Source organism: Heterocephalus glaber, unplaced genomic scaffold (assembly GCF_053883595.1).
Source record: "Heterocephalus glaber isolate CG9 unplaced genomic scaffold, H.glaber_assembly_v1.0 deba00001457, whole genome shotgun sequence".
In the NCBI taxonomy this organism is placed as follows: domain Eukaryota; kingdom Metazoa; phylum Chordata; class Mammalia; order Rodentia; family Bathyergidae; genus Heterocephalus; species Heterocephalus glaber.
Genome location: NW_028258305.1, coordinates 36,570,520 through 36,714,698, shown reverse-complemented (window position 1 = coordinate 36,714,698; position 144,179 = coordinate 36,570,520). Strand labels below are relative to the sequence as shown.

The window sequence follows — 144,179 nt, the reverse complement described above, 5'->3', positions numbered from 1 at the left end:
ACAAGCCCTAACACACTGCAAGAGTAGAATAATTGAATTTGCAACTTAGGAGTTGGAGCAATGACAAGCGGTTGCCTTATAATAGAGTTCTTAGTTTTTAACTCATAAATCATTATATACATAAAACTTAAGGGTAAAGTTCAATGATTTTTGACAAATGTTCACATACATTTTTACCCCTACCATTTCTATCATTCTCGAAAATTCTTTCATACCCCTTTTCAATAGTCCTCACTCTCTACTCCCAATAGTAGCAACCACTGTTTTGAATTTTATCACTATAGATTACAATGCTTCTGTCTGTCTCATATTTTATGTAAATGGAATCATACTATGCATTCTTTTGTATCTGTTTTCTTTCCCTCGGAATAATAATTTTTAGATTCATGCCTTTGTGTGCTTTATAACTCACTTTTTATTGTTAAATGATATTACATTTTAAGAATATGCCACAATTTATTTGTCCTTCCTTCTATTATGATGGGTAATAGAATTGATGTATGATTAACTTCAAAAGAAAATTTTAGTTTGTTCCTCAAGGGAGGTATAACATTTTATAATCCAACTAGCAATATATAAGAGTTTTAGATACTCTACATCCAGCCCAATATTTAATACTGTCAACCTTTCATTTTAACCATCTGGACTCCCAAAGTTCTGTCCTCTGCTTTTACGTTTCTATTTCCCTGGGCCGGGGATTTACCTCAGTGGTTCCACCGCCTGCCTCGAAAGTGCAAGGTACCGAGTTCGATCCCTGGTACCAAAAAAAGAAAAAAACCCAATACATTTCTACTTCCCTGATGACTAATAATTCTAAATATCACTTCATGTTCATTTGACCATTTATACATCTTGTTTTGTGTAATGTCTGTTTTAAATTGAAGTTTTTGTCTTTGTATTATGAAGTTGTAGAGATGCTGTATATATTCTGAATTCAGCACCTACTTGAGGTATACATAAATCTCAAGCATCTGTTCCCACTCTGGCTTGTTTATTCATTTCCTTAATAGTGTCTCTTGATGAGAAGTTTAAATTTTGCTTATAATTTATCAATTATTTTATGGTCAGTGAATTTTGTTCTGTTTAATGAATTCTTGTGTATTCCAAGATAACAAAAATATACTGGGTTTTCTTATAGAAGCTTTAGAGTTTTATTTTGGTATATGATCTATATCAAATTATTTGTATGGTGTGGGATAGGATTGGGGTTCATGTCTTACCAATCATTGATCTAGTCATTTCAATATCATTTGTTAAAATAACTTTCATAACTTTGTATACCACTGAATTCCTTAGGAACTGAACCATTTAAAAATCAATTGACTTTACATGTGTGGCTCTATTTCTGGACTCTTTTCTTTTTTTTTTTTTGTATATCCTTTTATTGGTACATTTTAGGTGTACGATATAATGACATTCATCATTGGAGATATGCACCTTTACATAATCTCTCTTGGTTCTTATTCTTTCCCCCTTCCCCTGCCCTCCCTTCAACCCCTCCATCCCTCCCTGGGCTCTCTTTTCTATTCCATTTTTCTGTCATTCTTTTGCACACATGAGCTGATGTTAATTACTTTTGCCTTAAAAGACCTGAAGTTAGTAACCAAAAATCCTCTAATTTCATTTTTCCAAGATCACTTTGGCTATTCTAGGTCTTTTATAATTGTTTTGTGTGAGTTTTCAAATCAGCTGATAAATTTGAATAAAAAAGTCTATTTGAATTTTGTTTGACATTATATTTCTGTAAAACAATTAGGGAAGAACTAACATTTAAGTATTTTATATTTTGATGTCACTTAAATTTTTCAATGCTTCATTGCTAAAAGAAATAATAGTTACTTGTGTAGTGATAGAATTAATTTTTGTATTGTGATCTAATTAATTTTGACCTTGAACTTTGTAACATTGGTAAATTCACTTGTTCTAGTATTTTTGGCCTGAGAATAAAAAGTTTTAATTATTCATCTCCAATATTTACCCTTTTATTTCTCTTTGTAATTTTCCCCATATATGGGTTAGAATCCAGAACAATGTGGAACAGATGCCTTTGCCTTGTTCTTGCTTGAGGAGAAAATAGAATGATTTTTTATATCTGTTTTATTTGCCTACCTATATAGTAAAATCCTTCAGAGTGGGAATCAAAATCTATTCATGGTTGTATTCACCACTATTCCTGATGTAGAAAAGAGTCTGACATTTCTAAAGCATTTAGTAAACTTGTGCTGATAAATGAAGTGAATTACAGATGGCAGAAATGCCTTGGGGCCTCTGAGTTGATTCCTGAACATGTCTGATACTGATCTGTTAAAATGAAGTGGGAGTTTGTAAACAGGCAGCTGCAAATTAAAGAAAATTTCTAGCCAGGCATGGTGCACACCTGTAATCCCAGCAATTGGGAGGCTGAGGCAGGAGGAGGATTGCCATAAATTCAAGGCCAGCCTAGACTACATAGTGAGTTCAAGGCCAGCGTGAACTACATAGCAACACCCTGTATCAAAAATCGAAAAAAAAAGAAAAAACTTAATAAAAAAAAATTATTACTTTCAGATTCTGAGCTTTATGCACATACCATGTTATGTCAACACATAGCCAGAGAATGGTGACCATTTTGACCAAGATGTGAAATAAGACACAATGCATTATTCTAATTCTAAAATTCTGAGCACACAAAGAATTGTTAAAAGGACACACCGAATCAGACCGCTGCAGACAGGCAGGTCTGCCCACGCCCTACCGAGGTCCCCAGTCACGCGCAATACGCCAAATCAGCCCGCTGCACACAGGAAGGTCTGTGCACACCCTACCGAGGTCCTGAGTCACGCGGAAGACACGGTATCACCCCGCTAAAGACAGGCAGCCACCTGGTTCCACATTACAAAGACGCAGAGGACACCAGACCACCAGACCAAGGTACTTAGTCCCACTGTTCCCGGCCCAGAGGTAGGGGCTTCTGAGCCGTCGTCCCACTGCTCCTGGTCCAGAGGAAGGGGCTTCCCAGTCACGATCCCTCCCACTGCTCCCAGCCCAGAGGAAAGGGCTTTTGGGCCACCTTCTGTCCCACTGCTCCTGGCCCAGAGGAAGGGGCTTCCCAGCCACCATCCCTCCCGCTCCTCCCAGCCCACAGGAAAGGGCTTTTGGGTCACCATCCCTACTGCTGCTCCAGGCCCCTGTCCCACCTCACCCAGCTCAGAGGAGGTAATCCATGCAGGTGCTAACAGCCCACCACCCCAGTGGAAATGAGAAAACACGTAAATAAGTCTCAAAACCAGACTTCCAGATCACCTACAGCAACCACAAAAGGAAATGAGATGGAACACTCTGATACTCAATCACCTGGACCCACTGAACTGGCAACAGAAGGGGATCTGGAAAAAATCAAATCAGAAATAATTTCTCAGATAACAGGAGAAATTGTGCCCCTAGTGCAAGACACGATTAACAAATCTAGAGAGGAGCTCAGGAACATGATGGAATTCCAACATAAGAAACAAATGGAATCCATAAAACAGATGCAAATAGATTTCCAGGACATAAAAAACTCCATTGAAAGTCTACACAGCAGAATGAGCCAATGTGAGGACAGAATTTCAAATATAGAAGATAAGATTGCAATTAGTGACCAGGAAAAGAAAAATTGCTTCAAAATTATAAGGGAACATGAGAAATCAATCCAGCAGCTGCTAGATGATGCAAAGAAGAATAACATAAGACTGATTGGACTCAATGAAGAAACAGGAGAGAGTGCAGATGACATAAAAAAATCTCTTCATGGAAATAATGGCAGAAAATTCCCAAGCAGGGGAAAAGAGCTTGACATACAGATAAGTGAGGCATATAGGACTCCAAATAGCCTTGATCAAAACAAATCTACACATAGGCATACAACTGTTAAGATTCCAGAAACACAACAGAAGAACAAAGTTCTACAAGCAGCCAGAGAAAAGAAACAAATCACATACAAAGGAAAGTCCATCAGAATCACAGCAGGCTTCTCAACACAAACCATCAAGGCAAGAAGAGCTTGGAGTGACATATTTCAAGCCCTAAAGGAAAACAGCCTCCAACCCAGATTGATGTACCCTGCAAAACTATCTTTCAAAATGGACAGAGAAATCAGATACTTTCATGTCAAAGAGCACCTTAGGAACTTCGTGAATACCAAACCAGCACTCCAAAGAATTTTACACAATATCCTAGGAACAGACAATGAGGATCACAACCCCAGGAAGCAAAGCAGAATGAACCCATCTGGCATGACAAGAAATTAAATGTAAAGGGAGAGAAGCCAACAAAAAGAAAAAGTCATGGCAATGACAAGTCAATATGTTTCAGTTATAACCATCAATGTTAATGGTCTCAATTCACCAATCAAAAGAAATAGACTGGCAGAATGGGTCAAGAAGCAAAATCCAACAATATGCTGCATACAAGAAACACACTTCATTCAAAAGGAAACTCATAGACTGAAAGCTAAAGGGTGGAAAACAATACTCCATGGGACAGGAACCCGAAAAAAACCAAGATCCTCTTGGCAGATCAAGTAGATTTCAAACCAACACTGATTAAGAGAGACGAAGAAGGACACTACATCCTTGTAAAGGGAAGAATCCAAGAGGAAGAGATGACAATCATAAATATCTATGCACCAAACGCTAGTGCACCCAACTATATAAAACAAATACTAACGAACATGAAAAGTCATATATGCACTAATACAATTGTAGTGGGGAAACTCAACACCCCACTGTCACAGATAGATAGATCAACTAGACTGAAAACAAGTAATGAAATACTAGAACTCAATCGAACTCTTGAACAAATGAACTTAACAGATGTTTACAAAGTCTTCCACCCCACAAAATCAGAATACACATTCTTCTCAGCTGCACATGGATCATTATCAAAAATAGACCACATACTCACAAATAGAACATGTTTAAGTAAGTACAAAGGAATTGAAGTTATCCCCTGTATATTAGCAGACCATAGTGCGATGAAATTGGAGATCCATAGCAAAAGAAACTCAACAAATGTCATAAACACATGGAAATTGAACAACACACTTCTGAATAAGCAATGGGTCACAGAGGAAATTAAAGAAGAAATCAGACAGTTCCTTCAATTAAATGACAATGACAATACAACATATCAGAATCTATGGGACACAATGAAAGCAGTCTTACAAGGGCAATTCATAGCAGTGAATACTCATATTAGGAAAACAGAAGGAGCCCAATTAAACAACCTGATGTTGAACCTCAAGCTTCTAGAAAAAGAAGACCAGGACAACCCCAAAACTCATATAAGGGAGGAAATTATAAAGATCAGAGGAGAAATCACTGCAAGGGAGACTAAGAGAACGATACAAAAAATCAATGAAGCCAAGGGTTGGTTCTTTGAAAGAATCAACAAAATTGACAAACCCTTAGCCAACCTTGTCAGAAAAAGGAAAGAAAAGCCCCAAACCCATGCAATTAGGAATGAAAAGGGTGAAATGACAACAAGACCCAGCAGATATCCAGAGGATCATCAATGCCTACTTCCAGAACCTATACGCCAATAAGATGGACAACACAGAAGAAATGGGCAGATTCCTAGATACATATGAATTACCAAAGTTGAATGAAGAACACCTAAAAATTCTGAACAACCCAATATCAACCAATGAAAATGAAAATGTAATGAAAAACTTATCAACTAAGAAAAGCCCAGGCCCTGATGGCTTCACTGCTGAATTCTACAAGACACTTAGAGAGGAACTGCTGCCACTGCTGTTTAAACTCTTCAGTGAAATTGAAAGGGAAGCAATACTCCCAAATTCATTCCTGGAAGCAAGCATCACCTTGATCCCCAAAGCAGAGAAAGACCCAACTGAAAAAGAGAACTATAGGTCAATATCACTAATGAACATAGATGTAAAAATCCTTAAGATATTGGCAAACAGAATGCAGAAGATCATGAAGAAGATCATACACCCTGATCAAGTGGGATTCATCCCAGAGATGCAGGGATGATTCAATATATGAAAATCAATCAATGTAATACACTATATCAATAAAGCCAAGGAAAAAAACCATATGATTATCTCCATAGACTCAGAAAAAGCATTTGACAAAATCCAACATGGATTTATGATAAAAATCCTACAAAAAATTGGAATAGATGGTCTCTACCTCAAACTGATAGAAGCCATCTATGAAAAACCAACTGCCAATATCCTACTACATGGTCAAAAACTGAAATCCTTCACACTAAAATCAGGAACAAGACAAGGATGTCCACTATCACCACTCTTGTTCAATATAGTTCTGGAAACATTAGCCACAGCAATTAGACAAGAGAAAGAAATAAAAGGAATAAAGATAGGAAATGAAGAAGTCACATTGTCATTATTTGCAGATGACATGATACTCTATATAGAAGACCCCAAGAACTCCACCAAAAGTCTTCTAGACTTAATAACCAAATTCAGTCAAGTAGCTGGTTACAAGGTCAACACAGAAAAATCAATAGCTTTCCTGTACACCAATGACAGACTCACTGAGAGAGAAATAGGGCAAATAATTCCTTTAACAATAGCATCCAAAAAACTGAAATACCTAGGAATCATCTTAATGAAAGAAATCAAAGACCTCTTCTCTGAAAACTATGGCACTCTGAAAAGAGAGATTGAAGATGATATCAGAAAATGGACAGACATCCCCTGCTCCTGGGTAGGAAGGATTAATATAATAAAAATGGCCATACTTCCAAAACTGCTATATAGATTTAATGCAATTCCAATTGAGATCCCAGCAGCATACTTCATAGACCTTGAGAAAACAATGCAAAAATTCATTTGGAACAAGAGGAGACCCAGAATAGCAAAAACAATTCTAGGTAACAGAGACATGGCAGGGGGTATCACAATCCCCAACCTGCAACTATACTACAAAGCTACTGTGACAAAAACAGCATGGTACTGGCAAAGAAACAGACCTGAGGACCAGTGGAACAGATTAGAAGATGCAGAAACAACGCCAGACACACTCAGCCATCTCATCTTCGACAAAGGAGCCAAACACCCTCCCTGGAGGAAAGATAGCCTCTTTAATAAATGGTGCTGGAAAAATTGGGCTTCAACTTGCCAAAGATTAAAACTAGACCTATATCTCTTACCATGCACTAAACTAAAATCAAAATGGATTAAAGATGTAAATATTAAAATAGAAACGCTGAACCAGTTGGAACAAAGGTTAGGTAGAACCCTTGAAGACACTGGTGTAGGAAAATATTTTTATGAACAAAACCTCAGTTGCACATGAACTAGCACAAACAATCAACAAGTGGGATCTCTTCTTATTAAAAGGCGTCTGCACAGCAAGAGAAACCACCAGCAGTGTGAAGAGACAACTCACAATGTGGGAAAAAATCTTCACCTGCTCTTCCTCAGACAAAGGTCTACTATCTCGAATCTATAAAGAACTTAAAAAGATCAGACCTCCCAAATTTAAAGACCCAATCCAAAACTGGGCATCTGAAATGAACAGACATTTCTCACACAAAGAAGTAGAAATAGCAAATAAATACATGAAAAAATGTTCAACGTCACTGGTCATTCAAGAGATGCAAATGAAAACAACACTGAGATTCCACTTCACTCCAGAAAGAATGGCTGCTATCCTGAAATCGACCAATAACAAATGCTGGTGGGGCTGTGGGGAAAGAGGAACCCTGCTCCACTGCTGGTGGGAGTGTAGACTGGTGCAAGCACTGTGGAAATCAGTATGGAGATGCCTCAAAGAACTAGGACTGGAAGTCCCATTTGACCCTGCTATTCCCCTGCTGGGGATCTTCCCCAAAGAATTAAAAGAATCATACCACAGTGATATATGTGCACCCATGTTCATAGCAGCACACTTTGTAATAGCTAAAACTTGGAAACAGCCCAAATGTCCATCAACTGGAGACTGGATAAAGAAAATGTGGTTTTTTAATAAAATGGGGTACTACTCAGCCATAAAAAATGAAAAATTAGAGACATTTATAGCTAAGTGGATGCACATTGAGGTAATACTCTTAAGTGAAATAAATAGGACACACATGTGTAAATACCGAATGGTTTCTCTGGTGTGAGAAACTCAAAGTGTAAATAAGGACTAAATGTATAATAGGTCATGTGAAATAGGAAGAAAAGGGGCAAAGGGGAAGGAAGTGGGAGGGCTAGGGGAAAGGATAGAAGGGAATGGGATTAATATGAGAAAATGGAAAAATAGGAACAAAATCTTTGTAAATAGGGAGGACTGGAGGGGTTGAAGGGAGGGCTGGGCAAGGGTGAAAAATAAGAACCAAGAGAGACTATGTAAAGGTGCAAATTTCCAATGATGAATGTCATTATATTGTATACCTAAAATGTACCAATGATTAGAATGAATAATCGATAATGCAAAATAGGAAGAAAAGCTCCAAAGGGATAGGGGTAGTGGGAGGGGCAGGGGAAAGGAAAGAAAAGAAAGGAAAAATGATGAGAAATGGAAAAATGGAAATAAAGTCTTTGTAAATAGGGAAGGGTGGAGGGCGTGAAGGGAGGGCTAGGAATGGGGAAAAAATAAGAACCAAGATGCATTATGTAAAGGTACAATTCCCAGTGCGAAATGTAATTGTGTTGTATACCTACAATGTACCAATAAAAGAATTTAATACAAAAAAAAAAGAATCATACCACAGTGATATATGTGCACCTATGTTTATAGCGGCACAGTTTGTAATAGCTAAAGCTTGGAAACAGCCCAAGTGCCCATTGACTGGAAACTGGATAAAGAAGATGTGATTTTTTTATAAAATGGAGTACTACTCAGCCATAAAGGATGAGAAACTAGAGACATTTATAGCTAAATGGATGCATATTGAGGCCATACTCTTAAGTGAAATAAATAGCACACACGTGTGTAAATACTGAATAGTTTCTCTCATGTGAGAAATTGAAAGTGTAAATAAGGTTGAAAATGATTAAAATGAATAATTGATATTTTGAAATAGGAAAAGGTCCAAGGGTTTGGGGATGGGGAGAAGGGAAGGGGAAAGGGAAAAATTATGAGAAAGAAAAAAAAGAATGGAATCAAAGTCTGTGTAAATAGGGAAGGGTGGAGGGGGTGAAGGGTGCACAGGTAATGGGGGAAAAAATAAGAACAAAGATACATCATGTTCTGGTACAAACACCCAATGATAAATGTAAATGTATTTTATACCTAAAATGTACCAATAAATATATATATAAATATATAAATAAATAAATAAAAGAATTGTTAATAGTGATAGCACTCAAGTTCAACAACTCTGAGTCCCAAGTTTGCAAAACTAGTTGATTAAAAGGAAGAAACTAAAAAACTAGGATTTGTGGAAAAAACAATTCATCTAACTGATCCTCACCCACAAAGTACCATACTAATCAGGGTGTTATTAAAGCTTTATTATGAACTTCAGCAACAACTTGATTCAAAGCTTTTTGCAACATACCAAGTAAGAAGTGCGACCAATTACTGAAAATTTATGCCAAACATTGAGCTAAGAACTTCAAATATTTGTCGTAATATCTACCAACAATTGGACATAGTCATTGTATCCTACTTCAGAGACGAATAGGTTGAGATGAAATTACTGTTCCAAGGCAGACAATTTCTCAGTGCTAGAGACAAAACCAAAAATAAAAATAAAAATAAAAACCTATGTCCAAACTATGCAAACTTAACAACTAACCCGTACCTTCAAATTCTACCCTACAGTGAGGTGGTATCCTGGTCCTCCTCTCTGAGTTGCCCCGGGTCTTCGATTGCCTGACCCATGAAACCAGGGGCTGTATCTTTGTCACCACTAAAGTCTAGAAGAGTGGCTAGCACTAAATAGGCACACGACCAAATTTAAACATCAAATGGTGCACATTATCAGTTAATCCTAACCACAACCTTAGTTTTTACCTGTTTCACCTCTCAATAAATGAAACATGTTTTCTCAAAAACTACTCTGATGCTTGATTTGTCCATTTCTCCTGGTAGTTCTGGATACCTTTTCAATCTTTATGGTTTTAGAACTATGTTGAGGCATCTCCCTAGTGATTCAGCTTTTCAAATGTTATATAGAGACTTCTTCTCTCCTAAACATATTTTTTTTTGTTTTAAAGTGTGTTTTATCTGAAATTAATACCTTGTCAGCTTCAACTTGGGTTTGTGTTTTATCTTTTTCTGTCTTTTTATTGTAATTTAACCTTCTTGATCTTTAAGTTTTAGATGTGTCTTCTGAGGCAGAATTTTGTTACCATTTTCAAGTCGATGCTCAGTCTATTTTAATAAGCATATTTAACTCATGTACATTTATTCTTAAAATATTTGGGCCTGTTCCTACCATTTTAATGTGTGCTTTCCTTTATATGATTCTTTCCCCCTCCTTTCTTATTTCTAATATTCAATTTCTGCCATGTTTATATTCTAATTGTATTTCTTTTTCTTTTCTAGCCTGGAAGTTTTGTGCTCAATTTCAACTCTTTTAATGGTGTCCTTGAATGCTACCATTTGCAGGTGTTTTGAAACTTTGTTTCATTTTTTAAAAATTCTGTTCTCTTCTGAAAGAGATGAAGTCTGAAAACTGCCACCTTTTCTAAGAACAATCTGTCAAAAACTTGACAATAAAAGAACAAGGTAAAAGAACAAGGAAACTGTTAAGAAAATGTTTTGTTGCTATGAAACATGAATCATATGCAAATTGCAAATACATGAAACAGAAAATACACAACTTCAAAGTCTTCGTGGGGTAAACACAGGAAAGTTGACTTGCCAAGAAAAAGGAAAATTAACTCTTTTACCTATAAGTGATTTTTTTAGGCTGGTAAGTACTTTTGTAATCTAATCACAGTTCTTCGTTTCCAGAAAGTAAAAATAATTTGCCCAAAATGTTGATTTGTGGGCATGAGGTCTACCATGACAGAGTATTTTTTTCTATGACTATTCACGGACAGAGGTGCAGAGAAAAATCCAAGCATAAAATAACAACTGTAAGAGCAATACTGCTTCTGACATAAGCCTCTCCATCAGAGCAGAACCACTAGACCCCTCACATCAGGTAAGGAAAGCCAGTTGTTGGAGATTGGCTGTCATTAATTGACTTTTATTTGCAAGTCACATGCCTACAATCCAAGCACCTGCTCTCAGAGTGACAGTTGTGACCAGTAAATTAACAACTAGTTTTCAAGTAGGCAAGTCAACCTACTGAATTTTAAGCTTATGGTCTCTTTATTGAAATTACAAAGCACAACAAAGTGACCTCTCATGGCTAATCACAAAGTTCACTTAGTAAATGTATAAGGAATTGAGGCTCCAAAGTCTATAAGGAGGACCATCCATTATTTTCTAGTTACTTGGAGGGTCATATATAATAGCGTTTCCAAATAGATATTGTGCAGAAAACCAGTTCTAACAGGTTTTTAAGGGATCTTGTGGGGGGGGGGATCCAAAGGTTAAATACACATATAAAATGCTAGGTTAAGTGGTTACAAAACTTCCAGTTCAGGTCTTCTTAGAGACTTTTCTATAGTTAAGGTGCTTCCTGAAGAGGAACTGTTAAGGCTTATATCTAGATGTCCCCCCTAAAACCTTATGCACTCACAGGTGGAGCTTTAGGGAGTGACTGGATCATGGATGTGTGATACTAATTCATGGGTGTATGATACTGGATTAGTCTACTGATTGGCTTAGCACAGTTCTGGGTGTGGATGGTGGATTTACTGAAGAGGGAATACCCACCTTAGGTGTAGGTGGCACTGAGCAATAGGCTTGTAGCCTGAATGGAATAAAAACAGAAAGCAAAAGGAAGGCTACTGGTTCCTGCCTTCCATGCCATGGACTTTTTCTCCTTTGCAATGCCCCTCTGCCATGCTTCCCTGCCTTGGAGCCAGCTGACTATGGAAAGAAATCGCTACAAACTGTGAGCTAAAATAAACCTTTAATTTGTGGTTGCCAGATATTTTGTCCCAGTGAGATACTAACTAAGACACTAGCTGATCCAAACAACAGAATCTTTTTCTCACGAGTACTTTCATTGAACATAAGTTGAAAAACACAATTTAAAGAAAAGCAAACTTTTACAATTAACACAGCATTTTTCTCACTAAGCTGGTGCGTGTGTGTGTTAAAATATACATAGTATGAAATTTATCATTTTAACCATTTGTAAATGTACTAATCCATGGCATTGAGCACATTCCCTTTGTTGTGAAACCATCATCATCATCCATCTAGAATTTTTTTCCTCTTGCAAAACTGAAGCATCATACCTATTAGAATCATAACAACCCATTCTTCTCCTGCCTCTGGAATTACTGTACTTTCTGACTTTATGAATTTGCCTACTTTACATACCTCACCTAAGTGGCACCATACAGTATTTGTTTTTCTGTGACTGGATGGTTTCACTTAGCATAATGTCCTCAAGATTCATCCATGTTGTAGCATATGTCAGAATATCTTCCTAAGTCAAATACTGTTTCACTATAGACACCACATTTTGTTCATCCATCCATTTGTTACCCTATGTAATGGACATTGGGTTCCTTCCAACTTTTGCTATTGAGAATTATGCTGCTATGATTCACTAAGCTTTATTTAAAATTAATTCCATTCTGGTTTTATTCATGAAGTAGAAAACATTTAGGTCAAAATTATCTTTTCTCCCACAAAGTCCTTTCTGATGAATAAAACTTTCTGGCTGTGACTAAAAGCTTCCAACATGCTGGTGTCACAATTTCTCACAGACCCCCCTTCAAGGAAAACATCTGGCAGCTACATAGAACCTTCCAGAGAGCACACACCCCTTGCTATCCCTATTTCCCTGCTTAACTTGTCCTCTTTTATAACAAGAAATTGTTTATATCACAGCACTTCAAACCCATTGAAGCTCTTATCACCAGGCAGGAAGCACTGTGACTAGATCTGGCTTTTTTCTAATTGGAAGAAAATATTCTCCTTTCATGGGGGAGAGCCTTTCATCAAATGTTTAATAACCAGCAATCACCATCTTTACTGGGATTTTATTGCTCTGCATCAAATTCCTTTAAGACTTAAGAATAAAGAAGAAGTATCCTGTTTTCTTTTAAAACAAGAGAAGCGTGAATTAGCATGACCTCATGCTATGGACAGTGAGAAGAGCGCAGGGTTGTTGTTAGGAATTAGAAGGAAACCGTGTTGACCAGACAAATCACGTGGTATGGGAGGAAGAGACTAAGGAACAGCAGAGGAAAAGTTTGTGTCTTTGCTTCTGGAAAGCTAAGATAGTAATACCTTCCCAGAGGACAAAAGAATATCAAGAAGTCGAACTATATATTGCTCCATGTGCAGGACATAAAGCTCTACATTGTGTTCTCTTGAACTTGACATCTTGCATATCCTTAAAGCCAAACTTTACAGCTCCTGATTACATGAATCCTGGCTGCCCCAGTCTGTCCATCCCACTGACTGTCCTGACCTATCAGATTGAAATAAAAGCAGATCAAGCTAGATTCTGCATAGGACAAGTAATCAGTACCCTCTCTTCCTCCATTCTAATTGTTGGAAAATTTTAGAGGCATATTTCTCCTGGTAACTGCTTGATCCAACTTTCTCCTTTCACAAAATTCTTGTAATCTGCTACATCCCCCCTTCGCCACTGTGCATAAATCCATAACTGGAGCTCAGTCCTTTGTCCTTTTATTTCCCAATGCAACATTCACACAGACAGGTATGAAGAGTGGGTTTAATGGAGGCTTATGGAATACTAGCAAAGGGGCCACTGTCCTGACAACTCCCCAGGACTGGATATAAAGCCTCTCACCTGCTTTCTCTTCTCTGTTCCAAGAACCTTGCTAAGTTCTCTCCACAGCATACCCTCTCCCCAAGATCAATCCTGCAGCTTTGGTAAGGAAAAGAGGACAGAGGGGATGAAGGGGCTATCCTCAACTTGTTCCTCTTAAGTTGCCCTTGGACCTTCAAAATTTTGCTTTCATTATTTGTGCAGAATTGTTATCTTTGACTAATATTAACCAATCCAGAACAGCCCCCAAGGCTATTCTTTAATATTTCAAAATATAGCATATTTTGAGATGTTATAGCAAATACATTCCTTCTCTAAGGTGCAGAGTTCAGACTTCATTATCAATGTTAAGCCTATGCTTCTTGACCAGAGCTGATCTTTGCTCAGGTGTTGCATACTTTATTAAAGACAAGAAGACAGAAATTAGCACAAAGTCCTGTTCAGGGATTAACTCTCCAGTGTCACTCTGACTGGAAGATTGCCTAGAGAGCCAACGATCTATGTTCACGCTGCAGTTTCCTCCTTGGCCTGCCTGAAATTTCATGTTTAGGGTAGAAGGGAAGTTGGTCTCCATAGAATCCCAGAAAACAGGAACACAGAGACACCATTTTGGAAAATTCATTCAAGCACTGTCCAGGGAAGAGCATGTCCAGGATCCTGGTTAGTTTGATCTGGAACAAGTTCATCCCTGTTGTGACGCTTTCTGTGCCCACTCACTGCATAGACTTTGAAAACTGGAGTTCCCATGTAGATGGACCACAATCAAGAAAAGTGCTGACAGGCTAATACTTGCATTTGGTCTTCTTGGCAGTGCATTCTTCACTGTAAATTATGAAATCATCAGTCTGGTTTCATAAATCTTCTTTTTGAGAGCTCTGTTAGCATAAGTCAGCATTCTAGTACCGTAAACTCTAGAAGATCTCGTCCTAAGATGAGGAGCCAAGGGCCTAACCTAGGCGTGAGTGCATTCACCAAAGGAAATCCCAGATGACAATGTCACATTTCTTCACTACAAGTTAATTGGCCTTTCCCAGGCAACTCCCCTCCTGCCTTTCTATGGGGCCTCTTCTTCAGTGGAGGAAATAGAAATTAATTTCATAATTTCAAGCAGGAAGGGATTTAATCCAGAGAGTGAAATCTATTGAAATTTATTAAAAGGCTATAAGGAACCAGTCAAGTTCCAGACCAGGCCTCCTGGATGATCTCCAGAGACAGAAAACTGATTCATCATGGGAGCTACTCCTGAGAGACTGTCACTGTAGCTGTAAAAGCATAGAGCCACTCCCCGTCAGCTTCTTCTTATGCTCAGGAAGTTGGAGTGTGGGTGCCTCAAACTGTAATTAAAATTAGAAGTCAGATCAAAATGCTATGGACAAGAATGGCTGCTATCAAGATATCAACCAATAACAAATGCTGGCGGGGCTGTGGGGAAAGAGGAACCCTGCTCCACTGCTGGTGGGAGTGTAGACTGGTGCAACCACTGTGGAAATCAGTATGGAGATACCTCAAAGAACTTGGACTGGAAGTCCCATTTGACCCAGCTATTCCCCTGCTGGGTATCTTCCCCAAAGAATTGAAAGAATCATACCACAGCGATATATGTGTATCTATGTTTATAGCAGCACCGTTTGTAATAGCCAAAACATGGAAACAGCCCAATTGTCCATCAACTGGAGACTGGATAAAGAATATGTGGGTTTTTTTTATAAAATGGAGTACTACTCAACCATAAAGAATGAGAAACATTTATAGCTAAATGGATGCACATTGAGGGCATACTCTTAAGTGAAATAAATAGGACACCCATGTGTAAATACCAAATAGTTTTTCTGCTGTGAGAAACTGAAAGAGTAAACAAGGATCAAAATGTATAATAGATAATGTGAAACAGAAAGAAAAGGTCCAAGAGGGAAGGGGAAGTAGGAGGGGTAGGGGAAAGGAAAAAAGGGAATAGAATTAATATGAGAAAAGGAAAAAATCAGAAACAAAGTCTTTGTAAATAGAGAGGGGTGGAGGGGTTGAAGGGAGGGCAGGGGAATGGGGAAAAAATAAGAACCAAGATATATCATGTCTTTACCTTTGTACAAATTCCCAGTGATGAACATCATCATATTGTATACCTAAAATGTACCAACAAAATTAATGAATAAAAAAATATAAAAATGTTTTTAATTGTTTAAAAAAGAAAAAAAAAGCTATGTACAATACCACTCCCTCTCTGCCCCCAGGGCGATGAGCCCTGGAACCACCAACAGACATGCTGTATGTCTCTACAACTTTCTTTGCAGGAAAACAACCTCCATTTCACCCCTAACTTTTAAAAACTTTTTAAAAGTGCCAAACTCTATGACTGGTAAAAACCAAATTCACTTCCTGAAGCCTGGATACGGCAAAGTCTAAGGAACGTAGTTCTTAGTCCTCTAGCCCCTCCAGTAAGAAGAATGCTGACATAGGGGCCGGGGATTTAGCTCAGTGGTTCCAGCACCTACCTCAAAATCGCAAGGTCCCGAGTTCAATCCCAGATATCCAAAAAAAAGAAGAATGCTGACATGGAGGCTGAGTAGCCCGATCCAGGGCATCCAGAGAGGACACTTCACTCTTTACACATGTGATCTCTCCAGGAGTTAGTGGAAGATACAGAATTTGAAAACAGTATCTAATTCATATTCTTCTTATTCTACTACCTGATGTGCACATATTTGGACAGTTTATTGTTGTAAAGGGCCTTATTCTGTGGACCCAAGGTAACTACTGAAGTTCAGCTACAGCACTCTGTGGAACTGTTTCTCCTTACACCACTACACATATGTGAGATCTAGGAATATAGAGGAGGAATGAAGGATTGATACACTGATATCAGTAGCTCTAACTGTGTCAAGTCTTTTCCATGGATTCACCCATCTATGCTTAACCCCATAAGCATCTCCCTCTGATGAGAAACAAACGACTCCAGAAGATGGAGAGATCAAGTCCTACCCTACACATGCTATATTTATGATGCCTATTCAAGATTCAGGTTGACTTACTGAGTAGACAAATTTATAAGTTGGAAACAAAGGTAGATGTCAAAACTTGAGGTGTAAATTTAGGCGTTACTAACAAAAAACAACATTTTAAATCATGCCATATTTTTGAGATCACCTGGGAAGTGAGAAGTCTTGAGAATCAGTCCTGGGAAACTCCAGGACTTAGAGTTTCAGACAGGCAGAAACCAGAAAGGAGAGAAAACAGAGTGCAAGATCCAAAAAGAAAAGTGAAGATGTGCCTTTGAGAAGAAGGTATTGTTGAGGGTTGAATCAGACCAGAAAAGAGAACTGACTGTTGACAGTAACAAGATGAAAGTCTTTTTGGCCTCCCGAAGGTGGTTTCAGAGGAGAAGTAGATTGGAGGTAGATAAGAAGATAATGGAAAGTGAGGGTATAGGAAAATAAAGCATAAATTAGCCTTACAATGAGTGTTACTGGTGAGGAGCAGGGACAGGGGGCCATAATTAGGGTTGGCATGGGGGTCAGGAAGGGGTTCTGAAAGCAGGAAGCCTGACATAGAAGCAGAGGCTGTTCACACCCCATGGCAGGAGGGAGGATATTGGGTGAGTTGGTGGATTTGGTGGTAGGAAGGTGAGGAAGTTTTCAAATACGAATTGATGCCCTTGATGGAGAGTGAGCAGGCCACTGAAGGTTAAATGAATGTGGAGGGAAACAAATGTGGACAAAGTGACTCAGAATAGGAGGACAATTGAGGAGGAAAACCCAGGAGGATGACTGAAAGCCATTTGAAATGTGTGGACATCCATTTAGAATAAGACCATTGGAGGGGGGTGTGGACACAGAGAAGGCCAGGAATAAATTTGTTCATGGCTGATTTGTTCATGTCTGGTTTATCAGATGTGTAATGGGATGATGATGGGGAAGCGTAGCAAGAAAATTACTAGTGTGAACAAAGACCTAATTATAGTGTCAGTGACGGTCCACGAAACCAAGTGGGATAAGAAGAAAAGTAGGTCCCAGTGGGGAGTGAGGGAAATGAGATGGTGGTGGGATCAGGGGACCTCAATACGGTTAGAGATCTGTTCTAGAGCAATTCATGAGATAAGGGAAATTGGAGGGAAATTGGAGGGAAATTTTGAAGCGGATTAATTTTTGTGACAACAGAATTTATCTTATTTAGGACATTAGGATGAGCGTCTGCAAGCCAAATCTTGCCCTTTACCTGTTTTTGTAAATAAAGTTTTTTTGGAACATAGAGTCATCTTCATTCATTTATGTTTTTTCTACGGATGTTTTAGTTCTAGTGACAGAGTTGAGTATTTGCAACAGAGATCTTATAGGCAGCAAAATTTAAAATATTAACTATCTGGCCCTTTACAAAAAATGTTTGCTGACCTCAGTGACCTTTCAAATTTATGCCCCAGTGAGTGGAATTACCCCTGAGACTTGCACATTACCCCAGCACATGAAGGGGGCCAAGCAGACATGAGCCAGTGATAGCTGCACGAGTGACTTCCTGGGGCTTGGATATTTCAGGACTCAGAAGGGACTGGTGAAGATTCAGATTTGATAACTTCTTTGAGGCAGTGTGGCATATTTTAGGGTAAAGGTGTGCGTGTGCATGCCTGTGTGCGTGCGCACACACGTGCTTGCATGTGTGTGTGTGTGTGTGTGTGTGTGTGTGTGTGTGTGTGTAAGGGTTAAAAGAAAAGGACACCAGGAATGAGGAGAGGAAAGTTAAGAACTCCACTCACATGGAACTTCACCAACCACCCCTTCACAATGCCTGGTCAAGGAACTTCACCTCTTGCTCAGGATCAAACAGCAAAGCTGTGAGAGGCCTGGCTGCCTGCCACGGCCCAGGAACTCCACCCTGTAAAAGTTTACAGTAGAGGCCAAAGATTTCCTATACAGATCTGGATACAGCTGTATCAGAAGCCACTGCAAAAAGACCTGTGAGAAACAGTGAGATAAATCTCCAATGCTGTCTGATCTTGCAAGGCTTAAGAAGGTTCATTCTGTGTCAGAAAAATAAGTCAGCTTACCCCAAGGGCTCCTCTGTAGTTACTTAGTTGTCTCTCTTCCCTTGTAGACTTTAGCTCCAGGAGAATAGAACTGCACCAGATTTGCTTATCACTCACTGGTAAATATATTGTGAAAAGTAGTTAAAAGGGTTTAATTAACCATGTGGGACAGATAGTAATCATAAAAAACAAATGCTTTTACATATATGACTCAGTCTTAATGGCTAGCTTCAATATGAAACTGGTAATCTTTCACCCCTATTTTGGCTCAATTCAGGTGCATAGAGGTAACATAATAGATTAATCACCTTCATGTCACTATAACGAAATATCTGGTGCAGGCTACTTATGAACAAAAAAGGGTTTATTGAGCTCACAATTTTGAAGGTTCAAAGCCTAAGATTGGGCAGCTCCATTGTTCTGGGCTCTGGTGAAGTGAATGGATGGCAGCACATTGTGGCAGGAGCAGATGTAGGAGCAAGTGGTCACCTCTCAAACAGGAAGCAGGGAGGGACTAGAACCCCACAATCCCTTGAAGGGCATGCCCTAACTGACCTAAGGACCTCTGATCTCATCTCTTAAAGCTCCACACCACAACACTTCCCAGTACCACCATCCTGGAGACAAAGGCTCCAACCACAATAAATCATTAGGAGACACTCAAATCACACCCAAACTTGCCCACCATCCCAGAACCAGTAAGTAAAGGAGACCAGATTCCAATCTAGGCAATCTGGCTCGGGTTCACCTCTTAACCTGCACCCCAGATGGCATTGCCATAACATGCCAATCACTTTATTTACAAGGTATATTCATGCGTTTATTAAGTACTCAATGGTCCCTAAGCTGAGAAATACTGAGCTGGACTCTCTACCCCTCCTGTTCATCATCCAACAGGGAGACACTGACCTGAGTTCTCAATACACACAAAAACATTCTTAAAAGGAGTTGATCCAGGTACTGGCCAATCCCCTCGGTTTTTCTAGGAACAACAGTGATCATGCATTTTGGATGCGGAGAGGAGCAGGTACAGTAACTGAGTGATCAGTCCCTGGAGAGAGGAGGAAGAGGGCAGGGCCTGGAGAAGTCTATAGAAGAATCGTGGTTGGCCTGAATCTGGAAATGTGAGTATTGAAGGTGGGCGTGAGGGGAAAGGCTGCTGTGCTCAAACACCAGGGGCCCAGACACAGGTGGCACAGCTCCCAGTGCTGGCAGAGCCTTGCTGAGTGGCTGACATGACTCATGTGTTCCTGATAGGTCTACCTGTCCAGCTAGTGCATTTGGCCTCAAAGTGGGCCCTCGAGGTGAGGCCATTCTTTTACCCCTGTTCATGGGTCCAGTGGGACTGCAGTGGGAACAGAACCCAGGTCCCGGGCTCCTGTTCAATGCCGGTGTCAAGAGACTTCTCAGACCTTCTAACACATTGGAGAAGGCCGAGCTGAGCCATCAGTGTCCTTGTGCAGCCAAGAGAAGAAAGCCAAATAATAGAAATGGCCACTGCACCGTCAGAGTTGTCAGATGACCAAGAACCCCACTAATTTCACAGCCATCAATGGAATGCTCTTGTTCTTCAAGGTACTATGCTTGGTGCTGAGCTACCAAGATTCAAAACCATTCCCTTCATTCTTCCAGCAATTTTTTATTTAGTATTTCCCAAATACGGTATACTGTGATATAACAATGTAACGAAGAAAGACATAGTACTGGCTCTCTCAGAATCACTAGTCTAGTATAAAAGACATCCATAAATAATTGATCTCACAAATAAACACTTAAATTACAATAGTGAAAGGCACCACAAGAGAAGAAGCTAGCTTAGTTGCATCCCAGCCAGTATAAATGACACATAAGCTGAGAGTTGAGATATGAGGATTTGCCCAGGCAAAGAGGAAAAGGAAGAGCATTCTAGAGAAAGGAACACCATGTGTAAAGACTCAGAGAAGGAAGGAAACTGCACAGAAGAAGATCAACATGGTGAGAGAGGCAGTGCATAGGGAAATAAGCTCCAGAGAGGAGTATGGGCTCTTTAACTTAGAGCAGCATTCGATTGACTATTAAAATGATTGCTCTGCTCACTGGGCAGAGAATGCTTTCAACAGTACCAAGATGGAATCCATTCTTTCCTCCAGGAGCACGGCACCTCACAAAGAAGACAGATCTGTCCACAGCTCACCTCAGTACTGATCTGACCACCTTCTTAGCACTCCTCACAGAGGTAGAGCCATAACATATCTGGGTCCCAGAGGAAGTGGTCAAAGCCAGCTTAACCCCAGGAGATGAGGCGAAGGAGGCCATGTCCCGCCATTCAGATAGGACTGCCTTCCCCACCGTGACAGGCACTGAGGGTTGGGACCACCTCGGGAATATTTCACAGCTTCCCCATCTAACTCAGCTCTTTCTGTCCCTGGCAAGTCCGTGCCCATACCCACCAGGCATCTGTTAAGATTTCTGCACAGCTGCTCTTAGCAAGGGCTTCACTTCCTTCCAAAGCAGAGTGAATCCCAGTACTGCACATTCTCACCTAAATCACAACTTTGCTCTTGGTAAACAAGAGGATTTTAAGTGGTCAGAAGAGATAGTAGGCGTTTGTGGGAGGAAACAAGGAAGGGGTTACTACAGAGGCATTTACGTGGCTAAAGCCTGATCATTGCCCTGTTTACAGTAGTGGACTCAGGAGACATCAATATTTGGTAGACATTTTCCCAATAATTGGTGATGCCCTATCGGAGAATGTGATTATAGTTTATCACCAGAAATAAAATATTAATTGAGCTAAACATATGCCCCAAGTTACATTGGGTCCATACCCAGCCTCCTTCTCTCATTTCATTTAATCTTTACTTCACTGGCCTTCATTTCTACATCCTTTATTCTGTCTTTGAGGAAAATGGCAATCAAATAGGTCCACTGTGTGAGCTCAACAAAAATGTCAATGAGTTGGATCCTTAAATTTAATTCTTTAGCCCAGACTTTCTATGCCCTAGGCTTACAAAAGCCTCTGATGATAATGGCAGGTAGAGATTGTTATAGAAATATAGAACCACAGACTTGGAATTTAAGCATATGACTCTTCTTTGCAGAAACTGCTTTTAAGGAATTTTTTTAGGAAGGAAGAGGGGTGTGTATCAGCTTTGGGTGTTGATTACCACACCCTTAATACATCAGCATTTCTTGCCTGTACAAACCTAAGCCAAAAATCCCCTCAAATTCCCTTAAACTCATGGGAGGCCCAAGTCTCTGAACAGGAAACAAGATCTCAGCAGAAGGGCAGGATTAGACTCTGCTACCATAGATGCAATACTTTCCAAATGGGCTATGAAATGAGCACTCAAAAGAGAACACATATCTGCCCGGTAAATATTAAAGATCTATAAAAATTCACAGTATTTGGCCAAGCTCTATAATAGGGCCCTAGTCCCACCCCACCCCCGCCCCAGTAGAGCTAAGCGATGAAAATCTATGTAAGAGTGAAGTGTCTGTCCAGGGGAATAAAACACCAAGGAGCTCTTTGTTGGTTGAAATTTTATCTTTTAGAATAAGCTAGGACTAGCCTGGGCAAATCAGGATGTCAGATCATGTTACAATATACCACATTTAAATGTGTCATTCTGACTCATTGACTGAGAAACCTAGAGGCATGCTAGATATAAATTAGGCTGAAAGCAAAGAAGACTCTGCAATTAGTCCAATTAGTGATAACTGCTCAGCCACTTGGGCCTTATAATTCAAAAGATCCAGTCATGCTCACAGTGTCTACGGCAGATAAGGATGCTGATGAGCTCCCTGACAAACAGTAGTGACACAGCTGCCCCTAGATCAAAGCCAAAGTATTCTCCTTTGGGAACCAGCTCCTGGCTTACTGAAGGCCCCTCCTTGAGGCTTAATGCCTGACCATGCAACCCAAAATACCATTTAATCACAGCCATTCTTTTGAGCTAGGTATTACCTGAGACTCAGTTTACAGCAGTGGGCATGCATAGTAACATGCCATAATTAAGTAGAAATGGTCCTAAAACATACGTCAGTTAGACGAACAGTTGGCTCCAGTCTCCTATGACCTCTGTTCTCTCTATATCAGAGCTAAACTGGAATCACACCTGACTAGGTTTTCAAAAATGCAGTCAGTCTGCAAGACACAGCTGCCTTCTGGCCAGGCTGACAGGCAAGGTAAGGGAGATATTCCAGGATCACCATCCTTTCCTCTTTTAAGCCTTTGATGGTGGCACCAACTTATGTAGTTCATCCAGGTGTATAACATTGACTTCAGCTTGTTGTTGGTAGGAGAGGAAGCTCCAAGCACTTCTGCTCTGCTCTTCCTTCTAGCTACCAATAGAGCTATTCCAAGCATGCATTCAGCAATAAGATTTAGACCAAAACTTCATTTATCCTCAACTTCCATGAGCCCTCAAATCTGGTGGATCATGGATACATTTCAGGTACCCTGGGATTAACATGAATTCAAATTTTTCTGTCTATGACTCCTGAAGATGTTGTATTTCTCCTTCTTTAACTCGCAGTGATGCTGATGTGGGGATGCAGTTCTCTTGAGGAAATGTTGGCAGGGTATTTACTGTCAAACTGTGGTAGTGTCACAAGCACCTTCCTCAAGGAAACTCAATCTATTCTCCACTCAAAAGCCTTCACATATCTGATCTGGCTTGTGGCAGGAGTGAAAGGACCCAACTCTATATCGTGATAACAAGTTGCCCATACTCATGCCTGTAATCCAGATCTCAACTCTTTGTGATTATATTTCCCCGTTTACTTGGCTGCCCACCTCTCAGCCCTAAGGACACTACTGGTCCGCCACATGAGGCACAGCTGTGTAATTCCTGCTGCTCTCTGGCTACCATTCCAGTAACTGGCCAACACTGTTCTAGCAATTTAAGTGCTGCTACGTGGCCTCAGCCACTCCGGGAGAATGTTGTAATGGTAGTGTCTAGCACTTTCACCTGCTGCTGCGATCCTTTAGGTCTTCCTGGGGACACAGTGGAGAGTCACATCTGAAGACTTTATTCCCATCTTCCTCTCTCTAAGCCTTTGGATTCCCTCTTTCCACTATACCAGAGAAGCACCTTGAGTGATTTAGGCTACTGTCAAGTCCAGTTCTCAGTTGATTAAACAAACAAATTGATAGTATGCATGTCAGATGCTCACGATAATACATCAGTTTCAAAATCTATGGCACCCCATAATGGTTGGGATCATGAATGTCCTCCAAAGGCCATGTGCTAAAGGCATGGTCCACAGCTCATAGAACTATTTTGGAAGCAGCAGAAACTTCAGAAGGTGGGGCCTACAGGAAGTAAGTAGGGATCATGTCCTTAAAAGGTATATTGAGACCCCAGTCTCTCTCTCTCTCTCTCTCTCTCTCTGTCTCTCTCTCTCTCTCTCTCTCTCTCTCTCTCTCCCTCTCTTACCTGGCTACCATGAGGGGAGCAGCTGTTCTCTGCCAAGCCTTTTACCACAGGCCCAGAAACAACAGAGCCAAGTAACTGTGGACTAAAACCTCTGAAAGTATGAACCCAAATAAGTCTGTCTTCCTTTAAGTTGGTTATCTCAGGTATTCTGTCATAACAAAAAAAAGCTAAGATATGCCTGTGTCAGTAATTACAGTTAGGTCTATTATTATCCTTGGTAGCACATACTGTATCAGTCAGGGCTGAGTCAGAGAAAGGAAAACATCTTAGGTATCTCAAGCACAAAGGAACTTAATACAATAGGAATGCCGATGATGGGACTGGTGGGGAGTTATGTTACAAGAGACCAGGTACTGGGAGAAGCCACCTTTAGGGTTAGGGCTGCCATAACAAAGCACCACAGATTGGGTGGTTTAAACAACAGAAATTTATTTTCTCACAGCCCTTCATGCTGGAAGTCTGATGTCAAAGTGTCAGCAGGATTGACTCCTCCTGAGGCCTCTCTCCTTGACTTGCAAGTGACCATTGTATTAGTCTGGTTCTCAAGAAAACAAAACAAAACAAAACAAAACCAGAACCAATAGAACGGATGGACTTCAGATAGATAAAGAGACATAGTTACAGTCCCAGTCCAAAACTCTGAGGACCAGGGGGCTGACGGTGTGAGTTCTGAGTCTGTGTCCAAAGGCAGAAGAGATGCCCCAGCTCAAAGTCAGGCAGGGAGAGAATGAATTCTCCCTCACCCCGTGTTTTGTTCTATGTAGGCCTTGATCAGATTAAAGGAGGCCCACTCACACTGAAGACAGCAATCTGCTTCCATGGGTTTTCTGACTCAAATGCTGATTTCATCCAGAAGCACACTCACACCTGAATAATCTGCCTGCCAGCCATCTGGGCACCACATGACCCAGTGTTTCCACATAGTCTTCCATCTGTATATATTCTTATTTGCATCCAAATTTCCTCTTCTCCTTTTTTTTTTTTTTTTTTTTTTGGCAGTGTTGGGGATTAAACTCAGAGCCTTGCATATGCTAGGCAAGTGCTTTACCACTGAGCTACATCCCCAGCCCCATTTCCTCCTTTTAAAGACCCACTCTAATGGCCTCATTTTAACACAATTACCTCTTTTAAAAGTCAGTCTTCAAATCCAGTCACCTTCTGGGGTACCAAGGGTTAAGACTTCAACATATAAATTTTGGAAGAACACAATTTACCCCATAATCCCTGAAGAAGCCCACACTGGCCCACTGCCCCCCACTTCAACGGGAGCCTCTGGAGGTCTGTGTGCCAACTCCACGGAATCCTCCACTGCCACTCAAAGACTCCTGGGATCCGCATTCACCTGAGTCCTTGTTCCTCTATCCCCATGTTACTGTGCCTTTGCTAAGGGAGTCTATAACTTCTGTCACAGCCACCAAAGTACTCAGGAGCCAGTAGCCTCTGCTTATCACCAATGGCTCTACTTTAAACTACAATCTAACTCCAACCACTTATCCCTCTCCACCATACCACCCTGGCTCTCACCACCATTTTACTTCACCTAGATCGCAGTCCTAGTTCTCTAGTTCCCTTGGTTTGCATCTCCATTGTCTAGCTCTACCCAGCAAGGACAGCCATTCTCTTAACATATTAGTCAGATCATGCCTGAGATCTTCCCATTCCTCCTCTTTCCTGGGAAGAGCACAATGCCTTCTCTCTCACTCACCATTCATATCAGGACTGGCACCAGGGAAGAATTCTATTGTTATTCTTCAAAGGGGAAAATTAGGTCATGTTGCTAATTTGAGAGGGAAAAGCCAATAGAGAACAAGCGTTTGAAGATAAAAATCACGTAGGGATACTGATGTATCAAGGTCCTTGAGGAGCCAAAGAAAAGCTTATTATATATAGGCACCAACTCCTTACAATGAATGTAATTATTATATACTGCAAAAATGTACTAATTTTAAAAACTTTTTAAAAAGCCAGACACATCCATCAAAACATAAGCATAGGCCTTTGTGGGGGATGTCAGAGCTCTTTGTGTCTTGTATTTGATTTTCAGGCTTTTAAACATATACTTTGTAGCCTGTATTCCTCACCTTATCTCCCTGAACCCCACAGATCCCTGAAGCAAATGAGTCATAGTCCCTCAAACTGATTTCTTCTCACTGTCTCATATTTTCGAGGCAACATGGGACAAGATAAAGAATATGGGTTTGGGAGTTGGGGTCGAATCCTAGCAAGTCATTGAGTCTTAAAGCTTTCATCAATAATATGGGCACAAAACTGGCTTATCAAGGTTTCATGACATCAAATATGATAAAATACACAAAATACTTAGTTATGCTCAGTTTTCAATAAATGTTTGTTTTCTTTCCTACTCCCTCTCCCCAGTATTACTTCTTTTTCCTTTCTTCTCCCCATACTCTTTCTTCATGGACCAAGTCAACTTTGTGCATACTCAGACAAAGGAGAGCCTGGAAAAATAAAGCGGAAAGTGAAGTAGGAGGCCCAGTCATTGAGACTCTCACTGTCAAACTCTACTTTTAACAACGTGATCCAAAACCCTCTGGTTAAAACAGCAACTTGTGCCATTTGAGGCTTACTTGATTCTCTGGGTTCGCTCAAGCCCTGGTTTTAATCCCTTACCTGTCCAGCCTGAGTGAATGTCGGAGTGACCGATTTCTTCTATTGCCCAAAGTAATAAGATCTCTGAAAATTGTGGCTCAGAGAGGGGAATTTAGTTGGAGCTGGTTTCATTTGATAGGATACTTAAATCTCAGTGTCTGAAGAGAAATTATTTTGTCAAAATAGGAGTGTATTTGGATCCTGCTCTTTTTATTTATGTGTCATAGTTTATGATAGTGGGGAAAAGGCGCTGTACGCAGCCCTAAAAGAAACCCACTCTTTAACTGCGCTCCCCACCCCACCCCTATTCTACGAGAGGAAACAGTAGGTCAGTTTTTGGAAGAGAATGAAGAGCCCTGACAAAAGAGATTCCTGGAGATTTTTATATGTGGAAAAATATGATGACAAATACAACCAACAAATTGCAGGCACGCAAGTTTGCTGGTGTGATGGCAGCCTAGTTTTTATCAGAAGAGGGCCAGGATTGCACCTGCAGAATATTATCAAGGAAATAAAACAGATTAAACAAATCATCTACTACTATTTAATACTTCTCTTCTTTTATATTTTTTCTACATGTGATTTAACAATATAATACTTTTTTGTGTTCAAGGTTTTCAAAAACATGGTTTGGTTTGGTTTATAAAGAAGCAGCTACTGAGGTTCAGTTTGTGTGATTATTGTTCTATGGGGTTGGGGCTAAACAACAATAAAACACTTTTTCCAAAGCCTGATATTACCTCTTACCTGTGGGCACAGCTCAGGAAGGATATGAACCTCCAGGAAAGGTGCAGGACAGCTGCTCAGGTTTCTGAAGGGTGGACTGCACTTCCGTCGGGAGTAGAAGGGTGACTCAGTAACTGAGTTTGGGTAGGGGCTTTCTCTGGTCTCAAGGCAAATATGTTTCAAGTTTTCTTTCTAATTGCTCTACAAGGACAAACTAATCAGACAAATTATTTTCTATGTTGCTATTAACAGCAGCAGAGGACAGACAGCTGCTGCCATTCCTGCTAATAGGCACCAATTTTCACTTAAAGGGAACTTGACTTCCTTTTCCTTTATTTAGAGGTTGGTCTGAACAATGCAGAGTCTACATTTCCTGCACTATTGCAATATGTATCTGTATTTTTTGCACAAGCAATGAGTAATTGTTCAACATTAAGAAAAAAAGCTATCATTGTATTTCCAGATGATGCCAAGACATATTTTACTACATACAGAGCAGATACAAAAAAAGCAAAACAGGGCCGGGGATTTAGTCCAGTGGTTCTGCCGCCTGCCTCGCAAGCGGAAGGACCCGAGTTCGATCCCCGGTACCAAAAAAAAAAAAAAAAACTGAAAAAAGCAAAAGCATACCAGGTATTTTGATAGCAAACTATACAGCACACTGTATGCCACATCTTCAGAATAAACAGGGTAGCTGTTACTCAGCTCACAATTATTGTTGCCATACAAAACTTCAGGTTTCAAGAAAAAAAAATTCAGCTTTCAAGAAGAGATGAGTCTAGACTTTTGCTATTTTTTTCAGATTTTATAAATACTATATAGTTTTAAAAAATAAAACATGCCTGAGGCTCCATAACTTGCAGCCTCTTATTCAGCCAATCATTCTGGCATTTCTGAGACCATTGAAGTTGAGGAGCAGTTATTCCCCCAGAGCCATCACTGATGTTGAAACAGAAGATGAAATATGAAAATATGACATCTGTTAGATGTCTGATATGCTGAGTTCATGTCCTCTAAAATCGAAGAATAGATTCTAGGAACAACAGAGGTTAAGAATAGGAAAATATTTATTGAGAGGATAGATCCTGGGATGCAGGAGGGGTCCCAATTGAGTGGCCAAGAACCCCGCTTTTCAGGGAAGTTTTATAGAGCAAAACTCACATGGGTACAATGTGGGTTAAAGCTATGAACAACCAATAAGGTTACAAGTATAGTCAGTCACTTAGGTAATGGTGATCCAATGGGGAAACAAGTCACTTAACAAGTTTGCATGGAGAGAACAAAGAAAAGACTTTGTCTTTGTCACCAGGGTGACTGGTGTCTATCTAGACTTTATTAGGCCAGGTGTTATCACTTATCTTGTCCTTTGGGGAAGTATGCAGGCCTCGTCATTTCTGGCCTGGTCTCCAATGGATGCTTCTCTGGCCACAATGGTAATGTGTTTTACCTTTGTCCTGACTCTCTCGAGGGCCTAGCCCTATCTGACTAGAATATTTCTACCTAACTTAGCCGTCTATAGTAATGTGGCCAACACAGAAGGACAAGATAGGAGAGGGGTTTTATTAGTCCACCTTGGGGCCACAAACTTTGGAAGAGAAAATCAGGGTCAAAAGGATATTCTCCTAGGGAACACACCAATTTGTAGGAAGCAAATAAGGAAGAGGGGTGGAGAGTGAGGAATAACAGCCTAAGATGTAGGAGGCAAAGAGAGAAGAAAATCACAGACCTCAGGAGAGAAGGGCTGCAAGGGAGTGGTAAGGTGAGGGAATGGGCAGGTGGTGCCTAAGGTCCATTGGAGCCTCCAGATGACTATAACTCCCACTGGCAGCTTTACTGCAAGCACAGAACTCTGAGGCAGAACCACCCAGCTGAATCTCAGCTCCCAAATTCCTCATCCTCAGAAAGATGTGAAATAGCAAATGTTTGTTGTTGCAAACTGCTAAGTATTTGAGGAGCAATAGGTAACCAAGAGAGTGAGAGCCATTTCACAGAACAATGAGATAGTGCCCAGGAGATACATTGGACTCAATGGTGATTTAGACAAAAGGAAATAGGATAAGGAAATGCAAAAGAACTTCTTCTTGAAAGTTGACTGTGAGTAATTGACAAATGACTGGCAAAAATAGCAAGGATTTGGCACCAGGGAAGAATCTGTTGTTCTTCTTCAAACATGTAGACTATGTTTTTATTTCGAGAGGGAAACATCAATAGAGAACAAGCATTTGAGGATAAAGGTCAGGTGGGGATGCTGATGCATCAAAGTCCTTGAGGAGGCAAAGGAAAGAGGGACACATTTTCAGTGGGAATCCCAAAGGCTGGTGGCTCCAGCTTGTATGACTCTATCTCCTGCTGGCTCTGGGCCATTGCTGTAAGCCTGCCATCTCTAAGTTGCCTAGGCTTTTCAAGATCCCAAAACGTTTAAGTCTTCCCAACGCTCCCCCAGGAAAAAACTCAGAGACCCTGAATATCAAAGTGTAAGATAGGAGCAAATTCACAATAGGGACAATTTTAGATAAGTTCCAAGCATAGAATTTCATATGATCAGTTCTTGATATGTCTGAGTGTAGAAGCCGGGCTGTTGTAGGTTGGTTGCATACAGAAGGTAAAAGTTATCTTGTGAGCATTATAATTATGTCCCTCAGTAAAAGTCATGGGTTCAGGTTTCAACTCCACTAATTCAGATTTTATGATAATTTTATCCCGGTCTGAATTGTCTCTTTCATGCTTTTGATTCATGTTTCCCCCCACTTAATATGCTCTTCATCCCATCCTTTGCCAGGCTATGCATGATTAAGTCATAACCAAACCCACTTCATTCTGCTTTCTAACACCACCCCTTAACTCCTGTAGCTTTTCCTGGTGCTTCTTTAGTTGTTTATATTCTTAGAATATTGCCCAGTGATTCTATCAACACCTCTGACTCAGAGGCTATGTCTCATTCACCTCAATATTCTTAGTACTCAGTGTAACACCTAGCAGATAAGAGTGTGGTCACATGAGACTGTATGTAAAATGCATTTAACAAACTATGGATACATGGTAGGTTCTCCTTTATAATGTCTTCCCTTTTGACTGGTTGGAAGGATGAATGTAAATAGACAGATGTGTGGACTCACAAAGGAAGCAAGACAGATAATTTTACCTGTTTCTGAAGCACCCAAGTGAGCACAACGCTGTGTACCTTAGGAATGCGTTACTTCATTTTTGCGTATCAGTGGGGAGCACTTGAGACAACTGCACTGAAGATCATTGTCAATTCTGACAACTTGCGGTCATTGGTCAGGAACTGGTTGAAGGGTATTGTGATAATAATGAGCATCCAATATCTTTGCAGTGCCAGTCTTGGTTTCTGACACCCCTGTGGTTGAGACTTTTGCACTCCAACCTGCCAAAATGAAGAAAATTCCCAGCAATCAATGTTGCCTGCGAAGCAAGACTTAGCATCAGGAGACACTTTCATACTTATCACAGCATTAGTATTCATAGCCACGATGTGAGATCAGCCAGGCAGGTGTTCATTACACAATACAACTTTGGTTAAATTTCATTCTGCCAAAGTGACGTTAAAGCCCACTCACTTGTCCTAGGGAAAAGCCAAGTACGTTTCTAGTTTTACTCATTTGGGCAGATCGTCCCTTGACTTTGAAGGAGGGGTGGAAAAGCAAGGGCTGTATGACAGATCCAAGGTATAAAGGAAAGGAAGGAAAACCCGTGCTAACGACAGAAGCCTACAGTTTATGGAATGCCAACTGCACCAGACAACTGACAGGCACAATGACACTTTGACCTTCACAACACTCTAAGGAAAATATTGTGATCTTTATTTCACAAATGTGAAAAAACATCAAGTTAAGGTTTAAATATAAAATGTGTCTCAAAGACTCATGTCTTGAGGGCTTGATCTCCAGTGCAGCAATGTTGAGATGAGGGTGAGAGAGGGAATTAGATGGTGAAGGCGCTGACCTCATCAATAGATTAGTCCATTAGTGAGTGCTTAACTGAATGAGCTCATTAGGAAATGGGCCCAGTGGCGTAGGCCTCGGGCATGGACCCAGAGGAAATAGGTCATCGGAGGCGGGCCTTTGAAGGCATATCCTGTCCCCCGCCCCATCCTCTCTCAATCTGTCGCTGGCACTTCCTGTTCACGCTGCTTCCTGGCTGCCATGTTGAGCAGCTGTCCTCCTCCATTCCCTTTCTCCATGATGTTTCTATGTCTGAGCTTGCCAGCCATGGCCTGATACCTCTGAAACCATGCGGCAAAATAAACCTTTTATCCTTTAAATTATATATGTCAGGTATTTTGTCCTAGCAAAGAAAAGCTGACTAATACACATAATGAGTTACTTGCTCAAATTGACACAGCTGAAAGCAGCCCAGTTAGGATTTGAAGTTGCCTTACTCCAAAAGTTTAATATTTGCCACATCAGTGCTGTGGTTTGAATGCACCTCCCAAGTTTCACGGGCTGGAAATGTAATCCTTAAAATCACACGTTAATAGCATTTGAAAGGTGAGATCTCTGGGAGGTGACTGAGTCATGAGGACTCTGCCCCCTTGAATAGATAGGTCCGTTCCTGGAATACTAGGTCAATGGGTTATCAAAGGTGAATTTGTCATGAGGACAAGCTCTCTGGCCAGCTGGCCCTGGCCCATCGAGAGATGCCGTGCATACCTTGAGACTGCAGAGGAGCCCTGCCAGCAAGGAGGCTCTCTCCAGATGCAGCCCCATGGCCCTGGACTTCCAGATTAATAGGCTAAATAAAGCTCTTCTCTTTATAAATTCCCTAGTCTGTGGTATTCAATTACAGTAACAGAAAAATGAACTAAAATACTCAGGCTGTATTTCCAACACAAGGGTGTGAGCAAAGACCCCTTCCCTGTGCTTTTATTATACTATAATATCTTTATCAATTGCTTCCAATCTGTCTTTTTTTAAAAACAATCTTGCAGGATGTAGTTTCTCATTTTGTTTTTATGATGAATTTCTTTAACTTGGAGAAAATAATACGTATAATATAAACTGGATCTCTGTACACCCTACACCTTCAACAAATTCTGACAATTTGCCATTTTTCTTAATCATTTTTAAAAGATAAAATTTTTTGATTCAGTTTTTTGGTACATTGTAGGTATACAGTACAGTTACATTCATCATTGGGATCTTGTACCTTTATATGATGCATCTTGGTTCTTATTTTTTCCCCGTTCTCCTGCCCTGCCTTCACCCCCTCTACCCTTCCCTATTTACAAAGAGTATTTCCATTTTTCCTTTTCTCATGTTTCTTTCCTAAAAGATAAAATATTAATAATACAATTGAAACTTTTAATGTACCTCTTCCTCACCTCATTTTCTTCCATCTACTTCTGGAGGCAATCATTATTCTGAAATTGATTTGTATCACCCCTGTGTTTTTATATACGTACTGTACATGTATGTGCATAAACTGCATTTGTTATTTTTCTGTGGAGAACTTAAACTTTAAATAAATATGGACATACGCAATCACACACATACACATCATTATCATCATCATCATCACCCTCATGATGGTGAATCTGTTGTTTTAGAGTCTGTAAATGTAGACTCATGCCAGAAGTGTAATTGTTTCTCTTCTGGTCCATAGCATGCTTAATATGTATATATTCAAAGTGTTTTATTTCTGCTTAAGAAAGGATTTGAAACTTGTTCTTATTGGCTTTTTAACTCTGTTTTGTTTCATATGAATTGTATAATCATTATGTGAAGTCCTAGAAAACATTCCATTGGGACTGGGATCTAAAATGCACCAAATGGATCTAAATTTGTGAAGTGGGACATGGGAACTTGACTCAGTTGTACTGTTGAGACTTTTCATGTAGAAGCAGAGTACACCACTTCATTTATTCAGGGATATGTTCCTTTAAGTTCTCTATGAAGCATTCCTCTTTAGTGAAATTTTTTCATAAACACCTTTTGGGTGTTAGTGCTACTATGAATGACATATTTATTCTTTATTGGTTATTCTAATGTAAGGAAAGCTGTAGGTTTTTGTATGTAAATCTTAACCAACCAACTTGTTGAATTATTTTAGTTCTATTCATTTGCCTTTAAACCCTTTTGAGTTTTCTGTATAAGCAATAATACATCTGTAGATAATGATGGTTTTGTACTTTTCATTTCAAATCCTATATCTTATATTCATATGTCTTATTTTATTGACTATGACTATTACAACCTTGGATTATAAATGTAAGCACACTTTTCTTATTCGTGAGTTTTACTTGTTAATTATGATGTATGCTGTACTATTTGAGAGACATCATTTGTCAAGTTAAGGGAGTTCTTTTTATTCTTAAGAGTTTATTTTCTCCTGATCATGAATACACATTGAAATTTCTTGCTGTGTGTGGTGACACATGCTTGTAATTGCAGTACCCAGGAGGCTGGGGCAGGAGGACCAAGGCCAGCCTGACTGGGCAACATGGTGGGTTCCAGGCCAACCTGAACTACACAGCAAGACCCTATCTCAGAAAAAAAGAAAGAAAGAAAGGAAGGAAGGAAGAAGAAAGAAAGAAAGAAAGAAAGAAGGAAGAAAGAAAGAAAGAAAATGCTTTTCCCAAATGCTTTTTATGCATCTATTAAATCATCATATACAGAAAGATCAAAGAAATGATTTTTAATATTTTCACCACAAAGAAATAATAAATTCTTGAGGAGAGAGCTATGGTTAACCTGATTTAAGCATTACACAGGCATAGATGAATTGAAACATCACATGGTACCCCATTAATGTGAACAAATTTTGTTTATATGTCTCAGTTAAATTTTTAATCATCATGTAACATTTTCTTTAATCTATTAATGTAAAGAACTACACTAATAGATATTTTAGACATATATCTAAATATCTGATATACAAACCCTTTGAGATGTTTTGTATCCATACATACAAGTTGACTTTATAATTTGTTATCCAGTAAATCCAGATTATAAAATGAGCTGTGCCAATTAGAAAAGAGAAGGAAATAAAAGGAATAAAGACAGGAAAGGAAGAAGTTAAACTGTCATTATTTGCTGATGATATGGTACTTTACATGGAAGATCCAAAAAACTCCACCAAAAGACTTCTAGACTTAATTGACAGATTCAGTAGAGTAGCTGGATACAAGGTCAACACTCAAAAAACAATAGCCTTCTTATACATAAATAACAGACTCACTGAGAGAGAAATTAGAGAAACAATTCCTCTCACAATAGCATCCAAAAAAAATGAAATATCTAGGAATCAATATAACAAAGGAACCAAAAGACCTCTATGCTGAAAACTACAGCACTCTGACAAAAAAGAGATCAAAGAGGATATAAGAAAATTGAAAGACATCCCTTACTCCTGGATAGGAAGAACCAAAATAGTGAAAATGGCCATACTTCCAAAACTACTATATAGACTTAATGCAATGTTGATTGAAATTCCAACAATATGCTTCACAGAACTAGAGAAAACAATCCAAAAATTCATTTGAAACCAGAAGAGACCTAGAATAGCTAAAGCAATTCTAAGCAACAGAGACATGGCAGGGGGTATCACAATCCCCAACTTGAAACTATACTACAAAGCTACTGTGATAAAAACAGCATGGTACTGGCAAAGAAACAGACCCAAAGATCAGAGGACTAGATTACAAGATGCAGAAACAACTCCAGACATATTCAGCCACCTCATCTTTGACAAAGGAGCCAACCACCCTCATTGGAGGAAAGATAGCCTATTTAATAAATGGTGTTGGAAAAACTGGATTTCAACCTGCCAAAGATTACAACTAGACACATACCTATCACTGCACACTAAACTAAGATCAAAGTGGATTAAAGATCTAAATATTAAGACAGAAACACTAAACTTGCTGGAAGATAAGTTAGCTAGAGCTCTTGAAGACATTGGCATAGGAAAAGACTTTATGAACAAAACCTCAGTAGCACGAGAACTAGCACAAAGAATCAACAACTGGGGTCTCATCTTATTAAAAAGCTTCTGCACTGCAAGAGAAACCACCAACAGAGCTAACAGACAACATACAATGTGGGAAAAAAATTTTGGCAACTGTACCTCAGATAAAGGACTACTATCCAGAATATATAAAGAACTGAAAAAAATCAGACCCCCCAAATTCAAAGACCCAATTCAAAAATGTGCATCTGAAATGAACAGACATTTCTCAGACAAAGAAGTAAAAGCAGCAAATAAATATATGAAAAAATGGTCAGCATCACTGGTCATTTAAGAGATGCAGATGAAAATAACACTGAGATTCCACCTCACCTCAGAAAGAGTGGCTGCTATTAAGAAATCAACCAATAGGGCCAGGGATTTAGCTCAGTGGTTCTGGCACCTGCCTCGTAAGTGCAAGGTCCCGAGTTCGATCACCAGTACCAAAAAAAAAAGAAAGAAAGAAATCAACCAATAACAAACGCTGGCAGGGGTGTGGGGAAAGAGGAACTCTTCTCCATTATTGGTAGGAGTGCAGACTGGTGCAAACACTGTGGAAGTCAGTATGGAGAAACCTCAAAGAACTAGGACTAGAGGTCCCATTTGACCCAGCTACTCACCTGCTGGGTATCTTCCCCAAAGAAGTAAAAGAATCATACCACAGTGATATATTTGCACCCATGTTCATAGCACCACAGTTCATAATAGCTAAAGCTTGAAAATAGCCCAAGTGCCCATCAACTGGAAACTAGATAAAGAAGATGTGGTTTTTTTATAAAATGAAGTACTACTCAGCTATAAAGAATGAGAAACTAGAGACATTTATAGCTAAATGGATGCATATTGAGGCCATCCTTTTAAGTGAAATAAATAGGACACACATGTGTAAATACCGAATAGTTTCTCTAGTGTGAGAAACTGAAAGTGTAAATAAGGATTAAAATGATTAAAACAAATAATTGATAATTTGAAATAGGAAGAAAAGGTCCAAAGGGGTAGGGGAAGTAGGAGGGGGAGGGGAAAGGAAAGAAGGGAAAGGAAAAAGTATGAGAAAAGAACAAAATGGAAACAAAGTCATTGTAAATAGGGAAGGGTGGAGGGGGTGAAGGGTGCACAGGTAATGGGGAAAAAATAAGAACCAAGATGCATCATGTACAGGTACAAGTACCCAATGATAAATGTAAACGTATACCTAAAATGTACCGATAAAAGAATTTAAGCAAAAAATAATAAGAAGAAAAGAAAAGAAAATGAGCTGTGCATCTTTGCATTAGAAACAATTTGCAAAAGATAGAAATATCTGCCTCAGAATACTCAATAAAGCTTTCCCAGTGAGACTCATCATGGCAGGCTAGAGGCAGCAGCACGGCTGCAGCGGGTAGAATACAACTTGGAGAGTGAACAGCCACTGCCCAGAAACAAGGGGTAGTTAGAATAAGAAGCAAGACTGCCATTGGACCTCAGCATGCTTGCAGCACAAGTTTGAAGAAAGCACCATCTTGGGGAACGTACAAATTCCTCCCAGGGAAGAAGCTGAGTGGGCCGGCTGCCAATCAGCACCCACCCTAGCTGTCACCACTCTCAGTCCCCACAGGGTCAACTGGTTCTCCTGCAGGGACATGGGGCCCAGAAAGACAGATTTACCAGGGAGGGCCTCGCTGGACATGGGCACCATGGAAAAGATAGGCCAGAGAGACATTCAGAAGTCAGAGGCTGGGATAGGAACTGTGAGCCCCGGGGCCGAAGATATAGAGTGCAGTCCAGCTTGGGCCTTGGCACTTGGCCCCAGGCAATGTAGGGCTCATAAGCCAGATAGAAACCCATAGGCTTGCTGTCACTGGGACCCATGAGAACGTGGCTGTCTCCTTCCTGCCCACCCCTAGATGCCATGGAAATTGCAGGCTGGAGAGAAGATCGGCAAAAAGGGGCCTGGCTGGAACCAGCGATCACCAAGAGTAGGGAAAGGACTCCAGAGCAGGACTCTGCCTGACCACAGACACCACTGAAATAGCAGGCCACACACTGACGTGGAAGCAGCACAGATGAGACCTATGCGTACCAAGCATGGAGAAGAGACAGCAGAGCAGCAGGGGCTTTAGAGGAGCACTGTCTCCTGCCAGTCCCAGTAGCCACTGAGCCGTGAGCCACAGAGAGGCCTGGGGAACAGGGGCTGGAAGCTGGGAGCACTGGAAATGGAGAGGAGAGGCAACTGGGCAGAGCTAGGTGTAGAGGCTGTGACAGGAATATGACTGAGGACCCGAGCATGGCAGTGTAAACACAGCAGCATAAAAAGGCTGCTTTAAGACTTTCACCATGATTAACAGAAGAGGAAAAATACCTCAGAAGAGAAGTGTGTGTGCGTGTGTGTGTGTGTGAATAGCTATATGTGTAAGTTTTCTGATGCTACTCACATATATTCACTTCTTAGGAATATCCCAGAATAAGAAGCCACATATGAATTGACTGAGGTGACCCCTGAGCCAGTCCTGAGCAGGAGAACCCGGGATCTTTTAGGTTTTGCTGTTCTCCTCTTCACCTCTCTTTACCTGTCCCAATCCAGAAAGGTGAGACTGGAGAATGGTCCCAGATGGGATCACCAAGAATGCTTGGCCTGCTTCTGGTGCCAGCATTAGCCCAGTCTGAAGCTGAGTGATCAACCCAGCTCACCAGTTTTTGAAAAAGTACAATAAGTCATGCAGTGTTTTTGCTTGGAGTGTTGCCTTTGCAAAGAACCTGCAGTGGCCATAAATGGCTAATCTTGGGGGACCATGTAGGGTGATATAAGATCATCAGTTGAGTAAACAGCTGATGTACAAATTGATTCTCACTCCCCAGGATCTTGTCCACTTTTATAACAATACAGACACCAGGGACAATAACAGCATGACAAGTACCCAATTGTAGACAATCTCTTTCCCAAGAGCCTTCTTTCTGTTGCCCATCCCAGGAGACTGCAGCTTAGACAGCCTCACACCCATTCACAAGGCCCCAAACTGACCCTTCTGATGAAGATCAATTAGCAAACCAGCATTAGATAGTGTTCCTTAACGTCAGGCTGCAGCAGAGTGAATATAGGGCCAAAGAAAAGGCTTGGAGAATCAATTGGATGTCCAATTGATTTTGATTTTCTTTGCTCAAAATACGAACTCTGTTTCTAATATTGAAGATCAGTTTAATGGAAGTAAAGCTTGGAAGATTATATTAGATTCCCCATTATTAGATCCTTTTCTTCCAGAGCCTTTGTTCTCTATGTACATTTCAGGATTTTGTTTCGTTTTGTTGTTGTTTCTCAGAAGAAAACCTTCAGTAAGACAGGCATAGCCCTTTAAACATCCATTTTCTCCTGGGTGTAAAACTCTAAGCAGATAAAGCAGGCAGGTTACTTGGTACAGAGATAAGTTTGGGGAAAAGGAGACCCGCCGTAATTTCATGATTCCAGGTTCTCAATGAAGCAGATGGAACAACTCATGGCGTGTAGAATGGATGTGCCACCCATTCACCACTCCATCCGATGTGCAGATTTATAGTCATATTTCTACATTTCTACCAGTGGAAGGCATCTTGGGGCCCAGGCCACCATAGATGTTAGCTGTACCTACACGAAATTAGCTGAGAACTCTGCAGCAAAGGCCTCGTGAGTTTTCAAATTCTTCAAAAATGTGTCCCATATGGACACCTAGAACTTAGAGATGAGTTCAAAGTTGCTGACCATAGATTTAGCCTGAATTGGCCTGAACTTGAGATTATAAATCCCCCCAGATTTATGGGTGCAAGAAAGACAGGAGCAAAGGAGTCGAGGGAACCAGAGTGAGTCAAGGGAATTCGGGAGCAACCTATCAAACCAACAATAGTTACTGAGCCCCATGTGGCTTCTCACAATGCTTTGTGTTGGAAGACACACATATGTATCATGAGACATGGGCCCTAGGCCACAGGGGAGAAGAGACAGTCACCCCCAAAATGATCAAGGAACCAGCCCAGACAGCACAACATCAGGACCATCAGCCAACATTAATAAATTCATTAGCAACAAATCAGCCAAAAAAAGTCTATCCTTCCATGCAAGATCAGGAAGCTGCAAAGGAGGCAATGAGTCTCAAGCAGGATTCAGAAGAAGAATTCGGATTTTCTGAGGAAAAGAAATGGGGAATGGGTGACACCCTTGGTTTAGTTGGACACGAGAAATGCCTGGGAAGAGGATAAGCTTTCGGGACCGTGCACCACACAGTATCTTTCTGTGTCCTCGTTTTGACTGATCAACTCCCAGCAGAATTCTGAGAAAAGGGGCCAGAAGGTCTCATCCTGATTGGCTGGGACTTTCCCAGGCTGCGTATGAAGTCCCGTGTCCCAGGGAAGGGACCCCTTATCGCTGGGCAGACCAAGACTATTAGTGAACCTGATAGATACCTTCTGCCACCCAGCTACTAAGAACTCATCGGAATTGCCGTTTTCCCTTCTTTCCTCCTCTCATAGCAACCTTTCCCTATACTTTGCCTGAAGTGAAACAACAGTTCGTGTGCCCCGCTCGCCCTTGGGAATCCAGTTCTCTTGGCTGCTTTCCTGTATGGGCTCATGAAAGGGCTCAACATCAGCCATGATTGTGTATACTGCATGGATTTTCTTCTCATTAAGGGAAGACTGATGATTTCTGTGGCTTTCTGTATGCTAAGTGGCAACAAAATTCCTCAGACCCTTTGCTTTTACAAAATTGAGCTTTGGCGTTAGATTACTGTCCTGCTGGAAAGGCATTTAAGAAGCGCAGCAAAAGTGACCGTCGTCCTTATCATAAAAATGCCCCCACGTCACACAATGAAGAAATGCGCCATCATTTTCAGAACTGGCAATGGCTGTCCTCCCCCGACAACCCACACCCTTTTTTCTTTTCCTTTGAATCTCAGGAATTCTGTGAATTTGACCACTGATCATTTATTTCTTTACTTTGAGGATTCAGCACCAATTTAAGCTTAGGTCTGAACTACTGCTCGTGATTTTCTGGCATGTATTTTGACATTCTAACTTTACTTCTGGCTTTATTTAATGCTCTTATTTTTGCTTATCTCCACTTATGTATCTGTTGGTGGTTTCTCCTGTTACAAACCATCGCAGAGAACATTTTTTCACTTTTTATTGGCTATGCAGATTACTCAGTTTCGTCTTGGCAGGTTCATACATGCATGCATGCCCTCCCATGCTCTCTCAGTATGCATGCACGCTCTCCCCCCAGCTTCACACTGTGGAAGGCTTTCAATGCAGATAATATATTTTGCTGCTATCCATCGCCCTTCTATCTGAAAGACAACTTGTGACAAAAGTAAAGCACTGATTAGTGAATTAATGAAACATAGTTGGTACACACTGGAAACAGCGTATCCCGTTAAGGAGAGACTTTTGTTTCTGGAGCCCCTGGAGTGAAGGAAACCCAGGCCAGCCCAGGCCAGGAGCCGTGCTTGCTCCTCTGGATGCTCCCCTCCACCCACTGTCCTCCTGCCTCTTGGATACCACCGCACACTTCTCAGAAGCATTGCTTCACCTTTTTCTCACAAAGTCACTACCACGCAAGCCAAAAACCATCTTTATGAGGTGAGCTGACAGAGATACAATTACATTTTTGATGGGGAGGCCCAGCCACATGGCTTGCGTTTAAGGAAACTCGGCGTTTCCTCTCATGAGAATGGAGCTCTAAGAAGAGTGTACTCATTCTCTCAGAGGAGCCTCTTTCCTGGACTCGGGGAGAGGAAAAAGGCCCACTCTATCAGGAAGTCTCTCCCAAAGCCCTTCCCACTGCCTGCCCTCCAAGGGGTCCTGCCTGCCTCCTTTCTCTCCATCCTCTCCCCCTCAGCCACCTGCCATGTGGGAAGAGGTGCGAGGCAACTGCCAGCCAGGCTCTGCTCGGCAAAACCAAACTCAGAACCCAAAAAGTGCAGGACTCAAGCAGTCAACAGAGCACGGTGCACATTTTAACCTTCCTCAACCATCTATTTCAGCCATCCAAATCCTAAGCTAAGAAGGGAGGGAAGAAATGAAACACAATACAAAAAATGCAGACCCTTATAAGATTACAGCTCAGTGGACCTGTAGTGAAAATGAACATGCATCTTATTTAGCAATTAAACCCACTCAGTGGCCCAATTAAGTCATCCAAGCACCCCTATAGCACCTGGCTCCAGGCCTCTCTTTTTTTATCCTCCCATAGTGTTCATGCTATAAAACAATCAGCAGTCCCCTCTTTAGAAGGATTCACTATTACCCTGCTTAATAGCCATGCCTGGACCTCAGCCCATAGGCTGAGAATCAAAGGCCACGCAGGAAATGATATGAGCCTTCTTAGTCCCTCCCCTCTTACACCACAGCAAGATTGCCATGAGGGAACCACAGTTAAGACTGCTGTTGTAACTCTACAGGACTTTGAAACTATAGGTTGATTTATTTATTCCTGGAAAGGTTTAGGCTACATAAGCACCCTTGAGTTTCCAATTTCTCATTAGAGATCCTTTTTTCCTTTTACAATACAGTGAAGCCATTGTTGCTCCTATGAGAGTCGAATTTAAGGGGAGTTAATAAATAGTCTTTTTCACACTGGACACAAAGGTCATCTTTTCTACACCAAGGCTGGAAACCCCTCATTTTCTCAAATAGATCTCTTACAAAGGTATCTGCCTGTTCCTCCCACAGAATGAGAGAAACAGGCCATTCACAAATATTTGCAAGCTAACAGGTATATGGCTGAGTTGTAGCCCAGCACTTGAGCTCGGGTTGTTTTTCTCTTGCATGAGTTCTACAGAAACCCAAACAGCAATTCAGCAACATCTTCATGGCTGCATCTGTAGCTCAGTGGCAGAGCATAGGCTTAGCATGCTCAGGGCCCTGGGTTCAATCCCTAGCACCCTCCCTCCACCCAAAAATTATCCTCCCACCCACTAAGGTTTTTCATTTAGTAAATAGCCAATTCGGGATTATTGCACATGTTCAGACCCGTCAGGCTCAGTTAGGTCTCTCTTCTGAAAGTATGTTGTGCCTTGAGAAGAAAAAGACTTCTGACTCTCAGAGGAACATGATGAGAGGTGGTTAACCGGCTATGAGCCTCTGGGAAGCAATTTAACTTTGAGTCTCAGTGTCTCCATCTACAGTCGGAAAGTGTGAGACCAGCTGACAGACGCCAGCTTTTTAAGTCTAACCTCAGAGAAATAAATAAACCCTGACTTCTACAAGATCACTGGAAAACATTGCCTCTGTGGAAGATTTTTCAGCAAGACCAAGACAGATAATCTTGTTAGCTACTCATAGTACTCTGATAGTATTTTAACCAAAACCACTCCTCAGATACCTCCAATATCCTTATTTTGGTGCACTATATTTTTAGCAGAAATTGAAAAGAAATGTGTCTACGCATGAGCACATATTCGTATTTTATTACATTTAATACATATACATAAAAGCTAGCCATAAACAAAGTGGTTAAAAACAAGTCATAGAGCACTAAGAATACCTCAATTCCCCAGGAAGCTTTCAGATCCCATGGAGTTCTAGCTACGTTATATTTAAACTGGGAAGGTCTATAATCATGCTAAGTCGAAATGACAATACCGTTGGAATTCTGTGGTGGTTTTGTTTTGTTTGTTCTTCCCAAATAGTAAGAAAGCTGGCTCAGGGTTGACCCGAGTATAATTCTAGAGAGCGCCCTCATGTGGCAAAAACATGCAATTGCGAAATCGTTTCGGCCTGAGTTTGAGAATGTGGGAGACAAATGATGCCTGGCACTGAGCCCTTACTAAATTTGAAAGACTGTTTGGGGCTTTTTTACATGCTGATAAGATAAATTATCTACGGAAGGCGATTTTTCAATGTCACGGAGAGAACTAAAAGTCTTTCGTTTTAGGGAAGAAGATTTATCCTACTGAGCGCTGTGGTTCACACCCTCAGCGTCCTCCAAGGCTGTCGTGTCAGAGGCATGGTCCTCAGCGCCGCGCTGTTGGCAGGCGGTAGAAACCTGAGCGATGAGGCTCTTTGGGTCACTGGGAGCATGCGCCGGAAGAGGACTGAGACCTGCTCTCCGCTTCCTCTCTTCTCCCTTCCTGCTCTCCTTCCTTGCCTTTCGTGTTTCCCAGCCAGGAGGTGGCAGCATTGTCACCCCAGGGCCCTCATCATGACGCCCCTCTCGGGCTGGCCCAATAACAGGGCCAGGCTATCACGGAGCTCCAAAACTGTGAATCAAAATAAGTCTTTTCTCTTTATAAATGGATTTATCTCTGGTGTTTGTTTCAGTGTCAGGAGGCTGAGAAACGCACTGAGTGCATTTTCCCCCTGGCTGTCTCTGAACTCAGGGGCAGCTGAAACCTCAGAGCATTTTTTTTTTTACACCTTTATTTATTGCACTTCCTTGGACTTCTGAGCTGTGACTGAGAAGCTCTATAAATCATAGTTTATTTTCTGCTCACAGCCCCCCAGTTTCAGGTTGCCAAAATGAAGAGAGAAGACAAAAGAGAAAGCAACACCAAGAAAACATGGTGAGAAAAAAGGAAAATCCATAGCTCAATGCATTGTAAAAATCTCCAGAAGCCTTAGGGTCGGGGGTGGGGGGGGTGCGGGTGGGTACCGGGGATCGAACTCAGGATCTTCCGCTTGCCAGGCAGTGGCACTGCCACCGAGCTAAATCCCCAGCCCATTAGGATCTTTTAATTCAAACAAACTTAACATCTATGATTTGACAGGCATTTAATGAACTACTTATTTATGTAATTATAATTTGTATTTTTTAGCAGTCTACCGTAACTAGCCTCTGATCTTTCCAGTTACCTACGGTGAGTTTCTGTAGTTAGCACCATATTTGATGGCACTCAGTTCTCAAGCAGGATTGCTAAATGGTGCCGATGTCAACCACAACCTGGCCCTGAGCAGGCCAAGGTTTTCACTGTGTTCTGATCCTGAGTGCTCAGCCCCTTCCACAGAGTCCAGTGTCTCAGGGCCCGAAGCAGGGTGGTCCCACCTTAAGACCTTGAAAAACTTACTTGCTTCTCCATTTCAAATTCTCATATAGAAACATGGATTTTGTGTGCTGAAATCCTCCAGCTTTTTAAAGGAAATTAGAATGTCAAAGTTTTCAGCAGAAACATCCTAATTTTTAGATTTTGAAAATTTTAAATGCAAAAAAAAAAAAAATCAAGCTATGTGTGAAACACTGACCAAAACAAAGCAGATTTTCAGACTGGATTTGGCTCTCTGTCTGTAGTTTTCAGCTTCTTCCACTGAGACTTTTGAGGGCCGAGGTTCAAGCTACCCCTGGGACTTGTCTTCCTAAGGACCGTGGCGAAGAAATTCTAGAAGAGGAAAGTTGCTCAGTTCTTCTGGTGTACTTCATCTCATTGTGGACATCTTGTCAAGACAAATGGCACAGATCTTACTCATTAGCTTCCCTTAGTTGACATGTTCCCATTATTTGGATCCTCCCATCAGTTTCCTAGAACATGAGAGTTCACAGTGTCCACTACCAAACATTTCTTTACTCCCTCAGTACCCATTCAGGTTCATGTCTTTTTCTTTGTAGTCTTTAAAGCCTGGTCTTTAAGAAAACCCATACCAGTTTCCTGGGTCAGACCATGTTGTCTATAATGGGGATTGCAGAATCTTCTGGAAGACCAAGGTGTTCATCAATGAAGACATGACACAAATTTTAACTGGAGTCAAAGTGTCAGTACATTTTCAGCCACATAAGGAGAGGGCTTCTTTATTAAACATCTGCTATTTTATATCTTTCCTAATGAACAAGGAAAGAGAAGGAATAGCCAGGTTCTCATTTAGGAGTGACTATGCTTGGCATCTATGGGGATTCAGAATTTAAATCTCTGCTATTCTGTATAAGTACAGAATGCATACCTTCAGTAAGTTCATGAGTGCTGCCTTACCCCAAACAGTCTCAACGACAGAGCCGGGCCACATGAAGTCAGGGTGGGAGAAACCCACATGGACTTGGTTCATCTAATGAGAAGACACATGAGGGGAGTTCTGTACTTTCTGGGGATAGCTGAGAAGTAACTATCTTCATCTGGACAAAGCTTTCCTGAAGCTCCAGTAGGAAATCAGGTTACAGTCCCTAGCAGGGCAGGAGAAAACTAAGCAGTCACCGTTCCGAATCTCCAAGCCAGCAGGCAGAACAAGAGACCTACTGTTCTGTATCATATGGATTTGTGTATAATTACATGTATACATGTATGTATATATTTAATATGTGCATTTAAAGTTCTACTTTACAAGTCACAATTTTAGCAGCTTGACAGTTTTCACTGATATTGTGGGATCTTTTGCTCCTCTTTAATTTGGTTTCTTTAAAAGATGAATGGAATGAGGGCTTTCCGAGATTTAGGGTAGTCCTCAAACATCTTGAGGTAGAACCTGGAAGACAAGAAAGTAGTGAAAATATAACAGCAGTTCACCACTTGAGGTTTTCAGAGTCGGAAATAGTCATTACAAGTCAACCTATAGTTACCCAGGGCCTGGCTTCTCTGGGTGGCCACTTGCCTGCATTCTCTCTTCCCTCCAGCCTATCTCTTTTAAATGCTGCTTCATCTCATGTTGAGAAATAAAAAGTCATAGCGGGAAGTGGTAATGGTAGTGGTAATGGTTGCACTATATTATGAATATACTCAATGCCACTGAATTTTATATTAAAAGTTGTTAAAATGGTAAGTCTCGTGCTATCCATATTTTAGCAGAATTTTCTAAAGCAGTAGCCAGAAAGAAGTGCTTACTTGGATTCAGCTGAGAAGTATACAGAAGCAGAGACTCCCGAAGGCCATGAGCAAAGTTAACCTCAGAGAATCCCTGGAAAATATTCCTTCATGAAGCCTGGGAAGACCTCTGTATTTGGATTCAATTTTGTCCCTTCAAACGATAGACTGAAATCCCAACTCCCAGTACCTGAGAAGGTGACCTTAGTTTGGAACTAGGACCATTGCAGCTATAATTATTTAAAATAAGGTCATAGCCGCGAATTTAGCTCAGTGGTTTTGCTGCCTGCTGCACAGGCACAAGGACCCAAGTTCAATCCCTGGTACAAAAAAAAAAAAATTCAAAACAGAATGTAGTAGGGCCAGGGATTCAGCTCAGTGGCACCAAAACTGCCTGCCAAGCGCAAGGACCCAAGTTCAATCCCCGGTACCAATAAAATAAAATAAAATAAGGCCATACTGGAGCAAGATGGGCCCTCAATCCAGTATGACTGGTATCCTTAAAGGACATGTAACATGGACACAGAGACAGGAGAAGAAAGAACCAGAGGCAGAGATCGGAGTGAGGCAGCTGTCAGCCAGGGAATTCCAAGGACGGCCAGTCTCCACTCAAAGCTGGGAAGAGGCAAGGAAGGATCCTTGCCATAGAGAGCAGGGCCTGCCTACACCTTAATTCCTAACTTCTAGCCTTGAGAACCATCTGAGAATAACTTCCTGTTATTTTGAGCCACTCAGATGGTGGTCGTTTCTTAGGGCAGCCCTAGGAGAAAAATGGATCTCGTAGAAAGCTGTCACTTGCAGTTACCAGGTGGTGCCGTGCACTAGTTGAAGCTGGTTGCACCCAAGGCGTAATCAAAACGATACACTCTGCTGAAGTACCTTAGTTTGAAGTGGAGGACAAACAGTAACACTGTTGCAGGAGGCGGTTGGTTTTCAGCTTTTGATTTGAGAGGACGGTGTGTGTGGTCTCTGCTATGAACACCTGACCTCGTTTCCTAAGTGCCTTCACAAGGCCGTTTCAGTCCTATAAAAGAGACATCCTCTGGCCGGCCCTCTCTCTGGGCAGTCTTTCACAACCAGATGGTATCCATTTGGATTTTGGTTTTGGCACCAGCTGAAAACATTTGGTGGTGCTGCTGTCCCTTCCCACAGCAAACACAAGGGCCTGCGCTCTTCAGGGCCCCTCTGAGTACTGGGTGACACGCTGTCCTCTCCCGCGCCCTCTGCCTGTGGCAGGGGAGAGCTGTTGTGTGACTCTTAACAGCTCTGTCAGCAGTTCCTGCTGAGTGGAGAGGGTGGCAGGGCAATGCTGACTTCATTCATCTCCGAATTGGGCCATAAACTCCACGTAGAAGACCTGTCTTCTGTTTAACCTTCAAAACTATAAAATGAACCGTGTTCCAGGCTGAGACACCAAAGCAAGAGCTTGAGGGGCTCCCTGGGGCCCTAGGCCCTAGCCCACCTCCCTTCGGGCATCCACACTTTCCCTCCCAGTGTCCAGGAACCACAGGCTTTTCTCTTCCCCCAAAGCCATGGACAAAGATCTGAAGTTCATGCACAGGTTTAAATCTTGACAACAACTTAATACATTACCCTTTCCCTTCTAATGATACTTTTAGTTACCTCTGCTGTCCCCCTCATCCCTGGTTTGCAGGTGTCACGGAAGCCGTAGACCTAACCTTCAAAGGGGTCTCCGTGCCTGCAATCCCGGCTCATACCAGCAGAGGGGGCAATCCTAAAACAGTTGCCCGCACCAAGGCTTACCCTACCTTCCCAGGTGGGCAGGGAAGACCTTGACTAGGAGTTAGGCAGAGGGGCAGCGGGGGAAAGAGAGAAATATCAGAACAAGCCCTGCTTTGCACAGATTCTAGGGTCAATCATCCTTCAGCAGTTTACCGGGCTCTGTGAAGACCCGAACGGTTGGCACCAAACTTCAAATTAAATTACCCTCCCCCCAAAAGAGAGCAGCCATAAAGCACAGGCATCGTGCTTTTTCCCAGTGGTTCTGTATCCTGTTTGCACCTCAGAATTACCAGTGAAGTTCTGGAAAGTGCTGGCCGTGGACTCACCTGTGGAACATGCTTCAAAAAAGGTGAGGGGAGGGATTTGAATAGAAGCATGGGAATGGAATTGACTTCTTCTGCCTCTTAACTTGTTATCTATTGCTGAGTGCCAAGCAGGAACTATCACCAGGCCCAGAGCCTGGGTTAACTAACTCAAGTGATGGAAGGCGCCCCTCACTGGGAAGCCTTAAACAAGCTTCTCAGGGGTCACCTCAGGTGCTTCTGTCTCCCTGAGCTTATTTTTAACCTTAGGGGAAAAAACGTACTGCTACTGTCATCTAAATTTCAACTTCAGTAAAAGACTTAAAAAGTCAGAATTTAACAATCCAAAGTATTGTATCGAATTTCCCTTATAAAAATAAATATCTTACGTCTCTAAATCTGACTGCATGTGCTAGAAGCCTGTTTAGAAAAGAAAAGTACATGGATGCTGCCACCTCTATTGAAAATTTTCCAGGTGCAGTTGTGGCACACCTGTAACCCCAGCACTGAGGGAGGCTGAGGCAGAAGGACAGCGAATTCCAGTCTCACCTATGCAGTTTAGGGAGACCCTGTCTCAAAAACAACAAAAAGGGCTGGGGATGTAGCTTAGTACAGAGTGGCCCTGGATTTGATCCCCAGGAAGGGAGGGAGGGAGGGAGGGACGGAGGGGGGAAGGGAAAAAAGCCTGGCTTACCTGTGGTGGTAAAAAGCTCGAAGCCCAAGGAAACAAAGTGAGAAAAATGCAAAAGCAAGTCCTGGAAGAGACCAAGTGGCCAAGGCATAGCCAACCCATTCAATGATCTCACCAAGGAAATTTGCTCCAGAAACATACGTAAACAAGCCACCTGTGTGCAGAAGAATCAGAGTCAACACTCGGAACCGAATCGCTGTGACGTTAGATGCAGGTAACTAGGACAAGTGCGGGGCTGGACACTCCCTGCACAGCCATAGGAGTTCAGTGGGATTTTCTTGGGGAAAAGGGAAAACAAAGCAACAGCAACGTTCCCCATAGAACATTTGGAATCCTGAGGAGCGGCCTGACGGGCTCTATGGGAGTGGCTAACGACTGACTGCTGGATGTGAGCTTGGGACAGGACAGGGAGGAGAAGTGGGAACTCTGCTTCTTTTTATGAAGGGGAGTTTATGGGCTGCTTCTTGCCTTCCTGCCCTTCTCAGACACTTCCACTGCTGGTCATCATGTGGCACACACTTAGTCACACTACGTGAAACGACACACTACGTTAAAATAGTAAAAATCTGGATTGATGCGAGAAGTTAGAGTCTCTTTTGGCATTTGCGTCTCCTATCTGCTCTTCCCACTCCTGCACCTCTGTTAAACCCTAGACTCTGACCAAGCTTGTCCTGCCAGGGGCTGGTGAGGTCTGCTTTTGTTGATTTCTGTAGAAAGTGTTTCGCTGTCTACCCAACCAGATAGTTCCTCTGTCCAAAATGTATCTAGAAATCAGCACATTTCTAACGATATTAAATATATCACACTCAAATTTTATGACTCATATTAAACTGGGAAATCTTGACCAAAACAATTTTTTCTTCCTATAGTTATATAAAAATATTTTTATTTTCTATCATAACTCAAAAGTGGGAGACTAATCTTGGCAATATGGCGTTTAAGGACTTTCTCTGCTCTTCTTTGTCTAGTTATTGAGTGAAGAAAGACCTTATAAAATATCAAGATGCCTTAAAATTATTTTGCTTTAGGGTGACAGTGTACCAGTGGTTCCCTACCTACAATTCCCTAGACCTTGGGAGGAGCCAGTGATGTTTTGCAAATTATCTAGAAATACACTAAAGGGTATTTCTCTACCTGCTGTATTATTTTTAAGGAACATACTAACAGGGTATTAATAATAATCAAATTACTTACATGTATTACTGAATTCATAGTAGCTTTTTCATTATTTTCTCATTTAATGGATATCAGTCTACACTAACATCATGTCAGAATTTAGGAATTTTGTTTTTGCTGTACATAAAGTGTTGTATTTATATCAAGAAGGGTAGGAGCCACCTAAATATATTAAAGTATCCCTTGAACTGATCCCTTTCCACATGCTTCTTTGTCAAACTCACACCTTCATTTCTGGGGAACAGTTAGGATTTCAAACATTCTCTGTCTTTATCTCCAAAAAGTGTATTGTGGTGTGCTATGTAATGACACTTCTCCCACCATCGGGGTGCTGTACTCTTCCTTCCTAGGGGCTCTCTTGAGCTTTGGGGTTCACATCAGACACGGAGGTGTGCTATGGAGAGGACCAGATGTGGAGGGGAAGTCGAGAGCAAGCCAGCACATGTTGCATATTTGTGCCTTTGATGCCCCTTTTCATTCGTTACTCAAAGCTTAATGCCTAGGACAGGGTCCCAGGAAGAATGGGAATCTGGGAAGCGGAGGGACATTACCTTGTGGAATCCTGTAGGTGACCTCTCCAGGCTTTCTGAGCTGGCGCAAGGTATGGTCACTATGAATGTTGATTCCCATTCCCAAAATAAATAGGAAGACACCTTGGCAAAGGAGAGAGAGGAGACATTTTTAAAAAGAAAAAGAAAAATGTGTTTCAATTCTAGTGGTTTTTTTGTACAAGTTAAGTTTTGCTTTGTGTTTTTTTTTCTAAAAATAAAGGGAGGAATATTTAATTTCTAAATCTAGAAATGGTACTAAGATATGGTCCCAAGTTCAGGTGGAGGAGGTGTTGTACTGTTTGCAAAAATAAAACGCTGTTATGTATGCAGAGTGACACATGACAGAGACGGAAAGAGAAGAGAAGAGACTGAGAGGAAGAAACGCTGTTCAATATTTTTAAAACTAAGCAAACAGATACACGAGTAACAGCGAGCCCTGGGCAAATAATCAAACTTCTTGGCCAGCTCAGTAGTGAATTTCAACCTATTCCCCTTTCCCACCCCATTACAGAAGCTGCAAAATTGAAAGGTGACCACATGATCTGATTCTACCAATAAAATGTAAGGGAGAATCTTCCAGAGTCTTCCTAAAAAAATCTTTTGCTTTTCTGATAAAGGCCAGTGTGGCCAATGCCTTTACTTCCTCTTTTATCCTGGCTTGATTGCCAATGTAATGCCTGGAGCTGCAGCCAGGGTCCTGTAACCACAAAGTGACTAACATGAAGACCACAGGTAAATATTCTAAGAACAGTGGCACACTAAGAGAGAAAGGCCAGGGTTCTTCATGTATTAGTAAGCAAACAAAAGGATGCAGAAGCCATCTTCCTCTGGACACTCCTCGTTATGTAAGATGTATGGATTCCGAGTTAGGTTGTTACTAATTGGTTTTCCATGACTCATTGCTGAGAGCATTTCTGACTGAGTTTCCCATTCTCCTGAAAGTAGAGTAGCTAGACTGAAGGGTTTCACAACCAGCAAACTGATTTCCACCTCTGCAGTCCACTTACACACACACACACACACACACTTACATAAAACAAGGCATACATACCGTATGTACAGTCCACAACTTTATTCATCTTACTTAACCACATATGCTGAAGGTATCCTGACATGTACCAGTCACTGGTACAGAAAGGACCCTGGTCTTAGACAAGAAGTTCTAGGTTTAGAGATGTTAGGTCCTGGGTCCCAGTGGGCATCACAGCCCAGAAACACACCCTGTCTCACACAGAGGCCTGACCTTACTTCTCCAGAAAATGTATTTGTGCTGATCAGACAAAAAGCTAGAAAAGTTGAATTAAAACAATCAGATCTCTCACTTTATTTGATATGTGATTTTCCACTTTGTCTACTCAAATGGTCCTTGCCTTGGGAAAAAAATATATGTCCTGAGGTAAGGGGTAGTAGGGAAGAAGGTGACAGCATGGACAGCAGTAAAGGAAGTCAGGGACCTGGGACCAGCTGTATGTGTGTCCTGGAGCAAAGTCACTGCATGTCAGTCAGCCTCAATTTTCTTATCTGTAAAATGTAGCTTCTAACATCTCCTATCTCACAAGGATGGAATGAGGATCACCTGTGTGTTTGTGCATGCAGTCATTCATTTATGTAACTAATATTCATTAGGGGTTTACACCGTACCAAACACTATCCTAAGCACTGAGGATACAAGAATGAAGGAAATAGTCAAAGTGTCTGTTGTTGTGGAACCTACATTTTAGTGGAGGAACGCAGAGATGAATTAAAGTATTCAAAACTCAAAGTAAAATTACGTAATGATCCCCTGCAGTGCAGAGAAGCAAAGTAGGGTAGTGAGCTGCAGGGTATAGTAGGTGGACACTGTCTCTACTTTAGAGAAGGTAGCTGAGGAAAGTATTTTGGGAGATGTGGCATTTGTCCTGTGATGTGAAGAATGAGAATACAGAAACCTGAGGGAGAGCAAGCTGGCAGAGGCACCAGCAGACATGAAGGTCCAGTGCCCCTGAAGCCTAAGGATGGAGTGGACAGGGCCGAAAGGAAAGGATGGTAAGTAAAAAGTCACAGCAAGCACTAGCTCAGACCACTGCCTTTGGCGGGTTAGGGGCTGTCACTGACTTGTTGAAGACATCAGACAGTGGACCTCCGGAATGCTCCTTTTTCTAGCTATACTGGCTTATGTCCACATGCTTGGCTCTGCTCTATTTGCTGTATAGTGAGGTATATCTGTGTGCTATCAGTTCTGGAAATCTCCTCTTCAATGTAACTTTTTTTTTAATTGTCATCATTCAAAGGGCAAAACTATAATGAAAGAAAAGCTCTGCCTTTTCTTTACCTGCCCCATTCTACCTACCCCAGATTCTTTACTCCAACATGTATAATGTATAGGGAAATTTTTATAATTCTAATATTTCCTTTTCCAGACACACGCACACTTTTCCTTCTACCTCATTTCCCCATTTTAAAAAAGCATACTATATAGACTGTTCACATCTCTCTTTTTTTAGCCACGTACCCTGGAGGTGTCTCTACCTAAGCACAGAAATCTTTCTGGTGTTGTTTTGTTGTTGTTGTTTGTTTATGTGTGTGTTTCTGGCCACAGAATACTCTGTTGTGCACAGATACCACTGCTCAGTCAATGAATCCTCTGGTCATGTGTGTCTGAATATTCACTGACTACTGCATGAAGAATGAGTTGTTCAAGGACAGAATGGAGGAGGAAATTCAGTTTGGAAGTGATTGTGGAACTGCAAGCAGGAGATCAGTGTGCCTTTGACTAGGGTGACATTGAGGCAGCCATGTAAAAGAGAGCCCCTTAGGTACATGGTCTACAGTTAGAGCCACGGGTATTAAAATGACAGATAGGATGTAATGTGTGATACTAATAGGGATTAACTATAATCTCTGTTGTCCTATTTTTTAAAAAAATCTGGGCCAAAATACTATGAAATAACTGAATCCTCTTGGACTTTAACTCCTCTTACCAAATCATGAAAAAAATAATTCGATGATCTTTGTCTTCAATTCTTTTAGATAAGGTGGTCAGGAACAGTCTCTGAGGAGGTGGAAATTGAAGAAGAAAAGCTCAACAATTTTCAGCATAGCAGGAAGGCCACTGGGGCCAGAAATAGAAATGAAGTGGAGAGTGATAGAAAATGGGTTGGGAAATTGGAAAGTCCAAGAACATCTGAACCATCTCTCTGGCTGCAATACAGAAAAAAAGACTTGAGTAAAGGGGTGAGAGGAGAATGGGATCACTAGGAGGTCACTGCAGTAGAACGGGGAGAGGAAATATGACTTACATGGAAGGAGGGGGTGTTAGCTTGACCGTGGGTGAGAGGTGGTCAGATTCACTTACCCAAGCTAAACCGGATGTCTGTGAACCACTCTTCAGGGTATTCTGCACAGTAAATCAGATAGTAGCTTTGAAGGAATCCATTTCCGATGCAGAAGACTATTCCTTGGAAAAGGAGCACTGCTGGATAAGGCCTCCCTCTAGTGAGAAATGAGTAAATAAAAGTCCTGGGATATAAGGAGGTGGAGGAGGGAGGGTTAGTATCCATTGTCAAAAAAAAGAAAGAAAGAAAAAAGAAAAAAATCAAACAATAAGAAGGAAATGTTCCAAATAGAAAACCATATTAAGCTATCATTAGTTCTTCCTGAAATTTGTGCAATTAAAAAACACTATCTGGTTCTAGAGCAATCATTTATGCTATTGTTTACTTGCTTTATAAAAATTCACAGTAGCTACCATATATTATCTCATTATATTCTCACAACAGCCATCCAGCAAATTAAATGGTATGAGCCCAAGAATGGAGATCAGCTTTTCATAAATCTAGAAATGAAATCTAGTTTATACTGAAAGAACAGCAAAGCAGAACGGCACCTTCAGAGCAGCTTCTTGACCATATGCCTTTCCATAATGTTTCTCCAAAATGGTTGCTTACTGATATTATAGCATCTCCTAAAAAGTGGACTGCAGGATACCTTGAGAAAGAGATACTTTTTAAATGTTGGAGAGTATGAATCTGGAGGAATCTAGAAAGAAGGCCTTAAAAATCTAAATACTCTCAGAATAAAAATTTCCCCAAGTCATATTGCTAAATTCTAGATCACAAACTACATCCCTTTGTAATTCTTCTTAAGGTGCAACATAACAGTCAGTTAGGAAAGTTCAGAAACTTGACTGAATAATTTAATGAATAACTATCAAATAAACACTCAAATAGCTAGTAACTAAGAAGCGGAACATGCCATCACCCCTAGTCTCCTGTGTGCCCTCCCTGTTCAGAGAACCATCACCACCTCAGAGATAACAACTATTTGTATTTTTGTAACAAACATTTCATTTTATTAGCTTTACCACAATTGTATGCATCCTTAAAAATATAGTTTATTTTAACTCCCAAGTAAACAGAGGTGGTTTGATCCTGGGACAGAGGCAAAGGCCAATAGTTAGCCATGCTCAGTGAGAACCACCAAAAAGTAGACATTAATTAAATAATCTACATACTAGCAACAAGGCTTGCTACTATAATCAGTCCATGAGGTTAACACAAAAACGCAAGCAAAAACTAGAAACATAAGAAGACAAGCCAACAAAATGCCCTCCAAAACTTCCAACTCCCCCAAAGCTGATCCATGTAGCATCCAACATGAGGAAACCAAAGGCCACAGAGCCAAATTTTTCCAAAGTGTTAACAGAGGAGAGAACAAAACAAATGAATAAGATGTTTTCCAAACCCACAGAAAGTATAAGTAAACAGATAATGGGCCGAACAAACAAAAGGATCAGAGTCTACAGAAAACCTTGATTAAAACCTGGTCAAGCTAAACAAAATGATACAAAATATGAATGACTAGTATAAAAAAGAATTAGAGTTCACGAAACAGTTCCAAATAGGAAACCATGAGATTAAAAATTCAGTTGAGGGGCGGGGATTTAGCTCAGTGGTTTCACTGCCTGCTGCACAAGCACAAGGACCCAAGTTCGATCCCCGGTACAAAAAAAAAAAGTTCAATTGAAAGTATGGGGATCAGAAGTCTCAGAACTAGAAGACAAGGAGATTGTCGGTGACCATTTAATGAGAGATGCCTTTAAAACAATAAGAGAACATGAAAAGTGGATCCAACAGCTTCTATATGACATGAAGAAGACTAAGATGAATTGAAATAAGGTAAAAATCAGAAGATAGCATAAATGGCATAAAAACCTGTTTACTAAAATAATAGCAGACAACTTTTCAAATGAGGGAAAGGAATTAAACATATGATAAGGAAGTATATAGAACCCCAAATACCCACAATCAGAAAAAAACCTCCCCACAGTACATCATAGTCAAAATCCCAGAAGTCAAACACAAGAATAGAATCTTAAAAGTGGTTAGAGAAAAGCAAAAAACCACTTATAAAGGTAAAACCATTAGAATTACAACAGAATTCTCAACACAAACCAAGGTCAGGAGATTTTGGAGTGAAGTGTTTCAAGCCCTTAAAGAAAACAATTTCCAATCTGGGCTGACATATCCTGCAAAACTATCTTTCAAAGTTGATGGAGAAATAAGATATTTTCATGATAATGAGCACCTAAAGAAATTCATAACCACGAAACCAAAACTCCAAAAATTTCTCAAGGATATACTAAAAAGAGAAAAGTAAGCTAACAATAACAAAAGGACTAATAGAGTGGCTACACTAGATTAAAAGAAGGGAAAGATAGGAAATAAACAACAGGAAAATAAGGCAATAACTCAGTGTGAATGGTCTCAATTCCCCAATCAAACCATATAGATTGGCAGAATGGATCAAGAAATAAACTCCACCAGTATGCTGAATACATGAAACATATTTAACCCAAACCCATAAACTCAAAATCAAAGGATGGAAAACAATATTCCATGCAGTGGGAACCTGAAAAAAAGCAGGTGTAGCTATCCTCTATTCAGACAAAGAGGACTTCAAGCCAAAAGTTATCAAGAGGCAAAAAAAAGTCACAAGATATTGGTTAAAGGGGCAATCCAACAGGAATAAATACCAATTATTAACATATATGTACTGACCAACAGCACCAATGTCATAAAACAAGTATGACTGAACATACAAGATCACATAAACATTAACACAATTATAGTGGGGGGCCTCAATACCCCACTATCACAAATAGAAACATCAACTAGTCAAAATCAACAAATAAATATCAGAGTTGAACCACACTTTTGAACAAATGGACTTAATAGATATCTACAGAGTGTTCCACCCAGCAACAGAATACACATTCTTCTCAGGGGCACATGGAATTTTCTCCAAAATAGATCACATACTACCTAATAAAGCAAGCTTAAGTAAATGCAAAATAATTAAAACTATACCATGCATATTACCAGATCATAGTGCGATGAAACTAGAAATCAATGGCAAAAGAAAACACAGAAAGTATGGAAACTAAGCAGCACACTCTTAATCAACAAGTCACAGAAGAAATCAAGAAATAAATAAGACAATTTCTAGAACTAAATGATAATGCCTGTACAACACACCAGAACTTATGGTACACAACAAAAGCAGTTTTAAGAGGCAAGTTCATAGCTGGGAATGCCCACAAAATTATTACGAAAACAGAGTGAGTCCTAATAAATAACCTAATGATATACCTCAAGGTTCTAGAAAACAAGAACAATCCAAACCCAAAGCTAGTACAAGGAAAGAAATTATAAAGAGCAGAGAAGAAATCAATGGAATTGAGACAAAAAATACAAAGAATCAATGATTTGAAAAATTGGTTCTTCAAAAGAATAAGCAAAATAGAAAAGCCCCTAGCCAGTCTAGCCAAAAAAGAGATGAAAGATCCAAATCCATGCAATTAGAATTGAAAAAGGTGAAATCACAACAGACACTACCAGAATCATTTACATCATTAACAACTATTTTGCAAACTTGACACCAATAAATTGGAGAATTCAAAAGAAACTGATGATCCTTAGATACATATGAATTACCAAAACCGAACCAAGAAGACATAAAAACCTGAATAATCTAATAACAGGCAGTGAAATTGAAGTAGTAATAAAGATACCAACTAGGAAAAGTCCGGATCTGGATGGATTCACTGCTGAATTCTACAAAAACTTCAGGGAAGATCTAACACCTATACTCCTCACATTTAATGAAATTGAAAGAAAAAAGTACTCCTAAATTTATTCTTGGAAGCTAGCATTATCCTGATTTCAAAACTGCACCAGGATACAAGCAAAAAGAGAACTATTGGTCAATCTCTTTCATGAACATAGATGCAAAGGTTCTCAATCCAATACTGGCAAATAGAATGCAACGAATCATCAAAAAATCATACATGATGAGCAAGTAGGCTTATTTCCAGGGGTGTAAAGATGGTTCCATATATGCAAATTGTAAATGTAATACATCACATAAACAGAAGAAAGACAAAAATCGCATGATCATCTCAATGGATGCAGAAAATGCCTCTGACAAAATTCAGTTACTTTCATTTAAAAAAAAGTGAAGAAAATAGGTATAGAAGGATCTTATCTAAATGTTATAAAGCCATTTACAGCAAAACTACTTCCAACATTATATTAGGTGAGTGGAAACTGAGAGCTTTTCCTCTAAGACAGGAAAAAGACAAGAAGGTCCTCTATCGCCACACCTGTTCAACATAGTACTCGTAACATTAACAAGACTAATTAGGCCCCCCAAAAAAGAAAACAAAAGGAATATGTATAGGAAAGGGAAAAGTCAAATTATCTTATTTGCGGGCCAGGGACTTAGTTTAATGGTGCCATGCCTGCCTCTCAAGCACAAGGTCCTGAGTTTGATCCCCAGTACCAGGGACAAAAAATTATGAGTATTTGCAGATGGTATGTCTACAAGACATGGAAGATCCCCCAAAAAATCCACCAGAACTCTGAGAATTAATAACCAAATTCAGCAGTGTAGCAAGACAGAAAATCAACACACACATCACTAGCATTCCTATGCACCAATAATGACCCCACTAAAAAAGAAATTAGTAAATAAAATGCTATTTACAATAGCACCAACAAAAATTAAATACTTAGGAATTAACCTAAGGAAGTTTGTTTAAAAACCTACAACAAAAACTACAATATTCTGAAAAAGGAGATCTAAGAGAACATCAGGAAATGGAAAGATATCTCCTATTCCTGGATAGGCAGAACCAATATAGGCAAAATGGCCATTCTTCCAAAACTTACACCCAGTTTTAACACAATTCCCATCAAAATACCAACAGCATTCCTCATGGAGTTGGAGAAAGCAATCCAAACATTTATATGGAACCAGAAAGGACCTAGAACAGCAAAAGCAATCCTGGGTAGCAAGAACAAAGTGGAAGGCATCAGAATTCCAGACTTGAAGTTATATTACAAAGCTACACTAATTAAAAACAGCATGGTACAAAAACAGACATGAGGATCAATGGAACAGAACAGGATGCAGAAACAACTAAGCACATTCCACTATTTGATCTTTAACAAAGGGGGAAAAAACATACACTAGAGGAGAGATGCTGTCTTTAATAAATGTTTCTGGGAAAACTGGCTATCCACGTGCAGAAAGATTGAAACTGGACCCATATCTCTCCATGTACTAAACTAAAATCAAAATGGATCAAAGAACTAAATGTTAAAATGAAAACACTTGACCTGCTGGAAGATAAATAAACTCTTGGAGTCATAGGCATAGGTATGGACTTTCTGAACAGAACCCCAGTTGCACAGGAAATAACACCTATAAGTGAATGGAATCATATCAAATTAAAAAGCTTCTGCACAGCAAAAGAAATAACCAATATGAAAGGAAAGGAGGAAAAGGAAAAATTATGAGAAAAGAAAAAAAATGGAAACAAAGTCTATGTAAATAGGGAAGGGCGCACAGGTAATGGGGAAAAAATAAGAACGAAGATACATCATGTACAAGTACAAGCACCCAATGGTAAATGTAAATGTATTCTTTACCTAAAATGTACCAATAAAAGAATTTAAGGAAAAAAAAAAAAGAAAGAAACAACCAATAGAGTGAAAAGACAGCCTACAGAACAGGAAAACATTTTGCCAGCTATTCCTCACCCAGAGGACTAATATCTGGAACATACAAAGAACCAAAAACATTAGACCCCCAAAATATAAGATCCAATTAAAAATGTACAAATGAAATAGACACTTAATAGAAGAAGTAGAATTAGCCAATAAATACATGAAGAAATGTTCAACTTTGCTGGCCATTAGAGAAATGCAGATTAAAACAACATAGATTCGGGTCGGGGATTTAGGTCATTGATTCCGCCGCCTGCCTCGCAAGCAGAAGGACCCAAGTTCAATCCCCAGTACCAACCCCCCCCGCAAAAAAACACATAGATTCTATCTTAACCCAGAAAGAATGGCCATCATCAAGAATCAAATAATAACAAATGCTGGCGAGACTGTAGGGGGAAAAGAAACCCTTCTTCATTTGAGGGAGGTGTGTAAACTAGTACAACCACTATGGAAATCAGTATGAAGGTTCCATAAAAAGCTGAAACTAGAAATTCCATTTGACCCAGCTATTCCTCTTCTAGGTACCTTCCCAAAAGAGTTTAAAGCACCATATTACAGTGATACACGCATACCCATGTTTATAGCAGCATAATTCATACAGTTCAATCTTGCAAGCTGCCGATGCGTCCGTCGTCCATCAACTAATGAAAGGATAAAGAAAATGTGGCATTTATACATAATGCTCTGTCATAAAGAAAGATAAACTTGAGTCATTTGTAGGAAAATGAATGCACCTTGAGACCATAATGTTAAGCAATATAAATCAGACACACGAGCTTAAAATACGACATGATATCTCTTACCTGAGAAATTCAACATATAAAGAACAAAATGAGAGATAAATAATAGGAAGTATGGAGATAGATCTTTTGCAAATGGGCAGGAGACCAACAGATGGAGCAAGGGAGAGGGAGGGAAGAGAAGGTGAAGAGGATGAAAAACTGAGTAAGATGTGTTGTATGCACATGTATTGATTCCCCACAAGGAAAATAAACATATGTACTGTAAAGATTTACTAATACAAATAATAATAAAGATTATATATTGATAATAAAGATTATCTTATTATATATAATTACATATTGTTTTATTATATTAATAAAGATTATTTTATTTTTAATTCCATGTGAGTCCTTAGAGTACTCTTGAACATCTCGTTTTACTCACTGTTATGTGTGAACCTCAAGCAAGTTTTTGTACACAGCTAGAGTTCATTGATTTTCACTGTTTTATGCCATGCTCAGGTGTAAGTATTCTGCTTTTGCTTATCTATTTCACTTCTTTAACTTTGATGAATATTTGGGTTGCTTTCACTCTGAGATTATTTTGTGGTAACTCTGAATATTTCTGTTATCTTAATGATTTTGTTTCATATTTAAACCTTGGATACAACCAGAGTTTATTTTGTGTTAAGACATTAGATAAAAATCCAACTTATTTTTTTTCTGGTACTAATAAATTTAGTATATATCTCTAACTGATATGCATTTTCATTCAGTATTAGGCTCTAAATGACCATATGTTTTAGTTCTTTCTCCAGATACTTGGTTCTGTTCCATTTCTTTATGGCTAGATCCATATAGGTTTTTTGTTAGTTATATTGGTTATAAAGAACATACTGTGAAAGGGAAGAAGGGAAAGGAAAAATTATGAGAAAAAAAATGGAAACAAAGTCTATGTAAATAGGAAAGGGTGGAGGGGGTAAAGGGCGCATAGATAATGGGCGGAAAATAAGAACTAAGATACATCACGTTCAGGTACAAACACCCAATGATAAACGCAAATGTATTGTATATCTAAAATGTACCAATTAATGTATAAATAAAAAGAGAACATATTGTGACCATTTTGGCCCCTTGCCCTTCTCCTCCTCCTCCCCCTCCTCCTCCTTATTCTCTTCCCCTAATAGTCTCCTTTCTATTTCCATGTCATCTCTATTTTTTATTAGAACATATTAGTCATAAAGATCAGGAAGTTTCATTCTGGCAGATTTATACATGTATATAATATACTTAGATCTGTTTCACCCCTGGCCATCCCCTTGTGCTTTCCTTTTTTCCTTCCCCTGTTCCCTTCCTCTTCTGTAATAATCTCCTTTCTACTCCATTTTCCCGCAAATGACAAAATTTTATTTCTTTTAATGGCTGAATAATACTCCATTGTGTATACCTACCACAATTGAAAATTCATTTATCTGTTGACAGGTACCTAGGGTGTTGCCATAGCTTAGCTATTGTGAATTGGGTTGCAATAAATATGGTTATGCAGGTGTCTCTGTAGTAGGCTGACTTTAATTCTTTGGGGAATATACTGGAGTGGTATAGCTACATCAGAAAGGGGCTCTACTTTAAGTTTTTTGAGGAACCTGCATATTGATTTCCATAGTGGTTGCATTAATTTACATTGCCACCAGCAGTGGAGGATTTCTTTTTTCCCTGTATCCTCACCAGCATTTACTGTTTTTGTATTTTTGAAAATAGCCATTATCACGGGTATGAAATGGAATCTGACTATAGTTTTGATTTGCATTTCCCTGATGTATAAAGATGTTGAACTTTTTTTGTGTATACTTATTGGTTACTTGTACTTTATTTGAGAACTATCTTTTCCATTCATCTGCTTATTTACTGACTGCATTATTTAGTTGTGGGTAGAGATTTTTGTAAGTTTTTTTTAATTCTCTATATATTCTGGATATTAATCCCATATTGGAAAAGTAGCTGGCAAAGGCTTTCTCCTATTCTATAGGCTGTCTTTTCACTGTATTGTTTCCTTTCCTGGAGCCACACAATTTGAATCACTATAGCTTGTTTTCACATATATCTTAATCCTAGGTGGGGCTATCTTCATTATACTTTGTGAGGAATTTTCAAGTTAACTTTGATTATTTGTTCATCTGAACTTGCAAATCAACTTGTGGGACAATAATTCATCCCCTAAATTTTTGAAATGCTCTAAAATTTAAAAATTAATCGAGGGAGTGAAAATTGCAGAGGGAAGACTCCATGAGCTCACTCTTCCATACACCAATGAAAAATTGCCCCTCCCCCTCAAAAAAGTCAGAAACATTTTTAGAATTCTGGATATTAACCACAGACTTGCTCCAGGTACATTTAGGCAGGGAAATGCCTGAATCTCAGTAAAGGCAGCAAGATCTGCCACATTTTGACTTACCTTAGTCCTATCCCCCACTCTCTAGCTCTTGAAAAATATCAGTTAACATCTCTGTGACAGAGGTAGCATGTCAGGAGTGGAACATTTTTGAAGCCTCATTCCCAAAGAGTAGTCATTATTTTACTTGTCCAGTAGTTTCCTGGAAACCTCCACTCAAAAAGCTTATCTTCATTTCACATCACTCACTTAACAAGTGTTAAAAGTTTTGAAAGAGAGAGAGATTGTTTTCAGTGTTTTGATAGCATAGTACCTTGAAATGATAGGTAACAGGAAGGGCAAACAATAGACCAACCAAAAAGCCTGAAACGTAAAGCTGTGGAATGATACGCCTATAGATATACAGTGTTCTTGAGAAAAGCTGCAATGTTAAAATGGAACTGGAAACATCAATATAGATACAAAGCTTTTAAAGTTGGCCCACCCTGAGTTCTAGAAGAAATGACACACCAATTCAACAAGCAACAAGCACACTGAGCAACCATATCATCATCTGTGAACATCATTCGCTAAAAGAATCAAGGAGAAATATCTAATTCCATACCAGAAAGGCTACAACGTAAGTCAGAGATGTTTTATTGCACTGGAAAGTAAGGAAACAATTGAAGATTAAAGAAAAGATAGAGGGCCATCGAAACTACATAGACACCAACTGTAAAGGGGTTCCACTGGCCAAATTTATGACAAACTGGGTGTCGGAAAAGAATAGTGAGTGGAGCTGATTATAAACATTGAATAAGTACTCATGAATTCACTGTGATATATTAAAAATGTATTTAGAAGACATTCACTACCATTAAAGGTCACTATTAATACAAATCTTTGCTGTGATAAAATGTACCTAAAGGAACAATTATATATTTACCCTATATCCTATGTTCCTACCTTCTTAAATGGAACTACAGTTGTCATTTTCAATTTATAAGTACAAATTTCTCTTTTCAAAAAATAACAGCTGATAAATGCCAGGTGAACTTTGAAATTAGAAACCTATCAGTCACAAGATTCCAACAGATTAAGTGATCTTTGGATAATTTACTTTAAAAGAGCTAGTAAATATTGGAGAATACAAGAATCAGGGTAGGATCATAAATAAGTTCATTGTCTAAATTTTTCTTTTTCCTTTGGTTATTTGGGCATCACACAAGGTATCAAAGTAACATGGGTGGTTGTTTCCTTTGCTGTCAAATTCAGCCGTACGTAAATGACAGAGATATAAAATCTATGATAAAGTCCTGGATAGACTAAAGGCTATGACGTGGTAGGTGAGATAGGAGCCCTAAAAACATCTATCTTAGAGCAGCAGAAGTTTGCTATAGCATAGAAAAGCTTTTAAATTCTACCCTTGCCCACCCACCTCCACTCTGCTCTGAGAATAAAACTCATGGGAAATAGCCCATCACAATGGGAAATAGTATAAGTCACTTGGGATCTATGCAGTCACATCAGAAGAGTACAAAAGTTCCACTGTGGTAGGCAGTGATGAAAACACACAGGCTAACCACCCACCCTAAGACATCCATTCCCCAATCTTCCCTCCAAATCCCTAAGTCTAGGCCAGTGTACTGTAGTCTACAGTCTCCTCAGTGTTGACAGCTAGTTGGCTGGATGACATGGGGCAGTGGGGAACAGCAGTTTGAGGAGCTTGGGGCTTTAGCCCTCATCCAATACACAGTAACAGATGAATTCACTGGAAGAACATGACTCACAAACGAAAATAATCAGACACCTGAAAAGTGCAACCACTGGAAAATAATCAACAACATATAAAGTATAAATAATACATGTAATAAATAAATAATGAACAGCATATGTTGGAGAAAGTAGATTTATCAGAGCAATTTTAAGTAAGCCCAGTAAGGATCCTCAGAAAAATGTTTTCTTCAAGGCAAGACAAAAGTCACTCAAAAAGAAACTAAATGAAAATGTAAGATATGAAAAATGCAATAGCTACAATAAGAAACATCATACTTGGAATGAATAATAAATACTCTGGAGTAAACAGCTGAAGAAAGAACACTAGTGACTGGAAAGTTCAGACGTCATGGAGTAAAGGGATAATCAAGCATCTGTTAGTTTTTAGATTTTAAAAAACTTTATGGTTGGAAAGAAAATTTTAGGCCCCAGAAATTTAATGATAGAAAAGACCACAGCAATATTCAATACTTTCACTTAGGGAAGATAACCAAAATGAGGCCTAGATTATAAAACAGATTACTAAGTAAAGACTATAACACATATCTGGGATGTCATGCTGGTTTTAAGACTAAAAAGAGTGATAGACGTTTAGAGGTAAAATTTTATCAAACTCTTTTAATTTTATACAGGAAAAAGCTAGGGCCCAAACCTAAGGCCAAACACATGAAGCTAAGGCCCAAGATTATAGGGCCAATTGGTGGAGTAAGAACAAGTAAGGGGAACACGCTGAACCAGCCTGCTGCAGACAAGCAGGTCTGCCCACGCCCTACCGAGGTCCCGAGTCATGCGGAACACGCCGAATCAGCCCGCGCCCTGGCAACAATCCACTGGACCCCCTCCCCCTGCTCCTCTGTACAGCCACCTGGTTCCACACTACAAAGACGCAGAGGACACCAGACCGCCAGACCACGGTACTGAGTCCCACTGCTCCCGGCCCAGAGGTAGGGGCTTCTGAGCTGCCATCCCAATGCTCCTGGTCCAGGGGAAGGGGTTTCCCAGCCACCATACCTCCCGCTGCTCCAGCCCAGAGGAAAGGGGTTTTGGGCAACCTTCTGTCCCGCTGCTCCCAGCCCAGAGGTAGGGGCTTCTGAGCTGCCATCCCACTTCTCCTGAACAAGAGGAAGGGGCTTCCCGGCCACCAATCCTCCCGCTGCTCCCAGCCCACAGGAAAGGGCTATTGGACAATCATCCCTACCGCTGCTCCTGGCTCCTGTCCCACCTCTCCCAGGTCAGAGGAGGTAATCCGTGCAGGCACCAACAGCCCCCCCCCCAGCCCCCGTCAAAATGAGAAAACTTGCAAATAAGTCTCAAAACCAGACTTCAAGATCACCTACAGCAACCCCAAAGGGAGATGAGATGGAACACTCTGATACTCAACCACCTGGACCCACTGAACTGCCAACAAAAGGGGATCTGGAAAAAATGAAATCAGAAATAATTTCTCAGGTAACAGGAGAAATTGGGCACCTAGTGCAAGACATGATTAATAAATCTAGAGAGGAGCTCAGGAACATGATGGAATTCCAACATAAGAAACAAATGGAATCCATAAAACAGATGCAAATAGATTTCCAGGACATGAAAAGCTCCATTGAAAGTCTACACAGCAGAACGAGCCAATGTGAGGACAGAATTTCAGATATAGAAGATAAGATTGCAATTAGTGACCAGGAAAAGAAAAATTGCTTCAAAATTATAAGGGAACATGAGAAATCAATCCAGCAGCTGCTAGATGATGCAAAGAAGAATAACATAAGACTGACTGGACTCAATGAAGAAACAGGAGAGAGTGCAGATGACATAAAAAAATCTCTTCACAGAAATAATGGCAGAAAACTTCCAAAGCAGGGGAAAAGAGCTTGACATACAGATAAGTGAGGCATATAGGACTCCAAATAGCCTTGATCAAAAAAATCTACACATAGGCATATAATTGTTAAGATTCCAGAAACTCAACAGAAGAACAAAGTTCTCCAAGCAGTCAGAGAAAAGAAACAAATCACATACAAAGGAAAGCCCATGAGAATCACAGCAGACTTCTCAACACAAACCATCAAGGCAAGAAGAGCTTGGAGTGACATATTCCAAGCCCTAAAAGAAAACAGCCTCCAACCCAGATTGATGTACCCTGCAAGACTCTTTCAAAATGGATGGAGAAATCGATACTTTCATGACAAAGAGCACCTTAGGAACTTTGTGAATACCAAACCAGCACTCCAAAGAATTTTACACAATATCCTAGGAACAGACAATGAGGATCACAACCCCAGGAAGCAAAGCAGAATGAACCCATCTGGCATGACAAGAAATTAAATGTAAAGGGAGAGAAGCCAACAAAAAGAAAAAGTCATGGCAATGACAAGTCAATACGTTTCAGTTATAACCATCAATGTTAATGGTCTCAATTCACCAATCAAAAGAAATAGACTGGCAGAATGGGTCAAGAAGCAAAATTCAACAAAATGCTGCATACAAGAAACACACTTAATTCAAAAGGAAACACATAAACTGAAAGTTAAAGGGTGGAAAACAATACTGCATGTGACAGGAACCCGAAAAAAAGCAGGAGTAGCTATCCTCTTGGCAGATCAAGTAGATTTCAAACCAACACTGATTAAGAGAGACAAAGAAAGACACTACATCCTTGTAAAGGGAAGAATCCAAGAGGAAGAGATGACAATCATAAATATCTATGCACCAAACACTAGTGCACCCAACTATATAAAACAAATACTAACAGACATGAAAAGTCATATATGCACTAATACAATTGTAGTGGGGGGCCTCAACACCCCACTGTCACAAATAGATAGATCAACTAGACAAAACATAAGTAATGAAATACTAGACCTCAATTAAACTCTGGAACAAATGAACTTAACAGATGTTTACAAAGTCTTCCAACCCACAAAATTAGAATACACATTCTTCTCAGCTGCACATGGGTCATTCTCAAAAATAGACCACATACTCACACATAGAACATGTTTAAGTAAGTACAAAGGAATTGAAGTTATCCCCTGTATATTATCAGATCATAGTGCAATGAAATTGGAGATCCATAGCAAAAAAACAAAAAATTTCATAAACATGTGGAAATTGAACAACACACTTCTGAATAACCAATGGGTCACAGAGGAAATTAAAGAAGAAATCAGACAGTTCCTTCAATTAAATGACAATGACAATGCAACATATCGGAATCTATGGGACACAATGAAAGCAGTCTTATGAGGGCAATTCATAGCAGTGAATACGCATATTAGGAAAACAGAATGAGCCCAAATAAACAACCTGATGCTGCACCTCAAGCTTCTAGAAAAAGAAGAACAGGACAACACCAGAGCTCATACAAGGGAGGAAATTATAAAGATCAGAGGAGAAATCACTGCAAGGGAGACTAAGAGAATGATACAAAAAAATCAATGAAGCCAAGAGTTGGTTCTTTGAAAGAATCAACAAAATTGACAAACCCTTAGCCAACCTTCTCAGAAAAAGGAAAGAAAAGGCCCAAATCCATTCAATTAGGAATGAAAAGGGTGAAATGACAACAGACCCAGCAGAAATCCAGAGGATCATCAATACCCACTTCCAGAACCTATACACCAATAAGATGGACAACACAGAAGAAATGGACAGATTCCTAGATACATATGAATTACCAAAGTTGAATAAAGAAGACCTAAAAATTCTGAACAACCCAATATCAACCAATGAAATTGAAAATGTAATTAAAAACTTATCAACTAAGAAAAGCCCAGGCCCTGATGGCTTCACTGCTGAATTCTACAAGACACTTAGAGAGGAACTGCTGCCACTACTGTTTAAACTCTTCAATGAAATTGAAAGGGAAGCAATACTCCCAAATTCATTTCTGGAAGCAAGCATCACCTTGATCCCCAAAGCAGAGAAAGACCCAACTGAAAAGGAGAACTATAGGCCAATCTCACTAATGAACAGAGATGCAAAAATCCTTAATAAGATACTGGCAAACAGAATGCAGAAGATCATCAAGAAGATCATACACCCTGATCAAGTGGGATTCATCCCAGGGATGCAGGGATGGTTTAATATATGCAAATCAATCAATGTAATACACTATATCAATAGAGCCAAGGACAAAAACCATATGATTATCTCCATAGACTCAGAAAAAGCATTTGACAAAATCCAACATGTATTTATGATAAAAACCCTACAAAAAATTGGAACAGATGGTCTCTACCTCAAACTGATAGAAGCCATCTATGAAAAACCAACAGCCAATAGCATACTACATGGTCAAAAACTGAAATCCTTCACACTAAAATCAGGAACAAGACAAGGATGTCCACTATCACCACTCTTGTTCAATATAGTTCTGGAAACATTAGCCACGGCAATTAGACAAGAGAAAGATATAAAAGGAATAAAGACAGGAAATGAAGAAGTCAAATTGTCATTATTTGCAGATGACATGACACTCTATATAGAAGATCCCAAGAACTCCACCAAAAGTCTTCTAGACTTAATAACCAAATTCAGTCAAGTAGCTGGTTACAAGGTCAACACACAAAAATCAATAGCTTTCCTCTACACCAATGACAGACTCACTGAGAGTGAAATAGGACAAATAATTCCTTTCACAAGAGCATCCAAAAAACTGAAATACCTACGAATCATCCTAACGAAAGAAATAAAATTCCTCTTCTGTGAAAACTATGGGACTCTGAAAAGAGAGATTGAAGATGATATCAGAAAACGGACAGACATCCCCTGCTCCTGGGTAGGAAGGATTAATATAGTGAAAATGGCCATACTTCCAAAACTGCTATATAGATTTAATGCAATTCCAATTGAGATCCCAGCAGCATACTTCATAGACCTCAAGAAAACAATCCAAAAATTCATTTGGAACAAGAAGAGACCCAGAGTAGCAAAAGCAATTCTAGGTAACAGAGACATGGCAGGGGGTATCACAATCCCCAACCTGCAACTCTACTACAAAGCTACTGTGATAAAAACAGCATGGTACTGGCAAAGAAACAGACCTGAGGACCAGTGGAACAGATTAGAAGATGCAGAAACAACACCAGACACACTCAGCCATCTCATCTTTGATAAAGGAGCCAAACAGCCTCATTGGAGGAAAGATAGCCTCTTTAATAAATGGTGCTGGAAAAACTGGGCTTCAACTTGCCAAAGATTAAAACTAGACCTATATCTCTCACCATGCACTAAACTAAAATCAAAATGGATTAAAGATCTAAATATTAAAACAGAAACTCTGAACCAGCTGGAACAGAGGTTAGGTAGAACCCGTGAAGACACTGGTGTAGGAAAAGATTTTATGAACAAAACCTCAGTTGCCCATGAACTAGCACAAACAATCAACAAGTGGGATCTCTTCTTATTAAAAGGCTTCTGCACAGCAAGAGAAACCACCAGCAGTGTGAAGAGACAACCCACAATATGGGAAAAAATCTTCACCTGCTCTTCCTCAGACAAAGTTCTACTATCTCGAATCTATAAAGAACTTAAAAAGATCAGACCCCCCAAATTTAAAGACCCAATCCAAAACTGGGCATCTGAAATGAACAGACATTTCTCAGACAAAGAAGTAGAAATAGCAAATAAATACATGAAAAAATGTTCAACATCACTGGTCATTCGAGAGATGCAAATGAAAACAACACTGAGATTCCATTTCACTCCAGGAAGAATGGCTCCTATCATGAAATCAACCAATAACAAATGCTGGCCGGCCTGTGGGGAAAGAGGAACCCTGCTCCACTGCTGGTGGGAGTGTAGACTGGTGCAAGCACTGTGGAAATCAGTATGGAGATACCTCAAAGAACTAGGACTGGAAGTCCCATTTGACCCTGCTATTCCCCTGCTGGGGATCTTCCCCAAAGAATTAAAAGAATCATACCACAGTGATATATGTGCACCCATGTTCATAGCAGCACAGTTTGTGATAGCTAAAACTTGGAAACAGCCCAAATGCCCATCAACTGGAGACTGGATAAAGAAAATGTGGTTTTTTTATAAAATGGAGTACTATTCAGCCATAAAAAATGAGAAATTAGAGACATTTATAGCTAAGTGGATCCACATTGAGGCAATGCTCTTAAGTGAAATAAATAGGACACACATGTGTAAATACTGAATAGTTTCTCTGGTGTGAGAAACTCAAAGTGTAAATAAGGACTGAATGTATAATAGGTAATGTGAAATAGGAAGAAAAGGGGCAAAGGGAAAGGAAGTGGGAGGGCTAGGGGAAAGGACAGAAGGGAATGGGATTAATATGAGAAAATGGAAAAATAGGAACAAAATCTTTGTGAATAGGGAGGACTGGAGGGGTTGAAGGGAGGGCTGGGCAAGGGTGAAAAATAAGAACCAAGAGAGACTATGTAAAGGTGCAAATTTCCAATGATGAATGTCATTATATTGTATACCTAAAATGTACCAATGATTAGAATGAATAATCAATAATGTAAAATAGGAAGAAAAGGTCCAAAGGGGTAGGGGTAGTGGGAGGGGCAGGGGAAAGGAAAGAAGGGAAAGGAAAAATGATGAGAAATGGAAAAAATGGAAATAAAGTCTTTGTAAATAGGGAAGGGTGGAGGGGGTGAAGGGAGGGCTAGGAATGGAGAAAAAATAAGAACCAAGATGCATTATGCAAAGGTACAATTCCCAATGAGAAATGTAATTGTGTTGTATACCTACAATGTACCAATAAAAGAATTTAATTTAAAAAAAAAGAACAAGCTGTAGGTCTACTGATAAGCCTGGTTCTACATATTAAACATTTCTAATTACTTTTGAATTGACATTTTAAAAAAATGAATTGTCACACCCGAAAAAGAGATTCTAGAGCTAAGGAAGTTTGGGGTGCGTTATAGTAAACAAAGCTTAACATATTTACTTATGTGCTTACACCTTCAAGTTTCAACACACTTAATTAAACCTATGGTGACCACCTTAAAAGGAGAATCCAGTGAACCCCACTCCTCACAAAACGAGAGCTCTACTCTGAAACATACTTTCTAAAATGTGACTGGTGGTTTTTCTTGCAGTGCAGAAGCTTTTTAATAAGATGAGATCCCAGTTGTTGATTCTTTGTGCTAGCTCCCATGATACTGAGGGTTTTTTCATAAAGTCCTTTCCTATGCCAATGTCTTCAAGAGTTCTACCTATCTTCCAGCAAGTTTAGTATTTCTGTCTTAATATTTAGATCTTTAATTCATTTTGATCATAGTTTAGTGCATGGTGATAGATATGGGTCTAGTTTTAATCTTTGGTGGGTTGAAATCCAGTTTTTCCAACACCATTTATTAAATAGGCTATCTTTCCTCTAATGAGGGTGGTTGGCTCCTTTGTCAAAAATGAGGTTGCTGTGTATGTCTGGAGTTGTTTCTGCATCTTCTAATCTACTCCACTGATCCTTGGGTCTGTTTCTTTGCCAGTACCATGCTGTTTTTATCACAGTAGCTTTGTAGTATAGTTTCAAGTTGGGGATTGTGATACCCCCAGCCATGTCTCTGTTACCTAGAATTGCTTTAGCTATTCTAGGTCTCTTCTGGTTCCAAATGTATTTTTGGATTGTTTTCTGTAGTTCTGTGAAGTATATTGTTGGAATCTCAATCGGCACTGCATTAAATCTATATAGTAGTTTTGGAAGTATGGCCATTTTTCACTATATTGATTCTTCCTACCCAGGAGTAAGGGATATCTTTCCATTTTCTTATATCCTCCTTGATCTCCTTTTTCAAAGTGCTGTAGTTTTCAGTGTAGCTGCCTTTTGCATCCTTTGTTAGGCTGATTCCTAGATATTTGATTTTTTTTGGATGCTATTGTAAAAGGAATTGTTTCCCTAATTTCTCTCTCAATGAGTCTGCTATTTGTGTATAAAAAGGCTATTGTTTTTTGAGTGTTGACCTTGTATCCAGCTACTCTACTGAATCTATCAATTAAGTGTAGAAGTCTTTTGACAGAGTTTTTTGGGTCTTCTATGTAAAGTATCATATCGTCAGCAAATAATGTCAGTTTAACTTCTTCCTTTCCTATCTTTATTCCTTTTATTTCTTTCTCTTGTCTAATTGCTGTGGCTAATGTTTCCTGAACAAGAAACAACCTACAGGCTGGGGATTTAGCTTAGTGGTTCCGCCACCTGCCTTGCAAGTGAAAGGACCCAAGTTCAATCCCCGGTACCAAAAAAAAAAAAAAAAGAAACAACCTACAATGTGGGAAAAAATTTTTAGCAGCTGTACCTCAGACAAAGGTCTACTATCTGGAATATATACACAATTGAAAATAATCAGAGCCCCCAAATTCAAAGACCCAATTCAAAAATGGGCATCTGAAATGAACAGACATTTCTCAGACAAAGAAGTAAAAGCAGCAAATAAATATATGAAAAAATGTTCAACATCACTAGTCATTTGAGAGGTGCAGATGAAAACAACCCTGAGATTCCACCTCATCCCAGAAAGAATGGCTGCTATTAAGAAATCATCTAATAACAAATGCTGGTGGGGTTGTGGGGAAAGAGGAACCCTGCTCCATTGTTGGTGGGAGTGCAGACTGGTGCAACCACTGTGGAAATAAGTATGGAGATACCTCAAAGAACTAGGACAAGAGGTCCCATTTGACCCAGCTATTCCCCTGCTGGGTATCTTCCCAAAAGAATTAAAAGAATCATACTACAGTGATATATTTGCACCCGTGTTTATAGTGGCACAGTTTGTAATAGCTAAACCTTGGAATCAGCCCAAGTACCCATCAACTGGAGACTGGGTAAAGAAGATGTGGTTTTTTAATAAAATGGAGTACTACTCAGCCATAAAGAACAAGAAACTAGAGACATTTATAGCTAAGTGGATGCATATTGAGGCCATACTCTTAAGTGAAATAAATAGGACACACATGTGTAAATACCAAATAGTTTCTCTAGTGTGAGAAACTGAAAGTGTAAATAAGGATTAAAGTGATTAAAACGAATAATTGATGATTTGAAATAAGAAAAGATCCAAAGGTGTACAGATGGTAGGAAGGGAAGGGGAAAGGGAAGAAGGGAAAGAAAAAACTATGAGAAAAGAAAAAAATGGAAATGAAATCTATGTAAATAGGGAAGGGTGGAGGGGGTGAAGGGCACACAGGTAATGGGGAAAAAAATAAGAACTAAGATACATCATGTACAGGTACAAGCACCCAATGATAAATGTAAACATATTGTATACCTAAAATGTACCAATAAAAGAATTTTTTTTAAATGTGACTTGTAATCTGTGTAGATGATTGATTCTTGAAACTTTGAGAAATGCTATGATTTAAGCTGTGTCCCTCATATTTCATGTGTTACAAACTTAATCCCCAAATCCATATATTATTTATATTTGCAGCAGGGGCCTTTGGAATGTGATTAATTTAATGGATAAACTAACCTATTAATGGATTTATGGGCTCTCAGAGGAGTGACTTTTTTTAATAAAAGCAGTTCTTTCTGGCACATCTATTCTTTCCTGCCATGTGATGCCTTCTGACATCTTATGATGCAGAAAGAAGGCCCTCACCAGATGCTGAACAGATGCTAATGCCATGCTCTTGGACTTCCCAGTCCAAAGAACGATGATCTAAACAAATCTATTTTTTATAAATTACTCTGTGTTAGATATTTTGTTCTAGCAACAGAAAATGAACTAAGACAAAAACTGATACTTGATTTTGTAAATTTCATATTCATTTGTTACACACAGACACACAGACACACATACACACACACACACCCTATCCAACCCCACAAATCTCCATGCATTCATTTGACCATTTGTATACAACAAAGAGCAAAGACTAGAGAATGTCCCAGATAACCCAGTAGCACTTTGGATATGGATCCTAGCTCCAAAGCCTGGAAAGTTTGTCTTAGATTCTCTTGTGAGAAATAGGCAACCTGAGAAAAACACTAGGCTTTAGGTCAGAGAACTTGGGTCAGTGTTGCTTTATGTGGAAATGGGGTGAAAATTCCTTTCCTGATAGCTCCCAAGATTGATGTAAGGATCAAATTAAATATCTACACAGAAGTACATTTTAAACTGTAAAGTGATTGGCAAAAAGACATATATACATGTTGCATTAATTGTGAATAAAATTTTATAGATTTAAATTATCAAGATGGTCTTGAGGAACTTCAGTCCCCCCCCCCACCGCCCAATAACAGAAACTCCACATCTTTCCTCTTTGGGTTAAACATTACCAACCCTACTGGAACACGGAGGCTATCCAGATGAGTTCAAAACCCTGAAACTTCTCACTTCTGTCATTCAATCTGGATAGTGGAGAACTGAAGTTCTCTGTACTAAAGAGCTGAAGAAGAAAAGTTCACTTCCTGTGTTGCCTCCCTAGAAACTAAAGGGTGCCTGCCCTTTCCTTTCCCTAATTTTCGTCTGATCTCAGGCCCCTGCATCACCTGCAGAGTTCCTTCTACTACACTCAATCACAATAGTGCCTATAACTCATTTACTTGCCTAAACAATTACTTCTGTCTCTCACTTCCATTACAATGTAAATATGCACAGTAAAGAAGAGGAGGCTACATTTCTAAAATAAAAGTGTGCACAAAGAAATGAGACTCAGGAATCTTTCCTCCTTCCCCAGAGGGAAACAAAACAGAAAGGAGATAAAGTAGAAAGACCAAATACTTCTTGATCAAAAAAAGCCTGGCTGGAAGAATTCTACAACTTCATAATCCTATGATCTTTGACAAACTTCTTCACCTACAGACAGGTTAATCATAACTAGCTCACTGGACTTTTGTAAAGATTAAGTAATACGATGCAAGAAAAAAATCTGACCCAGATTATTGCTGAATATTTTTTCTCCTCACATCCATATCTCATGAGAGCTTTGGAGCATGGAAATAGCTTATGTTCTCAGAGGGAAAGAGTTCTGGAAGGCTAAAGTCATTAAAAATAGTTGTTAGCTTCCCAGTGTAGTCCTGTCAGTCCCAACCATGTCCCAGAAAAAGCCCAGGAGATAAAATCCAAAAACTCAGGGCATGATGCAAGTATCCATACTTCCAAATTAAACCATGTACCCAGCCCATCTTTATCCTCTGGACCCTCTAAGTCTGAATGCAAAGTCAGTAGTCATTGCATCTCATCTAAAGGTGTATGTCTTAATCAGGGCAGGTTTGCTACTGCAACAAATAACTGCAGAGTACCAGAGCTCAGTGTCATAGAAGCTCATTTCCTGCTCATGTCACAGCACAGTACTGTGTAGGGGTGATACTCTGCTCCAGAGCCATTCAGATCACAGGCTCTTCAAGGACTCTTCAGCATTTGGCCAACAGTCAAAGGAAAAGCCTGTGGAGGATTGTGTATGTTGTCTTAAAGGTCAAGCTTCAGGCTTAAAGTAGCATAAATTATTCCCACTCTCATTCCTCCTAACCAACTGTAAGGGAGACTGAAAAATGTAGCCTACTGGGTTTCCCAGGGGAAAAAGGAAAAAAGGTGTGGTGAACACAGAACACAGACAGAAGTCCTGAGGAACAAATAAAATTCTTCTGATCTGAATAACTGCTGTTGAAAAGATGGAAATATTCAAAGTATGTTTCAATGCAGAAAAAAACAATTTAGAGAAGGAGAAGAGAGTCAGTTATCCCAAGATGCTGCAAATCAGTGCATCGGAGTTGTAGGTGAATTTCCTGTCAGATCCCATCATACTCTGAGACTCAGTTTCCCTGGTTTGAAGCCACATCTGTCTAATTCCCTCCTACACTTCTAATGTAAATTTTAATTCTTTTATGCTTATTTTTATGCAGAGCCTGAAAATTACTCTGCAAATGCAAACTTTTCTATCACTGTTAAGTAAATATTCATTTGCAGGGACTCTCATTGGAAAGGGTTAACTAAAATTGCAAATCCAAATTAAACCAAAGAAAAAAACTTTGAAATTATACATCTTGCATAGGCCAACTCATATTTAACTAAACCTTCTTCAAATATAAATGCTACTGCAGAGATTTTCAAGTTAATTGAAGACTTTTCATTATATGAAATTTTAAACTTCACTGTCAATCAAAATAAATTCAAATTCTATATGTAAATAAAAATTTCCATGAATTATATTTAGCTGTTCTGTATAGTAATAACTATATATGTATTATATTTCCCTATCCTACATAGTAATAACTCCTTTTCCCCCATATCTTCTTTTATCCACTACCCCATTTTTTCTTTCCTTTTTAGAAAAACTTCTCCAAACAACTGTCTATACTTGCCATACATGTCTTTTTCTCTTTTTCTCCTCCCCCCATAGAAACAAATCTTGAAAAGGTCACCAGAGCCCATCACATTTCCAAAACCAAGAGCTAATTTTCAATGCTCTTCTTAGTTGACAAGTTAATCATTCCTTCATTCTGCAGATATTTTCTGTCTCCAGTATATTACACTGCCTTGGCTAGAAGCATTACTTAGTGGTAGAGCTTACCATGCTCAAGGCCCTGGGCCCAGTCCACAGAACAAAAAACCCCAGAAGGTTTGAACAAGATCCAGGGCCTCATAACATGATTCCTAAATGTCCAGGTTATAATTTAAAATCATTTATCATGCCAATAACCAGAATGATCTGGAAATAAAGAGGAAAAAAAATCAATAGATGCCACTATATCATATTATTAATTCTGAATATATGGAAGAGAAATGTTTAAGACAATTATATTATAAATGAAGACAGGAAAGAGACATAGTGGGTAATATTTCTACATTTGAACCGATAAAATGGTAATACCTGTAAATTATGAAAAGACATGTATATAAAATATAATATAACGACCACAAAAAAGCTATAGAATAGTCTCAAAAATGCTATAGATAAATCAAAATGAGATTCTAAAAAGTGTTCAAGTAACCCAGAGAAAGTATAAAAAGAGAGAAGAGAAATGTAAAAGCATAAAGAACAAAAGAGAAACAAAAAAGTTAGAAGTATTAATACATGAATAATTACAATAAATGTAAATGATCCAAACACACCAATTAAAAGACAGAGTTGGCTAAGATATGACCAAATTAACTATAAGTCAACTACAAGAAACTCACTACAAATATAACAGTATAGGCAGGTTGAAAGTAAACAAAGGAGTAGGGGTATATGCAAACATTAATGAAGAAAATAAAAAGATTGTGGAAAAATTGCAAAGTAGAAAGTGCCAGGAACCTGTTTCCCACCTAGACAACACCTGTACTGGCAGAATCTGTCTAATAAAACTATTTTATAATGCTGGAGTCTATTGATGGCTTACCTCTTGAAAGGCTTGGATGGTCAATTGTGGTTAATTTCAGCTGGGCACAGTAGTAGCTACACATCTCCCTCTCCAGTCTTGTGGCAGGTATCTGTGTGAAGGTCTTTTGAATCAACTTTCAGGAAAGAAAGCCTTTTCCTATAAATATCAGGGATGTATGCTCAAATTCTTGATTACTGCTTCTGACCACAAAGGTACAAAGATATGGGTGGTTATTGTTTGCTGCACCTTCTTCCATTGTTCCAAGTCCCTGCCCATTGACAAAATTGGCTTCCAGGGCATTTAAAGGGTTAGTGCCCTATGTTATTCCTTTTATTTTCTCTTTCTCCTTTTTGGAAACCAGATATTAAAGATGAAGCTATTTAAAAACAACTAAATATATAGGGAAAATTAGAAAGTGAACTCATGACCCAGGAAAAGTACAGGCTCAGGAAAAAAACCTGAACACACCTAACAATCACACCTCAGGCTGATGCTTCACACAGGATAGCAAAAACAAATCCTAGAGAAAAGGAAGAATTTCAGTTCTATAGTTATCATATTATTAGATTAAATGTTCAGCTTTAAATACCAACAACAAGTAAAAATCATAAGGCTTTCAAAGAAAGATGAAAACATGGCCCATCCAAAGGAAAAAGTAAGTAATAGAAACTGCCTGTGAAAAAGAACAAATAGCAGATCTGATCAACAAAGACTATAAAAATAACTTTTGAATATGCTCAAAGAACTAAAAGATGTGGAGAAACTCCAGAAAATGATTATGAGCAAAATGGAAATGTCAATAAAAAGATCAAAAACCCTAAAAGAAGCCAAAAACAAGTTCTGAAGCTGAAAAGCCCTGTAACTGAAACAAACAAACAAAAATTCACTAGAAGTATTCCAAGGCAAATTTAGGCAGAAAGAATCAGCAAACTTAAACAGAGGGCAATGGAAATTACCATGTCTTAGAAAGAGAAGAGGTTGGGTCAGGATTTAGCTCAGTGGTGCCACCGCCTGCCTCACAAGCTTAAGGTCCCAAGTTCAATTCCTGGTACCAAAAAAAGAAAGAGAAGAGGAACCTGTGGGAGGTCATTAGGGAGACCAACATACACATTGTGTGTGGGAGTCCCAGAAGAAGAGAAAGAAAAACCGGTAAGGAGAATATTTGAAGAAATAATGGCTGAAACTCCCTAATTATGATAAAAGATATACATATAAACATCTGAGCTCAGTGAACTCCAGTAGACTCACAGTGATACAAACTAAAATCCAACTTTCCAAAGATAAAAAGAAAATCTTGAAATCAGAAAAGAGAAGACAACTTTTCACATACAAAAAATCTTCGATAAGATTACACCCAGATTTCTTATCAGAAATCTTAAAGGTCAAAGGTGGTGGGCTGATATTTTCAAGGTGCTAAGAGGAAAAAAACCTTTCAACCAAGAAATTCTAGGCCGCCATTCCACCACTCCTGGGGCGGAGGAGGCAAGCCAATCCCAGCGCCCAGGAGGAGGCTCCCTGCCGCCATTCCATCACTGCTAGGGCAGAGGAGGTGGGCTGCACGGGTGCCAGCAGCAACTCCTCCCACACCTTGCCCCCATGGAAATGAGAAGAATAGTAAACAAGCCTCAGAAACAGACTTCCAGATTACCTACAGCAACCCCAAAAGGAAACAAGATGGAACAATCTGATACTCAACCACCTGGACTCCCTGAACTAGCAAGGAAAGAGGATCTGGAAAAAATGAAATCAAAAATAATTTCTCAGATAACAGCAAAGATTGTGCCCATAGTGCAAGACATGATTAATAAATATAGAGAGGACACAGATAAAAAAATAGAGGATCTGAGGAACATGATGGAATCCCAAAATAGGAAACAAATGGAATCCATAAAACAGATGCAAACAGATATCCAGGAGATTAAAAACTCCATTGAAAGCTTACACAGCAGAATGAACCAATGTGAGGATAGAATTTCAGATATAGAAGATAAGATTGAAATTAGTGACAAGGAAAAGAAAAATTGCTTTAAAATTGTAAGGGACCACAAGAAAGCAATCCAGCAGCTGCTAAACAATGCAAAGAAGAATAACATAAGACTGATTAGAGTCAGTGAAGAAATAGGAGAGAGTGCACATGACATAAAAAAATTGTCCACAGAAGTGATGGCAAAAAACTTCCCAAGCAGGGGAAAAGAACTTGACATACAGATAAGGAGGCATATGGGACTCCAACTAGCCTTGATCAAAAAAAAAATTCTACACATAGGCATATAATTGTTAGGATTCCAGAAACCCAACAGAAGAACAAAATTCTACAAGCAGTGAGAGAAAAGAAACAAATTACATACAAAGGAAAGCCCATCAGAATCACAGCAGACTTCTCAATGCAAACCCTCAAGGCAAGAAGAGCTTTGAGTGATATATTTCAAGCCCTAAAGGAAAACAGCCTCCAACCCAGATTGATGTACCCTGCAAAACTATCTTTCAAAACTGATGGAAAAAATAAAATACTTTCATGATAAAGAGAATCTTAGGAACTTCATGAATACCAAATCAACAGTCCAAAAAATTTTAGACAATATCCTAGGAAAAGACAATGAGGATCACAACCCCAGGAAGCCCAGCAGAATGAATCCATTGGGTGTGACAAATTAAACGCAAATGGAGAGAATCCAACAAAAAAAAAAGTCATGACAAGGCTTTTAAAACTTTTAACTTCATCTCCCTAATGAGTATATAATAAAATCTTGTTATTGTACTGATTAGTAATTTTCTGATTCTAGTGTTACACACCTTTCCTTGTGCTGTACTGGCTATTTATCATCTTCTGTCTACTTTTTAATTGGGTTATCTATTAATGAGCTGTAAGAGTACTTTATATATTCTGGTCATAGGTTATATGCATTGTAAATATGGTCTGTTTAAGGACTACTTTTCATTTTTAACGATGTCATTTAAAGTTCTAAATTTTGATGGAATCTCATTTATCAATTTTTTTCTTTTATACGTCAAGTTTTTTTGTATCGTAGGAAATTCTTGCCTACCCTAAATTCATAAACATTTTCCCTTATAATTTCTTCTTAAAATTTTATACTTTTAGGCTTTCATATTTAGGTCCCTAGATCCTTTCAAGTTATTTTTATGTATGGAAATAAAGGGTTGAGGTTAATTTTTTATATACGGATACCAGGTGTTCTAGTGCCATTTGCTGAAAACACTATCTTTTCCTCGGCTCTTGAATTGAGTTTATATTCTATAAAATGCTTATGTTAAATAATCTTTCAAAACTCAGTGGACCATAAATGTGTGGTTCTATTTCTAGATTCTCTGTTTTATTCCAGTGATCTATATGTCTTTCCTTACACCAACACTTTCTTGATTACTTTAGCTTTAGAGGAAGTCTTAAAATTAGGTACTAAACGTCTTCCAACACTGGTTGTTTTTTTTCTTTTTCTTTTTCTTTTTCTAGGTCCTTTGTACGCCTACTTAACTTTTAAATTTCAATATCCAATTCTTCATGTATAGCAAGTATACATAGACCTGAATTTTTATATATACCTTGTGTTTTCTAATCCTGCTAAATTCAAATACAAGTTCTAGGAGGCTCCTAGAGATTTCTTAGTATTTTCTCTGTAGATGATCATTTCATCTACATATAAAGATTTTGCTTCTACCTAGCCAATCCTATTCTAATTGTATCATTTTATTGCCAGACGATTTTGGTTTAGGCCTCTGTTTCAAAGTTTAATGGACAAATGTAGAGTAGACATATCTGTCCTTGTTCCCCACCTTAGGGAGAAAGTATTGTATCTTCTCCATTCATATAAGGCATTCTCACTGGAAGTATGGAGTACATGTGTTTAATCTGTTGAGAAGTTTCTGTTCTACTTCTAGGCTCCTGATAGCTTTTACCATGAACAGCTGTAGAATTTACTCCAACACTTTTTCTCCAACTAGTGGCAGGATCATATGGCTTTTTCCTTTCCTCTGTTAAAATGATGACTTTTGGGGGATGGATCTTCCAATGCTGAACCAACACTGCTATCCCTATAACAAAACCACTTTCTACATCCTGCCAGATCTGACTTCTAAGAGTTTGTTTTGTTAAACAAATTTCTATCTATGTTCATACTTTTTTCTATTATCTTTATCCAGTTGTAGTATTAGCACAATGTTGATTTCCTAAAATGAGGGGAGAAGTGTTCCTTTTTTTCTGCTTTAAATGTTTGATATAATTTATTGGTTAAAATGTATATGAGCCTGTTGTTGTCATATAGGTAGGTTTTCAAACTAAGAATATACTTTCTTTAATAGGTGCTATTCAAATTTTATATTTCCTCCAGAGTTAGTTTCATTAATTTGTCTTCCAAGGTACTTCACAGAAGTTGTCAAATTTATTTCAAAACAGATTTTTGTAATATGCTTTCTATATCCTTTTAAATTCTGTAAAATCTGTGGTAATGTCTCCTAGATCTTGATATTATAATTTTTAAAATGTATAATTGATATTGTGTAATAGGAAGTAAAGGTCTAAAGGAGCAGGGGAAGTAGGGAGGTGGGGGAAAGGAAAGAAGGGAAAAGAAAAAATATGAGAAAAGAAAAAAAATGGAAACAAAGCTTTTGCAAATAGGGAAGGGTGGAGGGGGTGAAGGGAGGGCAGGGGAAGGGGAAAAAATAAGAACCAAGAAACATTTTGTAATGGTACAAGATCCCAATGATGTATGTAACTATATTTTATACCTAAAATGTACCAATAAACTTAATGGGGAAAAAAAGAAATTCTATATCTGACAAACCTACACTTCAGACATGAGGGAGAGATTAAGATCTTCTCAGATAAACAAAAGCTGAGGAAATTTGCTATCACAGATTTGCACTGCAAGAAATACAGAAGGGAGTTCTGCACATGAAAGTGAAGAAACACTGTAGAACAACAAGAAGCCATGTGACAAAATAAAGATCTCAATAAAGATAAAAACATAGGTATCATAAAAGGCAGTATTATAACAGTGGTAAATACTGTACTTCTTATTTTCTACATGATTAAGATACTAATAGAGTTTTTTAAAACAATTATTAATCTAAAAACTAGTACCATTACATTGGTTTGAAACTCCCATCTTGTTTTCTATGTAATTTAGGAGACTAATGTATTTCAAAGAATTATTAGTTTATGTTGTTGGACACAAGATGTATAAATGTCATTTGTGACTTCAACAATCAAAAGGGGTAGAGAAAGAGCTATTAAAGGAGCAGTTTTTGTATGTTTTTGAAATCAAACTGATGTAAATTTAAGTTAGAGTATTATAGCTTTAGGATGTTAAGTGTAATCCCAGTGGTGTCTACAGAGAAAATCACTGTAGAATATATTCAAAAGGAAACAAGAAAGGAATTTAAACATTTCACTATCAAAAAAACCAACTAAACACAAAAGGAGACAGAAATACAGAAAATGAAAGACAAAAAAATCTATAGGCAGATAGAAAACAACTATCAAGATGACAAAATGACAAAAGTAATTTCCTCCTTATCAGTAATTACTTTAAATGTGAATGGATTAAAATATTTTAATCAAAAGACAGAGATTAGCAGATAGAATTTTTAAATGATTCAAATATACGCTGCTCACAAAAGAGTCACTTTGGATACAAAGACACAAATAGAAGAAAATGAAAGCATGGAAGAAGACATTTCATGCAAATAAAAATAAAAAGAGAGCAAGGATAGCTATATTAATAATAGTTAAAATAGACTTTAAATTTTAAAAAAGGTTATAAGAAAGAACACCATTAATATTAAAGGTTCTATAGAATAAGAAGATATGATAATTATAAACGTTTATGTACCTAATAACAAATCATCAAAATATATGAAGCAAAAATTTTATTTAAGGAGAAATAGCTCTGCAATAGTCTTTGGAAAATTCAGTACCCCACTCTGAAAAATGAATAAGATGACTAGATGAAAATTATTGAGCACTGAAATAGAAGACTTAACATAATAAGCAGACTAGATCTAACAGATATATACAGAACACTTGAGCCAACAGCAGCACACACATTCTCATTAAGTGCACCTAGGTAACTTTCCATGATACATGTTAGCCCACAAATTAGGTCTCAATAGACTTAGACAAATATCTCTTTCTGTGATCATAACAGGATAAAGTTAGAAATTAACTATAAAACTTAATCTAGAAAATTCATATACCTATAAAAATTTAATTGCATATTTTAATAAATTCTTTTAAAGTTTTTAATTTATTTTCTTTTAAATTAACATGTAATAACTGTCATGGTTTAGATCTAAAATGTCCCCCAAAGGTTTTGTGTGCTCAGAGTCGGGGCTTTTGGAAGGCGATTGGATCATGAGGGTCCTACACTCATCAGTGAATTAGTCCATTGATGAGTTCATAGCTGACTATGCTTCTCCAAGGTGGAGCCTCGTTGGAAGAGGTGTGAACTGGAAGGGTGTATTCTTATCCCAGGATCTTCTTCTCTCTCTCTCTCTCTCTCTCTCTCTCTCTCTCTCTCTCTCTCTCTCTCTCTCTCTCCCTCTCTCTCTCTTTTCTGGCTGCCACATCATTCTACCATTCTGTTTCTGCTTTAAAGCCAGATAAACATGGACTGATTCCTCTGGAACTATGAGCCAAATTGGACCTCTCTTCCTTTAAGGTATTTTGTCCCGGTGACAGGAAAGTTGACTAATATCTGTACAAATTTATGGGATACACTGTGATATTTTGATATATGTCTATACATATAATGATCAAGTCAGGTAAGTAACATATCCATTACCTCAAACACTTATCATTTATTTGTGATGGAATATTCAAAATCTTCTAGCTATTTTGAAATATACCACATGTTATTCCTGGCTATAGTCACCCTGCTATGCAATAAAACATCAGAACTTATTAATCCTATTTAAATGTAACTTTTTACCCAGTGACTAACCTCTCCCTAATCTTCCTCCCCCACTTCCCACTCTTTCTAGACTCTGGTAATCGTTATTCTATTTCTATGGTGTTTCTTTTTTAGATTTCACATATAAGTGAGACCAGGCAATATTTGTCTTCCTGTACCTCATTGCAGTTAGAATAGCTATTATCAAAAAGACAAAATACGGCAAATGTGGAGAAAAAGGAACCCTTACACACTGCTGATGGAAATATAAATTAGTATAGCTATTATGAAAAACGGTGTGGAGGTTTCTCAAAAAATTGAAAACAGCCAGGTGTGGTGGCACACATCTGTAATCCCAGAACTTAGAAGGCTGAGGCAGTAGGATCGCCATGAGTTCGAGGCCAACCTGAGCTACATTGTGAGTTCAAGGCCAGCTTGAATTACACAGTGAGATCTTGTCTCAAAAAAATCAAAAAAATAAAAACAGATCTAGCATGTGATCCCAATTGTCTCCAGGGAGGCCTGTTCTGTTTATGCTTCCTGGTGATAGATGGTCCAGATAAGGGTGCATCTATCCTGACTCTGTAAATAAGGTGACTTGCTTAAAGTTGCTCAACTGCAAAGGGGCAGCATAGATAGGATTAAAATGGGGGTCCTCTGTTTCAAAACCGCTCACTCATTTCCAAGTGGAGAGGGAAATTTTGACTAGCATATAAAATTGGAGGAGAAACATCCCATGTGCCCTTCAAAAGAATTCAAGTTTGATTGCCTAAACTTTTAGTCCAAGAACCTAAGTGCATCTACAGTGGTCATCTGTTGTATTTGTTGCCCAATATGCTTTTCCCTTCCTATGTCACTTGTCCTTCACCACATAGCCACCTCCTTCCCCCATCTAGCCCATGTGCTAAGAGAGTCACATTCTCCAGATTCCTCAGACAACTAGGACAGGGGACAGTCCTATCACACTGGCTGTCTCAGGTGATCCATAAAACCGCAATAAGATTTCACTTTCTTTCTAGGACTTTGGCCACATGACTTCAGCCTGAGAGGATATAAGTTCTTAGATACTTCCACTGACTTACCACCTTCAAAGAACAGCTTTTCTAAGAAAAGTTCCAGTAAAAGTAAAGCCAAGAGCTGGAGAGAGAACAAGGCCCTGATGGTATCTTTGGAACACTGCGTCAATCTGAGCCTGAAGCTCACTTACTCTCAAGAGTTCATTAATTAGAGTTTCACTTAAGGTTGGTTTTTCTGTCACTTGGAACTAAAAGAGTCCTGGTTAATGCACCATCACATTGCTCTCCTTTGAAATAAACATCAGACTTTTCTGAGAATAAGCCAAGATCAGTGAGGTTTGGGCTTTGCTTTTAAGCATAAACTAGATAAAATTATTTATTCTCTTCAGAGCTGTACACACCAAGGGGCCTTTCCTTGTTAGACATGCTTTGTATACCAGAGGACAGTGCACCAGCATGTCTCCTGAGTTCATAACCCACTTGCCTACACTGTTGTCAGAAAACAACCACAAAATGGCAGTGAATACTCATTTGATTATATACTCAGATGCTACCTGTTATGTAAACGATGGTTTGGGATGTATTGAGAAGGGGATGTGCAGGCCAAGTGTAAAGGTGACTAAACACAGAATGAGTCAGTCATGTATCACATTCACTTACTTTTTATTACTTGGGCAGTAGGTTGAATTATGATACACTCCCCCCAAAGATGGGTCTATGTCCCTGGAACATGTAAATATTGACTTTATTACAGAAAAAAAACTCTATTATCTTATATGAGGAAAGATGTGATCAAATTAAGGATCTTGAGAGAAAGAACTTATCATGTATAATCCAGGTGGGCTCCAAATGCAATCCAATCACATGCAAGACAGGCATAAGAAGAAAATTATACACAGAGGAGCAGGAACTGTGAAAATGAATGCGAGAGATGAGACCACAAGCCAAGGAGTGGTACCAGCCGCTAGAAGCTGGAAGAGATAAAGGATAGACCTTCTTTTAGTGCTTGCAAAGGAAATAGGTTCCTACTTGTTTTCAGACTGCTGGCCTCCAGAATAAAAACAGAAATTTTTTCTATTATTTTAAGCCACTTCTTTTGTGCCCATTTGTTATAGCAGCCACAGAAAACTAATGCACTTTTAGAGCAATTTTCAGCCATTGAAATTAATTTCAGTTCAGACATTTAGTAAGGGAAATGTCACCAGAGAACCACAGACAACTAACAGATGATGTTCCAGATCACTGCACATATTAACTCACTTAACCTTTATAACAATTTTAGGAGATGGATATTATGTAACGATGACTCCTATTTACAGAGAAGAAAACTAGCCACAGTGAGATTAGGTCAGCCCAAGGTTACACAGTTATGAAATAGCAGAGTTGGGATTCACAGGTGGCATTGATTCTAGAGTGAGTATATGCTTTCAAATACTTTGTTCTACTTCAGTCTTGATGTGGAAAAAAAACAGTTGCATAAGCACCTATCCACAACAGTAGCTCACATCTCTGCTGCTACCGTTTGTATCTAGATGTCTTCCAGAACCTCGTGCCGGGGGCAGGGCTTTTGCAAAGTGATTAAGTTATGAGGAAGCTACAGCTGACTTGCTGTTAGGAGGTGGGTCATAGTTAGAAGTGGTTCCCTGGGGGCGTGACCCGGAAGGGCACCTCTCCCTCCCCAGCTCCTCCCTCTGCTCTCTGCTTCCTGGCCAAGATGTGAATAGCTCTCCTTCACCCGCCCTCCTACCATGCCATCCTTAAAGCCAGCCAACCATGAACTAAAAACATGAGCAAAAATAAACCTCTCCTCCTTTAATTTGTGTGTGTTGGGTATTGCCTCTCAGCGCCTAGAACCTGGCTAAGATACCTGCTTTCACATTCAAATCACCCGAGAACCTGGAGAAATACTAAAGGGGAAGAGCCACCCTAAAGGTAAGTTTACCAAAATTTTGGGCATGCAACCTTGAGCAGCAGCAGTTTTTAAGGATTTCCCTAGATAATTTTAATGTGCACCCAGTTTAAAATCAATGACATAATGACTCCCAATGGCAGGCATAATTAATTTTTTTTAATATGCATTTGTCAGATGTTTCGATTCTCCAGAGGATATGTTCACACAGAGAAAGTGAATTGCCAAACCTAGTAAAAGGCTTCATTCAATAAAACTACATTTTTCCTGTAAGAGTGGTTGATCAATTTATTTTCTTTAATATATTTTTATTTTTAACTGATACATAGTAAATATGCATATTTATGAAGTACGATATGTCCTTTCAACACATGTGTACAATTCTAACAGTCAGTGGCTGATCAGTATCTATCATGGATTGTTTCAAAGGCAAGGCTGCCTAGAAATCAACAATTTGTAAAAAAAAAAAAAAAAAAAAATTGTTTTTATTTTAGCATTGGAGAAATGGGGATGTATCTGAAAAAAATGGAGAAAGAACAGAGACAGATAAAAAGAGAATTCACCCACATCTCCAGGACCCAATCTGGTAAATTTCTGGTCAGCACTGGTCTGGAGATCTATAACCTAAAAATTCAGAGTAGAGCACCTTGGGAACTCTTCTTTTTGGAACTGTCATAGAACAAACTTAACGGTTGTTGTTCTTCCAGTAGGACCCCTGGGCAGAAAATAGCTCACCATGAGGATCAGCTCAACGTTAAGGAATGCTCTGACACTGGACCCAATTCCAGAACAAGGGACCCATTCCAGAACAAGAGGCATTTGGCCTCCCTCTTCCTGAAGTGCCTTTACCCTTCACTTGGCTCTTCCAGCTCATGTGAGTTTCCTAGGGATGTTATACCAAATTGCTCTAAACTGTGTAGCTTAACAATAGAAATTTGTTGTCTTATAGTTCTGGAAGTTTGAATTCCAAAATCAAGAAGTTGGAAGGGGCCATGCTCCCTCCAAATGTTCTAGGGAAGAATACTTTCTTAACTCTTGCTCACTTCCAGTGATGGCCAGCAAACTTTGGCACTCCTTTCACTCATAGGAGCATCACTCCAATTTCTATGTCTGTCTTCATATCGCTGTCATCCCATTGTCAGAATCTCTGTCTCACCTCTTCTAAGCACACCAGTTATATTAGATGTGAGAGCTAGTCTCATCTTAATTAATTACCCCTGCAAATACTCTTTTTGCCAATAAGTATGTAGTATAAGTTTCTGGAAAGAATATACATTTAGTTTCAAGCCTGTAATTCATAAGCATCTCTTGGGATCTCCCACTCTGTGTTTCCCACTCTGTGTTTCCCACTCCATAGCCCTTGGCCCACCTTGCCACTTGCCACTATGTGGAGACATAGGACTTGTGGAAAGGAAGTCACTATTCTGCCACTATTTTTAGCCCTCCACAGCCTAGAAACTTGTAAAATGGGACCCTATGATCATTTCACATCAGGCTTAAGGATGGAAAAATAAATAGGATTACAGCGAAACAAAGCAGTTGCCCTGGGAAAATTGGTGGAAAGTTTAGAACCACAAATGAATGGGCTTAGGCATGACATGAGTACAGCAGAGGCCACTGAAACCAACAAATCATCCAATATTACAGATGATCAAACTAGCATAGATAAATTCTAAATGCCATTGGTAGGACTTCTACTTCCCATCAGCTCAAAATAATAAACACTGGATTTACCCCCCAGGATAGAAAAAAAAAAGGCAAATTATGTGAAAGAATGATTTACAAAACATGGAAATTAGTGAAATACAGTGTGATTCCTGAGAAACAAAAGCAAATGATATGAGCCATATAACTAACATAGCTTACTTCTTTGAAAGAAAGTCTAGGATCTGGTACAGGGAAGAGCATCCCATACTAAAGCTAGACTTCCAGAGTTGTCAAAACAGAACTGAGATTTTATGAGGCCAAGATGTAGCATTCTCAGGACAGAGTACAGAAGAAGAGAAACACACACAAAGTCTTGCAGAGGGTCTCCTCCAAGCATTCAGCAGGATGCTCACTAGAGCTTTGTGTGGGGAAAGACTCACTCAGAAGGATTAAAGGGAACAGCACCCTGTGCTCACGCATGGCCAGGAATAGGGCTTGTTTTCCCCAGCCAGATAGAAAACCCATACTACATCAGGTATTGGGTAGAATATTCACAAAGTATTCCTCCGGGAAGAGGATTGATTAACCTTAGCACCAGTACTCTTCTGGAACCACCTAACAAATTAGATGAAAACCTAGAAGAATCAAATTTTCTCTAAATAATTTAACTGTGTCCTAGAAGAAACCTCAAGAATTTTTACAGAAATGTAAAAATATCTAACATCTAACAAGGTACACCTTCTGACCATCCAATGAAAGATTACTAAGCATGTAAAAAGTGGGAAAACGTGACCCATAATGAGAAGATTAATTAATCAATTGAAACTGATAAACAAATGTCATAAGATATCATGAATTAACTGTTAACATTAACAGTCAATGACACTAAAACAGCTATTGTAACTATGTTCTATGTGTTCATAAAATTAAGTAGAGAAGTGGAAGATAGAAAAAAAATCCAGACTTATAGAGACAAAAACTACAGTGTCTGATATGAAAATTGCCCAGATGGAATTAACAGATAAGATACTGCAGATCCTAAATTGGGTCACCCCATCCATTCAGCCTCTGGTGTGAGCCCTCTTAGCAGCAGCACAACATGGCAGATGTGACGATAGCAGGAGCACCTGTAAGAAGGCAAGTCACATGGGAAGACAGAAAGGAAGAGATAGTCAGAGGCCAGACTTGCTCTTTTGTAACAACTCACTTGTGGGAGAACTCACTTACTCTGCAGGACCAACATTAACCTTTCTCAGGATGATGCCCCAGTGACCTAGATATATCACTCTAGGTTCTATCTGTTGAAGGTTTCACCACCTCTCAACATCACCATACTGAGGACCAAGCATCCAGTGCACAAACCTTTGGAAAACAAACCACATCCAAACCATAGCAGAACCCATTAAAAGAAATACAAAGAAGCCACGGAATATATAATTTGGGGAATTATTCATTCTCCCCACTTCATATTTCTCTATCTTCTTTTTCTTCATGTTTTCTTTAACATTTACTAGAAACTATGTACAATAAATTCAATAAATTTCAAAAATATTTCAATATATATGCTAATTTGCTTTATTTATACCGGTTCACCCTCTTAGTTCATTGAAAAGAAAGTTTTGTGCTATTATCTATTTGTTTCTTTTTTGTAAGAGACTTTTTTGTCTATGACTTGTACTCTAACATTTTGGCCATTCTTTTAAGTTATGGCACACAGTGTATTAACTAACGTTATTCTTTAATTAATTTATTATGAAATTTTATTTTTCATAGAGGTAAGAAGATTGTTTTTTAAAAAATATTGTCTTTTTTAAATATCTACTTGAATTACATTGAAATAAAGTTTCTCCAAACCAAAAAAAAAAAAAAATACAAAGAAATCTACACCTAAGAATATATCAACCAAATTGTTCAAAACCAGGGACAAAAAGAAAATACTAAAAGCAGCCTGCGATTAAAAAATATCAGGTACAAAGAAGCTAAGATAAAAGCTTGAAAGAATTTAGCCATGGTCTCCATGTGGTCTCTGTTCACAGTGGAATAAAATTAGAAATTAATAACAAAATATTTGGAAAAGCCCTACATATTCAGAAATGAAGTTAACATCCTTCTGAATAACTCTCAGGTAAGAGAAAATATGAAAAGAGAAATTAAAATATTTTGAAATGAATTAAAATGGAAACAATGTATCAGAATCTGTGAAATGCCGTAAAATGGTATTAAGGTGAGATTTATAACAATAAATGTCTAAAGTAGATGAAAGAGAAGATTTCTAAATAACTTACAGTATTCCATAGTTGTAAATAATACCTCAGTTTCCACCTTGAGAAATTAGAAAAAGGAGAGCAAGTTAAATCCAAAGTTAACAGAAGAAAAAGAACATTAATGATCAAAACAAAACAATTAAGAAACAGAAAATCAATAGAGAAACTCAATGAAACCAAAATCTGATTCTTTGAGATCAAGAAAATTTGATAAGCTCTAGTCAGATATATCAGAAAAAAATTAGAAGGCATAAATTACCATTAACAAAAATTAGGTGACATCCCCACAGCTTCAACAGATATTAAAAGGATGTTTGTATGAACACTTTGTCGTGTAATAAGGTTGCAATGTTAAGGTATCTTCAACATCTTAACTTGAAGGAGCACTATGAAAGAGGACAATTTCAGAAGTTAGTGGTGTCACAGTGGCTTAGTGAGGGAGGTCTTACACATGAGATGTGGCTTTTGAAATCTCTCCAAACAGTGCCAATTTATGGGAATGTCTTGTTCTCTGTTCACTGAATAATCAGTTTATAAGGTATTTTTTAAATACTGTAATATCAATATTATTTATTCTATTACCTATACGATGAATTAAATACATTAGTGATATAAGAAAAAAGCAAACCTAAAACATCAGCTATTCACATCACTTTATATTACAATCATTATCAATAGTAATCCATTCATAACAAAATAGATTTCTTGAGTATAATCCATATGTGCTACTTTTTAACTAAATGACTTTACTCAGTTCCAAACAGACATAGTCATTCGATTCAACTGTATGTGATATCTAATTCCATTGATTACAATTGGTCCTCATCTGTAGACTATCTAAATAACATCTGGTGTTCCACAGTTGTAAATAATACCATAATAATAAAGACATTTCTTTCTTTTGTATTATTTCCTTGAGTATTTCCCTTGTGTTGAATTCCTGGGCATTTCCCCCACTTCTCCCATGAAAAACAAAAATTGAACATCTTTTCACATCTTATTAAAACATTGCCAAATTAGCTTCACAAAAAGTTTGAGCAATTCTCAGTGGCACAGGGCCACAAGTCTGCCTATATTTTTTATCTTTACTGGAGTATAATTAATATACAATTCACTAAATGTATTTAAAGGGTACAATTTGACAAGTTTTTTGTTTGTTTGTTTGGCACTGTTGGAGATCAAACCCAGGGCCTTCATACTTAGCTACATTCCGAGCCCTTTTTTATTTTATTTTGAGATAGTGTCTTAGATCACTTTAGATTATTTGAATTTCATAAACATTTATGTAAATGGAATAATAAATCCATTATGAGTCGCTCTGAGACTTGGGCACAGAGTAGGTAAGTTTTGAAGCGCAGAAGTAAGATTGTGTGCTGCTGTTAAAAAAAAGACAGGCAGAGAAAATGAGGGAGAGAAACAGACCGTACACAGAAAAGGGTCTGGAAGGTGGTTGGCGGTTGGGGAAAATGTCAAAAACAAAATTTCCTATTTTATTCATAGTGACTCTGAGGATCACCCTGGACAACATGGAGAAATATAATGGAACAATTTTGAAAATGGCCCCGAGCCTGACTTAAGGCTTAGGTACCAGAGGCGAATGACATGCCATAGACACAGAAGATGTTTAGAATTACAAGTGGAGGAATATTCCAAGGCTGAGTAAGTAGAGTACAGAGGAATTTTAAATCACAGATCAGCAGATGGGCCCCTTTTCCTGACAGAATATCACAACCCCCCCCCGCAGTAAATCTGAGACTAGATCATCCTTTGAGGACCAGCTCAAGTGCGTGCCTTCACATCTTCTCCCCACTCGTCCCCATCAATGCTCTGCTCTGCAGACAATTGTGAAATTGCACTAATAACCAAGGACAAAATGAGATAACCAATGTAAAACATGTAACATAATGCCTGGAACACCCAGAGCTCAATAAATATTGGCTTCTCTGTTCCTTCTCCCCCTTCCATAACTAAATGGAAGGCAAATTGCACTTTTGGCCTCAGTTCAGAGGTTTTTAAAACTTAGAGCTTCTGTGTTGAATTGAGCCTCATGAAAGACCCCTGGGTTCAGGACAGAAACTTTTTAAACACCTTGACTCTGGACTTTTGAGGTCCTTGTCACTATACAAGGCAGGCGGTCAGCAGCAGAATGGAAAGTGCCCCAAGTTGCCAAGCTCTGGCAAAAACGCACAGGTAGGCAACATTTGTGCTCTGTGTAGTAACAGAAAACATTCATGGTCCCCCTCCACTTGTTCCTTCCACTGTCCCTTACACATCCCTCTCGGAAGGAGCAGTGAACTGCCTGATTGGTCAGTTTGAGAAGAGGACCTCTCAAAAGGTGGACAGTTCAGCCCTTCTACCTTTTCAGCATAGGCACTGCTAGGAGAGGCCAGTAGTTGTCTAGCTATGGTTTTTGCTGTATAGTTCTGAGATACAGTGTCAGGAGGCCCAAAGGATCCAAAATCTAAATAACTTTCTCCAAACCAGTTTTATCAGTACTGAGTGGTAATTCATCTCTAGCTGCCTAATTCCTGGGTTTATCTCTTAGTTGGTCCTGAACTTGGATGAGGAAGAGAGGTTGTTACTTAGGAGTCCCCTCAAAACCCACCCCCTATCTGCCCTCTGTCCCGTGTACAAACACAGACAGGCACCACGGCCCTCAGTATATTTCAGTGGCATGAACGTGTACCCTTCCGGTTCCTTTCCCACTCTGTTTGCATCTTCCTTGTCTGGTACTCTTGAGCTGACACTGCCACAACCCAAGTTTTGCACCAAATATAGTGACAGACACAAGCAAGCGATGGATCTTTCCTGCCCACTCCTGAGAACAAGCAGCAGGGTGATTTGTCCTCTGTGTCTCCCGTAAGAGCTGGCAATCCTAAGCATGTGTAACTCATAAAGGTTTGAAGTCCTGGCTTCAAGCCTGGCCTTCCTCTTCCTTGCCGTGTAACCTTGGTACATGTCACCAACCCAGATCATTGTTTCCCCAATTTATTTGTTCTTTAAGTTAGATTTAAAATATGCAAGAAGTTGGCTGTCTCTACCACATTGTAAGAGTGAAACAAGCAAGAGCTCCAAAGTTTGTTTACATTTTTGACAAACATAGCTATATATTTTTTTCAAATGTGCTTCTGATGTAATTCCATTTAAAATGAAAACTCCAATGCTCCCACTATTTGCCGTAAGGGTTTAAATAAAGAATTCTAAATACTTTAAGAATTCTCGGCTCTCCAAGCTGCAACCAACCAGGTGAGACAAGCAGCTTGAAGCTCCGCAGCTGTCCAGGGCCCCGCCCACACCACGGTGCGGTCCGCTTAACCACGCAGGCGCAGGCGCCTCCAAGGCCCAGTCCACCACCCCACCCCCCCACCGCCCTGCGCTCCTGGGCCTTCTGGCTTTTCTGCTACCCGGTCCCACACTACAGAGGCACAGGAGATTATAAAGACCCTTGTCCTGAGGGCCACAAGATAGAGCAGAAGTTAGTAACAGAAAGAGGGCTTCTCAGGCTCCTCGATGAAAACTGAAGCTCAGCAGAAAAGTAAAGAGAATCTCTACAATAAAGGCACATCAGACCACTGTACTTGGTCTGCTGCTGGCTTGCTGAGGCTCATTGACTCGTATATGCACACAGATTCCTACATTGCCTACTGTGACAACAGAGACACACCCTAAAGGAGGCCCATAATTTTTATTGCTATTTTGCAAAAAAGAAAAATAAATTTTTTTCTCTTATTTTCAATTCTTAATTTTTACTTTTTTTTACTCTTCAAATTTTTACTTTTCTTTCCGTTATCTTTTCTTTTTCTCTCTCTTTCACTCTTGTCTCTCTGTCCCACATTACTCCTCATCTCCCCATTTGTTCCTTTATGCACTGAATTCGGATTTCTCCCTTATTGTTCTTTTCTTCTCTTTTTCCTTCTCTTATCATTAGGTTTAAAGGAAAGTAAATTTGGTATCTAGCCTCCCTGTTGCTGTTAGGTAATTCTATTCACATCTTTGTTCTTTCATTCTGCCTTTTTCTCTTGCCTTTAACAACTTCTTAGAGTTTGTGTGATCTTTCTGTATCTTCTGGCCTCACCGCTAATCTTAACTGTTCTTTCTACCTGTCCCTCCCTCCCCAACTCCTTTTAACTCCCCACCCCGAAGGGGAAAGATGCTATATTGAAAAGTTTATTCATTATAAACTTATGTTGGGTTGGTTCTTGGTTTTAATTTAACTCACATAGTTAAATGTGATAGGTTAATAACTACCACAAATTGTCATTTTCTAAGCTGTGCTTGATGCTATGGTATTGCTGACTATGTCATTTGGGCTAACATGTTGTGATTGATCTAATTGGTTTTCCTTCTTGGTATAAGGAAAATAAAATACCCTCAGAGTCATTAGAGCCTCAAAATCCAAACACTAGCTATATCTGGAAGACACATCTGAAAAGCAATCATTCCACAAGGGTTTTAAACACAAGCAACAAAGATACCTACATTAAGCAATTTTGAAATATCAACCCAGGAATTAAACCAAGGACAGTACCAAAAACAAATATGAGAAGACACTTAAGCAAGGCACAAACACAGGCTTCCATGCCACAAAAAGGAAATTCTGGGGGAAATGAGGTGGAAAAGTCGGATAAGCAACCACTTGGACACCCTGAACTGATAGCACAAGAAGTAACAAAGCAGATGCATGAGGCTCTAGAAAAATTCAAAACAGAAATAATCTCCCAGATAAATACAGACATGGTAAGCAGAGAGAAAGACATGATTAGAAGCTCTAGAGCAGAAACAGATAAGAAAATAGATGAGATCAGAAACATGCTGGAAGCCATGAATGCCCAGCCTAAGAAAGAAATGGAAACCATGATTACCCAACATAAGAAAGAAATAGAATCCATGAAACAGATTCAAACAGATATTCAGGAGATTAAAAACTCCATTGAAAGCATGCAGAGCAGACTAAGAGAATCTGAAGACAGAATATCAGATATAGAAGACAGGATTGCAGTTAAGGACCGTGAAAACAGAGATTTCTTAAAGACACTAAGGGACCATGAGAAATCAATCCAACATCTACTAGATGATGCAAAGAAGAATAACATAAGACTGATAGGAGTCCACGCAAAAACAGGAGAAAGTACAATTGACATAAAACAACTGTTCACAGAAGTAATAGTAGAAAACTTCCCAGACAAAGGTAGAGAATTGAACATACAGATAGGTGAGGCATATAGAACTCCAACCAGCCATGACCAAAAAAATCTACACCTAGATATATAATAGTCAAGATCCCAGAGACCCAACAGAAGAAGAAATTCTACAGGCAGTTACAGCAAAAAAACAAATCACCTACAAGGGAAAGCCCAACAGAATCACGGCAGAATTCTCAACACAAACCCTCAAATCAAGAAGAGCCTGGAGTGAAGTATTTCAAGCCCTAAAAGAAAATAACTTCCAAACTAGACTGTTGTATCCTGCAAAATTCTCTTTCAAAATCAATGGGGAAATTAGATACTTTCACGACAAAGAACACCTGAGAAATTTTGTGAACACCAAATGAGCACTCCAAACAATTTTATGCAATATCCTAGAAAAAGACAATGAAGGTCACAACTCCATGAGGCCAAGCAGAGAGAAGGCATCATGCAAGGTAAGACACTAAAGTGAAAGGGGGGGAAATAAGAAATAAAAGAGCCAACAACCGTAAAACATCATGACAAGGATGAGTCAATATCTATCAATTATAACTATCAATGTTAATGGCCTCAATTCACCAATCAAAAGAAATAGACTGACAGAATGGATTAAGAAGCAAAACCCAGCAATATGCTGTATACAAGAAACACACCTAACTCAAAAGGAAATCCATACACTGAAAGTAAAAGGATGGAAAACAGTTCCCCACACGACAGGAACCCAGAAAAAAGCAGGCGTGGCAATCTTATTTGCAGACAACATAGATTTCAAACCAAAACTAATTAAGAGAGACAAAGATGGTCACTACATCTTTGTGAAGGGAACAATCCAAGAGGAAAAGATGACAATCCTAAATATATATGCACCAAATACGAATGCTTCCAACTATATAAAACAAATATTAATGGACATGAAAAACCAAATAAGCACTAATACAATTGTAGTGGGGGACATCAACACCTCTTTATCACAAATAGACAGATCAACTAGAAGAAAAATTAACAATGAAATTCTAGAACTGACCCAAGCTATGAACAAATGGACTTAATAGATGTTTACAGAGTGTTCCACCCCACAAAATCAGAATACACATTCATTTTATCTGCACACGGGTCATTCTCCAAAATAGATCACATGCTAACTCATAGGACATATCTAAGTAAATGTAAAAGAATTCAAGTTAACCCCTGTATATTATCAGACCATAGTGCAATACAATTGGAGATCAATAACATAAGAAACCACAAAACTCCCACAAACACATGGAAATTGAACAACACCCTCCTGAACAACCAATGGGTCACAGAGGAAATTAAAGAAGAAATTAGACAGTTTCTACAAGTAAATAATAATGCCAGTACAACATACAGGAATCTGTGGGACACAATGAAAGCAGTTCTACATGGGAAATTCATAGCAGTGAATGCCCATATTAGGACAACAGAGAGAACTCAGTTAAATAACCTAATGCAGAGCCTCAAGCACCTAGAAAAAGAAGAGCATAACAAACCCAAAGCTCTTACAAGAAAGGAAATTATAAAGATCTGAGCAGAAATCAATGCAATGGAGACATAGAGAATGATACCAATAATCAATGGATCAAAGAGTTGGTTTTTTGAAAGAATAAATAAAATCGATAAACCTTTAACCAACCTTATCAAAAAACGGAAAGAAAAGGCTCAAATCCATGCAATTAAGAATGAAAAAGGTGAAGCCACAACAAATCCAGCAGAAATCCAGAGAATCATCAATACCTACTTCGAGAACCTTTACTCTAATAAAATGGAAAACACAGAAGAAATGGACAGATTCCTACATACATACAAATTGCCAAAATTAAGTGAAGAAGATATAGAAATTCTAAACACCCCAATAACAATGAGTGAAATTGAAAATATAATAAAAACTTTACCAACAAAGAAAAGCCCAGGTCCTGATGGCTTCACTGCTGAATTCTACAAGACATTTAAAGAAGAACTATCACCATTACTCTTTAAACTCATCAAGGAAATTGAAAGGGAAGCAAGGCTTCCAAATTCATTCCTGGAAGCAAGTGTTACTTTGATCCCAACCAGGGAAACCAGGGAAAGACCCAACCCAAAAAGAGAACTACAGACCAATCTCCCTAATGAACATACATGCAAAAATCCTGAACAAGATACCGGCTAACAGAATACAGAGGATCATCAAGAAGATCATACACCCTGACCAAGTCGGATTTATCCCAGGGATGCAAGGATGATTCAACATCCATAAATCAATAAATGTAATACACTATATTAACAGAACCAAGGACAAAAACCATATGATCATCTCAATAGATGCAGAAAAGGCATTTGACAAAATCCAACACCCATTCATGATAAAAAAAAAACCCTACAGAAAATTGGAATAGAAGGTCTTTATCTCAGCCTGATAAAGGCTATCTAAGAAAAACCAACAGCCAACATCATACTAAATGGTCAAAACCTGAAAACTTTCATGCTAAAATCAGGAACAAGACAAGGATGCCCACTATCACCACTCCTGTTCAATACTGTTCTGGAAACATTAGCCATAGCAATTAGACAAGAGAAAGAAATAAGAGGAATATATATAGGAAAGGAAGAAGTGAAACTGACATTATTTGCTGATGATATGATACTTTACATAGAAGATCCAAAACACTCATTCAAAAGTCTTCTAGACCTAACACTCAAAAAACAATAGACTTCTTATCTGCAAATAGCAGACCCATTGAGAGAGAAATTTGGGAAATAATTCCTTTTACAATAGCATCTAAAAAAATGAAATATCTAGGAATCAACCTAACAAAGGAAGCAAAAGACCTCTGCACTGAAAACTACAGCACTCTGAAGGAGATCGAAGAGGATATGAGAAAATGGAAAGATATCCCTTGTTCCTGGGTAGGAAGAATCAATATAGTGAAAATGGCCATACTTCCAAAACTACTATATAGATTTAATGCAATGCTGATTGAAATTCCAACAATATACTTCACAGAACTACAGAAAACAATCCAAAAATTCATTTGGAAGCAGAAGAAACCTAGAATAGCAAAAGCAATTCTGGGCAACAGAGACATGGCTGGGGGTATCACAATCCCCAACTTGAAACTATACTACAAAGCTACTGTGATAAAAACAGCATGGTACTGGCAAAGAAACAGACCCAAAGATCAGTGGAATAGATTACAAGATGCAGAAACAACTCCAGACATATTCAGCCACCTCATCTTTGACAAAGGAGCCAATCACCCTCATTGGGGAAAAGATAGCCTGTTCAATAAATGGTGTTGGAAAAACTGGATTTCAACCTGCTAAAGATTAAAACTAGACCCATACCTATCACTGTGCACTAAACTAAGACCAAAGTGGATTAAAGAGCTAAATATCAAGACAGAAACAGTAAACTTGCTGGAAAATAACTTAGGTAGAACTCTCAATGACATTGGCATAGAAAAAGACTTTATGAACAAAGCTTCAGTAGCATGGGAGTTAACACAAAGAATGAACAACTGGGACCTCATTTTATTAAAAAGCTTCTGCACTGCAAGAGAAACTACCAACAGAGCTAAGAGACAACCTACAATATGGGAAGAAATTTTTAGCAGCTGTACCTCAGACAAAGGTCTACTATCAAGAATATATACACAATTAAAAATAATCAGAGCCCCCAAATTCAAAGACCTCATTCAAAAATGGGCATCCAAAATGAACAGACATTTCTCAAAGAAGTAAAAACAGCAAATAAATATATGAAAAAATGTTCAACATCACTGGTCATTTGAGAGATGCAGATCAAAACAACACTGAGATTCCACCTCACCCCACAAAGAATGGCTGCTATCAAGAAATCAACCAATAACAAATGCTGGCGGAGGTGTAGAGAGAAAGGAACCCTTCTCCATTGTTGCTAGGAGTGCAGACTGGTGCAACCACTGTGGAAATCAGTATGGAGATACCTCAAAGAACTAGGGCTGGAGGTCCCATTTGACCCAGCTATTCCCCTGCTGGGTATCTTCCCCAAAGAATTAAAAGAATCATACCACAGTGATATATGTGCACCTATGTTTATAGCAGCACAGTTTGTAATAGCTAAGGTTTGGAAACAGCCCAAGTGCCCATCAACTAGAGACTGGATAAAGAAGATGTGTTTTTTTTATAAAATGGAGTACTACTCAGCCATAAAGTATGAGAAACTAGAGTCATTTATAGCTAAATGGATGCATATTGAGGCCATACTCTTAAGTGAAATAAATAGGATACACATGTGTAAATACCGAATAGTATCTCTAGTGTGAGAAACTGAAAGTGTAAATAAGGATGAAAATGATTAAAATGAATAATTGATAATATGAAATAGGAAAAGGTCCAAACGTGCAGGGGTGGTGGGAGGGGAAGGGGAAAGGGAAGAAAAGAAAGGAAAAATTATGTGAAAGAAAAAATAATGGAAACAAAGTCTATGTAAATAGGGAAGGGTGGAAGGGGTGAAGGGTGCACAGGTAATGGGGAAAAAATAAGAACTAAGATACATCATTTTCAGGTACAAATACCCAATGATAAATGTAAATGTATTGCATATCTAAAATGTACCAATTAATATATAAATAAAAAATAAATAAATAAATAAAATTGGTCCTGGGACCAGGGATGTAGCACAGACTGATGCACCTGCCTGGCAAGTGCAGTGTCCTGAGTTCCATCCCTGATATCACAAAAATAAATAAATAAATAAAATAAAATTACGGCTGGGGATTTAGCTCAGTGGTTCCGGTGCCTGCCTTGCAAGCACAAGGTCCCAAGTTCGATCTCCAATACCAAAAAAAAAAAAAAAAAAAAAAAAGTAAATAATAATCTTCTTTAAAAAAATAATTTAAAAAATAAATAAAATAAAATAAAATAGAATTAGTCCTGACATTTAAAGTTGACTTATACCTATTGGCTTTGATTAAACAAGCATTTTGTTATTGTATAATTGAGATGCATTTGTATACTGGGTAATAAGTCTATTTGTAGTCATCAACACTGTTTCCAAAACTCATCAGAGCTGTAAAGATTCTTGTCAATATGGTTACATCTCACAAAACCAGTTAAAAGAGTCTAAAATTTGTCTTAAGAGTAGAAACAAAATATATATATTTCTCTATAGCTGCAATCTAAATATTGCTAACCTCATGACATATTAAGATTTATATTTGTGCTTCCCAAGTGTACAGGCATTCAAATATACAAAACTGAAAAAAAAATTATCATGTTGATGATTTATGGTGATAAATTTTTTTAGGCTCAAGCATCTGGCTTTCCTTTACTTGTGTTTCAGCTATTTGTGATGAAATGTGCATGTCAATCCAGCATGATATAGCCAGCCAGATGATAGGAATACTTTTTCATGTTTATGTTTATGTGATTGTTATGTAATTAAACAGTTAAAGATACCCAGACACTGTGCAATCCAGGTAATGTCACTGGAGAAATTAAAAGGTTAGAGGTTAATAACCTATAAAGTACATCTATAAACAAGTTCATTCTAGTTAAATGTCACTTTGATAACAGAATGGATAAAGATAAATTAGGTAAACATTTCCTTAATGTCATTTAATATTTTGGAATTAGAGAATGATAACTGACTAAAAAGTTATTCTCTACTAAGATGAACATCTAAATGTGTTTCAAAGATAAGAAAACCTAACAGTTCTAATATAGTAATGTTATCATGATTATTATGCTAAAACATACTGCCCTTGATCTTAAATTTTCTCTGTAAAACTTTATAACTGTTATCTATTAACATTCTACAGGGATTCAACTTCTAAGACAACCATAATTGATAAAATCTAATACTCAGGCAGGAGTCAATCTCTGTGATTTACCTTGCCTACAAATTCCACATGGCTCACTCCATGTGTCTTAATGTTATGGTTTGGGTCTAGATGTCCCCCCCAAAGCCTCATGCGATCATAGGTGGCTTTTTTAGAGGTGGCTGAATCTAGAGTGTATGATGTTGCACTACCCTAACCCCAGTAGTGTGAATAAGATAAAAGGGGCAGAAAGATGCTAAGGTTCCCTTGCTGCTTTGCTACCTTCTGGCTACCATAAACAGTTTCTCCTCTGCCAAGCCTCCCTGCCTTGGACCCATATGATTATGGACTGAAACCTCCATGAACTGTGAGCCAAATAAACTTTTCCCCCAGATACCTGACACCCAAAGTTAAAGGGGGAAAGTTTATTTGACTTACAGTTCACAGAGGTTTCAGTCCATGATTGGCTGGCTCCAAGTAGGGGGCACATGGCAGAAGGGTAACATTTCATGGTGCCAGAAGACAGCAAAGGCAACAAGGGAACTAACAAATGATTTTAATAGCATCTTTCTGCCCTCTTATCTAGACTCCTTAGGGCGGATAGCTCTCACACCCTTAATTCCAGTGCCCTTGAGCCTAGCTTTGCACCATAAATCAATCCCAAAGTCATTCACTAGATCCAGCTACCTCAGAAAAAGCTCCACCTCTGACTGCATGAGGCTTTGAGGGGATATCTACACACAAGCCATAACACCCTGTGTCAATAATAATATTTCTCAATTAAATATTACTCATATTACAATACTTAGACTAAGGGCTAAAGCCTAGCTCCTCAACAATTTTACATGCAATTGGGTGGGTGACTCTGCTCTTGAACAAATTACCTCAGCACTTGAATATGTCAGGCAAAAGCGGTTTGGGGACGTTATAGCAGAGATGCCACTGGCAGCTACTGTAGCCACAGCACCCATTGCCCTAACTCATTCCGTCCAAACTACCCAAACCACATGTGGTTATTTTCAAAATGTTACTTCTGAGCTCTTAACTCAAACCTATATTGATAAAGAAACTTTACAAAGACTTGATGCCCTTGAAGCACCTGTCAGATGGCTCAGCAAACATTAGCAAGCTCTTCAGACACGTCAGTAGGCCCTGCTGTGATGCTGGTTACCATTCCACTGTGTCGTCACTCCAATTCCATTTAATCATTCTGAAACCTGGGACAAACTCCAGTGTATGCTCCTTGGTGCTTTTTATGCTGATCTCAATGGAGAGATTTCCACTGTCCAGTGCTGACTACAGATCCAGTTATACAAATTTCAACTAGAAGCCAGTAATATTACTTTAGATCACCTCAATGCTATTGCCTAGTGGTGAATCCCAAAAGCTGGTTCTCTGGTTTCAACCTTCACATTTGGGTTCCTATAGTGATTAAAATAATTTTCTCTTTACTCTTTCTTGCAGTTCTAAGAGCCACATGCTAAAGCCATGACGATGTTTCTTCACCAAGCCCAATATCCCTCCTACCTTCACCCTGGCCTTCTTTCCCAAACCCATGTATGTCAAGAGCCCTTCTAGATAATTTTGGAGGAAAAATCATTTCATAATTAAATTGTGGCTACAGCTGTCTGAGGTCTAGTGTCTTCTTGTCAGGCGGGCCTGCTATGACATGCAGAGACATAACTCCGTGTACCTCTGGTCACAGCTGAGGCCTCAATGGTCCCATGATGCCATGATGCTCAAGGGCAAGATTACATCAGCTGAAGACATCCTGGTTTCTTGAGAACTGAGTAGTAATAATAAAGAGAAAGGTTTGGGGGGCGCACAAATTCCTTATTAGCTGCTATCTCTTCCCACCTACTAGTGCAAGAATGCTTTGCTCATCTCACTGTCCTCATCAACCTAAGATCCTCATCAACATAAGATTACCACCGCCCTATGAGTCACCTGATACTCCCTCTGATTATTGTGTGCAACCAATACATAGTGGCTATCTCAGAGTTTGTCTTTGTCCACTCTGACATTGACCTCCCAGCCTCCCATGTGCTTTGAGAGTGTCTTTTTGTATTTCTTTAGCTCTCACCGCAGCCCTTTTTAGGCAGATGGGAGGACTGATTGACCTCTAATATGTGTATAAAACAAAAAAGGGGGATATGTGAGGAACTGGGCACAGGTACGTATGAGATAGATATGCAGAGGTAAGGGACTTTTGGAGCCACACACCTAAAACCTCCTGGAATGCATGGCTAGAGACTGAAAGACAGCCTATGTGGCCACAAGTCCAAATAGGATCAAAACACACTGCCTTAAAGAATGAGTGCTCAGGCCCTCCTTCCCCCCCCCCATACTCTGATTTATTACTACATTGGCCCTAAGGTCAGTCATGTAACCGACCACCCTGACCGTCCCCTGACCTTGCTGTCCTTCCCCGATTGCCTATAGGAATTCCTGCACAGAGAGACATCATCTTTCTTTTGTCCTTAAGCCTTGCTTCCTGGTTCTAGCAATAAAATAAACCCCTTTTTATTAGTAGCCACTGATTGCAAACCTTCAGTTCAGAGCTGTCCTTAGGAGAGTCTCTCATGCTGAGGGGTCTTGGTTAAGGGCTGCCCCTCTGGGCCTTCTTGGAGTTCGCATTGGACACTGACTCAGTAATCTTTCATCCTTTGTGCCCAGCCACAGTCGTGAACTCCAACAGATAACTACCCTGGAACCTGGTCCACAACAAACTTTTTGTAAATATTTGTTGGGAGAATATAAATTTTACTACTACTACTTGCCAATACTTACCTTTTTAAAAGAATGAGAATTCAGTTAATATGGCATAATTACTAAATCTTCACCAATTAAGATCTAGAGGACAGGAAGGAGTTATGGAAAGACAGGTTGAAATCTGTATCTCTCTCTCACACTCACACACACACACACACACACACCATGAGGTACCAATTTCCCTTAAGAGAGAAGGAACTAAGCCCTTTAGCTTCCAGAAGCATTAGTATGTATTTTAACTTCTAATCTATATAATCCTAGATCTTTTGACCCTAGGAATCATTTACTCAAAATAAGTCAGAGCTTCTGCTCAGATCTTGATGATTCAGTTCAGCAGCTATACCAACCCTTTCCCTACCCAAGAACTGTTCTCTCCTGGATAAATTTTGCTGGGCACTATCTTTCTCCTCATCCTTCAGTCACATATCCTTACTTTGCTTCCGTTCCTTTGTAATCTGGGCACAATTAAAGACATCTGTTAAGGTATCAGTAAGGCCAAATGAGATGCTAAATGACTGGTCATGGTAGGCACTTTAGCAATCTGTTCTTCCCTTCCTCTATGAGTTTTTGTTGGGGTTCCACACTCTTCAAATCCTGATATTGCTTGGTCTCTGCCCTGTTTTTCCTTCCCAGACTAGAAAGGCAAAGTTTTCCGGAACTGAGGATTTCTCATCGAGAACAGTTGTGCTCCCAGTTAACTCTGATTCACAATTCAAGTCCCAGTGAACCTGGGTTGATAAATCGGTGATGAGCTCAGTCCCTTTTGAGGGAGGCCTTAAGAGCCAGGCCCTGACTTACATCAATGGGACCTCATATTCTCTTCCCACCTGTGAAGGCCGAGTCTGGGCTCTGCCTATCTCCCTGCTCATGCCCTCCTTAAACTGATCAGCTTCTCGGGGCTGAGTTTCCTTCAGGAAGTGCCAACCCTTAAGACTCTCCTAAGATCCCAGAATCAACCTGGCCAAGCTCTGCGAGAGAAAAGTGAAACAAGAGAAGGCATCGGGCGTGGGATGTGCAGGTAACGGCAGACAGCGCGCCTTGCAGGAAGGAACAGCCCTGGCTGGCCCACAGCTCAACACACCGAGTGGCCAAGCTTGCCTCCCACTCGGCAGCACCGGTAGCACCGCCTTCGCGTGAGCGCGGGCCGCCAAATGCCTAGATGCTGTGGAGAGGAGCGCGGGCCCGGGGAAGTGGAGGCGGCGCCGCTCCGCGGATGCCTCCCAGCTCCCCCAGAGTCCAGCCCGGCCCGGGCCCCGCAGGTGCTCCGGGGCCAGCTCCGCGCTCCTCCCGCTGCGCAGCTAAACGCTCTCCGTTTGCGCTGCGCTCCTGGGTCCTGGGAGCCTGAGCAGAACCCTGCCCACCGCGCCTGCTGGACAAAACGCTACCTGTGAAAGTAATGTGCGCAGAATAACCCCAGAAGCACAGTCTCGGGCGGTCCGACAAGGAAGCGGGGCTGCTGGAAGAGGATCCCTACCGGGACGGCGAAGGAAGGCAGCTCCTGCAGGAACCAGGCGGCGCGGGCGGGGAGGCACTGAGCCCCGGGCGCCCCTGTCTGGCTGAACTTCCCGTAGGACGAGGGCTGCGCGAAGTACAGAATCATTAGCCCCAAGATGGCCAAAGTGGCGCTGCCCGCCAGTACTGGGCTCTCCTGGCACCGAACTAGCATCGCGTCTGTTCTCGGTGAGCGGGCGGGCGACGCGCTCGGCGCTGGGGAGAGCGCAGCCCTCGCTCGGCCCCTTTATGGAGCCCGAGACGCCACCCGGCGTCCGCCCCGTTCGGCCCGGCTCCCGCCCCTCCCCTCGTGCCTCCCACCTGGGCGCGTCCGACCCCGGCTCGACGCGCAGCTATGCCTCCTTGGCGCCCAGCCAAGACTCGGGGGACAGAGACTTTCGTGGTGCCCGGTGTCCCAGGGTCCCTTTCCCCTCCCGCGCGCCTCTCCTCGCCACCGCTTTCCGCTCCGAGTCCCCCAAGGCTGCCCTTCGATGACTCGTTCCTTACCAATCATCCTGCGATGCTGTAACTTCTGGGACGAAGTAATCTGCACGACAAAGAGCCTGGGGTCGGTTGGCCAGGTAGTGCTGCCTCCCTACACCGTTACTGCCGTCGCCGCGCAGCCGGCAATCCCCAAACTGCAGGCCAGGACCTCCCCAACTGCTCCGGTTCCCAAACCCCCTTCATTTTCCTCAGCCTCCACCAAACCCTCGAGGCTTCCTTCCGCCCTCGAAAGTGCGCCTTTCGCTCTCTCTGGGTACCCCGCTCTTTCCCACTCTCCGATCCGCTCCCACCCCTTGCCCACAGGTGCAGCCCCTCTCAGCCTTACTTGCTCCGCGGTTTCTCTAGGGGCCCCTAGATGTGTCCAGGGGCCACGCTCTCGGTCAGAGGTGGGTTCGCAGGGCACAGCTGCGGACGCACGCACGGATCGCACCCGGCAGTCGAGGTCCTGCCAAGCCGTCCTCGCCTCTCCAACCGCGGAGTGCCTCGGCGCTGCCCCAGACTCCCTGAAGTCCGGGGCTTCCCCCGCAGGACAGGCCCTCAGCTCTGGAGCCGGGGAGCAGGGCTCTGTCAGAGAAACCACTCCTCTCTAAAGGCCGGACAGGACAGGCAGCCTCCCTGAGCCGGACTAGTTTTCTTGCTTCCATTTCCCGCCCTTTGCTCACCCTCTACTGTTCCCGTCTTCTTTCTCTTCACTTCTGTGATTCAGCATCCACCCTTTCTCGGCTGCCTTCTCCTGTATATTGCGCGCCCCTTTTTCTCCTCTCTTCTTCCTTGACCTGGCTTTCTCCTTCCGGATTGACCTCCTCTCCCCACCTGCTGTTTACATCTCTCTTCAGTCTTGTCTCACTCTCTTGATTACTTCATCCTTATTTTCTCCTCTGGTCCCTACTTAGGGTGTCACCCCAGGCTTTCCCCTTTTCCTCTCCCCTTTCCCCCTTGGTTCCAAGTCACCACATCACATGGACATCTCAGTATTTCCCCATCCACTCTGGCCAGCCCTGCCAGCCATTCTGATGAAAGGCACATCTGTTCCACTTTGGGGCTGTTTCCCGACTCCTGGAACAGGTCGCATATAGTGATGTCTTAGTGTTTGCTGGCCAAGAGACATTTACAATCTCCCTCTTGCGCTGTTAAACAGTAACCATGCTTCAGTTTTGCATTGCGCATTGTGCTGGGTAATCTTAATTGTCAGCTTAACAGGGTTAAGACACTCCTGGAGAGGAGGCTGGGTTGTGAAGGTGCTAACTTCATCCTTGGTTTAACCCATTAATGAGTTCATAACTGAATGGGCTCTTAGGAGGTGGGGCCCAGTTGGAGGAAGAGGGTCATGGGGGCTGACCTTGGGGACTACATCTGGTACCTGGCCCCTCCTCTCCAGCATTTTCCCTGCTCTCTGCTTCGTGGAGGCCATGAGTTGAGCAACTTTTCTCCACCAGATCTCTCCACCACAAAGTTATCTACCTGGGAGTCAGCCAACCTTGAAATTGTGAGCCAACGTGAACCTCTCCTTTTTTTTTATTAATAATACTAGGGATTGAACCCAGGGTCTTTGCCCTGAGCTACATCCCCAGACCTTTCTTTCTTTTGTTCATTCTTTCTTTCAACAAGGTTTTGCTAAGTTGTCAAGCCTAGGTTCCTCAAACTTGTGATTCTCTTGCTTCAGCCTCTCAGAATGCTGGGATTATGGGCATGCACTACCACCCAACTATAAATCTCTCCTCTTTTAACTTATGGATGTAGGTATTTTCTCCCCACAGTGGGAAAGCTGATATAATCACCAATAGGAATCACCCAGATTGGTTGAAGCATTTTGTATAGAATACCAGGTATCAGTTATCACAGCGACTTCCAGCTGGTTTTGCGCTGGCTTTACTGCACAGGTGCAGCCTTAGTTCCTCAATTACTACTTGCTTGTTGAAGATGCAGAAATCTAGATCATCAGCAAAGACTTGAGCTTCAGATTTTCATTTTCTCCCTGCTAGAAAACTCCATTTGGATGACCTTTAGAGACATCAAATTCAACCCTCCCTAGCCAAACCCATTTATCTTCTCCCTCCACCCCACATATACCCAAACCCTCCCTCTGCATCGTGGTTGTCACTTCTTCTCTCAATATCATCGGCTCCCTGGGAGGCTGACTTGTTGAGTCAGGGAACTATAAATTTCATGATGTTATGCAGCATTAGAGAGCAAACATGTTGCAGTTCATGACCGCGGCATGGCTTGGAGGTAGAAGGGACCTTTCAGAGGCAGCTAAGGGAGGAGGAGGAAGCTTTTGTAGAACTTCCTTTGAGTGGGTCAAGTAGCAGCTCTGCAAAGATGGCAAGATAGTAAGGTGTCCGGTTTTTACAGGACTTAGTGACTGTTGCAATTTTCGCCCCACATGTTCCCAGTCCTCCATCCCCAGGCTGTCCTCCAGAGGAAACCATGGACATTGTTCTCGAATAGCTACCAATTTAATAAATTGAGGTTCAGAAACTTTCCATCCATATGTCTTTAAGAGACACTGTACCAGGGAACACAGAAAGAAAAAAAAGAGAGACACTGTAAATGCTGCTTAAATTGCTTTTCCTCTTTGGATAAAGTTTGATCCCTATCATATGAAAGAAAGTAAGAGAAAAAAAGAAACAAACAAATGAACTGTCCCCACTCACTTAGCAATTCAACTGAACAACTAAGATACCTATGGGCTGATTAACCAAACCTGTGAGCTTGCTGAAGATGTTCTGGGCTATTCCAAGGCTGCCTCTACTGCCTTTCCAGGCTCTGGAAGATCGGTCCTCTGCATTGAGTTGCACCAAGTTATTCCTCACACAGGGCACCACTTGTTGCAGTTCATAATTGTGGTACAGCACAAAGGATCAAAGATTACTCAGAGTCAATGTTCAATTCAAACTCCAAGAAGGCCCAGAAGGACTGCCCTTAACTGAGACCACTCATCATAAGAGTCTCAGAAAGACAGCCCCAAACTGAAGCTTCTGTGCCTTTTATTGATAAAACCAGAAAGCAAGGATAAAGAACAAAGGATGGACATTTGGGTAGAAATTCGGGGAAGGTCAGGATGGTCTGTTACATGACTGACCTTAGGGCCAGTGTAAGTAATAAATCAGAATACGGGGAGAAGGAGGGTCAGAACATTCATTCTTTAAGGCAGTGTGCTTGATCCTCCTTGGACTTGTGGCCCTGTAGGCTATCTTTTAATCTCTAACCATGTATTCCAGGAGGTTTTGGGTGTGTGGCTCCAAAAGTCCCTTACTTCTGCATATCCACCTCATACATACCTTTGACCAATGTTCCCACACAAGCAGTGTGGTATTACAAACCCAGCTCAGTGGAATATATTTTAAATGAAATTCCTTCTGTTTCAAGTATCTCCTATCTTTTTCCCTACTTTTACCCAACTTTGGACATTATCTTTTTTTCCACTGCTACAATAATTTTGCCTGAATAACAAACCACCCTAAAAAGTGAGTAGCTTAAAACCAATCATCTTCAGCTTGAAAATCTGTGGGTTGGCCAGAAATCAATTGAGCTAGACTCGTGTCTTAGTCACTTTCCCGGACACTGAGACACAATACCCAATACTCACAACTTAAAGGAGGAGCAAGCGACTTGGGCTCAAAATTTGAAGGGTTTCAGTCCCTAGATTCGAGATTTGAGGGGTTTCAGCTGGCTCCAAGGCAGAAATGGAATGGTAGAGAAAAGCTGCTCGTGTAATGGTGGCCAGGAAGCAGAGACAGAAGGGTGGAGCTGGAGAGAGAGATGCACCGTTCCAGGTCTCACCCCCAGTGACCTGCCTCTAATCAGGACCTGTCTCCTCACAGCAAGTCAGTTATAGTCCTCCTGTATTCCAATTTCAATACACATGAAAATTTGAGGGGACATTTTCGATCAAACCATAATAGCTGGGCTTAGCTGATCTTGACTATACTCATTCATTCTTCTGGGAAGTACCTTATAGCCTTCCTCCAGGCAGGGCTGGCATTAAGGGCCTAAGCTGTGGCCCTCATCCTGTGATGAGTGAGCTACCCCTGCCATTCTAAATACTGTCAATAACAAAAATACAAGAATAGAAGGAACTCATAAGCCTCTTGATGCTCAGGCCAAGAAATGGCATGCTCTTATTTCCTATTTATTCTACTGGCCAAATCAAGGCACATGGTGGATTTGATTCCAGATTCAGAGTGGGAGAGTATTACAAAGTGACCTGACAAAGGACAAAGATCTAGGGAAAGAATTGGAACAAATAATGCAACTGTTTTATTACATAAAGAATCCCCAGATTATAGATATACACCTCAATTGAGTTGCACAAAGTGAACATATTCTCATACCTGGACCTAGGTTGAGAGATTCCTACCATGCCAGGAGCTCCCCTCTTGCTTCCTTACATCCCCTTTTCCTGAATAACAACCACTCTGTCTTCTAACGCCATAAATTAGTTTTGCCTGCTTCTGAACTTCATTTAAATGGGATCATACAGTATTTACTCTTTGTGTGTGTTTTAATGGTACTTGAAATTTGTTTTACCCAGGTATAGTAAGAAACACAGACACTAAAATGCCTTTCATGAAAGGGAAAGATAATATTCACAGATCCCTGGAAGCCAGAAACACAGCATGCCACCCAGCACCACAGGGGTCTGTGAGGAAGCCACGGGACTGGGGGAAAGTGGGCAAGATAGAAATAGCAGGTTTAGGAAAGGCTATTTTTAATGCTTCCACTGGCTCTGGGGTGCAGGGCCTGTCTGTGGTCATCTGTTACCTAATCTTGGTCTGATTAAAGCAGGGAAATGGTGGCCCAAAGTTTAAAACCATGATAAAGGATTATTTGGTTTGCATATAGAAAAGTATCCTGTGGCCATTTACAATCTTTAGAAATTAGCTAGCCCTGTGATGGGCAGTCCCTCCAGTATCACCAAGGCATGATTAATACTCATGTGTGTGCGTGTGTGTGTGTAATCTATCTGTGTTAATTACAATTGTAATTTGTTTATTCTCAACGTTATATAGCATTTCATCATGTGTGTAGACTACAGTTTAACCATCTTATTCTTGATGCATGTACAGTGGACCCTTGCCTTACAAACTCAATTCATTGCCCAGGGCTGGTTGTAACTCAAGTTGGTCAACTGAAGGCTCAGGCTCCTCTACACAGCTTTCAAAGTCTCTCTCCTGTATACAGGCAGATCTCAGTGTTCTCAGAGAGACACTGGACCAGGATTTCTCAATTTCCCCACACAGGAAAGGATGTTGCAGTGTTCCTTCCAGAACTCTTAAATCTGTATCTGGGACCATCTGGAAGCACAAGCAGCCAGATTTGGGTGGTAACTTAAGATTTTGTTCATAAGTTAAAACTAATTTGGGTCCTAACCCAAGTTGCTCAGCTCTGGTCTTATCTCAAAGTCCACTGTATTAGTGAGCTCAGGTTGCCATGACTCAAACAACATAAATTTACTTTCTTACAGTTCTGGAGGCTAGAAGTCCAAGATCGAGGTTCTGACTAAATGAGGTGATAACAACTCTCTTCCTGGCTTGTAGAGAGCTATGCTCTTGCTATGTCTTTACATGGACTTTTGGTCTTTCTCCAGTGCATTCACAAAGATGGAGAGGGAGGGAGCGAGAGAGAGGAGGGGAAGGAGGAGAAGGAAAGTACTGTAGTTTCTCTTCTTAGAAGGACACTAATCCAATCAAGCCCCACCTTTATGACCTCCTTAACCTCAATTTATTCCTAAAGGCCTCATCTCAAAATACAGCAACACTAAGAGGTTAGGAATTCAATATATGAATTTAGAAGGCATGCAAACATCCAATTTGTAACAATAGGCATTTGAGTGATAAATTTTTGACTAATACTTAGGTAGATTATTGTTTTAACATTACACAATTTTCTGTTTCTTCTAGCTTCCCCTTGTTACCATCAATTTTCACTATATAACAAGTGGTAAATTATTTTTAAAGGTCAGTACAGTGGAACATGGAAAACAACTCTCTTTAAAGGAATACAATTAAGTCCAGACAAGTAACAATGTAGCCTTCACAATATCCAGCATCCCCAAAATTATTAGACATGTTACATGCTCTTCTAATACCAACTACTAGAGGGCCTGAGCTTCACATATAACCTGTGTCCTTCATGGGTTAAGGACAAAGTCCTCCATGAGACTTCCCTGACCTCAGATACCAGCTGAATACAGGGGTCCATAGGCCACCTGGCTACATTCTTCGGCACAGCTGGCTACATTCTTACAGATCCCCACTAACCCTTCAGTTTTCATAATTCACTACTGCTTACCGAACTCAGAAAAGAACTATACTGGTAATTACAGTTTTATTATAGTAAAAACATAAAAATCAGAACCTGACAAAAGAAGAGATGCATAGGGTAAAGACTGGGAGGGTCCCAAACATGAAGCATCCTTATACTCTACCCCCAAGGAATCAGGGTGCACTACCTCCCCAAAACATTAATGTGTGTTAATGTCCAGTGTATTGTCAAACAGCAAAGCTTACCCAAGCTTCAATGTCCAGAAGTTTTATTAAAGTTTCATAAGGAAGGATGATCGATTAAATCACTGGCTGTGTTATTGAACTCAATTTCTAGCCCTCATCCCCTCCTCAGAGTTCAAACTGATGTCATGTTATTCAAATCCTCAACCACAGTTAATCATCCTGCTACAGGTGGTCCTCATCCTAAGTCAGCTCATTAGCATAAAACATTAGGACCCACCATGAATGACAGCTACTCCTACCAGGAAATTCCAAGAGTGGAATTCTTAGGAATTGGAAACAAAAGCCAAAGCTTTTGGGGGGTAAAGGTAATGTTTTACAAAACACATGTGAAGGTGCAGGTCCAACCAAGAAAATTATCCACTAAAACAAAGAAATAATATTAAACATGAGACAACCCCAAATCTCTGCAATTTGTCCTTGATAATGTCCAAGATACAATCCAAAACACCTGACATAGAAGCGTAAATGTAATTAAACATATTCACAAGAGAAAAGAAAATCAGCTGTGTCCAATCCTGGGGCGAATGAAATTCTACCATTAGCAGACAAGTGGCTATTATATTCTACTAGTTTGCTAGGGCTTCTGTAATAGTTTCACAAACTGAGTGGCTTAACCAATAGAAATTTATTGTCTCACAGTCCCGGAGGCTGGAGATGTCAGCAGGTTTGGCTCCTCCGAGGACTGTGAGAGATAATTTGTCCTACATCTCTCTTCTAACTTCTAGGGATTAACTGGCAGTCTTTGGCAATCTTTGGCATTCTTTGGCATATAGAAGTATCATCTCTCTCTCTGCCTAGATTTCCACATGGCATTCTCCATGTTTGTTAGTGTGTGCCTGTGTCAGTATTTCCTGTTCTATAAGGACACAAGTCACGGTGGATTAAGGACCCACCCTGCTCCGGGATGACACAATCTAACACATGATAATAATTAATCTCAGCCAAGTATAAAATAAAACATGCTTTAAAGGCATGAAACAAATTCTCAACAAAGAAATGGAAAACCTCAACAGAAATATAGAAAAAAAATTTTAAATATGAATCTCCTAGAACCCAAAAGCACAATTCCTGAAATTTAAATATTATGAGCTAGACATTATCACTGAAAAAGACAAAGGAAAGCATAATGTTGAAGACAGATCATTAGAAAAAAAGATGGAAAACAAGCACACCATCAATGACCTTATACATAGAAATAGTCAAATGTATATGTAATTAGAATTACCAGGGAGAAATACATCTTAAAAATATTCAAGTAAATATTGTCTAAAATGTTCCCAAGTTTAATAAAATACAGATGTTTACAAATTCAAGGTTCTTAATGAGCAAAAGGCAGAAAAACACAAAAATACCCCAAACAAAGATCAAATCTAAAGACTAGTAATAAAACAAGATCCTTTTATGGATAAGAACAATTTGATTAATAGTTAATTTCTCATCAGAAAACATATAGAGCAGCAGAGAATAGAAGATGACTTTTTAAAATACTGAAAGAAAATTGTCATCCCAGATTTCTACATATCGCCAGCAAAAGATATCATTCAATAATGAAGGCAAAACAAAGATATTTTCAGATTTTAAAAAGTAAGAGGATTCATAACTATACTGTAATAAATGGTAAAGAAAGTTTTTCTAGATAAAAATCACACAGATGAAAATGAAGTCTCCCCCCCGAAAAACACATGTGTTTCATCAGAAATGGAAATATAAAAAGAGATCCTTGAAAGGTATATTGGGACCCCAGGCCCTTCCTCTCTTTCTTTGCATCATGGCCACTGTGAGGTGAGTAGACTGCTCACTCACACACTTCTCACCTTGATGTTCTCTGCCTGCTGTGTGCAGGACAGAAGCCATCTTATGCTTCTGTCTCGTTTCAAACTTACTTTCTGAGCCTAAACTTACTGAGTCCAAATTAGCTTGTGACCCATGTGATAACTATACAACCTGTGTGTCTGTGTCATAGCTTGTGTGGTAACCATATAGTGTGATGACCATATGGCCTGCATGCCAAAAAACTTATCCTGTGAAGCCCTTTTGAGAAACTTATAAAAATATGTTTTCAAAATATATATATTTCTACCATAAAGAAAAACATATTTTTACCACCATAGGATTAGCACATGATGTTTGTACACCACTGTAAGATTAGCCCGTATTGTTTGTATAAAACTCCCCACAGCATAAAAGATGAAACCTCTGGCTACTCATTGGCTAGTCTTCTGGCTCTGTCCTTATAGATTTTGCCCTAGGTACTGCTTTTCACAGAGCCACTGCTGAAGCTCTGTAACTGTCTGTGACCTTCACTCTGCCTGTCAATTATGCTCTGTTTGACTCCTTAGCTATACCAGTGTCCAGATCACTGTGAGTTTCAGTGCTGCCCATTGGGCCCCCGGTCATGTTCTCACAGCATGTTGGCAGGTGGAAGAAACATCCTGCACCTTCAGTGCTGCCTCCAGGTTCCAACTTGTGCCTTGGGTGAGCTCCCCTTAATCTTGCTGCATGTAATGTGGTAAATCCTCAATAAACCATTGCATTTGGGAAATTTCTCCACTCTTGGGATCTTTGTTTGGCAGATATGCTGACTTCTCTTGGCTGTTCTGAGCCCCAGGGTGGCCTAACTCGGAGTGTCTTCTGGTCTTGAGCATGGGCTTTGTGTCTGCTTCAAACACTGCCTTACCATAAGCCCAAAGTGATAGGGCCAAGAAACCTTGGTCTGAAACTGAGCCACAGTAACTCTTCCTTTTAAGGCATTTTGCCCCTGCTGACTAACATAGCAAATCAGTACCAGGAGTAGGGTCACTGCTATTACCATACTTGACAATGTGGTTCAGAAGACTTTGGAATTGGTTTGGTTTGGAATTAGGAGGATTTTGGAAAAACTTGAAGTATGCTGTAAAAAAACCTAAAATGCTAGAAATGGAGCTTAATGGGCAGTTCTGATGGAAGCTCAGAAAATCCAAATGCTAATAGGAATATTGTTCACATTTACTGTTCATAAAATGTGTGCTTATGAAATTTCAAATGGGAACAAGGACTCTACTGTGAACCAGACTAGAAGCCATTCATGCTACATTCTGGCAAAGAGCTTGTCTGCAATCTGCCCATTTTCAGAGACCTTGTGGGAAGCTGACATTAAAGGTGAAGGACTAAAATACCCTAGCTGTGGAAACATCAAGGCAACACAACATTCAGCCAGTAATATTTGTATTGCTGGATGCTTTCAGCCAGATTTACAGTGAGAACTGGGAGCAAAAAATAGAGCAGAAATATTTGAAAACTTTGCAGTTTGGCCAGAAAAAGAGCACTTTTAATGTTGTGGCCAAAGACAGGTAATTTCTAAATAGCTCGGCACCATGTTATGTACAAGTACCAACTTCCCACAGAAATGTAAACATTATGTACTACATATGTGTGCTAACAAGCTAAAATTAAGCCAAGTACTTGCCATCAGGACAATGGGAAGGGTACCTTAAGAACATCTCAGTGACTGTTCAGACCTCACCTATCACAGGCTCAAGGATGTAAATACAAATTCATTTGAAAGACTTTGCTTTCTCCAGCACTCTGGGAAGCTGAAGCAGGAGGATCACAAGTTCAAGCCCACTCTTGGGCAATTTAGGTGGTCCTGTCAAAATAAAAAATATAAATAGGCTGGAGATGTAGCTCAGTGCAAAGCCCCTAGGTTCAGTTTCCAGTACTACAGAAAGAAGAATGAGAGAAAGAAAGAGAGAGAGAGAGAAAGAGAAAGAGAGAGAAAGAAAGAAAGAAAGAAAGAAAGAAAGAAAGAAAGAAAGAAAGAAAGAGAGAGAAATAAGGAAGGAAAGAAGGAAGGTGACTTTCCTTTGAGAACCAAGCCCTGGAGCACTCTCCTCATACAGGACTGCCTAGTAAATTATTTCCCTCAGAAGCATTTCCCCATGTTCAGCCATCTAGACACTCAATAGTCATTGAAGCCATGGTCCAAAGAGAACTTGTATACTGTGCCCACTGGCAGAAGACCTTGAAGTTGTCCACGTGGTGCTAGTTTTACAAGCATACAGAGTGCAAGGGTTATGGAGTCATGGATGCTTCCACCAAGATTTCAAAGAAAGGCCTGGAAGACTAGGTGGTATGTGCCAGGGTTGGAGTCCCTGTAAGCAGTTCCCAGTAGAGTGATATGTGAAGCTGTTAGAGTGACGTGGAAAATGCAGTGAAGATCCCAGGAAGTTAAAGATGCCAGCAATGTGGAATACATATTTGAGGAAGCTGCATGCAGCAAGTGGAGCCAGCCCAAGAGAAAGACCACACTGACCATAGCTTGCCATGGAATCAGATGCCACATCCTCTGGAGCTTACATCACCCTATCATGTGCCCTTGACGTACACGGAATTAAGAATATAATGTTTCCGCTGCTGAGTTTGGGTCTTATTTTGGCCTGATCCCTCCGTGGTATTTTCTTATTCCTCCCTTTTGCAATTGGAATGGGAATGTTTACAGTGCCATTGAATCTTAGAAGTGTACAACTTTTCATTGAATTTTATAGGGGCTTACAGCTAAGAGTTTACCTTGAGGCTCAGAGGAGATTTTTAACTGGACTTTTGAGCAATGTTGGAACTGTTGAGACTGTGGAGAAGGCCTAATGGATCTTACATTGTGAGATTGACATGAGCCTTTGGAGGCCAGGGAAAGAATGTTCTTTGTATCAGAAATGTCTCCCAGAGGCCATGTGGTAAAGGTTTGGTCATTATTGGGAAGTAGTGTAACTTCAGGAGTGGTTCCTAGTTGCAGGAAGTAAATCATTTAGAGGATGCCCTTGAGAACACTGGCCACCATGAAATGAATATCTTTGCTCCACCACATGCTTCCTGCCATGATGTTCTACCCTGCCTTAGGCTCAAAGCAATTAGACTATAAAATGATGAGCTAACATAAATCTTTCTTCCTTTTAATTTTTTTTATGAAATATTTTTCCACAGTGATGGAAAGCTAACACAGTGGCCAATTTGATGGTAATCTCATCCTGCAAATTTTTTATTTCAGATATTCTATTTTTCAACTCTAGGATTTTCATGTTTTTTAAATAGTTTTATGTCTTCTAAAACACTCTATTTTTTGTATAACTTTATTATCAAACACACACATATACAAAAATTAAAATTATTCAAAGAAAAAAAATGCAAGGGAAAAAAACTATAATAATATTCAAATATAGTAGAACTCAACCAAAGCAAAAGTGAAAAGTACTTAAACATTTTTCCATATAATTTTTTAAAAATCTCAAGCATTAACAAGACATCAGAGGATATTATTTGTTTTAGAAAGATTTCCAAAACTAAGATTGAACAAATAGTGGTCTGGAAAAAAAATTCTAATTAGCTAGTAGACTCCACATAGGCCAAATTTTTTTTATTTAAATTTTGATACAGTCATGTGACACATGATGGAAATATAATGAGAAATATATTATTAGGCAATTTCATCCATGTGTATCGAAAAGTACCACACAGAGTGCCAACTTCTAAGTGCAAACTGAAAAGGTATACGTCAATCATCTGTGATGGCCCCTTGATATTATCCAAATACGCAGTTAAACATGAGAGACATGAGGCCACCACTGCCATAGCAGCACACTGTTTTACAGTAAACTCTTTTATATAAGTAGGATTATGCTCTAATGGATGAAAAGCACAGCATGTTATGATAAGTACCTAAAACAGTAACAGTCATTTATCACACTATCGAGTACTGTGTACTGTACATAGCTGTATGTGCTTCTTCTGGAAACACACTCTTCTCTCCTTTGATCTCAGTGACTCTTCCTTCCCAACCCACTGATGAGCTCCAGCCTAGTCTCTATCTACATCTCTTCCTATAGTTTTTAACACGATTTATATATGGATTCTTTCCAGATTCCAGTCTATAACTCTGATCTCTCCCCTTCCCTTCCTGCCACCCCTACCCCTTTGAGCCTTTTCTTCATATTTCAAATTATCAATTATTTATTTTAATCATTTTAATCCTTAATTACACTTTCAGTTTCTCACACTAGAGAAACTATTCGGTATTTACACGTGTGTGTCCTATTTATTTCACTTAAGAGGATGGCCTCAATATGCATTCATTTAACTATAAATATCTCTAGTTTCTCATTCTTTATGGCTGAGTAGCACTCCATTTTATTTTTTTTAAAAACCACACCATCTTTATCCAGTCTCCAGTTGATGGGCACTTGGGCTATTTCCAAGCTTTAGCTATTACAAACTGTGCCACTATAAACATGGGTACACATATATCGCTCTGGTATGATTCTTTTAATTCTTTGAGGAGGATACCCAGCAGGGGAATAGCTGGACCAAATGGGACCTCTAGTCCTAGATTTTTGAGTTATCTCCATACTGATTTCCACAGTGGTTGCACCAGTCTGCACTCCTAGCAACAATGGAGAAGGGTTCCTTTCTCTCCACAACCCTGCCAGCATTTGTTATTGGATGAATACTTTATAACAGCCATTCTTTCTGGAGTGAGGTGGAATCTCAGTGTTGTTTTCATCTGCATCTCTCAAATAACCAGTGATGTTGAATATTTTTTCATATATTTATTTGCTGCTTTTACTTCTTTGTCTGAGAAATGCCTGTTCATTTCAGATGCCCATTTTTGAATTGGATCTTTGAATTCCAGGGGTCTAATTTTTTTCAGTTCTTTATATATTCTAGACAGTAGTCTTTTGTCTGAAGTACAGCTGCTGAAAATTTTTTCCCACATTGTAGGTTGTCTCTTAGCTCTGTTGGTAGTTTCTCTTGCAGTTCAGAAACTTTTTAATAAGATGAAATCCCACTTGTTGATTCTTTGTGCTAGTTCTTGTGCTACTGAAGTTTTGTTCATGAAGTCTTTTCCTATGTCAATGTCTTCAAGAGTTCGATCTAACTTATCTTCCAGCAAATGTAATGTTTCTGTCTTAATATTTAGATCTTTAATCCACTTCAATCTTACTTTAGTGCATGGTGATAGGTATGGGTCTAGTTTTAATCTCTGGCAGGCTGAAATCCAGTTTTACCAACACCATTTATTAAACAGTCTATCTTTCCTCCAATGAGGGTGGTTGGCTCCTTTGTCAAAGATGAGGTGGCTGAGTATATCTGTAGTTGTTTCTGCATCTTCTAATGTATTTCACTGATCTTCGGGTCTGTTTCTTTGCCAGTACCATGCTGATTTGATTTTATCACAGTAGCTTTGTAGTATAGTTTCAAGTTGGGGATTGTGATACCCCCTGCCATGTCTCTGTTGCTTAGAATTGCTTTTGCTATTCTAGGTCTCTTCTTGTTCCAAATGAATTTTTGGATTGTTTTCTCTAGTTCTGTGAAGTATATTGTTGGAATTTCAATTGGCATTGCATTAAATCTATATAGTAGTTTTGGAAGTTTTGGCCATTTTCACTATATTGGCTCTTCCTACCCAGGAGTAAGGGATGTCCTTCCATTTTCTTATATCTTCTTCGATCTCTTTTTTCAGAGTGCTGTAGTTTTCAGCCTAGAGGTCCTTTGCTTCCTTTGTTAGATTGATTCCTAGATATTTCATTTTTGGGGGATGCTATTATGAAAGGAATTGTTTCCCTAATTTCTCTCTCAGTGAGTCTGTTATTTATGTATAAGAAGGCTATTGTTTTTTGAGTGTTGACATTTTATCCAGCTACTCTACTGAATCTGTCAATTAAGTCTAGAAGTCTTGGTGGAATTTTTTGGGTCTTCTATGTAAAGTGTCATATCATCAGCAAAAAATGACTGTTTAACTTCTTCCTTTCCTATCTTTATTCCTTTTATTTCTTTCTCTTTTCTAATTGCTGTGGCTAATAAAACTCCCTATTTTTCACTCATAACAAATTTTTGTAGATTATTATATTTTAATAAAATCAAAAGTTTGCTTATTTAAGCATCTAGGTATCTGTAGATCAGATTCAATGAAGTAAACTTTTCCTTGATCTTGGATAACGTTTTCCCATTTCTTTATATATTTAGTTGTTTTTTATTGCATACTAACTGTGACATGTCCAGTCCTCTTCCCCTTGATCACTTTCAGCTTGTGAAGGCTCGGTTTTCATTTTGTTTAGTTGTAGCTCCATTAGTCCTAGGGAAATCATTAGTCCTATGCATGGTTTTTACCCCTAAGATGTCACTAATCTGGGATCTCAATAGAAAGTCCAAGATGTTTACCAAACCACTCTCATCTGGCAGGAATCAAACTTCAAATTCTGTCTCAATGGGAATGGTCTCTGTTTATTCAGCCTACCAGATCTTGTATTTCACTAGGCTTTTTGGGGAACCTTTTATATACACATTTTATGTACACATTTCAGAGGTCAGCTGATGATTTGATTGGTGCTTATATGACATCCTGACATCTCCACACCGGATCTTCTGAGTCCTCTTGCAATAAGATATGGCTTTCTACTTGAACTGTGAGGACTAAAGAGTCTCCTCAGAGGAAAACCCTTATATATGTGAATCTCATCTGCTGACATTATCTTCCTTCAATTGTCAAATTTCTCAATTTTCTGTTTGCTTTTTGTCACTTTTCAGTGCCTCTATTTTTAAAAAATATTTTATTAGAGCTATTTATGTTATGGGCAGGAATGTTGGTCCAGTATAAGCTGGGAGCCATCCTGGACTCTGAAAGGCTGCTTCACTGCTGACATAAGAGCCAGAGTTGTAGAAAGATTCAGAATATGAGAAACATTGTAACAAAAACACCTAACTAAATAAAATATGGATTAATTAGTTTGTTAAAAATACTTGTTCCTTAATAGCAAAAAGAAAACACTTTAATAAGTATTGTTTCCAAGTAATGAAGACTCTGTCTCTCTTCAAGTTCTACTTCATATTTTAGAGCTATTTGGTAATTATGGTGTTGGCAACCAAGAAGCAATATATAACCCTAGAACTACCAATACATTTGTTTTATAAAATATTAAGTGGGTTAATTACATTTTAAATAATTTAATTATAAATCAAATTCATTAAAGTTGATTTTAAATGCTGACACTCATTAATTTTAATTTAATTTTATCTGTAATTTTAATACTTTAAAAGAAAAATATTTTTGAAAAGTACTTTTATCTTATGATGAAAATATATTCATATCATGTTCACTTAAACACAGTTGCAGTTTTAAATGTTTTTATCATTACTGTTAATAGAACACAATTAGGTAAAAATACTATAACAATATAATTCATGATTTTGCTGAAATAAGGCAAGTAAATACTGTAAAATAAATTATAGTAAGTGATAAATTATGTGTATCTTTATTATTTATTCAAATGTCATCGGCTTGTCAATAGATCAGCCATGTATGATATAATTAAGTTAAATTCAGTAAGCATTGATATTGTGATGAGTTCTAGTCAAATACAAACCATAAATTTACATATATATTTCAATTCTGTCACCTTGACTGTTTGGTCAGTTCTCTTGCTTTTTGTTTCTGTTTTTTTCCAGTACTGGGGATCAAACTCAGGACCTTGCGCTTGCTAGGCAGGTGCTGTGCCACTGAGCTAAATCCCTGGCCCTTGGTCAGTTTTCATTACTCACAGTAGTTATGTTCTATAAAGTCACTGTTAATACTGCATTAGTGAGTACTGAATCTTTACCCAAGGAAAACATAAGGTTAGATTCCCCCAAACTTTTGATCTCAACATTTGCATCAACTGATCAATACTTAACCTTAATTTTTATTTTTGCCAAGCAATTAATACACTTAAAACACCTATGTCTTATTCACTTATCAACACTGAACTCATAGTCAACAGCACTGTAACCTGTGCCCAAATGAAGCTCATAGAAAACTCATCTATTCTCCATAAGGTTTTTGCCACAATCTTCTTGCACTTAGGAACACCAGACAGCACTTCAGCAGTACTTTGGGGCCATTTTCAAAATTGAAATCAACCAACAACAACAAAAAATGTGTACAGAAAGCACTACAAAGACTGTGAAATGGGCATGTTTACAGAATGAGACCTGAAACAATAAGACAGAGAGTCACCCTATCCAACTTCAACTGGGAACTGACACAATGGCAACTCAAAATTTTCACCATTCTATGTTCATTAATTACCAGGCTTTGTGCTGCAAATACCAGTTTGGGGATTATAAGTACATTTTAGAAAGTAGGCAAATTAAAAAATATAAAATCCATAAAGAATGAAGATTGATTATATATTCTTCAAGTTAAGAACATAGAACATATTTTATTAGCTCAGTAGCTTGATTTATAACTTTTGATGTTTTATAACATTGACATTACATAACATTTCTAGCAAAACAAGTATCAAGTTCAATAAATGAATTCACATTGACAAGTTTTATTTTGATCCATTATCCAATTTGGAAAAGAAAAGCCATACTAATCGAAGTGATAAAATTAAAAAGCACCTTTTCTTTGCCATATAGTATTTTTAACTAAAACTCAAAGCTGTTACCAGATGCAAAAATCTGACTGCAAGATTGATTCTTATATAATAGATTTGTATCTTACATTGTTTTGATGTAGTCATTTATACAGATATTTAAAAAACATATAATCAGGCCAGGGAATTAGCTAAGTGGCATCATGCCTGTCTTGTAAGTGCAAGGTCCTAAATTCAATCCCTGGTACAAAAAAAAAGAAAAAATATAATACATGTATGTATATGCTCTCCATTGGGTAAGAAACTGAAAGTACATCTCTGAGAATTATACTCCACAGTAAATAGTAAATACCTCAATTCTCATGTCATTGAGAAACTTAACCTACTCTAAGATATCTTGAGATAATTTACAACTCTCACTTTTGGGAAACATTTATTCTGAAATCTGGGCTAGCATTTAACTTCTAATATGCCCTGCCCTAGGTATCACAATTATGAATATTCAGAAATCCATGTATCTCTTATTCAATCATCAACATTTCAGAACTGTGCCTGATAAATGACATTTGAAAAAGAATATAAAATTAGCTGAATTTATACTTCTGAAGCCACCTAAACTCATCTGTAGGCTTTATATTTATAGTGCTGACCAGAAGGAAAAAAAAGATACAACAATTATTTAAACTCTATTCCAGATGTCTGCTTTTTAATAAGATTTGCAAAAAGGAAAAAATGGAAACAAAGTCTTTGTAAATAGGGAGGGGTGGAGAGGTTGAAGGGAGGGCAGGGGAATGGGGAAAAAATAAGAACCAAGATACATCATGTAAAGACACAAGTTTCCAATGATAAATGTAACTGTATTGTATACCTAAAATGTACCAATAAACTTAATGAAAAAAAAAGACTTGCAGATTATGTAGAAGTGAACCATTACCCTCTAATATTACAGTACTACACTATGTTTTATAGAGCTAACAGTAAAATACATCAACCCAAATCTTATAAAGGTAGCACATCTAGTGGAGCAACCCACTTTCTGGTCCCCCTTCTGTCTCTCTTAGGCAGAAGCTTTCTCTCTCCCAATAAATTTTTCCTACTCTTAACCTCCATTGTTATTTAGTAGGTTTGGGAGTTACATCTCTTCCCCCTATATCATTTTGGAGATCTTCCACTGAGATTACCGGTTGGAGGTAAGAGTTTGCTTTTGTTCCACAGGTTCTAACTTCAGTCTTTTTGCTTCATAGAATGTAACTTTTTGTTTCATAGTCTCTGACTATTTGTTTCACAGATTCCAGTTCCTGTTTAAGAGATCGTTTTTTAAAAATTTTTTTTAAAAGAGTAATATATATAAAAAGTATCAACATCAGTGGTTTGAATATAAAAATTTATTTCTAAGTCAAAGTATGCAACAAATAAAACCTACAAAAAACAGATTTTCCCATCACAATCTGTTGCTTTACCAAATAATACTTTGAAAACACATTCATTCCTTCAGTCATTATAAAGTTCTTAAAAGACAAAAGAAATTAAATCTGTAAGAAAGTCTAGTAGACCAGATGCTGTTGTTACGGTTTCTGTGTTGGTGTTACAGTTTCAGTGCATCCGGAGCCAGGACTGTAATATGATTCTTCCCCCAGAGGCAGGACTGTTCCTCACCAAAAGGCTAACTCTGGATGAGATGTGAAGCAGGCAAACTTTATGGCTCATCCACACATTCCAGGCATGCAGTATCTTCTTTTAGTTGATAAGTCTTCATTATCTCCGTGTGCTTCACATACATACTCACATACATATAGTGACCTTTTTCAGCAACTACTCTACCCAGTTAAAAGAAGGAAGAGAAAACCCTAATGCACAATCCATTCATCTCTACACCAAAACCTATCTGTCCCTGTCCATTCTTTCAGGGCCCTATGATGTACTAGATTAGATAAGACAATGATGATCAAATAAATTCTTTCCTGACTGTGGGCTACACATCTCTATTACACTATGCCGGTGTACATAGTGCCACTTCTATGTGATATCAAATCAACTAAATTTAATCTTTCTCTTTTTCTGGAAGAGCACTGAAAAATGATTCAATGAGGATTTCAGACATGGTAGCAGATATTTCTGGAAGATAGTTAAGGGCTATATAGAGCTTTCAAATCATATCATCAAATTAGTATCTGTTCCACGGGACACATTGTGTTGTACATGTGATCTTTTTCCCTAGTAGTCAGCCAAAAATATCATTAGGAAAAACAAGAGACATCCCCTCCTGTGTCCTGAAGGAGAATGGACAGGCCATTAGTCAGGCGGAAGTGTAAACATCAAAGCATATAAGCTACGGGGGTGGACATAGGCCATAGCTCTGCTAGGCCAAGTTCACTGTGTTCCTGAAAACGCAGGTATACACAATGAGGAAACTAGGTCAAAGCTAAGGGCAGATGAAGTCTTGCAAAAGAATCAGGTATGTGGAGACTAGGAGCTGAATGCACCAGAAGCATGAAGTTTTACACCTACGTCTTCTAAGAAGCACCTCTCCTAATCCCAAACCTCAGAGACCAGTTTTTCCTTTGAACACCAAAAACAGTGCTTCTCATACTTTAAAATTTCACAAATGCAGAGGAAGAGGAAGTGGGAGGGGTAGGGGAAAAGAAAGAAGGGAATGGAATTAATATGAGAAAATGAAAAAATGGAAACGAAGTCTTTGTAAATAGGGAGGGATGGAGGGGTTGAAGGGAGGGCAGGGGAAGGGGGAAAGATAAGAACCAAGACAGTATGTAAAGGTGCAAATTTCCAATGATGAATGTCATTATATTGTACACCTAAAATGTACCAATAAAAGGATATAAAACAATAAAATAAAATGAAATAAAATTTCACAAACGAAAGCTAATTTTTTAGAGTTGAGATTCAAGGACTGCCAACATTTTTCTTTGGTAATTGAACACATTTTTTAAAAAAGATTTGCCATTATAATAATTTCATAGAAGAAATATTGTTTTGACATAAAAAGTGGAAAAACTAATCAGAGAATAAAAGACAGTCTTTCCCACTCTAGAAAGAACAGTTGGCAGCCCGACACCAATAGCTGGTGGTATCCCAGTTAAAATGTCTTGAGGCCTGGGATGGCCCTGGGGTGAGCATCTGGAACCTCTGTACCACAGCTAAGTCCAAAAAACTGGGCTCGTTGCCCCAAGACCATGTCATCACCCAGGAATCTGAGTCAGCTTAGTCACAGGAAGGGGCTCCATGGCTCCTTCAGAGCAAGGCCTGTGCCGTTTGGGGGCTTCAACAGTGAGCCTCACGTACTCTCCCTGACAGATCTGTCTTTACCTCCCTCTTTGCTGTTACTCAGAATGTGTGGTGCCAGGGTGAGTGAAAACATCGAGAGCAACCTGACCAGGAAGGGCTGAAGTCCAAGGGTTTTTCTCTGCAAAGTTATCCATGCCGTCCTCTTCTCCCCAGAGATAGCCCTGGCTGGGACCCAGGGAGAAGGAAACTCAAAGCACAGAGGAAGCAGCTGTTCCATCGTGGGACACATTCTCCCAAGAAGCACGATTTCTCAAAGTCACCAAGAGAATGGTGGGAGGGACAAGGCAGGGAACCTGGGGAGGCCATGAGTGAAGTGGTTTCAAGGAGCCTGTGACATCTCCTTGTCCCCGCTGAAGAGGAACCAGGCCCAACAGAGGTTTCAGTGCAGAAACCAGGCAGGTGCTGATATTGGGCACCAGGGTGGGAAAGACCAGGGGGCTCCGAGGCGCCACTGTTGGGATAGTTTCCCTGTCCCTTAGTGGAGATCACACAGGTCTGTTTCACCCAACAGCTTTTGTTTTCCTGGCTGTAAACTAACCTTGAGAAGTCCTAATTTATTCCAGCTTCTAAGAATATCATCTGAAGCTGAAAACATGCTATGTATAGTTTCTTGGTGCTAATGTCAGCTGCTGTACTGATTGGTGATGTGCTATTTGTGCATTATTACCTCCAGCCATCTACCTGGTAGATGCAAACATTCAGGGCAACCTGACTGTGCTTCAAGTTTGCTGTCTGGGAGGTGGTAGTAATAACCCTAGCAAACCACTTGTGTTGCAGATGTTGCTCCACACATACATGCCATTCTATGCACCTTCCCTGGGCAGCATTACTCCACACGGGTTCCTAGGGAAAGAATGATCCTGCCAAGGTGATGGGTGACATGCAAGTCCTATTCCAAATGGCCTTTCAGAGATAAAGGCTTGTCAGCTAGTTATGAAGCAATAGTAGACAAAGCCATTCCAACTTTCAGCTGAGCTTCTTTCTGACCAAGAAAAACTTTCTCATCATCATAGACCAGCTGGCTTCCCTATCTGGGAGATACTGGCTTAGAGCCCTTACCATTTGCCTCTTGCCTCACTGAAGGCTACAAAAGAATGTACTGAAACCTTTAAATAAGTTACCATTTAGAAATTGAACTAGAAAACATCTCATGAAAGGTTGGTATCTTTTTTTTTATTGGCATATTTTTGGTATACAATATGATGACATTCATCATTGGGAACTTATACCTTTACATGATACATCTTGGTTCTTATTTTTTCCCCAGTCCCCTGCCCTCCCTTCAACCCCTCCCTCCTTGTTTACAAAGACTTTGTTTCCATTTTTTCATTTTCTCATGTATTTTTGTTGTTATTTTTGGTACCAGAGATCGAACTCAGGACCTTGCGCTTGCGAGGCAGGCATGGTGCCACTGAGCTAAATCCCCAGCCCTCATTTTCTCATATTAATTTCATTCCCTTCTTTAAATGCTGGTATCTCTACATAAAGTGGCATAGTGACCAACTGCTTGATCAAAGCAGAAAGAATGACCTAGTCATCAAATCAAGGTATGAATAAATTTTAAAAAGAAGTCTAATTAATTATGTTATCATATATGAGCAAATGGAACCAAAAAGCAAGTTTGGCACTGTTGAGTCCACCTGATCCAAAAGAGGTACAGTAAAGACACTGAACAGAATGGGTTGATGGGCTTGGTCACAATAAGATAATCTGCCCTCCACGTCTACTCAATATCTATCTCTCTGATTCAAAAATCCCCAGGCCAAATGCTGGCGGGGTTATTGGATCCCTGTTGTTTAAGGGAGAGAATGCCCCGAGTTTGTACTCACACAAACATGTGGGCCCCTGAACAGGCCTAGTCTCCTCCGAAGAAACTGGCATTCTGCTTTTCAGGGCTATTGCTTGAGAATTTGCCTTGGAGGGATTGAGCGGAGATAATCTTGTGCTCTCTGGAAACACAGGCAAAACCAAGTTTGTCACCCAGGAGACTAACTACAATTTGAGAAACCCCACTGAGAAACCATATAAATGCCCAACCAGTCAGGCCCTGTGCTTCATTCCTCCAGCACCCTCTGACATAAATAGTACTCATTTGCCCTCTGCATACGCTGCTCTGTGTTGCTGTTTCATCCCTAGCTTTCCAAATAAAGCACAATCTGGTCCTTTAAATGTTTATCAGTACATGAGGGTAGAGATATCTAGAAAATTGCTTGTAGCCCCAGGGAAGAATTGGAAGCAGTTGAATAAGAAGTGTGACATAATGAAAAGATGTTGAGCTCAATGTGAATTCCAGCCCCACCTCCACCACTGACAAACTATAGGGTCTTAGGCAGATGCCTTATTTTCTCTGTATCTAATTATCTTCACCTGTAAAATGAGTGGGAAGGGTCACCTACAATTTCCAGGGATATCCTACAGTAAATCTGTGTCATCCACTGAGGTATAAAGCAAGAGTATCAATTAGTATTTAAATACCAAAGTTTCTATTTCCCCCAAATCTAGTTTCACAGAAAGATACCTGTTTAAATGCATGAGAGGAAATGTGTACTTTCTTCTTAGCCCAAGTCTCTATCATGTCAGAGACATAGATATGTGAGGATCAGTGACTCTCGGTGCTACAGGTAATAGACAAATAATGGATCCCAGTTCAGTCTTCCCAGTGGGGAATAGCAGAGGCCATAAACAGTGAAAGCCTATTTGAATGAATGCTCCACTGCTTGGAGGCTCCATCCAGAACAGTTTGACCCCCAGGGAAAACTCAAAGTTCCACGGCAGGACCAGGCTACGGAAGACGTCCTTGAACACACAGTGACACCCTTTGATCCTGTCCTGGCTAGTCACCTTACTGGCCACTTCCAAGGTCCCCTTAGGTGCTCAGAGTTCACAGGAAGTAATGAAACAATCCTACTATCACTGCAGTCAAGAATTTCCAGTTCCCCCTCCACTAATCTCAAAGGCAAGCCAAGAACCATCAGGGAGCCAAATCTTTCAGTTGTCAGACATCCTTAGCTACAAAACATCTTTATACATTTTTATTTTTAAAATACCTTCATACATACAGAAGAGTAGGGAAAATGAAATCATCTATCATGTAGATTTTGAAATTGTTAATTTTTTGTCACATTTTCTTCTTTCAGTGTTCTTTGGCTCAAGTATTTTAAAGTAACAGACATGATAACATCTCATCCCTATTTATTTTACTACACATCTCTAAAACGGAAGGACTTGTTTCTACATAATCATAGTATTTTCTGCTATTTAGTTATTGCTAACACAATTCATCATAATTTCCTAATATCACTTCATACCTATTCCATATTCAAATTTCCCAAGCATTCCCCACAAAATATGCTTTATGATATGTTTATTCAAACTAATATCCAATCAAGCCCCACATTTTACATTTGATGAATGTGCCTCTTCAATCTCTTTTAGCTGAGGACAACCACCCCCTCATTGTTTTGGGGGGTTTTTTGCTGAAGAAACCAAAAATTAATTGTCTTGTATAACGAACACTTAGAGATTTGGCTGTTTCCATACGGTTTAATTTTTTCCCTGTATACCCTGTATTTTCTGTAAATTGAAATGAAACCTAATGACTTAATTAGATTCTGGGTAAACATTTTAGGCAAAAGTACTTCCTAGGTAAAGCTATGTAAGTGCCTGGTATCACATCCAGAGGGATGTTGGTTCAATGGTTGGGGTGAGGCGATGATGATCAGATTCCTCCACTATAAATTTACTTACTTTCTGGGATTCGAACCTAGGAACTTTGCACTGAGCTACACGCTCTGCTTTCTAATTTTTTCCCCTTTGCTTTTTAATTTTGAGACAGGATCTCACTAAGTCACCAAATTGTCCAGGCTGGACTAGAACTTACGATCCTCCTGCCTCAGCCTCCCAGAGTGCCTAGACTACAAGCACGGTCCACCATTCCTGGCTTAAATTTACTCTTTTTACTTTGGCACCAGCTCTGGATCTGTGTGGTGATACTTTGTGACAGTCCAATTCTTGGTCTCTTTCTCTTTTTGTCAGGCACAAGTTTTCTCTTAAAAATTAGATCCATGAAAGACAGATGTGTGGTTGATTCTTTCCCTTTAGTTACTGTGTTACTCAGCTTTCCATTGCTATGACAAAATACCTGGGAAATGAACTTACAGGAGGGAAGATTTAATTCAGCTCATGGTTTTAGAGGTTTTGCTTGGCTGGCTCTCCAGCTATGAGTCTATGGTGAGGGAAAGCACCATGGCAGAGAGGGATAGTGGAGCACAGTGGCTCATGGCAGCCAAGAAGGGAAGAGGAGGGGACACTGGAGAGTTTCCTCTTTCTTCCACTTTTACTCCATCTGGCTAGCAGCCTACTAGATGGTGTCACCCACATTCACAGTGAGTCTCCTCTCTCAGTTTGTGACCCTACGTGCTAATCTTCCCTGGAAACACCCTCACAACCAGACACAACCAGAAGTGTGCTTTATCAGTTTCTCAGGGATTTACCAATCCAATCAAGTTGACAACCAAAATTAACCATCACAGTCACCAATATTCAGAATAAGAAGTTATAGCAGTCATCCCCATATTCACACGCAAGATTTGCTTTGTTTTTGGATTTTTTCAGTGTACAAAGAGATCTGATTATTTTTATATATATTTAATATGTTGCAAGCATCTACAATCATCATTCATTTTGATCCTCAATTGTCTCCACATTGGCCAGTGGGAGCCCCCTCATGTTAGCTCCTGTGGTCTTCTGACCTCACTTTACTAGTCTTTGCTTTCTGCAAAACAAGTCATTCCCAGCTCACCCTCTATAATCTCTGCCCAGACCTGAATCAGCCATCTCTCCCAAGGTATCCTAATTCTTTTTGTGTGGAACAGAATTTGTAAACCCAAACTGGCCACTCTGTGTTCTCTGCTCCTAGGTTGACATTGTTTTAAGACCCTTCTAGTGGTTAGAAATATGAAATATATTAGCACAAATTATGACTTTATATTGATGGCTTCAACTCAAATTTAACATTGTGAGATCGTTACTTATTTTCTTAAATGTTGTTTCATCTCTTCTTTCTTTATTTTTTGGTACCAGGGATCAAACTCAGGACCTTGCGCTTGTGAGGCAAGCCGCTGCACTACTGAGCTAAATCCCCGGCCCTCATCTCTTCTTTCTTATTGGTTATAGATTTCTGAAATTAACATACTTATTTATTTAATTTTTAATGCTAATCATACTACAATAAATCCACGAACAAAATTTGAGATATCTTTATGGTACACTACAGGAATGCATTCTAAATTCATTGAACTAATTATTTTTTCTGTGCGGTTATTATAATTTTGATACAAAAGTAAGTCAATGTGCTTTCACTTTTAAACTTTGCCCCCTTTTAACTTTTTGAATTTATATTTGCATGGTTCTAAATATAAAACAATACATTAAAAAGTATACTCAAGCTGAGGATTTAGCTCAGTAGTTCCGCCATCTGCCCTGCAAGCGCAAGGTGCCGAGTTCAATCTCTGGTATCAAAAAAAGGTATATTCAGGAAGTCTTATGTTTCACCTTGTTCCCTGCATCCCATATCCCATGTCCCATAGATAAGCACTTTTATAATCCTTTCAGTGATATTTGTAAATATATCCAAAATATGAATATACTTTTTCTATTTTATATAAAAGCATAATATATGTACCATTTTTAAAACATTATATCCAAAAGGGCATGCCAAACAGTAATAAGAACCAGTAAATAGACCACATTTTTCATACTCTAATTTATTCAAGTAGGTCTCTACTTATAAACATTTGGATCATTTCTAATACTGTGCTATTAAAAATAATATTACAAAAAAAATTTTTTAATAAAAAAATAATATTACAACTCATAATGTTGGGCTTATATCTTTCATTTCTTATTTGTCAAGTGCATGTTTACAGTAGATTCTTAGAAGTGGGATTTCTGGGTTAGAAGGTAAAAAGTAACATTGGGAAATGGGAGGCAAATGTTCAAATGAGAAGGGGAACAAGGGAAGGGAAAGAAGGGATAAGAAAAAAAGAGAAAATTGAAGGAAAAAATAGAAACAAAGCTTTTTTACATAAGGGTGAGGAGGTGGAGGAAAAACAAGAAGCAAGATATATCATGTGCTTGTACAAATTCCCTATGATGAATGTTATCATAGGTATATCTAAAATGAACCAATAAATGTTTCGCTAAAAAATGGGTAAAAAATATATAATTTTAAAAGATATTGCTGAATTTCCCTCCACAGTGGTTGTAGTATTTTCACTCCAACCGATGATGTTTGTCTTTTCATAGCCTGGTCAATGGAATGTGTTTTCAAATTTTTTGATTTTTGATAATCTGATAGATGACAGATATATTTTAATTTCCATTTCTTTTATTATGAGTGAAACTGACCAAATTCTCATGTTTAAGACCTGTTTCCCTTATGTTTCTCTGGTCTCTGATTCTTCTATGAACCTATTTAGGCATGAAACAACTGAAGACACTTTTTGACAATTTTATCTATTTCTTTGATATGGTTTAGATCTAAAATGTCCCCTAATGTCTCATTTGTTTAGAGGTGGGGCTGAGATGGAGACTGGAGCATGGGGCTGCTATACTCTTCAGTATATTAATCCACTGAAGAGTTCATAGCTGAATGTGCTATCCGGAGGGACTAGTTGGAAGAGATCACTAGGAGCATAACCTGGAAGTGTGTAATCTTGTTCTGGCTCCTCCCTTCTCTCTCTGCTTCCTGGCTATCATGAGATAAGCAGATTTCCTCTGCCAAGCACTTCTGCTGTGTTGTCTCTGCCTTTGAGCCAACTAATGATTGGCTGAATCCTCTGAAACTGTAAGCTAAATAAATTTCTCCCCTCCACCCCTAGTGACAAGAAAGCTGATGGAAAAGCTCAGAAGACCTGAATGCTGATATGATAATAATTACAGACAGTAAAGGCAGGGCTCATGAGGTTTAACTTGGGAATGAAGACTCTATTGGAAATTGGACTAAAAGCCATGCATGTAATATCCCAGCTAAGAACTTATCTACATTTTATCTATGTCCTAAAACAAGTTGTGGGATACCGAATTTAAAGGTGGCAGACTAATCTGGCAGATAAAATTTCTGGAAAAGTACAATGTTCAGGCTGTAGCATGAGTATTTATGGCTACTTTTAACCAGATTTACAACAAAAATCAGGAGAAAAGCAGAGCCAAAGGATGTGAAAATTTTGCAGTTTTCCCAGAAAGGAAGTGCCTGTATAGTTGTGGCCAAGGAGAATGTTGTTTCTGAAAAGATTAATGCCATTAAAAAGAAGCCAAGTACTTTGCATTAGGACAATAGAAAAGATGGCTTGAGAGGATCTCAGGAATTGGCCAGACTCCAGTCATCATGGGCTCAAGAATGTAAAAGGATAAATTCCCTTGAAAGACTTTACCTTGAGAAGAGAGCCCCAGGGAATCTTGCTCACTCAGTCACTTATGGAAAGCTTAATATTATGCTCTAAACGTGCATCTCTTTTGCTACAAATGATGCAAATTTATCTTTATGGCTGAGTAGTATTCTGTGGTGTATAAACAACACATTTTCTTTATCCATTCATCTATTAGTGGACATACATGTTTCTTTTGCCATTGATTTCTATTTTCATTGCACTATGATCTGATAATGTGCATGAAATAACTGCAATTATTTCACATTTATGTAAGCATGCTTTATGGGCTAGTATGTAGTTCATTTTGGAGGAAGTTCCATGTGCTGCTAAGAAGAATGTGTATATATCTATTAAGTCCAATTTGTTCAAAATTTTGTTCAACTCTGATATTTCTTTGTTGTTTTTTTATCTAGTTGATCTATCTATTTGTGATAGTGGGGTATTGAGGTCCTGACTATAATTGTGTTTATGTTTATCTGATCTTTTATGTGCAGGTGTACTTGTTTTATGAACTTTGGTGCACCATTTTTTGATGCACATATGTTAATATTGGTTATCTCTTTCTATTGAACTATTCCCTTAACCAATATTGAAAGATTTTCTTTGCCTCTTCTGATCAATATTGGCTTGAATTTCACTTCGTCTAAAAATAGGATAGCTACTTCTACTTGCTTTTGGGCTCCTGTTGCATGGAATATTGTTTCTCATTCTTTGGGTTTTAGTCTACAAATTTATTTTTAGACTAAATGTATTTCTTGTATGAGCATAGCATTGAGTTTGGGGTTTTTTTGATCCATCTTCCAATCTGTGTTTTTAGATTGGGGAGTTGGAACCATTCTGTATTGAGAAACCAGGCTCAGAGAGTGTTGTCATTAGTCCAACAGTCTGCTTGAAACTGTCCCATGATCTACATCCAGAAGAGATCAAAGGGCTGATTGATTTTTCATGTAAAATCATGAGTAAGGCCATGACTTTGACATTCAATCTGGGATGAGTGGACAGAAAGGCCTCATGATCAGGAAGGAGAGCTCACAAACCCACAATTTCCACAGCTTCCTAGAAAAAAGTATGACTTCCTGGATTTCAGTACTGGAGATACTAGACAGGAACCATCCATTCAAAAATACGAATGGCAGGTTTTTACTCAATTCTTTTTTATTATTATTATTTCTGTCCTTCATTGTTGGGGAGGGGGTTTGAGGGTTTTTCTCTCTTTTTCTTTTACACTTATAACTTTTTTCTTCCATTTTCTTTTTCTTTTCTCCCTTTGCTTTAGTTTCCATTTTTTCTTTTTCTTTGTTTTCTTATTCTTTCTATTCTGTGACAGTTTGTTTATTATTAGTTTCCTATTTCTCAATAAGATTGCCTATCTCATCTTACTCTCCTTTTCATATTCCATTGATTAATTTTTCAAATTTTACTTTTCTCATTCTCTGCTTCTTCACCTCATCTACCTTTACTAGTATAACTATTAAGCTTTATGAATCATTGGCTAGCTAGTTAACTTTCTGCTTTTACTATTGAATACTTTCCTATTGTGAGTGGAAGGAAAGTTATTTCATTTACTAGATATACACTATGGATTAATACTTGGTTTGTCACTGTTTATTCCATAATTATACATTTTTTTCTATATTAAGGGTGGTACATTATTCTTAGGATATGACATTATCCAGTTTATCTTGGACACACTTATTGTTGCTGATTTTAATCACTATACTCAAGATGACATAGTTGTTCCTATTAATTGGTTTTCTCTATTTGCCAAATCTGCATTGCCTTTGTGTCATTAACAATACTGTGGTCCATTCACAGAGAAGTGGGCACTGGACCAAATACACTGCAGTCTTCCAAATAAAGGGAGGTGGTTGGATCCTGGGACAGCGGCAAAGACTTATAATTAGTCATGCCCACAAGGCATTGCTAAAAAGCATATATTAACTAAAGAGGTCTCTATACTAGCAGCAAGGCTTTCCACTATAATCAACTCACAAGCCTAAGCTCACATAAAAAAATGGAAATATAAGACAAGGCAACAAACTGCCTCCAAAAACTCTCAACCCCCTCAAAGTTGATTCATGGGTCTTCAGGAAGAGAAAGTCAAAAGCCACACACCCAAATTGTTTGAAAGCAGAACACAGGACATTTAAAAAAAAAAAAAAGACACTTGCTGAGCTCAAAGAAGATATAACTAAACATGAAATAGACCTAATAAACAATAATCAGTGGGTCTAGAGACGACAATAATGAAAAGATAGCTAAGCTAAACTAAACAACACAAAACATGAATATACAGTATAGAAAACAATTAGAGTTCATAAAAAAGAACCAAATAGAAATTGAGGAGAATAAAATTTCTGTGGATAATATGGGCAGAAGTGCTGTGCATGAGATGATCAGAAATAGGAGAAAAAACAGTTGTCTGTGACCAATTGAAAGAAGCCACTTGGTTTCTCATTCAGGGTACCAAATACACATACCATATATTTCCAATGAAAATATTTATTTTAGCATAACAGTAGCTAGCTGTGCAACTCAGTAGCTGTGCTGGGGGAACACAGAAAGCAATTTTTGTGTTCATCCACTTCGTATGACAAATGGCAAGGTGTATGCACATGTGTCAACAGGTGAGTTTTACCCACATTACACACCATGTTACATTTTTGTGTATTGATCATTTGTTTTATTAAATGTTTTCTTTTCATTATTCTTGTACAATTAGCCCAATTTAGTACAATGTCACATGAAAATCCACTTTCACAAATTTAGGAGGAGGTTGAAAATGAGTCATCATGTGACTTGGCTACTGATGATAAATTGGATCAAGTAAGCCAAAGAAGCTTCAGGCTCCCAGCCAAAAGGAAGGGGCTACAGGGCCACTATTCCACCACTCCCAGCCCAGAGGAAGGGGCTTCTGGGCTGCCATTCCACTGCTCCCAATGCAGAGGAGGTGAGCCGTGTGGGCACAAACAACACATCCTACCCTCCTCCCACCCACCATTGAAATGAGAATACATGTAAACAAGTCTCAAAACCAGGTTTCCACATCACCTACAGCAACCCCAAAGGGAAAGGAAATGGAACACTCTGATACTCAACCACCTGGACTGCCTGAACTGTCAACAAAAGAGGATCTGGAAAAAATGAAATCAGAAATAACTTCTCAGATAACAGCAGAGATTGTGCCCATAGTGCAAGACATGATTAAAAACACTAGAGAGGACACAGATTAAAAAAAATAGAGGAGCTGAGGAACATGATGGAATCCCAACATAGGAAACAAATGGAATCCATAACACAGATACAAACAGATTTCCAGGAGATTAAAAACTCCACTGAAAGTCTACACAGCAGAATGAACCAATGCGAGGACAGAATTTCAAATATAGAAGATATGAATTGCAATTAGTGACCAGGAAAAGAAAAACGGCTTCAAAATTGTAAGGGACCACAAGAAATCAATCCAGCAGCTGCTAGATGATCCAAAGAAGAATAACATAAGACTGACTGGAACCAAAGAAGAAACAGGAGAAAGTGCAGATGACATAAAAAACTTTTCACAGAAGTAATGGCAGAAAACTTCCCAACCAGGGGAAAAGAACTTGACATACAGATAAGTGAGGCATATAGGACTCCAGCTAGCCTTGATCAAAAAAATCTACACATAGGTATATAACGGTTAAGATTCCAGAAACCCAAAAGAAGAACAAAATCCTACAAGCAGTTAGAGAAAAGAAACAAATTACATACAAAGTCAAGCCCATCAGAATCACAGCACACTTCTCAATGCAAACCCTCAAGGCAAGAAGAGCTTGGAGTGATGTATTTCAAGCCCTAAAGGAAAACAGCCTCCAATCTAGATTGATGTACCCTGCAAACCTATCTTTCAAAATTGATGAAGAGGGCCTGGGGATTTAGCTCAGCAGTTTCGCCACCTGCTGCACAAGCGCAAGGACCCAAGATCGATCCCCGGTACCAAAACAAAAAACAAAAAAACAAAAAACAAAACAAACAAACAAAAAACAAAATTGATGAAGAAATAAGATACTTTCATGACAAAGAGCACCTTAGGAACTTCATGAATGCCAAACCAGCACTCCAAAAAATTTTCAATAATATCCTAGGAAGAAACAATGAGGATCACAACCCCAGGAAGCACAGCAGAATGAATCCATCGGGCATGACAAGAAATTAAACATAAACAGGGAGAATCCAACAAAAAGAAAAAGTCATGACAATGATAAGTCAATATGGATCAATTATAATCATCATTGTTAATGGTCTCAATTCACCAATAAAAAGAAATAGACTAGCAGAATGGGTCAAGAAGCAAAATCCAACAATATACTGCATACAAGAAACACACTTAATTCAAAAAGAAACTCATAGATTGAAAGTTAAAGGGTGGAAAACAATACTCCATGTGATAGGAATCTGAAAAAAAAAAAGCATGAGTAGCTATTCTCTTTGCAGATCAAGTGCATTTCAAACCCACACTGATTAAGAGAGACGAAGAAGGGCACTACATCCTTGTAAATGAAACAATCCAAGAGGAAGAGATGACAATCATAAATATCTAAGCACCAAACACTAGTGCACCCAACTATATAAAACAAATATTAACAGACATAAAATATCAAATAAGGACTAATACAATAGTAGTGGGGGACCTCAATACCTCACTGCCACAAATAGATAGATCAAATAGACAAAAAATAAGTAATGAAATACTAGAACTCAATTGGACCTTTGAACAAATGAACTTAACAGATGTTTACAGAGTATTCCACTGCACAAAATCAGAATACACATTCGTTTCAGCTGCACCTGGTCATTCTCCAAAATAGACCACATACTCACTCGTTGAACGTGTTTAAGTAAGTGCAAAGGAATTGAAGTTATCCCCTGTATATTAGCAGACCATAGTGCGATGAAATTGGAGATCCATAGCAAAAGAAACTCAAAAAATTTCAAAAACATGTGGAAATTGAACAACACACTTCTGAATAACCAATGGGTCACAGAGGAAATTAAAGAAGAAATCAGACAGTTCCTTCAATTAAATGACAATGGCAATGCAACATATCGGAATCTATGGGACACAATGAAAGCAGTCTTATGAGGGAAATTCATAGCACTGAATATGCATATTAGCAAAACAGAGTGAGCTCAATTAAACAACCTGATGCTGAACCTCAAGCTTCTAGAAAAAGACAACCAGGACAAACCCAAAGCTCACACAAGGGAGGAAATTACAAAGATCAGAGCAGAAATAAATGCAATGGAGACTAAGAGAACGATACAAAAAATTAATGAAGCCAATAGTTGGTTCTTTGAAAGAATCAACAAAATTGGCAAACCCTTAGCCAACTGTATCAGAAAAAGGAAAGAAAAGGCCCAAATCCATGCAATTAGGAATGAAAAGGGTGAAATTACAACAGACCCAGCAGAAATCCAAAGGCTCATCAATACTTACTTCAAGAACCTATACGCCAATAAGATGGAAAACACAGAAGAAATGGACAGATTCCTAGATACATATGAATTACCAAAGTTGAATGAAGAAGACCTAAAAATTCTGAACAACCCAATATCAACCAATGAAATTGAAAACATGATTAAAAACTTACCAACTAAGAAAAGTCCAGGTCCTGATGGCTTCACTGCTGAATTTTACAAGACATTTAGAGAGGAACTGCTGCTACTACTGTTTAAACTCTTCAATGAAATTGAAAGGGAAGCAATACTGCCAAATTCATTCCTGGAAGCAAGCATCACCTTGATCCCCAAAGCAGAGAAAGACCCAACTGAAAAGGAGAACTATAGGCCAATCTCACTAATGAACAGAGATGCAAAAATCCTTAATAAGATAATGGCAAACAGAATGCAGAAGATCATCAAGAAGATCATACACCCTGATCAAGTGGGATTCATCCCAGGGATGCAGGGATGGTTCAATATATGCAAATCAATCAATGTAATACACTGTATCAATAGAGCCAAGGACAAAAACCATATGATTATCTCCATAGATGCAGAAAAAGCATTTGACAAAACCCAACATGAGTTTATGATAAAAACCCTACAAAAAATTGGAATAGATGGTCTCTACCTCAATCTGATAAAAGCCATCTATGAAAAACCAACAGCCATTATCATACTAAATGGTCAAAAACTGAAATCCTTCACACTAAAATCAGGAACAAGACAAGGATGTCCACTATCACCACTCTTGTTCAATATAGTTCTGGAAACATTAGCCACGGCAATTAGACAAGAGAAAGAAACAAAAGGAATAAAGACAGGAAATGAAGAAGTCAAATTGTCATTATTTGCAGATGACATGATACTCTATATAGAAGACCCCAAGAACGCCATCAAAAGTCTACATTTAATAACCAAATTCAGTAGAGTAGCTGGATACAAGGTCAACACACAAAAATCAATAGCTTTCCTCTACACAAACAACAGACTCACTGAGACAGGAATAGGGCAAACAATTCCTTTCACAATAGCATTCAAAACACTGAAATACTTAGGAATCAACCTAACAAAAGAAATCAAAGACCTCTTCTCTAAAAACTATAGCACTCTGAAAACAGAGATTGAAGATGATGTCAGAAAATGGAAAGATCCCCTGCTCCTGGGTAGGAAGGATCAACATAGTGAAAATGGCCATACTTCCAAAACTGCTATATAGATTTAATGCAATCCCAATTGAAATTCCAGCAGCATACTTCATGAACCTTGAGAAAACAATCCAACAATTCATTTGGAACAAGAAGAGACCTAGAATAGCAAAAGCAATTCTCAGTAACAGAGACATGACAGGGGGTATCACAATCCCCAACTTGAAACTATACTACAAAGCCACTGTGATAAAAATAGCCTAGTACTGGTAAAGAAACAGACCTGAGGACCAGTGGAACAGATTAGAAGATGCAGAAACAACTCCAGACACATTCAGCCATCTCATCTTCAATAAAGGACCCAAACATCCTCACTGGAAGAAAGATAGCCTCTTTAATAAATGGTGCTGGAAAAATTGGGTTTTCAACTTGTCAAAGATTAAAGCTAGACCTATATCTCTCACATGCACTAAACTAAAATCAAAATGGATTAAAGATCTAAATATTAAAATAGAAACGCTGAATCACCTGGAAGAGAGGTTAGGTAGAACTTTGAAGACATTGGTATAGGAAAAGATTTTATGAACAAAACCTCAGTTGCCCATGAACTAGCACAAACAATCAACAAGTGGGATCTCTTCTTATTAAAAGGCTTCTGCACAGCAAGAGAAACCACCAGCAGTGTCAAGAGGCAACCCACAATGTGGGAAAAAATCTTCACCTCCTGTTTCTCAGACAAAGGCCTACTATCTCGAATCTATAAAGAACTTAAAAAGATCAGACCTCCCAAATTTAAAGACCCAGTCTGAAAACGGGCATCTGAAATGAACAGACATTTCTCAGACAAAGAAGTAGAAATAGCAAATAAATACATGAAAAAATATTCAACATCACTGGTCCTTCGAGAGATGCAAATGAAAACAACATTGAGATTCCACTTCACTCCAGAAAGAATGGCTGCTATCATGAAATCAACCAGTAAAATATGCTGGTGTGGCTGTGGAGAAAGAGGAACCCTGCTCCACTGCTGGTGGGAGTGTAGACTGGTGCAACCACTATGGAAATCAGTATGGAGATACCTCAAAGAACTAGGACTGGAAGTCCCATTTGACCTAGCTATTCCCCTGCTGGGTATCTTCCCCAAAGAATTAAAAGAATCACACCACAGTGATATATGTGCATCCATGTTCATAGCAGCACAATTTGTAAAAACTAAAATTTGGAAGCAGCCCAAGTGCCCATCAACTGGAGACTGGATCAAGAAAATGTGTTTTTTTAATAAAATGGAGTACTACTCAGCCATTAAAAATGAGAAATTATTTGATCCCCAGTACCAAAAAAAAAAAGAAATTAGAGACATTTATAGCTAAATGGATGCATATTGAGGTGATACTCTTAAGTGAAATAAATAGGACACTCATGTGTAAATACCAAATAGTTTCTCTAGTGTGAGAAACTGAAAGTGTAAATAAGGACTAAAAGGTATAATAGATAATGTGAAATAGGAAGAAAAGGGGCAAATGGGAAAGGGCGTTAGGAGGGGTAGGGGAAAGGAAAGAAGGGAATGGAATTAATATAAGAAAATGGAAACAAAGTCTCTGTAAATAGGGAGGGATGGAGAGGTTGAAGGAAGGGCAGGAGAAGGGGGAAAAATAAGAATCAAGAGAGATTATGTAAAGGTACAAATTTCCAATGATGAATGTCATTATATTGTATACCTAAAATGTACCAATGATTAAAATGAATAATTGATAATGTGAAATAGGAAGAAAAGGTCCAAAGGTATAGGGGAAGTGGGAGGGGTAGGGGAAAGGAAAGAAGGGAAAGGAAAAATTATGAGAAATGGAAAAAATGGAAACAAAGTCTTTGTAAATAGGGAAGGATGGAAGGGGTGAAGGGAGGGCAGAAATGCAGAAAATGTTGATGCTTATTCTAAACACTCAGTACATATTTGATATTTTACTTTATTGATATTTTATTTTCCTGTTAAGTACATATTGTATACATAATAAAACTCATAAAATTAAAATAAATAATTCATCAATAGAAATACTCCTAAAAGAATAAACGTGGGCATTATATACCTTTTTAATGAGCCTTTTAAATAATTTACTGTGATATCCTAAGCAAGAAGAGAGCATGAAAAATGGTTCTAACAGCTGCTACATGATGTACAGAAGATTAATTGAAGTTTAACTGGAATTTGTAAAAAAATAAGACAGCTCAAAGGACATAAAAATATTATTTACAGAAATAATAGCAGAAAATATTCCAATATTGGGAAAGGATTGGATATACAGGCAACTGAGGCATATAAAACCCCCAAATAGCCACAATCAAAAGAGAACTACTCCGTGCCACATCATAGTCAAAATAGCAGAGGTCCAACAGGGAGAGAATCTTAAAAGCTGTTAGACAATGGCAACTAATCACTTATGAAGGTAAAACCATTTGAATTGCCACAGGCTTCTCAACACAAACCTTAAAGATGAGGAAGGCTTGGAGTGAAGTGTTTCAAGC

At 39.3% G+C, this 144,179-nt stretch overlaps 1 protein-coding gene and 2 long non-coding RNA genes across 3 annotated transcripts; 1 reads left to right on the top strand and 2 right to left on the bottom strand.

Annotated features, from left to right (window-relative positions):
- Window positions 1–15,829: 15,829 nt before the first annotated feature.
- LOC110347994 (uncharacterized) lies at window positions 15,830–27,855 on the bottom strand. Its single transcript, XR_002392960.2, has 3 exons — window positions 27,601–27,855; window positions 18,845–18,939; window positions 15,830–15,932 (listed from the first exon to the last, which is right to left on the bottom strand). It is a non-coding gene; the product is annotated as an uncharacterized LOC110347994 (long non-coding RNA).
- A 14,921-nt stretch (window positions 27,856–42,776) lies between these two features.
- Window positions 42,777–107,289, bottom strand: Srd5a2 (steroid 5 alpha-reductase 2). Its single transcript, XM_004839259.3, has 5 exons — window positions 106,794–107,289; window positions 54,063–54,226; window positions 50,729–50,830; window positions 49,005–49,155; window positions 42,777–45,930 (listed from the first exon to the last, which is right to left on the bottom strand). The coding sequence occupies exons 1-5, from the start codon at window positions 107,072–107,074 to the stop codon at window positions 45,864–45,866; spliced, it is 765 nt and encodes a 254-aa protein (XP_004839316.1). The 5' UTR covers window positions 107,075–107,289; the 3' UTR covers window positions 42,777–45,863.
- On the top strand, window positions 87,509–104,265 carry LOC106008898 (uncharacterized). The gene is made up of 4 exons (XR_001183060.3): window positions 87,509–87,761; window positions 88,446–88,612; window positions 93,150–93,308; window positions 104,101–104,265. It is a non-coding gene; the product is annotated as an uncharacterized LOC106008898 (long non-coding RNA).
- Window positions 107,290–144,179: the final 36,890 nt, after the last annotated feature.

Coding starts and splice junctions, on each gene's coding strand:
- Srd5a2 (XM_004839259.3), bottom strand. CDS start 107,074: ATGCTAGTTCGGTGCCAGGAGAGCCCAGTACTGGCGGGCAGCGCCACT. Junction 50,831..54,062: donor AGACATCCGGTTTAGCTTGG/GTAAGTGAATCT, acceptor TCCTTTGCCAAG/GTGTCTTCCTATTTATTTTG. Junction 49,156..50,728: donor CACCTACAGGATTCCACAAG/GTAATGTCCCTC, acceptor TTCTGCACACAG/GTGGCTTGTTTACGTATGTT.